This window comes from Schistocerca gregaria, chromosome 5, assembly GCF_023897955.1.
Source record: "Schistocerca gregaria isolate iqSchGreg1 chromosome 5, iqSchGreg1.2, whole genome shotgun sequence".
Lineage (NCBI taxonomy): Eukaryota > Metazoa > Arthropoda > Insecta > Orthoptera > Acrididae > Schistocerca > Schistocerca gregaria.
In genome coordinates, this window is record NC_064924.1 from 97,304,255 (window position 1) to 97,448,433 (window position 144,179).

The following is a 144,179-nucleotide window of genomic DNA, read 5'->3' on the forward strand; positions in this document are numbered from 1 at the left end:
ATTAAATGAATAGATATTCGTTCCATTAGGAACTAATATCGTGCATCGACACCAATATGTAGTGTGGCCCCCACAGCCACGAATGCACTCTTTTATTCGTTGTGGCACGGAAGCAAACTGTTGAGTACAGTTTCGTCAGCAATGGTAAGGAGAGGTAGGCTACAGAGCGGCAGCTGTCGTAGGAGAGCTGGACAGGAGCAGATGTGATTAACGAACAAGTTAACATAAGATTTACTTAAATTGTATTTCTCCAAGCTTACGAAGATTCATTACAAGAAACAGAGTCCAGTTCTTAGTGTCAACAAGAAAGAGACTTTCTGAACAAAAGCACGACCTATGGTGTTGAAGCTACGACTTGGCGGCGGCTTCGTAGCTTCACGTAGTGAAGTGGCTCTGAGTGCAAGTGGGCGAATAGCTACTGCCGGCCGTCCTATACTGCCGAAGCAGAGGCTGCTCAGAGTACAGAGCCGCTGGAGGCGTAGCTCAGCAGGATTGCACCATTGGGTCCGCCAGATCCCGCACAACCGCTATTGGTGTCAGATGGAAACTTGCGTTTCCGTTGCCAACTATGACACCCATGGGGTGGTACGGATATGTGATACCACACAAACGACCTCCCACTCTCATTCTTGCCACACTCCAAACACATGCTACATGACGTCATGAAGACTGCTAACTGGAGGTTGATATGATATTCCGTCTTCCCATCGCATCCCAGACATGGTTACAAAGATTTGGCAGTTCAGTCAAATATCTGTGCATTCCTCAAAGCGTTTGTGGTGTGAACTGCAGTCTGTGGTATTGCATTATCCTGCTGAAATATGCCATGTACTACCCTGGTCATGAAGGTATGGCAATAGGGTTTGGAATTCTTTCCACAGTCTTATGAGCACTCAGCCTTCCTTCAACAATTACTAAAACAGTTCTGTTATTACATCCCTTAGCTCCACATGCAGATTTGAAGCATCTTGAGTAATAATCGCGTGAGTGCTCTTGTAAATAATTTATTTAATGAGTGACTTCAAACACTAGGACCCACATCATCAGGTTGAATTGTTAAATTAGTAAACAGGTTCGCTGCAATTGTGGGCCAATTATAGATTCAATCAATAGTGGGAAATAGAACAAATTATTTATGTGGTGAATCACAACATTAAAGCTACAACATGGACGGGATCTAACTTTCCTTGACTATAAAAAATGACGCAATTAGCGGATAGTAAGTACGCGCAAAATATGAATCTACAGTCCCTCAGTCCTCCCAACGTAATGCAATAAAAGTCCGCTAATGAACATCCAGTCAAAAATTAAAAACGCCTACCATGAATGAATCCAGAAAGGGTGACAGTACGCTAAACATAACCGGTTAACAATTACATATAGGGGCACAATCCATCCAGAGTGCCTACTAATTAATGAAAATGTGGTAAGAATCAACATGAACCGACTTATAATGGACGGGGCGTGAGTCGTGCTTGGGTAGCTAAGATGGTAGAGCACTTTCCCACGAAAGCCAAAGGTCCCGAGTTTGAGTCTCGGTCCGGAACACAGTTTTAATCTGCCAGGAAGTTTCATATCAGCGCACACTCCTCTGCAGCATGAAAATCTCATTCTATAAAGACGATAACTGAGCGGGAATTTTGTGTGAAAATGACGTATCATAAAAACAGCACACCGTAATGCATGGAGATGCAGAGAGGAAAGTACCCACCTATGGTCTGGGCGATAAACATTGTAGATGGCAGAAATCGGGTCAACGTATGCGCTGTGGGACAATATGGCGTATAGAAATTCGTATGGCGTGGTCACATTCGTAGGCAAAAAAGTTAGGTTCCTTTCTGTCTATGAATGTGCACGGCAGGCAAATTTCTATAGATCATACTGCCCCCCCACGCACGTGTAGACCCGATTTCCGCCACCTAAACGGCTTATCGCTCAGTGCGTCTGCTGTATTTATGGCATGTCATTTTCACACAGATATCTCCATCAATTATTGTACCCATACGGTTTTTATTACTAAATGAGTTCTTGTTCATACTTCCCTTATTTTCATTAAATTTTAGGTACTCTGGATGGATTGTGCCCCTATATCCAATGGTTAAACCGTTTTGATTATGTGGAGGTGATACTCGATGTCAAGGAGTTTGTAGGTTACGCAGTCGTGTCATACTCGCTCGAAGGCCTTCTCTATATCTCAGAACACCGCTCCTGTGCTGTGTCCTTCTGCCTCGGCCTTACAGATTTGCTCAACGACCTGGGTGGCCTGGGTTGTTGTACCACGCCCAGCACGAAAGCCAAATTTTTTGGGGATGTTGATTTGTCTGTCACTGAGGAAGGATAGCAATGATGCGAGGATTAAGCGTTCCAGGATTTTACTCAGGGAGCTTAGGAGGGATATTGGTCTATAATTTTTTTGGAATGGAGGATTTTTTCTCAGTGTCGAAATGGTGATGACTTTGGTTGTCCTCCAGGGTGTAAGTCATGTAAATTTAGACAGGAATGGTAGATGGAGGTGAAGTAAAGGATGGCTGAGGGTGGAAGATTTTTGAGTCGAAGTTGCCTAACGCCATCGGGACAGGGTGAATTGGAGTTGCCGATCCCTTTGATGGCTGAGCTGACCATTCTGGAAGAGAACTGGCGTTCGAGAAATTTGCCAATGCTTCGGCTTTGTCAGGGGTCGCGAAGACTATGCCGTTTTCGCCATGAAGTACGTGAATGGTTTTTGGTGGTTCTCGCCGGGATTTTACAACCCGCCAGAACTTTCGCGGGTTGTGTTGCGTTTCGTGAAACGATTTTACCCAACGCGCGCTTCTGTGTTCAGTCAGGTGGTTCCTGACTTCTTGGGCAATTGGGCAAGACTGTTGAGGATCCTGCTGTCTACTGGATCCCTGTAAGTCTGCCAGGGTGCCCTGAAATGTCGCTTGGATCTCAGTAGTTGCTGTATTTCGTCGGGAAGGTTGTCGTCTGTTGTGGTGCGTCGGCCTCGTCGTTGACCTCTTATAACATTCACTTAGTGTACTAGTGAAGTGCTTCACTTTTTCATCGTTTCGCCTTCTGTTGTTTATGCTTGGAAGATGGTCGATTTGGAGGCGTATTAGGTGTGCATAACTCTCTAAGTCGGTCGAGTAGGTTGCGCTTTTCCTGATGTGGTTGGCACCAGCTATTTCCAGGCAGACTGTAACACGATTGGAGTCGAGTTCGTTTATTGTCCTTGGGTTATACGCCCACGGGAAGTTTTTTTACTGGAATTATGTCTAGAATATCAAGGCGATAGTGTTGGGACAGCTGCTGTGACCGAGCGGTTCTAGGCGCTTCGGTCCGGAACCGCGCTGTTGCTACGGTCGCCGGTTCGAGTCCTGCCTCGGGCATGGATGTGTGTGATGTCCTTGGGTTAGTTAGGTTTAAGTAGTTCTAAGTCTAGGGGCTGATGACCTCAGATGTTAAGTCCCATAGTGCTTAGAGACATTTGAACTATTTTTTGATAGTGTTGGTTGCGGTGCTTCTATGTTGGCTCTTCTGTTGCTAAGAAGGTGACATCGTCCCTTGCCTCTATCAGGATGTGCAAGATTCTGCCACTTACGTTTCCCGTTCGACAACCCCATGTCATGTGTTTCGAGTTTAGGTCCCCTCCAATAATCACTCTCTGACCTAAATCTAGTAGTGCTTCTACATCACATCTACTGGGGAAATAGTCCTACAGGGAGACTGATAGGCTGCCTCTAGTATGAAAGTCGTCCTGTTTACTTCTATTTCTATCCCAATGGCCTCGATCCTACCTAGTGGCGGAATGTCTATGAGCTTATGGGGTAACCTATTTTTGACTAGTACTAGCGTCCCTCCTTTGGGACGGTTTACCCTATCGTTTCTATGCATAATGTAGTTTCTAATTCTAAGGTTGTCGCAGGGCTTAAGGTGACTCTCGCCTAGTAGTCTGTTGTCAACCCCATAGTAATCTAAGAAAGTTCAAGGGAGTATTTTTGGTGTAAGATGCCATCTGCATTCCAGTTTATTATGATAAGGGAGTCCTTAAGATTAGGGTCCATTAAAGAATGACATCATTGGTGAGGCAATAATCAAGAATTTCGACAGGTTGTCTGGGGCAGTCAGTAGCTGCTCCATCGTAGTTTTCACCGTGGTGACTATTTCGCTAATGTTTAAGTTGCCTATCAGACGGGCAATGTCGTGAAGGTGGTTGAGCGTGGCCGCTCCGTCTGATTGTCTGATTACGCTTTCTGTCGGCTAGCTGCTGGCTGACTGTAGTGGCTAGTGATGGGGAGCTCGTGAATGAGTCGTTCAAATGAACGCTTCACTCCAGTGAAGTGTGAACTAACCACTCAATTTCAATGAACTGGTACTTCAAACTCTTCACAGACTGCACACTCCACACTTTTTTCTAGTTCACTCGCTGTCTTCCCCTCTTCCTCTCCCACTACATCGGCGCTACGTCACTCATCCTCCCTTCACTTCAGTCAACCTTCAGTCCTCCCTCTACTGGCTGTCGACGAATCGCGCGGTGTTTGTGGGGAACGATAGGTTTACGAGGGGTTGGGGAGGTGAGGGGCGAGGGGAAGGCAGCGTCAGCTGCTTCCTGCAGTGCTGACATCATTACCTGTGACTATTTGTGCAGTTAAACTTCGCATCTACGGGTAGCCTACCGTTGGCAGCGCTTGTAGACAAATGAAAACTAAAGATACAAACGAAGAGGCTGGTTGTGTGAGCACACGCAGCTAACATGAAAATAGAAGGTTTGTTAATAACACTGAAAGAGGGATTTTACCTGAAATCGTACCAATGACTACAGGTGACAGTTTATGTTTTGAATCTGGAGGGTTATTATTCTCAACAAAAGTAAAATCTATAGGAAAACTTCTGAATAATTACTTAACGTGGGTATATAGACTTTGCGACAGTGGTAAACATACTCATTCTATTTTGGATTAAATTTTAAAAGGAACATAAAATTGGACTGCATTTCGTTGGTAGCCCTAGTTTTCAGTCCGTGAATACAACAAATAATGTTTCATTTGGCAGTTACAGACTTTTTTTGGGCGCTTCATGAGAAAATGTCGGGCAAGATTAAATGTAATACCTTCTTTATATGTGACAGGCTTCTCTGTTTATCTTTCCTTTGTCCCCTTCGACCATGCTCTATTTAAGTTAACTCAGACGCTGTTAAGAGCGTAAAACGTTGCGTGCACTTTACTGCATAGTTCGGCCATCTGTTGGTAACATTATGAAGTATTACGAAGCTTTATTGTACGAGCGAGGCGAAGCGAGCGTTGCCGCGGCTGAGCGGCGAACTGGGCAACTTCGCCAGGCTTCCGTACTTCATGAATGAACTACTTCATTTGAACGCTTCACGGCAAAGAGTGAAATGAATGAAGTAGTTCATGGGAATGAACAAGTTCGACCCATCTCTAGTGGTGGCTTAGTGGCGACCTGCACGACGTGAGCGGTGGCGGGAGGGGAGTGGGGAGCAGTGGTGGGGATGGCAGCGGCGGGTTGGGCCGCTTTTTGTGCTGATATGTGTTTCTCAGCAGCGGATAGTTTTGCGCATTACGAGCAGGGGCTGCTTTGGGTGCAGCTTCCGCTTTCGATCTCTGTTTGGCTGCATGGACTTTGCCTTTACGATCCAGGGTGGACATTGTCTGTGTGTTCCTTTGCAGTTCACGCACTTACGAGGGTCTGTTGTTGCTTTCAGGCAAAGGCTGGTGAGAGGGTTGGCGCCGCATTTTACACGGCGGGGGTCTGCGTGGCAATTTCGTGAACTGTGGTTGAACCTTTGGCACCAGAAACATTGGTTGGCCATTTCTTGTTCTGTATAATTCCACGGCTACTTTATGGTACATGAGGTGGGTGATTTTGTAGACATCTGCAAACCTGTCGTACTCGACGATGTTTGCGATGAATATAGGTGTACTAAATTTGTTCTCTGATTTGTCTTTTTTCCACTGCCTCAGTTTCGTGCATCTTGACGACGACCTGGGATTTCAATCCTAATTATTTTAGTTCTTGCTGGATGTCTGCCTCTTTGCCATGGGAGGAAGCTTTCTGATCTCTACCTTGAGGATATTGATGGGTTCAAGATCATAGGTGTGATGTTGCATGCCTCTGTTTTCCATGCTTTTCAGTGCAAACCTAAAGTCCTCTGAGTCGTACATCAGCGGCATCTAGTGAGTGTCTTGTGAATTTGTCGGATGTAATCACGGAATAATCGAAATTGATATCCTCTGTGTCGGAAAGAGGCAGGAGCAAGGGTGCTTCTTCTTCGGTATTGATCCTCTTGATTTTTCTGGCAGACGATTCGCCTGAGTCACCACCACTGCGTGTCGTTTTGCGGTTCTGTTTGAGTTGTTTGCTCATAGTGTGGTCATTGTGGTAGCCCAGAGGCTTCCTCAGCTGGGTGGGGTGGGAAACTGCATAGGAGCAGTTTGGTTAGACGCCACGCAAGAGGCAAGTCCGCCAGACACCACGTCGGTAACGTCAGATGCACCTTGGTTAACATCGCAGCGGCATCACTGACATGAGTGAAACGGCCTTTGTATGCTTCGTTACCTGCGCTGCCGAATTAGGGATCGACCACAGACAAACATTATGTATGCCTGTGGAACCGATAAGATGGTGTATTATCTGTTGCACACGACACCACATAATTATTAGGGCTGGACGAGTTGCTTGTCCTGCAAAATACAACCAGAAATTATTCAGAGCATACATCTGTAAATCACAACAAGAATTAATCATAAATTAAACAAGTAAACAGCAGAGTTTATCCAGTATATATGCTAGTTTCTATTTATTTATGTGCTGTAACTACAGTTGCAGATGAAATAAAACAATTATACCAATTGAAAGCTTACATGATCACGTGTTTGTACTGTGACAACTGCTGCAAGAAAAATAAATACTGGACAGCTGACCTGATCTTATTTGTCACTACTGAGAATTGTTACAAGTGGAGTAAACATTTCTGTTTGCCATCCTGTCACCATGACCTTTTGTTCCCTCTCCTGTTGTGGACAATGAGTATCAAGAATTACCTGATCAATCAGTAACTTCATTTGTTCAAAGTGCGACATGGTGCTTTCATACACTTCCTCCAGCTCACTTCTGCATGTTTGGTCATTTGCTTTTGTGCAGTTCTTTGCTGAAATTCGTTCGGAGATAACTGAATGATGCCGGTGTCGGTAAGAACTGACGTGTTTTGCGCAACACCGCCCTTAAGCGGCTATCATCCGTCCAATATTTGTTGCGCAATACTGAGTACTGCGCAATAAAATCGGCTGCCTGAGATCGTTATTGACAGTTTGCGCAGCACATTGAATGAGACTCCAGAGCTTAACAATGCTGATGCTCCTTCAGTATATTGTGTAATGTATTGTAAAGTGTTACGTTGATACTTCGCGGAGACACGGCAGTTCCTGACGACGCCGGGAGTTTCAATTCGCTCCGAACGAAATTTCGCGAAGACGTCAAAAAAAAGTAAAGCCTACTTTACACGACGACATTGGGTTGCGCCACTCATTGTGTGGAATGAGTTGCACGCAAATGGTTTCATATTGCGTGGAATCGCTGCATAAGAAAAGAAAATAAGAAACTTGTATCGATTCGTGAGTGGATGAAGAAAATACGTCAGCTCGGTTGCTCAGCATCCTTGCTGCAATAATTTATAACTGAAGACCCAAGAAGTTTTTTTAATGTCACCAGAACTGTTCATGTTTCTTCTAAATAGAGTTAATTATGCGATAAGGAATAAAGATATTGCAATGCATGAACCACTGCCGCCAGAACTGAAATTGCATATCACATTGTGAGAACACTCAGCATGCTATAAGATGCTGCTGATGACGCTATTTCATTTACATCAATAATTATTAACATTAACAGTAGCGGTTAGTAACACTGACAGCAGTAACTATTCGAAGCAGGTCGCATTAAGTAGAGAATGGTTTGCAAACTACTCCTTTGAAGATAGATCTGTTCAGTGGCAATATTTCAAAATTCAAACATATGTCAATGGGGAGCACTGCTGCGACGTTTTAAAAAGATAAATATTGAATAAAGAATGCAGCTTCTTAATTTCTGTAGCCTCCCCTACTGTCAACAATACCCCTTAACAAAAAAAGAAAACCAGAGTCGACCAACTCAAACGACGGGATTTTAGTCTTGTAGACAAGAGCATTTGCTTGTATTTTTCTTAATTCAGTTGTATATGTGCTCCTACTTCACTAAATTTTGCCCTGCAGCTCAGATATCTACATCTACATCCATACTCCGCAAGCCACCTGACGGTGTGTGGCGGAGGGTACCTTGAGTACCTCTATCGGTTCTCCCTTCTATTCCCGTCTCGTATTGTTCGTGGAAAGAGAGATTGTCGGTATGCCTCTGTGTGTGCTCTAATCTCTCTGTTCTTGAAACTTCAACAAAAGCCCGTACCTAGCTACTGAGTGTATCTCCTGCAGAGTCTTCCACTGGAGTTTATCTATCATCTCCGTAACGCTTTCGCGATTACTAAATGATCCCGTAATGAAGCGCGCTGCTCTCCGCTGGATCTTCTCTATCTCTTCTATCAACCCTATCTGGTACGGATCCCACACTGCTGACCAGTATTCAAGCAGTGGGCGAACAAGTGTACTGTAACCTACTTCCCTTGTTTTCGGATTGCATTTCCTTAGGATTCTTCCAATGAATCTCAGATATTGTCAAACTATCTGTGTTCTGATCACACGTAATGGTGTCACGAGCAGCTTCTTTTGTAATTGGCATCGCTGAAATCCCACAAACATCTATGCAAAGCATAGATATCCAAAAAGCGAACATTATTCTCCGTTACTCACTTCATATTTCAGTTTGTCTACACCCTGCGAACACATATAACCTCAAAACACATGCAACTAGTGACGCCAAAGTTGGAACACGCCGAAAGTGTTTAGTTTCACTTATTAGTTGCGCAGCCGCACGGCGCGCATGCGCAGTGGCTGGTAGTGCATTTGCCTGGAACCTAGTGTCGTCGTGTAAACTAGGCTTAAGTGACATAAGTTTGGGATGTGAGCTGGAAGCGGTATCACGGAGAGAAAAAAAAAATCCCAACACCAAAAAGGTATTGTGCGAGATAAATGTAAGTTGTTAGGTGTGTTTCTACATCTGAATGATGATGTCTATTCAGATTTCGGGTGAGTCGCATTAGAGTGGCGCCAGTAGCGCCACTATGAGGGTGCAAATCACGTTTGACTTAAATGCAAGCCGTAACGGTCGTGAGCGTCCGCTCCCTGCCCCCCCCCCCCCCCAAATTCTATAAGTCCCTCCAGATCCTCAAGCGTCATGCACTAAGCCTCTCCTTCCGTGTACACTACCCATTCTCCACACGGATCCTCTACGACCTCATTCCTTTCCCCCATCTGCTCCTGTTCCTCGAACGTATCTGCATACTGTACACCTCCCGCCGCCTTGATCCCCCTCACCCCCTGGTTGCTCCTCTCCTCTCCAATTCCTGCCCTCTGCCATGCCTTCACTGTTGTGTCCCCCCTACCCTCCATCTCTACACCCTTCATCTCCTTTCCCCGGGCTCCCTCTTTCCCCCGTTCCATCCCGTTTTCTCCCCACCTAACCTCTCCCTGCCTCCCCTCCCCCCAAGTCCTTTTGTATTCCCCTCATCTGCCTTTCCCTACTCCCTCTCGCGTCTGCCCAGCACCCCCCCCCCCCCCTCTTATGGGCCCTCGTCCTCCAACGGCATCGGCTTCTTTCCCCCTCCCCCCTCTTCGTTCTTTCTCTCCTTCCCCCCCCCCCTTTCCTTTCCTGTCATCTGTCCAGGTTCCCCCCATCTGCCCTTGGCTGTGGTATATCATATTTGTGCCGATTTTTTAGTGCAGTGTTCAAGTCAATGTTCAGTGTTGTTCGTCTTTCCAAAGTGTTGCAAACAGAAACCATGCTGTCGCTGGGTATAAATTTTATATCTCTTGCAAACAGAAACCAGACTGTCGCCGTGTTCTTTTACCTGTCTGCTTCATATGTATATTATTCGCAACATCAACCCTTTGTTGTTATGTTTTAAGTCCCACGATTTTCCACCATTTTACCATTTAAGTCACCGATTTTATCGCCTGCTTTTATTATTTATTATCATCATATTTTTAAACAAATTCTGTAGGCTGAAGAGTGGCATACTAAGCTGCTGCCAGCCCGCCCCCTTCAGGGGGAATCAAAACTTAATAAAGGAAAAAAAAGTCGTGAGCATTAGTTATCTTTGAGATTGAACGTGGTGAGTTGATGTTAGTCAAGAATGCCTCTAAGGCGCCAAAGGTGCCATTATCAACAAGTCACTTAGTTTGAACGAGATCATGTAATGGGGTTACGAGAAGCTGGATGTTCCCTCTGCGATACTGCAGAAAGACTTGGCAGGAATGTAGCCACTGTGTATGAGTGCTGGCAGTGGTGGTCATGAGAATGTACGGTAGCAAGAAGAATGTGCTCAGGACAGGGAAGACTACGGTAGTCAGCGTATGACTCTGGCTCGTCATACTGTATCTGCAGCAGCAATCTGAGCAGCTGTTCGCTCCTCAGTGACACAACGAACTGTTACAAATCGGTTACTTCAAGGACAGTTCCGAGCCCTATAGCATGCATTTCACTGACTTTAAACCACCGTCAACGTATTGCGACTTCAGTGGTGCCACGCGAGAGCTCATTGGAGGGCACGGTGGAGGTCTGTTGTGTTTTCTGAAGAAAGCCGTTTCTGCCTCAGGGCCAGTGAGGGCCGTGTGTTAGTTAAGAGGCCAGGTGAGCGACTGCAACCAACCTGTCAGCAGCTGAGGCATATTGAAACTACATCTGGAGTTGTGGTCTGGGACGCGATTTTGTGGTCTGGGACGCGATTTTGTATCACGACAGGAGCACTCTTATTGCTATCCCACACACTCTGACTGCAAATTTGTGCGTCAGTCTGTTGATTCGAGCTGTTGTGCTTCCATTCATAAACAGCATTTGAGGTGGAGTTTTCCAACAGGATAACGCTCGCCCACATGCCGCTGTTGTAACCCAACATGCTCTACATAGAATAGACATGTTGCTTTGGCCTGGTCGATCGTCAGATCCGTCCCCAATCGAGCACATATGGAGCAACAGACATGGAACTACATCCAACAAACTGATATTCTGCATCTGCACAATGTATGCACGTTTGCCTGCTTGCATTCAATATTCTGGTGGTATCGTCGATTATTAATGTACCAGAATTTCACATTTTCAGTGGCTTTCCTCACGCTTACATTAACCAGTGATATTGCTATGTTACCTACACAAATGTTTTCTCGAAATTTCATTACTTTATACTAACTATTTGTTGGTGTTTGTAATCTCCACCTCCTCCCTTCTTCCATCCATTGCCCACATTAAACAATGCCCAGTCCAAGTAATTAATAAAGAAAGTCTTTTATGAAGATTTGAGACGAGCGAAGATTACAATAAACTTTCAGGCTCACTTAGCTTGTCATGTTGAGATCGCTCCAGTTTTTCTTGTATATGGGTCTGATTCTTGAAGCTGAAAATCTCAGGTACTCACGGTTGGTTTGAACTAAATAAATTGGAAGATTGTTGTTGCAGAATTGTTTTACGTAAATATATTTTCCACTGATTTTCTCTCATTTTAGTATATCATGCTGTATTTTTATTTCTCACATTAGCAAAGCCGAAATTACATTGTTCGCACCTATTTTACAAAAATACGTCCGATCACATCAGAGGCAAGATTACGACTCCTACACTCTGCGAAAATAACAATGTTCCAAAGGGTTTACAATTTTTCTTAACAAATGAATTTCGTTACGTTATCAATTTCGATTATTATTTCATAAATGAATCCAGAAATAAATTTAATAAACAGTACAGGATTGCGTAATGAATAATAGAAATTTTAAATATACAAATAATTCGTAATTTCGAATGTTTCTAAAAAATAATTTTAACTGTGCATTCAGAACTAGTACTTATCGATTATAACATCGAAACTAAAATATTTTATAAAGTAATTGCTTTTCATGAATTTTTGCTTGAAATATAACATATTGTGTATAATATTATATGAAAGTTTTCAGAAAAGCAACTGAAATTATACTGACTTGTTCAAAATTCGAAAAATAATACTGGTATCGACAACTACTGTTGAGGAAAAGTAATGATAGAGGAGGATGTCCCGTTACATGTTGCAATTTTTCAACCAGCGTATGAAAGCACAGTGTTACACATATGAAGTTCCTGATTGATCAGTTAACTCTAGATACCTCGCTATCCTCAGCAGCAGAAGAAACTGTATTCTACTTAGAGCAGTTCTCATAATTGAGAAATAACATGAGACCAGCTTTCCGGTCGGTTCCGGTTGTCACGGCACAAACATGAAATCATGTAAGATTTCAACTGGCACAATTGTTTTATTTCATTTGCAAGAGTGATTACAGTAGTGAAATAATTAGAAATTAGCGTCTGTACATGATAAATTCTTCTGTTCACTTATTTAATCCTTAATTAGTTCTTGCCGTGATTTACGAATTTATGCTGCCATGAAGGAGCCCATGTTGCATCAAATATTACAGAAAACTGCTGTTAGTTTCTTTACCCCTTCAGCAAATTTCTGCTTGTGTATCGCAGGTCAATCAACTCAATCGCAATACACATCCACATTGCCGAGAGCCAACATGTTCACTACGAACGCAAGAGTTCTTTACTGACGCGTTCCGGACATAAATATTGCGCAATAATATTGCGATTTTCATAGCCTCGCACATTCAAGCAATATACTGACGCATTCTAATTTTCTGGTATGTTCTGGGACTTCCTTATTCAGCGAATATTATAATTTAGGTCGAAAATTCTATATCTGAAAAAATTGCAGCACTCTCTGCTGAGACAGACATTCAGCTTCACCTATACTTTAGCTTCTGTCGAATAAACATGCTTCTTGTTAGGAAGTGTTGACGATTTCGCTCTCATAATTGCCACCTGATCGACATCCAGTTGACCGACACTATGCAGTTCATAACTGGGACAATCGCACCAACGCCCATTTTTTGGCTTCCTCTGCTGAGCAACATCCATCCACCCGCAATCATAAAAGCGAGATCCTGCTTTGGAAATACCACAAGCTACAGGAGAATGTGGAGTTACCCATACAGAAAGACATACACTATGTTATCAAAAGTACCCGGAGACCTGGCTGAAAATGACTTAAAAGTTCGTGGCGCCCTCCATCGGTAATGCTGGAATTCAGTATAGTTTTGGCCCACCCTTAGCCTTGAAGACAGCTTCCACTCTCGTTGGCATACATTCAATCAGGTGCTGGAAGGTTTCTTGGTAAGTGGCAGCCCATTCTTCACGGAGTGCTACACTGAGGAGAGATATCGATACGGTCGGTACCGCCTGGCACGAAGTCGGCATTCCAAAACATTCCAAATGTGTTCTATAGGATTCAGGTAAGAACTCTGTGCAGGCCAGTCCATTACAGAGATGTTATTGTCGTGTAACCACTCCGCCACAGACCGTGCATTATGAACAGGTGCTCAATCGTGTTGAAAGATGCAGTCGCCATCCTCGAATTGCTCTTCAACAGTGGGAAGCAATAAGGTGCTTAAAACATCAATGTAGGCCTGTGCTCTGACAGTGCCACGTAAAACAACAAGGTGTGGAAGCCCCATCCATGAAAAAAAAAAAAGACCACACCGTAACAAAACCGTCTCCGAATTTTACTGTTGGCACTACACACGCTGGCCGATGACGTTCACTGGGTATTCGTCATACCCACACCCTGCCATCGGATCGCCACAATGTGTACCGTGATTCGTCACTCCACACAACGTTTTCCCACTGTTCAATGGTCCAATGTTAACGCTCAGTACGCCAAGCGAGGCGTGGTTTGGCATTTACCAGCGTGATGTGTGGCTTTTTGGAAGCCGCTCGACCATGAAATCCAAGTTTTCTCACCTCCCGTCTGACTGTTGTAGTACTTACAGTGGATCCTGATGCAGTTTGGAATTCCTGTGTGATGGTCTGGACAGACTACACATTATGACCCTCTTCAACTGTCGGCAGTATCTGTCACTCAACAGACGATGTCGGCCCATACGCTTTTGTGCTGTACATGTCCCTTCACGTTTCCACTTCACTATTACATCGGAAATAGTGGATCTAGGAATGTTTAGGAGTGTGGAAATCTCGCGTACAGACGTATGACACAAGTGACACCCAATCTCCTGACGAAGTTCGAAGTCCATGAGTTCCGCGGAGCGCCCCATCCTGCTCTCACGATTTCTAATGACTGCTGAAGTCGCTGATGTGAAGTACCTGGCAGTAGATGGCAGTACAATGCACCTAATTTGAAAAACGTATGTTTTTGGGGGTGTCCGGATACTTTTGATAACATAGTGTACGTAGCGGTCTACGACAAAATAGAAACCCACCGTTATGGCAAACAGAACAGCTTGATGCCAGTAATATCGAGGTGAGAGACATGAGGGATCAGAATTGTCAGCTTGCTGAAAAGGAGCATAAGTGGTTCCGAGAGCATAACTATTATTGCTGGCACAGAACTCGAAGGGAAACTATGGGTCAAACCGAACAGAGCTCGCAATGGCCATGGTCGATGTGCAGGCGAGCTTTGCTAATCAAGCACAGGGGAGTTGGAGTGACCTGATGAAAGCTGACGATACAGCTATTATATGAATTAGGATCTTAGACATTGACATTTAGTTATTTTTATATGTAGTTCCGTCTTTCTGTATTCTTGTTCTATTCACATAGTAATGCCGTATTTCTACACTGCATATGAGTCATATGAATAAATATGGGGCGTAGTTCACACTGGACAAGAACAGAAAAGAAACTGACAGCTGTCTCGTTGAAGTTAGCATCCCAATAATGCAGTTGTGACAACGGCTTTGGGAGTTGTCTTACTTCTCAATAAGAAAATGGAGAGACAGACGCTAGGAAAAACAGAAAGTCTCGATTCGCTCCCTCTAACGCTTAGTGTGCTCTCCGGATGTGAAGTGTTAATCAAAATTGAGTTTACAGGCTGTCTGGAATAAGTGTGTTTTGCAAACCTTAAATTTCTTTTAAAATATTGTCGGGTTTGCAGCCGCGTTAAGGGATCTCCTCAGCCATTGTCAAGCGGTTAGAAAATGGTTTAAAAATCGGTGTTGTTAACAGGGTCGGAACTGGAACTTTTTTATGGCTACTTAAAAGTCATCTTTCGCTTCCGAAACATTAAAAATACTCCGAGCCTCCTATGTCTATCCCCCGCCCCGGTACAAACTATCATATGGGCGTCCCTTGAACTACGATGCATCACAAAAATGCATTAAAATGACAGTGACCATTTTAGACTACCATGAGTATCGTACATTATACAGACGACAAGAAAGGAGGGCCTATTGCTGTAGAGGGCAGTCACAATATCCCTTACATGGGAATCTTGCCAATAAATTTTCACAAGGTCATTTACTGTACATGTTAATAGATGCCAAGCGGATATAGTGGATACTTATTTGTTGCCTAAGCTCCTGCCCTTAATTCTTCAAAATTACGTAGGCCTTTCTTATGACATAAAACGTGAATATCTAAAAATGGTTGTAGTCTCTCGCTCCTCTCCACCTGTCAACGAACAGAGATGTTGGTATAGTGCAGTAATGATAACTATGAAGACTGCCACAAATGAAGCTATGAAAATGGACTGTCGTGTCTCTTTGTCATGTGTGCTTTGGTCGATAACCTTCAAGTGCTGATGAATAGTAGGCGTAAATACTGCGTTGCTAGGTAACAGGACAGCAAAACAACAACCACTGTGTAAACGTGTCTGAATTTCTCGCGACACAGTCACAGTTAATACATACGACAAGAAGACAATCAAAATTTCAGTACCATGAGCTTTTATACGGTTTTCTGATCTCAGATACAGCTAGTCTAAGCTTTCTCCTTCCGACGGTAAAAAGCAATAACACCGTTACTTAGCAACTGTAAGCGTAAACAATGGCAATGACGCATCGCAACGTCAATGATACCACATTAGTAGCTGTTGAGAGCTACAATTCGGAATACAACATTTCTGTGATGAAAAGAAACTGTGTCGCTGATACAATGAAGCGACATCGGCTACCTCATACACTCAATCAAGCAGAATGTTTACGAGAGCGCAAGTCAAAGCTGGAGAGCATAGGTTGTCACCTGTTACTTGTCGAATCTCGCGTCTGCGCAGTCGTTCCGTAGGGGAAGTCGCGTCGCCGCCCCACATTCCAATTGACGGCGCGGAGCAGAAAGTACGTTGAAACGAAAAGAGTGCGCATAAGCCTCTTCCCGACATGAGTGACGCGGAAATTCTGGCTCTGACGGCCAACCTAGGGGAGTCGCGTTACGGAAGCTTAAATCAGTTTAACGTTGAGCGACAGATCGGCAAAGGACAATTTAGCGTCGTTTATAGAGCACGTAGCAAAGTGGACGGATCTGTCGTTGCCTTGAAAAAAGTGCAAATCTTCGAGATGATGGACGCAAAGGCTCGCCTTGACTGTATGAAAGAAATCAAACTGTTGCAGGTAAAGGATTTAAATATTTTACCGAAACATGAATGCAACTATTTGCAAACACTAATTCTGTCACGGATAGCAGCAGCAGCTTGACCCAGCAAGATCGTAGTAGTAGCAGTAATAATAATAATAATAATAATAATAATAATAATAATATCACTACTAATAATATTATAATAATAGTAAACACTTTTGCCCCCCCTTCCCCCCGCAGCACGTAGGTTAGTTCATGTAAGTCTTACTGTGAGCAACCATTGTTCACGTAATATGTAGCCCCCTAGCACGTATGGACGTATCAAACGATGAGAACTTACACATTCACTGTTTGATCAGTGAGAGTTTCATTACCCACAGGTTTGTTGTGGCGTTTTGTAGTAAATTGTTCACAGTAATAGTGCAATCAGTACGGTAGAAGATTTATTTACCGCAGCTATGAGACAGTTCTGGGAGTTACAGTTTGGTGGGATTCGTACTGACTAATTTTGTACAACAATAGCTTCCTCACCATTGGCGGCATCGACAATCCGATGTATCTTGTTGAACATATAGTGTTCAGAAATATATCGGTGAAACATTATAAAAGTCGACTTGTGCATGTTACGTAAATACGAATCGATGATAGTGGTAAATATTTTCATCGCATTTGCTATTTATTTATTTATCGGGTCGCATGATCCGGGGGAACGGTAGTCAGTTGAACACACGGAAGCCTTGCGTTTGCTTTATCAGCACACGTCTCGTAAGTTCTAAAGTACCTCCTGGCGTGAAACAAGGGTTTCTGACTCTGGATTATTACTATCGGTTAGCTACTTTCATCGCTCATTCGTTTTATGAGCAGTTATTTGCCCGTAACAAAAATTTCCGAAAACTTGAAAAGATAGTTCCACTTTCAGCTCGTGTTTTTAATTAGAGGCAAATAAACGACAAGAAACGTCACTTGCAGCAGCATCCAGAGTAATGTAACCAATACTTCATTGAATTACCAGTATGTTTTCGCCTCACACTCGTTGAACTTTGGTTGGGTCAACCGAAAGTTTTGGTTCTACCCCCTGACCGTAGATAGTGACAAACTGTGTTGCGTTGGATTTAGTAAAATCTTACACAATTTCCATTGTATTTGTACATCCCAGTACAAAATTACACAAAACTTATCACAATACAGTTAAAACTCAATTAAATCACTCTAAAATATGTAACTTACATTCTACTCTCCCCTTAATCTTACATAAAGTTTCTTGTTTCTTGGACTTGGATTGGTGGGTGCCACACTAGTTGTAACAAAGTCGACACAACAAAAATAGCAGTGTACAGTTTTCCTTTCTACACAATGTTATCAGATGGGGATGTACATTTTAACTGGTGGGTGCAGATCTGGAGTTTGGTCCTGTATGTTTGTGTTCGTTTGTGTGTCTGCCGACCTGCGAGTGCTTTTGTCACATCATCTTTGTGTATATATATATATATATATATATATATATATATATATATATATATATTGCTGCAACCTACAATTTTTATCTTCCACATTTCCCTCCAGTGCTAAATTGATGATTCCTTCATGTCTCAGGAAGTGCCCTAGTGACTGACCCCTTCTTTTATTCAAGTTAAGCTAAAGATTTCTTTTCCTCCCAATCCTGTTCAGCACTGCATTGGTTATGCTGCTCACTCATCTGGTTCTTAACTTCAATATATTTATGGTATCCGTATTAGTAGAATAGCTTAAATTGCAGTATTCCGTTCATTTGATTGTAGTGATATTATTGCTTAGGTATAGCTGGTGAATGGCATAGAACTGGTAATAAATTAGTAATAAGTAAAAAACTGGCAACGAATCTTCAGCATTTTCTGTAGTATCACGTTTCAGAAGCTTCTATATTCTTGTCTGAACTGCTTGTCCACAATTCTCTTTCCTATAAGACTAAACTCAACACAAATATCTTCATAAAAGAGTTCATAACACTTAAATTTGTATTTTATGTTAACAAATTTCTCTTCTTCAGAAATGCTTTCCTTCCTAGTCTACATACTACCCTATACCTTCTCTACTTCAATCAAACTCCGTTATTTTACTACAAAAATAGCAAAACTTATCTACCACTTTTACTGTCTCATTACCTAATATAATTACCTAAGAATTACCTGATTTAATTCTCTACATCCCATCACCCTTGTTTTGCTTTTGTGTGTGTATGTGTGTGTGTGTGTGTGTGTGTGTGTGTGTTTTTTGTCTTTAGCGTGTGTGTGTTTTGTCTTTAGCGTAGGCCCTAAGTTAGTTTAAGTAGTGTGTAAGTCTCAGGACTGATGACCTCAGCAGTTTGGACCCCTAGGAATTCACACACATTTGAACATCAACGTTTTTTGTTGTAGATACCAAACCCATCTCACTCCCTTCTCCACTTCATTTCATGCCCTTCAAGTGTTATAACTGCCATCTGGTTTCTGTACATGTTTATATACTCTTTCTCTCTCTGTATTTTATCCCTGCTGCCTTCAACAATTCAAAATGTTTATTCCAGTCAACATAGTCAAAACTTTTCTCTACATCTCTTATTGTGGTCTTCAGTTCAGAGATTGGTTTGATGCAGCTCTCCATGCTACTCTATCCTTGCAAACTTCTTCATATCTGAGTATCTGCTGCAACCTACATTCTTCTGAATCTGCTTAGTGTACTCATCTCTTGGTCTCCCTCTACAAGTTTTACCCTCCACACTTCCCTCCAGTACTAAATTGGTGATTCCTTGATGCCTAAGAATGTGTCCTACCAACTATCCCTTCTTCTAGTCAAGTTGTGCCACAAATTCCTCTTCTTTCCACTTTTATTCAGTACCTCATCATTAGTTAAGTGATCTACCCATCTAATCTTCAGTATTCTTCCTTAGCACCACATTTTGAAAGCTTCTATTCTTGTCTTGTCTAAACTATTTATCGTCCATTTTTAACTTCCATGCATGGCTACACTCCATACAAATATTTTCAGAAAAGACTTCCTGGTACTTACATCTGTACTTGACATTAACAAATTTCTCTTCTTCAGAAATGCTTTCTTTGCATTGCCAGTCTACATTTTGTATCCTCTCCACTTCAACCATCATCAGTTATTTTGTTCCCCAAATAGCAAAACTCATCTACTACGGTACTTTATGTGTCTCATTTCCTAATCTGATTCCCTCAGCATCACCTGACTTAATTCGACTACATTCCATTATCCTCGTTTTGCTTTTTTTGATTTTGATTTTATATCCTCCTTTCAAGACACTGCCCATTCCATTCAACTGCTCTTACAATGTTGAAGGCAATCCTCAAAGTTTTTATTTCTCCTCCATTGATTTTAATTCCTGCTCCAAATTTTTCTTTTGTTTCCTTTACTGCTTGCTCAGTATATAGATGGAATAACATTGGGGATAGGCTACAACCCTGTCTCAGTCCCTTCTCAACCGCTGCTGCCCTTTCATGCCCCTTGACTCTTATAACTGCCACCTGGTTTCTGTACAAATTGTAAATAGCATTTCACTCCCTATATTTGACCCCTGCCACCTTCAGAATTTGAAAGAGGGTATTCCACCCAAGACTGTCAAAAGCTTTCTGTAAGTTTACAAATGTTAGAAACATAGGTTTGCCTTTCCTTCATCTATCTTCTAAGGTAAGTCATAGGATCAGTATTACCTCATGTGCTTCAGCTTTTGTACGGAATCCAAATTGATCTTCCCTGAGGTCGGCTTCTACCAGTTTTTCCATTCGTCTTTAAAGGATCCGTGTTAGTATTTTGCAGCCATGACTTATTAAACTGATAGTTTAGTAATTTTCACACCTGTCAACACTACATCTACATTTCTACTCCTCAAGCCACCCAAGAAAAATGACTGCCGGAAAGCCTCCGTGCGCGCTCGAATGTCTCTAATTTTATATTCGTGATCTCCTCGGGATGTATAAGTAGGGAAGCAATATATTCGATACCTCATCCAAAAATGCATCCTCTCGAAACCTGGACAACAAGCTACACCGTGATGCACAGCGCCTTTCTTGCAGAGTCTGTCACTTGAATTTGCTAAATGTCTCTGTAACGCTATCATGCTTACCAAATAACCCTGTGACGAAACGCGCCGCTCTTCTTTGGATCTTCTCTATCTCCTCCGTCAACCCGACCTTGTATGGATCCCACACTGATGAGCAATACTCAAGTATAGGTCGAACAAGTCTTCTGTAAGCCACCTCCTTTGTTGATGGACTACATTTTCTAAGGACTCTCCCAATGAATCTCAACATGGTACCTGCCTTACCAACAATTAATTTTATATGATCATTCCACTTCAAATCATTCTGCACGCGTACTCCCAGATATTTTACAGAAGTAACTGCTAACAGTGTTTGTTCCGCTATCATATAATTATACAATAAAGGATCCTTCTTTCTATGCGTTCACAATACATTACATTTGGCTATGTTAAGGGTCAGTTGCCACTCCCTGCACCAAGTGCCTATCTGCTGCAGATCTTCCTGCATTTCGCTGCAATTTTCTAATGCTTGCTTTCTTTGGGATTGGAATTATTATATTCTTCTTGAAATCTGAGGGTACTTCACCTGTCTCATACATCTTGCTCACCAGATGGTAGAGTTTTGTCAGGGCTGGCTCTCTCAAGGCTATCAGTAGTTCTAATGGAATGTTGTCTGCTCCTGCGGCCTTGTTACGATTTATATGTTTCAGCACTGTGTCAAATTCTTCGCAGAGTATCATATCTCCTATTTCATCTTTGTCTACGCCCTCTTCCATTTCCATAATATTTCCCTCAAGTACAGTTCCCTTCTATGGACCCTCTATATACTCCTACCACTTTTCTGCTTTCCCTTGGATTGGTTTCCCATCTGAGCTCTTGATATTCATACAGGTGGTTCTCTTTCCACTAAAGGTCCCTTTAATTTTCCTATAGGCAGTATCTATCTTACCCCTAGTCATATACGCCTCTACATCCTTGCATTTGTCCTCTGGCCTCCCCTGCGTAGCCATTTTGTACTTCCTGTTGATCTCATTTTTGGGACATTTGTATTCCTTTTCGCCTGCTTCATTTACTGCATTTTTATGTTTCCTCCTTCCATCAGTTAAATTCAATATCTCTTCTGTTATCCAACGATTTCTACTAGCTCTTGGCTTTTTAGCTACTTGATTCTCTGCTGCCTTCACTATTTCTTCTCTCAAAGCTACCCATTCTCCTTCTATATTTCATTCCCCTGTTCTTATCAATCGTTCCCTAATGCTCCTTCTGAAACCCTCTAAAACCTCTGGTTCTTTTGGTTTATCCAGGTCCCATCTGCTTAAGTTCCCACCTTTTTGCAATTTTTTCAGTTTTAGTCTACAGTTCATAAGAAAGAAATTGTGGTCAGATTCCACATCTGCCCCTGGAGATGTCTTACAATTTAAAACCTGGTTCCTAAAACTCTGTGTTACCATTATATATTATATATGGAACCTTCCAGTGTCTCCAGGCCTCACCCACGTATACAACCTTCTTTCATGATTCTTAAACCAAGTGTTAGCTATGATTAGGTTATGCTCTGTGCAAAGTTCTAACAGGCAGCTTCCTCTTTCATTCCTTATCCCCGGTCCATATTCACCTACTACTTTTGCTTGTCTTCCTTTTCCTGCTATCAAATTCCAGTCCCATATGACTATTAAATTTTCCTCTCCCTGAACTATGAGAATAATTTCTTTCATCACATCATAAATTTCTTCAATCTCTTCTTCATCTGCAGAGCTGGTTGGCATATAAACTTGTACTGCTGTGGTAGGTATGGGCTTCATGTCTGTCTTGGTTACAATACTGCATTCACTGAGCTGTTCGTAGTAGCTTATCCACACTCCTATTTTTTTAAATTCATTATTAAACTACTACATTAACCCTATTTGATTTTGTATTTATAACCCTGCATTCACCTGACCAGAAGTCTTATTCTTCCTGCCATCGAACTTCACTAACTTCAACTATATCTAACTTTAACCTATCCATTTCCCTTTTTAAATTTTATGACCTACCTGCCCAATTCAGAGATCTGACATTCCACGATCCAATATGTAGAATACCTGTTATGTTTCTCCTGATAACAACATCCTCCTGAGTAGTCCCCACCCAGAGATCCGAATGGGGGACTATTTTACCTCTGGAATATTTTACCCAAGAGGGCGCCATCATTATTTAACCATACAGTAAAGCTGCATGCCGTTAGGAAAAATTAGGGCTATATTTTACCCTGGCTGTCAGCCATTTGCAGCACCAGCACAGCAAGACCATTTTGGTTACAAGGCCAGATCAATCATTCAGACTGTTGCCCCTGCAACTACTGAAAAGGCTGCTGCCCCTCTTCAGGAACCACATGTATGTTTGGCCTTTCAACAGAAACCTCGCCATTATGGTTGCATCTATCGTACAGCTATCCGTATTACTGAGGCACGCAAGCCTCCCCAACATTGGCAAGGTCCATGGCTCATGGATCCACATCTACAAATTCTATATATGTAGATTTGCCTTTCCTTAGCATTTCATAGCACCATTATTGCCTTGCATGTTCCTACATTTCTCCGCTACCCAAACTGATTTCCCCCATAGTTTGCTTCTACCAATTTATCCAGTCTTTTATTTTGAACTAGAATATTAAAGTGATGGTTCAGTATTAATCATACCTGTCCATGCCTGCTTTCTTTGGGATTGCAATTATTACATTCTTCTTGAAGCCTGAAGGTGTTTCATCTATCTCGCACACCTTGCACACCAGGTGGAATAGTTTTGTCATGACTGGCTCTCACAAAGATGACAGTAGTTATGAAGGAATGTCATCTACTCTAGGGGGCTTGCTTCACTTAGGTCTTTTAGTGCTCTGTCAGATTCTTCTGACAGTATCATATTTCCCATCTCATCTTCATTTACTTCCTCTTCCCTTTCTATAGTATTTCTTTCTAGGTCATGTCCCTTGTATAGCCCCTCTATAAGTGCCTTACATTTTTCATCCTTCCCTTCTTTGCTTAATACTGGTTTGCTGTCTGAGCTATTCATGCAACTACTTCTTTTTCTGCAAAGGTTTCTTTAATTCTGTTATAGGCAGTATTTATCTTTCTCCTGGTTCTGCATGCCTCTTTAGACTTGCAGTTGTCTTTTTGGCATGCCTGCGTAGCTATTTTACACTTCGTGTCAACCTAATTTTATTAGATGTCCGTATTCACTTGCATCATTTTCTGCATTTTTATATTTTCTCCTTTCTTCTATTAGGCCCCAAATTCAATATCTCCTTTGATTTTTCAAGGATTTCTACTGGGCCTTCTTTTACCTATTTGACCCTCTGCTCCTTCCCCATCTCCTCTCTCAAAGCTGCCCAGTTATCTGTTATTGTAGTCCTTTCCTCTGTTTCAGTCCAACATTGGCTAGTGCTCACTTTGGCTCCTTGAACTTATCCAGGTTCCATCTCTTTAATTTCCCACCTTTTTGCAATTTCTTCAGTTTTAATTTTACAATTCGCTACCAATAAATTATGGTCAGAGCCCACGTTTGTCCCTGGAAATGTTAACAGTTTAAAATCTGATTCCCAAATCTCTGTCTTACCATCATATATCCAATATGAAATCTTCATGTCCCCATGTCTCTTCCTCATATACAGTCTTCTTTTGTGATTCTTGCACCAAGTGTTGATAATTAAATTATGCTCTGCGAAAAATTATACCAGGTGGTTTTCTCCTTCATTCTTTTTCCCCAGAGTCCATATTCTCCTACTATTTTTCCTTCTCTTCCTTTTCCTACTGTTGTATTACAGGACCCCATCACAACTATACTTTCCTCACACAATTGATTCTTTCAATCTCATAATCTGTGGAACTTTTTGGCTTATTAACTTGTACTGCTTTGGTAGGTGTTGCCTTTGAGCCAGTCGTGGCTACAATAAAATTTTCACTCTGCTGTTCATAGTAGCTAACCTGCATCCCCATTTTCTCATTCATTATATTTAGACCTGCCTTACCCCTGTTTGGTTTGGTATTTATAACCCTGTACTCATCTAGCCAGAATTCCTGATCATCCTGTTACTGAATAGCACTAGTTCCCACTGCATCTAACTTCAACCTATTCATTTCCATTTTTAAATTTTCTAACCTTCCTTCCTGATTAAGGGATCTAACATTCTATGCTCCAGCCTGTAGAAATAAAGCTTTTTTTTTAAATGATGTTATCCCACAGGGTAGTCCCCACCTGGATTTTACCTCTAGTACATTTTACCGAAGCATATGCCATCATTATTTAATTATACAGTAGAGCTACATGGCCTAAAATAAATTTGACAGTTGTAGTTTCCCCTTGCTTTCAGCCATTCACAGTACCAGCACAGCAAGGCCATATTAGCTTATGTTGCAAGGCCAGATCAGTCAATCATCCAGACTGTTACCTCTGCAGCTACAGAAAAGGTTCCTGACTCTCTTCAGGAACCACATATTTGTCTGGCATCTCCCACAGACATACATCTGTTGTGCTCGCACTTACAGTATAGCTATCTGTATTGTTGAGACATGCAAGCCACCTGATCTTGGCAAGGTCTGTGGTTCATGGGGGAAAGAATAATGGTGAAATATATATAACGTTTCACTGTATAATTTTAAATCTGTACTCAGTATCTCACTTACACATAATTTTCAAGAAATTGCAATTAAGGTGAATACATCATTTGAAAAGCACTATGCCAACAACCTGGCAAATACATACACCAAGCAGTTAATTGAAGGAAGGACTGCAACACAATAAACTCTCTAACATTTGATGTCATAATTTATAATGTATAAAATCAGAATATGCAGTACTTATCAATAGTGGCATCACACTCACAGGTGCCATTACCATTTCTCTTGGCAGTAAGATTGTGAACACAGGTGTACAGAGTGTGGCTTTATGAACAGGTAGACAGAAGAACTATGTTAAAGGGTTATTCATCCATACATTTAGAAATGTTCATAATAATAATTATTATTATTATTATTATGATTTCAGTGAGGGTCTTTTCCTATAGTGCTTTACTCAACTTTCTGTGGTGTGCGTGTACTGCCTATGGGCTCATGAACTTTGCCAGCAATAGCTGCAGTCAGCCTGTGAAAACTTCAGCCTGGCTGAAAACTTTTCTGCAGCCAGTCAGTCTGTAAGCCCATCCACATAAGTCTCTACATGTAAATTATACAAGTAGATTCCATCTTGATGATAGTAATGTAACTAGGCCTATTCCAGAAGTAGTGATCACCAAACTTCTCACTGGCGATAGCACTATTAGAGTTAGTTAGTCTTTGCAGACAGACTGGTTTGGTCAGTGTGAGGGTGACACATTATAATATAAGTAATGATTTATCAGTAAAGATCGTGCTTGATTGGCTTTAGAGCTCTAACAAAATTTAATGAAATTATTCCTATAAAGAATGCAAAATAATTCACAAAGGTTTTAAAACTAATGTTCCGAACAGAAAAAGTCCATGGTATGCTAAACTACCAACTAATCTGGTATGACCACCTCAATGGAATTGATAACATGCTTGTGCAGTAGTGCTTGACCCTGGGAAACCTAGTTCGAATCCTAGTGGTAGAAATAATTTTAATTGTCAGTATTTGGCCAGCAGGGGGAGGAGAAGTGGTGACATAAAGTTCCTGATCACTAGACATTATGTCAATGTCCTGATTTAAATACCACACCTCTCCACAGTGTCTTATGAAATAAGAGTGTGTGACTGTTAATGGTGATCTGTCCATCAGATGGGGATGTTAAGCTTAACTGCCCCGTGCTGTTTTGTCAAGCAGTAGGCAGTGGTCAGCACCAGTTTTCACCCTCTTCCTTCCGTCATCATCATCATCATCATCATCATCATCTACATCTACATCTACATGACTACTCTGCAATTCACATTTAAGTGCTTGGCAGAGGGTTCATCGAACCACAATCATACTATCTCTCTACTATTCCACTCCCGAACAGCGAGCGGGAAAAACGAACACCTAAACCTTTCTGTTCGAGCTCTGATTTCTCTTATTTTATTTTGATGATCATTCCTACCTATGTAGGTTGGGCGCAACAAAATATTTTCGCATTTGGAAGAGAAAGTTGGTGACTGAAATTTCGTAAAAAGCTCTCGCCGCGACGAAAAACGTCTATGCTGTAATGACTTCCATCCCAACTCGTGTATCATATCTGCCACACTCTCTCCTCTATAACGCGATAATACAAAACGAGCTGCCCTTCTTTGCACCCTCTCGATGTCCTCCGTCAATCCCACCTGGTAAGGATCCCACACCGCGCAGCAATATTCTAACAGAGGACGAACGAGTGTAGTGTAAGCTGTCTCTTTAGTGGACTTGTTGCATCTTCTAAGTGTCCTGCCAATGAAACGCAACCTTTGGCTCGCCTTCCCGACAATATTATCTATGTGGTCCTTCCAACTGAAGTTGTTCGTAATTTTAACACCCAGGTACTTAGTTGAATTGACAGCCTTGAGAATTGTACTATTTATCGAGTAATCGAATTCCAACGGAGTTCTTTTGGAACTCATGTGGATCATCTCACACTTTTCGTTATTTAGCGTCAACTGCCACCTGACACACCATACAGCAATCTTTTCTAAATCGCTTTGCAGCTGATACTGGTCTTCAGATGACCTTACTAGACGGTAAATTACAGCATCATCTGCGAACAGTCTAAGAGAACTGCTCAGATTGTCACCCAGGTCATTTATATAGATCAGGAACAGTAGAGGTCCCAGGACGCTTCCCTGGGGAACACCTGATATCACTTCAGTTTTACTCGATGATTTGCCGTCTATTACTACGAACTGCGACCTTCCTGACAGGAAATCACGAATCCAGTCGCACAACTGAGACGATACCCCATAGCTCCGCAGCTTGATTAGAAGTCGCTTGTGAGGAACGGTGTCAAAACCTTTCCGGAAATCTAGAAATACGGAATCAACTTGAGATCCCCTGTAGATAGCGGCCATTACTTCGTGCGAATAAAGAGCTAGCTGCGTTGCACAAGAGCGATGTTTTCTGAAGCCATGCTGATTACGTGTCAATAGATCGTTCCCTTCGAGGTGGTTCATAATGTTTGAATACAGTATATGCTCCAAAACCCTACTGCAAACCGACGTCAATGATATAGGTCTGTAGTTAAATGGATTACTCCTACTACCCTTCTTGAACACTGGTGCGACCTGCGCAATTTTCCAATCTGTAGGTACAGATCTATCGGTGAGCGAGCGGTTGTATATGAGTGCTAAGTAGGGAGCTATAGTATCAGCGTAATCTGAAAGGAACCTAATCGGTATACAATCTGGACCTGAAGACTTGCCCGTATCAAGCGATTTGAGTTGCTTCGCAACCCCTAAGGTATCTACTTCTAAGAAACTCATGCTAGCAGATGTTCGTGTTTCAAATTCTGGAATATTCCATTCGTCTTCCCTGGTGAAGGAATTTCGGAAAACTGCGTTCAATAACTCCGCTTTAGCGGCACAGTTGTCGATAACAGTACCATCGGCACTGCGCAGCGTAGGTATTGACTGCGTCTTGCCGCTTGTGTACTTTACATACGACCAGAATTTCTTCGGATTTTCTACCAAATTTCGAGACAATGTTTCGTTGTGGAACCTATTAAAGGCATCTCGCATCGAAGTACGTGCCAAATTTCGCGCGTCTGTAAATTTTAGCCCATCTTCAGGATTTCGCATTCTTCTGAACTTCGCATGCTTTTTCCGTTGCCTCTGCAACAGCGTTCGGACCTTTTTTGTGTACCACGGGGGATCCGTTCCATCTCTTACCAATTTATGAGGTATGAATATCTCAATTGCTGTTGCTACTATATCTTTGAATTTGAGCCACATCTCGTCTACATTCGCATAGTCAGTTCGGAAGGAATGGAAATTGTCTTTTAGGAAGGCTTCTAGTGGCACTTTATCCGCTTTTTTAAATAAAATTATTTTGCGTTTGTTTCTGATGGATTTGGAAGAAATGGTATTGAGCCTAGCTACAATGACCTTGTGATCACTAATCCCTGTATCAGTCATGATGCTCTCTATCAGCTCTGGATTGTTTGTGGCCAAGAGGTCAAGTGTGTTTTCGCAACCATTTACAATTCGCGTGGGTTCGTGGACTAACTGCTCGAAATAATTTTCGGAGAATGCATTTAGGACAATCTCGGAAGACGTTTTCTGCCTACCACCAGTTTTGAACAAGTATTTTTGCCAACATACCGAGGGTAGGTTGAAGTCCCCACCAACTATAACCGTATGAGTGGGGTATTTATTTGTTACGAGACTCAAACTTTCTCTGAACTGTTCCGCAACTGTATCATCGGAGTCTGGGGGTCGGTAGAAGGAGCCAATTATTAACTTAATTCGGCTGTTAAGTATAACCTCCACCCACACCAATTTGCACGGAGTATCTACTTCGACTTCACTACAAGATAAACCACTACTGACAGACACCAACACTCCACCACCAATTCTGCCTAATCTATCTTTCCTGAACACCGTCTGAGACTTCGTAAAAATTTCTGCAGAACTTATTTCAGGCTTTAGCCAGCTTTCTGTACCTATAACGATATCAGCTTCTGTGCTTTCTATTAGCGCTTGAAGCTCAGGGACTTTTCCAGCGCAACTACAACAGTTTACAACTATAATTCCGACTGTTCCTTGATCCAAGCACGTCCTGTAATTGCCAAGCACCCTTTGACATTGCAGCCCATCCCGCACTTTCCCGAGGCCTTCTAACCTAAAAAACCGCCCAGTCCACGCCACACAGCCTCCGCTACCCGTGTAGCCGCCAGCTGAGTGTAGTGAACTCCTGACCTATTCAGCGGAACCCGAAACCCCACCACCCTATGGCGCAAGTCAAGGAATCTGCAGCCAATACGGTGGCAAAACCGTCTGAGCCTCTGATTCAGACCCTCCACCCGGCTCTGCACCAAAGGTCCGCAGTCGGTTCTGTCAACGATGCTGCAGATGGTGAGCTCTGCCTTCATCTCGTAAGCAAGACCGGCAGCCTTCACCAAATCAGATAGCCGCTGGAATCCAGAGAGAATTTCCTCAGATCCAAAGCGACACACGTCATTAGTGCCGACATGTGCCACCACCTGCAGCTGGCTGCACCCTGTGCTCTTCATGGCATCCGGAAGGACCCTTTCCACATCAGGAATGACTCCTCCCGGAATGCACACGGAGTGCACACTGGATTTCTTCCCCTCCTTAGCCGCCATATCCCTAAGGGGCCCCATTACGCGCCTAACATTGGAGCTCCCAACTACCAGTAAGCCCACCCTCTGCGATTGCCCGGACCTTGAAGGCTGAGAATGATCCTCTGAAACAGGGCAGGCGGCTGCATCTGGCTCAGCCAGAGACAGTGCCTGAAACCGGTTTGTCAGACGCACCGGGGAGGCTTTCTGATCAGCCTCCGGGGACGCCTTTCGCTGCCTGCCACGCCTTGGAACGACCTCCCAATCAACCACAGGCGAGGGCTCAGCCCCACTGCGGGCAGCAATCGGGGCAACCACAGCGGCAGACCGATCTGGGGACAGACGGGATGAGGTTGACATCCCCGTGATACCCGAGTCCGGCTCCCCACAGTGGTGCCCATTGGCAACAGCCTCAAGCTGCGTGACCGAAGTCAGCGCCGATTGCAGCTGTGAGCGAAGGGATGCCAAGTCAGCCCTCATCCGAACACAGCAATCGCAGTCCCTGTCCATTCTAATTGATGTTTAACAACAGTTACTGAAACACGAGTCCGTGCCTAGATAACGCAAGCGGAACACACAAAGAATGTATCAACTAACCTGTACAAATGCCTAACGACTGCGCTACAATCTGCTGAATTTACGATTACAGTAACTAAAACTCGAAATTGCACCTCCTATACGAAACTCACACGCAATTTAAATAAGAATCTACGAAGTAAACACTAAAGCGCAATGCTACAACTGTCAAATACTATAATACGCCCGAAATATATGAATTAAACAATGCAAGTACCCAAAAACACGCAAAGAAATTAAACTATCTAACAAATAAGTAAGCTAGGGTTATACGACTTGCTGCAGCGGCTGCTTATCCAACGGCGGCAGGGAGCACACTGACTGGCCAACCGACACTGGCCGTTCACAACAAAAACAGAAGACAGACGACTACGCGAATTTGCACTATTCAGGTACTAAGGCGTGATGCTACAACCCTCAAATACTATAATACGCCCGAAATATATGAATTAAACAATGCAAGTACCCAAAAACACGCAAAGAAATTAATTAAACTATGTAACAAATAAGTAAGCTAGGGTTATACGACTTGCTGCAGCGGCTGCTTATCCAACGGCGGCAGGGAGCATCATCAAATACAAACACTACATTACACTTAAAACACACACACAGTATTGCAAATATTTGTAATGGAGCATGTTGTAAATAAATAAAAAAAGGTAGTATTGAGAATTCACCAAATAAATGGAAAAGTGGAAAGCTGCATGGAAACTAATAAATAGTGTTGTTAAAGATACAAGAAAAAACAAAATTAATCTCTGGCCCCAAGAATTCAGTGATTTTTTTTTTCCATTAAATCAGCTGAAGTAGGAAGTGCTATTATCAAATCTGGTATCTGTTCATCAGAGTTAGATCATAACGAAATACAAGCAAGTTTTGTTTCTTTGAGGTCTCATGTGGTTTCGTACTAAGAATAGTAAAGCAGTTGAAATTGTCATACAGTTTAAATACATAGGATGCAATACACTGAAGAAAATAATAGATTGTATTCAAGACCTGTTCAAATATCATATAAACAACTGTATATTAGAGGGATAGTTTCATATGTAGCATAAATTCTCTACGATAGTTCCAGTACATAAAAAGGGAGATAAATTGTAAATAATGCCATCATTCATTGGATCTAGTGTGATACTACCAGCGAAAAACTGCACCTGTTGGAGTGGGTCTGACTAACTTTTCTCCTATACTCTCGTGTATAAAATGTCTGTCCAAAATATATTCTTCCCTATACCTACATCTTAAAGTTGGTCTCCGCTCATTTGTGTTTCTCGTTTCTACCGTCTCTCCTCTCTTCGTTCACACTGCTTGTATCTCCATCCATCTCTCTTTTTCTTTTATTGCCACCAACTCTCACTGACCATCAGTATCTCCTATCTCTTTGGCTCGTATTGTTATTATCTTCATCCATCTCTTGTTCTCTGTCACTGCCACTTCCTGTCTCCTACCATCATTGTCTCCTCTCTCTTCCACCATTACTGTCTCTTGGCTACTCTCTTTAAGCACAAAAAAGTGTGACTATGTTTGCGTGCCAAAATTTTTGGTGAGGAAGGCAGAATGAGGATTGAGACAGCTGGTTCCCCACTTCTCTGTCAGAGTTTGTTAAGTCTTTTAAAGAGGATCATATTTACCTTTTTTGTGCTCTGTCAGGAGCTCTGTTCCACTGAGTGCCGCTTGTATATAATGAATTCTATAGGTCAGTAAAGTTTTGACATTTTATTTACATACTTCAACATATTTATATATCTTGTCAGACATACACAACAAAAAATTTGTTTAATATAAGATTAAGACAGTCATTTGCTTTACATTTATTCTGGATACTTTCCTCATCTGTCTCAGTTCATCGAAAATGCATGGCTTGTGATTCATATCTTCAAAGAGCAAAAATGAAATTAGAAATATTTTACTGAATTTTCACTCCTTCCAGTTTTATGTAATTTTTGGCAGTCATTTTAAGTTCTTTTCCAGCATGTTAATACTGTTTTTAACACATTTCTGTTACTGCGGTGCCACTTTGGGCATATTTGTGTAGGCTTGAAATGCCCATTAGACAGATATAGCACATCATAAAGTTTTTTTGATGAAAAAATGCTGCCTAAAGACATAGTTTGATGATCCCCGAATCCTTACGAGGATGTAAGAAACCTCGCTATGTGTACATATGTCAGTTAAAACTACATTTATAGTGGTGCCTCTGACTGGGTATTACCTACATATTTTTTATGCACGTGTGTGGTAACTTTGAACCTCTGGATCTTAATAACATACTCATATAATGATATCAAAAAGTTTCAAGATTCCACAAGAAAGTGATCTTAGGAACATTTGGTAAAAATTTTGACTATCTGCTATGAACAGAAGTTATAGAAGGGGCCATCCTTACTGTTGGTACTTTCAGTACCCAAAAACCAGGGTTTTCTCAGGAACCAACCAGGAACAAGTGGTGCTTTTATAAGCTGCCTAAGACCCCAGACCACACCTAACGCGAAAGAGCCAGCCAATTTGCTCAATTTGCCTGGACTGGAGGAAGTGTGTATTGTTTAAATTTTTACACTATGCTGTAGGATAGCTGGACTCTGTCTGTTCTTCTTATAGGTATACAAATGGTCTCTAGGCTACCCAGAACATTTGACCTCTTATCTCTGTGATGAATAGTGCCTGAGATATGGCCCCCTCCTACATGCACCATCTGATATACAGGTGATACAGTTTTTCTTTACCCCCTGTGGGTCCGGGGGGTAGAATAGGCCCGAGGTATTCCTGCCTGTCGTAAGAGACGACTAAAAGGAGTCCCTCCCCCTCAAGGGGGTAGTTAGCACCTGTGTCCGGAGACGGACAGTTTCATGACCTATATTTGCGTTCATTTTGGTTTTTCACTTCTTCTGGTTTCTTCCTTCCTTTGGTTGGTTCCTTTCTTTGTTCTTCTCCATCTCACTGTCTTACTTACTCTTCTCCTTGCCTTCTTCTCCTTGCCTTCTCCTTCTCTGGTCTCCGCTTCGGCATTTGAGACAGTCTGTCCTTTCTTTCCCTCTCTCCTTTCTTTTTCCTCTTCTTCCTTCCTCCCTGTGTGTGCCTGAAGGCTGACCCACGCGTTCGCACGCGTAGCCGGTGACGGGGTAATGCGTAATTCCCTGCCCTGGGTAGACAAGTAAGGCACGCACGTACCCCCTGGTAAAGGCCAGGCCCAGGGAGGGGTGATTGCCTGAGCTGACACCTTCCGATCATGCCGATTGGTCCCTCCGTCCGTTTCTCGGGAGGTGAGACCTGAGGTGTGAACAATCACCTAAGGCGGGAGTGCCCTCTGAGAGGGTCCCCACAAGGAAGGAGCGCGCCATAGGAGACGCTGGCAATCATGGGGGCTTCCTCCGCAATGGATTTCTCTTCTTCTTGTTCTCCTCTCTTGACTTCTGCCCACAAATGGAAACTTGACCAGCCACCAGTGACAAAAGTACTACTGCCTGCCCCGCAGTTCCTCGTAGTTTCTCAATCTGAGGACGGAAAGGATTTTTCCTCTGTCAACCCTTTCGTTATCCAGAAGGGCGTAGATTCCATAGCCGGATCTGTCAAGTCTTGTACCAGGTTGCGTAATGGTACCTTGTTACTAGAAACTGAGAGCGCCCTTCAGGCACAAAAACTGCTTCGGGCCACACTCCTGTACACATTCCCTGACAGGGTGGAGGCTCACCGCACTTTGAATTCGTCTTGTGGCGTGGTATATACTAGATTACTCGACGGATTGACTGACGAGGAGATTCAGTCTTTCCTCGCTGAGCAGGGCGTGACGGCTGTCCATAAGGTCATGAAAAAGGTCAACCTTGTACCCACCCGGACACTTTTCTTGACCTTTGATAGTGTTCAGCTGCCGTCGCGCATCAAAGCGGGCTACGAGGTTATTTCTGTTCGCCCCTATGTCCCAACACCTACGCGCTGCTACCAGTGTCAGCATTTTAATCACACTCGCCAGTCTTGTTCCGATGCGGCTACATGTGTGACTTGTGGCAGGGATGCCCATGAGGGTGACCGTCCACCTCCGTCTCCTCGTTGTGTGAACTGTCGCGGTGACCATGCAGCGTCCTCCCGTGACTGTCCCATCTACAAGGAAGAACGCTGTGTCCAAGAAATTTGGGTCAAAGAGAAAGTCTCCACCTCGGCTGCTCGCAAGCTATTTGCTTGTAGGAAGCCCATGTTGCTCCCAGCGGAGAAGTACAGTACTGTCGTCGCCTCTCCTTGGACTACCAGGGAGGTGGCGACACAGACATGCGATCTGACCTTCACCACTACGGTCGTCTGTTCGGCCAGTGCTAAGATCGCCCGGTCGACGTCTCCTCTTCCTCCCATCACCTCTCCGATAAAAGCACCTTTATCAGCTTCTGCCAGGACGAAGATCGAGAAGTCAGATGCACGGGCCTTCAAGAAGGAACCGTCTCGTGCAGACCTACGTACCTCGAACCCTCAGCCATCGACCAATCCTTCCACAAAATGACCTTCCAAGAAGGCTCATAGGAAGCACAGTTCTCCTTCCCCGCCACGGCGCATTTCTCCTCCTGCGCCACCCAGCGGTTGCCGCCCCAGGCCGTCTTTCGTTTCACCTGGCCGCACCGTTGGTAGCCGAACATCTGGCCGTTCACCAGAGGAGGAAGCTCCCCCTCCCGGCCATCTTCACAAGATGGCCGATGAACCTATAGAACAAATGGACGATGACTGTCTGCCTCCTGCTAGTGGCGGCAGTGCTCGCTTGAAGCCGGGCCCTCAGCGGCCTTCGAGATGACCCCTTCTTGCATCTTCTTCTTCTCACAATGGCACTTATTCACTGGAATATTCGCAGCATTCGCTCCAACCGAGAGGACTTGAAATTGCTGCTCCGCTTGCACCGTCCACTCGTCGTAGCCCTCCAGGAAACGAAGCTACGCCCATGCGATCAAATTGCCTTGGCACACTACACCTCTGTGCGTTTTGACCTACCCCCTATGGCGGGTATTCCAGCTCATGGAGGGGTTACGTTGCTGGTCCGGTATGATATCTACTATGATCCCATCACATTGCACACCGGCCTGCAGGCAGTTGCTGGTCCGCATTACTCTCCCCACTTTTACATTTTCCATTTGTACTGTTTACACTCCATCGTCGTCTGCCGTTACCAGGGCAGACATGCTGCAAATTATTGCTCAGCTACCTGCACCATTTTTGTTAACTGGAGACTTCAATGCTCACCATCCTCTTTGGGGCTCTCCAGCATCCTGTCTGAGGGGCTCCCTGTTATCAGACATTTTCAACCAGCTCAATCTTGTCTGACTCAATACTGGCGCCCCTACTTTCCTTTCAGATACCTCTCACACCTATTCCCATTTAGACCTCTCTGTATGTACTACCCAACTTGCACGCCAGTTTGAGTGGTATGCCCTTTCTGATACATATTCGAGCGACCACTTCCCGTGTGTTATCCATCTCCTGCATCATACCCCCTCTCCGTGCTCAACTAGTTGGAACATCTCCAAACCAGACTGGGGGCTCTTCTCTTCCAGGGCGACCTTTCAGGATCAAACCTTCACAAGCTGCGATAGTCAGGTCGCACACCTCACAGAAGTCATTCTCACTGCTGCTGAATATTCCATCCCTCACACTACTTCTTCTCCACGCCGCATACCGGTCCCCTGGTGGACTGCAGCATGTAGAGACGCCTTACGTGCTTGTTGACATGCTTTACGCACCTTTAAACGCCACCCTACAGTGGCGAATTGTATCAATTATAAATGATTATGTGCGCAGTGTCATCGTATTTTTAAAGAGAGCAAGAAAGCCAGATGGGCTGCTTTCACAAGCACCTTCAACAGTTTTACTCCTTCTTCTGTTGTCTGGGGTAGCCTGCGCCGGCTATCTGGCACTAAGGTCCACTCACCAGTTTCTGGCTTGACGGCCGCGAATGACGTCCTTGTGGCCCCTGAGGATGTCTCCAATGCCTTCGACCGCTTTTTCGCAGAGGTTTCGAGCTCCACTCATTACCCCCCTGCCTTCCTCCCCCGAAAACAGGCAGAGGAGGCTAGGCCACCTAACTTCCACTCCTCCAATCGTGAATGCCCCATTCACCATGCGGGAACTCGAAAATGCACTTGCCCGGTCACAGTCCTCCGCTCCAGGGCCTGATTCTATTCATATTCAGATGCTGAGGAACCTTTCTCCTGCGGGTAAAGGTTTCCTTCTTCGTACTTACAATTGAATCTGGATTGAGGGACATGTTCCTGCATGCTGGCGCGAGTCTATTGTTGTACCGATTCCTAAGCCGGGGAAGGACAAGCACTTGCCTTCCAGTTATCGACCCATCTCGCTTACCAACTGTGCCTGTAAGGTGATGGAGCGAATGGTTAACTCTCGTTTGGTTTGGCTGCTCGAATCTTGACGCCTACTTACCAATGTACAATGTGGATTTCGTAGGCGCCGCTCTGCCATTGACCATCTGGTTACCTTGTCGACCTTCATTATGAATAACTTCTTGCGGAAGCTGTGTTCTTTGATTTAGAGAAGGCTTACGACACGTGTTGGAGGGCGGGCATTCTCCGCACCATGCATAGATGGGGCTTTCGCGGTCGCCTCTCGCCTCCCTCTTTTTATTCGTTCCTTTTTAATGGATCGACAGTTCAGGGTACGTGTGGGTTCTGCCCTGTCAGACACCTTTCGCCAGGAGAATGGGGTGCCACAGGGCTCCGTTTTGAGCGTCGCTCTCTTCACCATAGCGATCAATCCAATAATGGATTGCCTCCCAGGTGATGTATCAGGCTCCCTTTTCGTGGACGATTTTACCATCTATTGCAGCGCGCAGCGTACATGTTTCCTGGAGTGCTGTCTTCAGCGTTCTCTTGACCGTCTTTACTCCTGGAGTGTCGCCAATGGCTTCTGTTTTTCTGCCGAGAAAACGGTCTGTATTAACTTCTGGCGCTACAAAGAGTTTCTCCCACCGTCCTTATGACTCGGCCCCATTGATCTCCCATTTGTGGAGACCACAAAATTTTTAGGTCTTACATTTGACAGGAAACTTAGTTGGTCTCCACATGTCATATTTGGCTGCCCGTTGTACCCATTCTCTAAATGTCCTCCGTGTTCTCAGTGGCACGTCGTGGGGAGCGGATCGAACCGTCCTACTTCTCCTATATCGGTCGATCGTCCGCTCCAAGCTGGATTATGGATGCTTTGTATACTCCTCTGCACGGCCGTCCATCTTACGCTGCCTCAACTCCATACAACATCGGGGTTTATGGCTTGCGATCGGAGCGTTTTATACTAGTCCCGTCGAGAGTCTTCATGCTGAAGCCGGTGAATTACCACTCACCTACCGGCACGATATACTGCTTTGTCGTTACGCCTGTCGGCAGGATGTATGTCTCTGCCCTGCTACCCCCTAGAGTTCGCTTTCGTCGCCTCCTTCAACACTTTGATTTGTCACTTCCTGCAACCTTTAGAGTGGGCGAGAGCCACACGCCACCTTGGCTCCAGGCTCAGGTTCACGTTCACCTTGACCTCTGCTCACTCCCAAAGGAGGTTACTCCCGGTTCAGTATACCACTCCCGTTTTGTCGAACTTTGTTCGAAGTTCATTAATATGACCTTCATTTATACAGATGGCTCTAAGACCAATGATGGGGTTGGGTGTTCTTTTATTGTCGGGGCACAATGTTTCAAATACCAGCTACATTGCCATTGTTTGGTCTTCACAGCTGAGCTCTTTGCCCTCTACCAGGCTGTTCTTTACGTCTGCCGCCACCGACATTCTGCATATGTCATCTGTTCCGATTCTCTGAGCGCCATCCAGAGCCTCAGTGATCCGTATCCGGTTCACCCTTTCATGCACCGGATCCAACGCTCTCTTTAGCAGCTGGTGGACGACGGGTCTCCAGTTAGCTTTATGTGGGTTCCTGGCCATGTCGGTATCCCTGGGAACGAAGCTGCAGGTGCCACGGCTAAGGCTGCGGTCCTCCAGCCTCGGACGGCTTCTTGTTGTGTCCCTTCATCAGATTGTAGCACGGTCATTTGTCGGCGCATTTTATCGCTGTGGCATGCCGATTGGGCTGCACTTACGGACAAGCAGCTTCGGGCCTTGAAACCTATTCCCGCAGCTTGGACATCCTCCTCACGTCCTTCTCGGCGGGAGGAGGTCGTTTTGGCCCGGCTATGAATTGAACACTACCAGTTCAGCCATCGCCTATTAATACGTCTTTTATAGTGTTGTCCCTTTTAGTTGCTGTTTTAACCTTGTGCCTTGCGGTACATTCCTAAATTAGTCGGAGCGCTAATGACCATTGTAGTTGTGCGCCGACATAAAGCAAGCTGATTCTTGCTGAATGGAAATGAAAGTCAGCAGATCGTTTTTAGTCTAACTTACAAGATTCTGTCAGATGATCAAAGTTATTTCAAGTTTTTGGAAATAAATGTAGATGATGAAGTATTCTGTAGGAGTCAGTATACGAAATATTTCAGTGTTAAGTTGTTCAGAGTAATTTATTTGTGAAAGTGACTTACAGATTGTGTACCTGAAATATACATATATTAGAATATCTTGTGTTTAATTTTTCCAAAGCATAATATCGTAAATAATAGTATTATTTTACAGGGAAAGTCCAGCTGTAAGCATGACAACTTAATACTCAAGAAGAAAGCCATTAGCACAATTGCTGGTTTTTCACACAGTCCACACAGTAAACCTCTGTTCGTAAATGAGGTACCAGAAGTAAAATGCTGAAATGTACATTGTTACACCATAAGAAGCAATAGATGTGTTATACTCCATATCACTGACTATGAACTCGTGGAACACTATAATTTAGTAGTGAGCTCTCAAACATTGTAAATGATTATCAGAACAAGCATTCTAGCAAACACTACACAACTAGGATTACATTGCTCTTTATGCCCAACCCAGGATACATATTTGAAATTACTTAAAAATCTAAACTGTTCACAGAAACATTAAACTTTATTTATTCAGTTGCATTTTTCACTAGATATAACCATAATTGCCTTGATTTTGGTTCTGGCTGGAAAATTTTGGGTCACATAACTTTTTAAGTAGTTTAGATAAGCAGTTTGATGTTTTGAAACTGGCTGTAAGTTCATGTCTAGTAGTTTGGTAGGAAAATGTAGCCTCTTTAGTAGCACACTTCAGATCACTGTTATTACCATATTTGGCTTTAAAAATTTTCTTTCTCTTGGTGAAGCACTAGCATTAATAGCACTCCTATGTTTAGCTGTTTTCACATGGTCTTTAATATCACCATTTCCTGTGTGTACAACAGAAAATTCTCCAGTATAGTGTGTGCAATAAACACATTAAATGTTACTGTCAACACATAATAAATCTCAAAAACTTGTATTCATGTTGCAGGTTAACATTAAACACACACTTTCTTTTGCCCATTGCCAAACAATAAGATAAAAAACAAATTGAAGTAAAATGATCAAAAGTGTGTAGATGAGTTTCCTTGCACATGCAAACAACATAAACACATTGCCCCTGTTGTGTTGCCAAATGCCTAAGTGAAAAGTTGTGGTGGAATTGGTAGCCGTGTCGCCCCGTTGACATCAGTGCTTGCTCAAAGGCCAGCTGAGTGAGGTGTATGGTTGTAAGAGTATGTTTAAAAAGGCTAACTTGAACATAATATGTCTAAAATTCAAAAAGATCTTCACCAGGCCATCTCAAATTCTGGACATTTTTGTAACCCTGCACACCACTAAAAAATCAGGACGCTTCGGGCTAATCTTGGATGTATGCTAAGCCTATAAATGACTGGTTAGTTGCTCATCCAGTCTGTGATATAAAGGAATTTATCAATTATAGTGTAATTTTATATTGCTGACAACTAGTGCACTGTTATTTTAAGTTACCAGTTGCATTGTATTACGTGTGTCACATTGTGAATTACCATAATTGCCTTATCGTTATTATTATTATTGGTGGTTAGCTGTCAAGCAAGCAACTAAGAACATATCCTGCTTTAAACATAGCTTGTAGCTTTCTAAAATTCATTGCCTTTTTTTTCTTCAAACCCTTCATGCTACGTTATTGACCAAAAGTTACCTGAAAACTTAAGAAATTAATATATGTAAAAACCCTTGTTAACCAAACCAAAGGGGGAAGCTGTTGGAGATAACAGTTTTTTTGGTTATTTCATGGACACCTAAATACATACTATAGGGTTTTGTATTGTAATTACAGTATGTATTTTTGAAAGGATCTCTTTGTAGGCAGCACTTACTTACTTACTTTACTAAAGATGAAATTACATTTTTAGGATCATATTACATAGGTATACAATATACTGTACTTAGTAGTTTGTAGCACTCATTCAAAAAACTCAGTAATTTGTGTCAAACAATGGACAATGGGAAATCCAGGGTGGAATGTGTATTGCTGACCAAAGGCCTTAATGGCTGAAAGCTATGATCGTATGTGTCTTTTTATTGTGCATCTCCACTATAAGGTGAGTAGTAACTTTCCTTCTCGGTTATTTGTGTTTGTTTCTTGCATCCCTCGAAACATTTACAAGCAACCATGACCTGCTGTCTTTTCAGTAGCAGGATGCCAGCTGGCGTTGACTCCCTCCATTGTTCAATAAATTTTAGGATACCCTAAAAGACAACAAGATAGGTATAGCAAATCATCCACAACCCATTCATCCACTTCACACACAACCCCTCATTGCATCCAGCAATCTTTTTACCATTGGTGCCCAGTTTTTAAAATTATCTAAGTAATCTCTTTCGAGCCCCCTCATGCAGTTTCCTCTGACACATTCAAAGAGTTCCTGCTTTCACAGTAACACAGGTTTGTGCACACCTATAAATACACTCCTGGAAATTGAAATAAGAACACCGTGAATTCATTGTCCCAGGAAGGGGAAACTTTATTGGCACATTCCTGGGGTCAGATACATCACATGATCACACTGACAGAACCACAGGCACATAGACACAGGCAACAGAGCATGCACAATGTCGGCACTAGTACAGTGTATATCCACCTTTCCCAGCAATGCAGGCTGCTATTCTCCCATGGAGACGATCGTAGAGTTGCTGGATGTAGTCCTGTGGAACGGCTTGCCATGCCATTTCCACCTGGCGCCTCAGTTGGACCAGCGTTCGTGCTGGACGTGCAGACCGCGTGAGACGACGCTTCATCCAGTCCCAAACATGCTCAATGGGGGACAGATCCGGAGATCTTGCTGGCCAGGGTAGTTGACTTACACCTTCTAGAGCACGTTGGGTGGCACGGGATACATGCGGACGTGCATTGTCCTGTTGGAACAGCAAGTTCCCTTGCCGGTCTAGGAATGGTAGAACGATGGGTTCGATGACGGTTTGGATGTACCGTGCACTATTCAGTGTCCCCTCGATGATCACCAGAGGTGTACGGCCAGTGTAGGAGATCGCTCCCCACACCATGATGCCGGGTGTTGGCATTGTGTGCCTCGGTCGTATGCAGTCCTGATTGTGGCGCTCACCTGCACTGCACCAAACACGCATACGACCATCATTGGCACCAAGGCAGAAGCGACTCTCATCGCTGAAGACGACACGTCTCCATTCGTCCCTCCATTCACCCTTGTCGCGACACCACTGGAGGCGGGCTGCACGATGCTGGGGCGTGAGCGGAAGACGGCCTAACGGTGTTCGGGACCGTAGCCCAGCTTCATGGAGACGGTTGCGAATGGTCCTCGCCGATACCCCAGGAGCAACAGTGTCCCTAATTTGCTGGGAAGTGGCGGTGCGGTCCCCTACGGCACTGCGTAGGATCCTACGGTCTTGGCGTGCATCCGTACGTCGCTGCTGTCCGGTCCCAGGTCGACGGGCACGTGCACCTTCCGCCGAGAACTGGCGACAACATCGATGTACTGTGGAGACCTCACGCCCCACGTGTTGAGCAATTTGGCGGTACGTCCACCCGGCCTCCCGCATGCCCACTATATGCCCTCGCTCAAAGTCCGTCAACTGCACATACGGTTCACGTCCACGCTGTCGCGGCATGCTACCAGTGTTAAACACTTCGATGGAGCTCCGTATGCCACGGCAAACTGGCTGACACTGACGGCGGCGGTGCAAAAATGCTGCGCAGCTAGCGCCATTCGACGGCCAACACTGCGATTCCTGGTGTGTCCGCTGTGCCGTGCGTGTGATCATTGCTTGTACAGCCCTCTCGCAGTGTCTGGAGCAAGTATGGTGGGTCTGACACACCGGTGTCAATGTGTTCTTTTTTCCATTTCCAGGAGTGTACGTGCTTCATATTTACTACCTTCAGCGCTTTGTTCATGTTTTTGTTTCATAAGATACTATTTTGCAGGTTGAGTCTCAAAAATAGTACACAGCAATTCAATTTAAATATAGCTATTATGCCCAAATCCATTGGCTGAATTAGACTGATAACATCTTGGGGAAGGAAACATACAGCAATAGTGCCACCTTTTTAAATCACAGGGGTGTGTTGGCACATTGTCAATTAATAAGATTACTTTTTTTCACAGACCTTTGTCAATTAAAAACTTTCAGTACAAACTTATCACTAAACCATGTTGAGATTGTAAGACAAATCAAGAATTTTTTTGTGTCCTATAAAAATGGTTAGCACATTTCAGGCAACATCGTTCAAGGCTCATGATTTCTTTTGACATCCTGATACACATTGTGGGAGGGGGAGGGGGGGGGGGTTGGCAATCTGTGTGTGTCAGTGGCATTTAATACCAAAAGAACAGTTATCAATACTTTTTTCATTTTGTGCCCTGGACCAGACGTTTCTTTTGAGGAAATTAGGGATTTTGTAGGCAACCTCTTGAAATTAATACTCATTTCATCGACTTTGTAAATTTGGTCCTTAATGTGGTCTTGAGTGTAATCTTAAAACTCAATTTTGGAAACACAACAACAGTTGGGTCTGCAGATAACTTTTCTCCACATACATTCAGTTGCTGAATGCTATATCCATTTTTAAACCTGTCTAAATACAAATAGCATGGAAAAAAATTTGTTTCCTCTGTCAGCTAACATTTTAGCTTTTTCTTGCGCTATCAGCCCCATCAGAGGCATGCCTTTTCCTCATTTCTGGATGAACCAAAGATAAAGAGCTTCACACACTTTTTTAAAGTCGGATGGTTTCAGTGTTTTTATTTGATAATTTTTGCAGCTTGTTCTAGAAACGTAGATTAAGACTTCACCCATTCAGAACAAAGGAAACACCTACTCTGTAACTAGCTACAGCAGTTATCAATAAACTTCCTTCTTCAACTTCTTTGATAAAAGCTAATTTATCAGTGAAAGTAATCACAACATCTTTCCCCTTAGTCACGATAGCACAAAAACATACAGTCAGTGGACATAAACAACTTAAATGCAGTATTGTTGGAAATGAGCTGCATGTAGACTGTTGAGTTGGTGGCTGGGAAAGAAATCAAGGTCAGACATTCACCTCTCCCTGCTGGCCAGAGCCCCGCACAATCTTGTCTTTCGAATTATTTCTGTGCAGTACAGTGTTATTTGTGGTCTTGCAATTTTTAGAGGTGTTTTGTATAACTTGGGTTTCACTTAAACTGACTTAGGTGAACTAAGGTGTCAATAAACTGTTTTTGATGGGGATGGCATCATGACCCCTCTTCTTGGAATCTGTCATTGGAGTTGTGAAAGTTTGCCTCATCACAGAGATAAAACTGAGTCTTGGAAAAATAAGTGATAACTCACGACATGAACATGACTTCGGCAAGCATCAAAATGTACATGTATTATGTTCAGGTTTGTCTGTAGGTACTCAAGAGAGCCATTAAAGTGCTTAGCATCCAGACTTGTTTAATATTGTGTTCAAAATTGATTGTGGATATGTGTAGAATATGACGTAGAACACAACTGATGCTGGAGTGATGTAACGTATTATATTGCTTCTCTTTAAATTGAAATATAATATTTCTTTGGATAGCTGTACATATTCATTTACTTGGTTGTACATAAAGTCAGGTTTGTCATAGATAAGAAAATTTCATCCTCCTCCATTTCAAATTATTTAAATCTTCAGACACTTCAAATATACTAACAGTGTTATACCTGTCTAGTGTCCCTGGATTGTGATAAGCATGGACATAATGCTACAAAAAATGAGTGCTCTCCTATGTGATGGTCGGCTGTCATTAACATTTTATAGGAACATTTCATAAGGAACCACCAAGCCCACAGTCACAATACTCCTGTATTGATGTGGTTTTACTGCTACACAGTCCAGTTGGGCCACAGTGACTGCTGCAGTCCCCCAGGCATTGTAAGCTTTTTCAATTTCATTGTATGACTCCTGCTTAAAATGAAGGATTCAAGTGAATTACTGTATGTTTCAGAATACTGTCATTGATTTAAAACCATTATACATCAATTTCAAAAACATTCTTCACGCAGCCTCAGAATGTCATCATCAGTCATACTGTGACTTTTGTGACAACAAATGTGTGGGAACTGATTATACGTGTAATATGTTTTTTGAGTCACATAGAACTTTGTGGAAGCAGGAATATCCATTTAGGGGCTGTCCAAAGTACTAAAAGAGTGAACAACTGACTTTAATCCACCAATGGTCAGAAATAATGCATCATGAGGTAATAATTGGGAAAGCCACACTCAGAGGTTCTTTGAGTGCAGACTGTCAGGGAGGTCACAACGTACCCATAATTTCTATGGGTAGCGACTGGAGGTTCCAGAATTAATTTTCACTCTGCAATTGTGTGTGTGTGTGTGTGTGTGTGTGTGTGTGTGTGTGTGTGTGTGTGTGTGTGTGTGTGTGTGAGAGAGAGAGAGAGAGAGAGAGAGAGAGAGAGAGAGAGAGAGAGAGAGAGACGGTTTGAAACTTCCTAGCACATTAAGACTGCTCTACTAACTGAGCTATCCAAGCACAACTCATTTATTTAGCGCCATCAGTGGACATTTTAAAATGTATGGATGTCATCAGTTGTGTACATTCATATATTTATACAGTTTGTTGGTACATGTAGTTAAACATTCTGACATATAAGTTATTTACAATCATTTTTGCTCCTTATCAAAATATTGTGAAACAAAAGCTATTTACAATCATTTTGTACTAAGGAATTCACTTATAGTGTAAAAGCAGTGTTCCTGCAGAAACAATTTAAGATCTTTCCTAAAGTGGTACATGTTATCTGCTGCTTTTATTTTCCGCAGCAGTTTTTTATACAGTTTTACACCTTCATACAAGAAGCTATTTTGAGTCTTATGTTTATTCTTCCTGTCTAGGCGAAGGCAGTGACTTGTTCTTGTACTATAGTTATGAAAACTGCTATTTGTGCCATAATTTTCTATATTTTTCTTGATGTACACTATGGTTTGGAATATAAATTCATAAGGAACAGTTGGAATTTCTAACATTTTGAAAAGTTCTCTGCCGTGGGCCCGCTTACTGCTTTTTGTTATAATTCTTACTGCTTTCTTTTGCATTTTAAATACTGTTTGTAAATTCTGAGCACTGTTTCCCCAGATCAGATATATGTTTCTCAGTGTACTTTGATCCACTAAAGACATGTGTGATCTCTACTGACTGTATTCTGTTTTCTAGATATGAATGAAACCATTTGAGAACCACTCCCCTTACTCCTAGTGCCTCTAATTTATGCGACAGATTATGGTGGTCAACTGTATCAAATACCTTAGACAGGTCTAGGAAAAGGCCAGTTACATAGCTGTTCTCATCTAGTGCTTCTAAAACTGTTTTTGTAAATTGTGCTATTGCAGATTCTGTACCTCTACCAGACCTGAAACCATGCTGGTCATTGCAGAGGAGGTTGAATTGACTTAGATAGCTCAAAAGCCTGTTTTTCATTATTGTTTGTATCACTTTGGAAAAGCATGACAATTGGTCTGTAGTGCCTATTAAATAGTGTTCTCTCCAGGAAAATTATTACCTTCAAGAAATTTAATGCTGCTGTGGAACCAAGCATAAAGAGTTTGTCTTAAAAATTGTATGAACTCATAATATTTAATTCTGTTTTCAGCAATTGGACCATCCAAATATCATCAAATATCTGGGATCTTTTATTGAAGACAATGAGCTCAACATTGTTCTAGAGCTTGCAGATGCTGGGGATCTTTCACGCATGATAAAACATTTCCGTAAACACAGACGCCTCATACCTGAAAGGACTATATGGAAATATTTTGTTCAGTTGTGTAGTGCTGTTGAGCATATGCACTCAAAACGCATAATGCACAGGGGTTAGTATAATTATTTAATAATTTAATCTGCAGAAAAGTAGAGTGCTGGCATTTGTGGCAACAACCATATAAAATAATAATGATAAACAATGCAAGGTGTTTAAATGGTAGAACAAAAGCAAAGATCTGTTGCTTAAATAAAATTGTTGCATTACTTGTTTCTAGAGTATGACATGTAAGACAAAGGAAAGAAAGATTGGAGCTGTAATTAAAAACAAATGTGAGCTTAAATATTATCAGCATCTTTGACTCACAAGAGTAGGTCAGAAGTTGTGGATAATAGACAGAGATTCAAGTCTGCATTCCAATTTTAACATTTGTTATTAATTAAATTTCCCCTATTTGTCAAAATAAGCATTTGCATATTATAAACTGTCTCACTTATTTGAAGAATTTGTGAATATTAAACAATGCTTATTTATTTCATCTGTTGTAGTATATTAGGATAAGTATAATCTGCATTATTCTCTAACAGTAACTTAAGATTATACTAATATGCACTTGAAATATTTTCCCAGGTGCAAGATGTAAGTAAATTGAAACATTCATTGCCTGATATAAAGGGTGAGTCAGGAGGAGAGGTGCAAGCTTTGAGGGATGATACTAGGGGTGATTCTGAACAAAAGAACTCCTAATAAACATACGCCCTTTCCTTACCCATTTCCGGGTAGTATGCTGACATGGTGTTTGTCTATGGTTTGTCCAATGGGAGTTCCAGAGCTGCTGTGCGAGAATACCAACAATGATTTCTGAATTGCAGAGTGCCAGATAACAAGCACGGATTGTGTGAGTGTGGTATGCTTTCCAGCATAAATGTTGTCTCTGGACATTTCGTACAACAAACTCTTAATGAAGTTGAGAACATTCTTCAAGTAGTGGAACGCAATCGTACCACTAGCTCTAGAAGAATTGCTGCTCAACTGGTATTCCACAAGCACGAGTGATATGCACAGTATACGAGCACGGTCTATATCCCTATCATCAGCAGATTGTACAACATCTGCATGAAGGAGATGCTGCCGCCCAGCAAGAATTCTGTCAATAGATCATTGCCAATGAGCAATTAATTCCACGTATTCCACTCACTGATAACTCAACATTTACCCACAGCAGAATCAACAACACACACGCAACTCTCATGTATAGGCAAATGAAAATGTGCACACTACTGTGGAAATTAATTTTCAATGACGTTTCTCAGTCAATGTGTAGTGCAGTATTATTGGTGACCAACTCATCGGTCCAGTTGTTTTAGATAACCATCTTACTGGGACACACTATCTTGAGTTTCTTCAAAACTTGTTACTAGAATACATTGGGATATCTCTTTGGCAACACAAGCTCATCTGTACTTTCACCATGACGGAGCTCCTACACATTCCGCACGGCCAGTGACACAGTATCTCAACACAACATATCCTGGTCATTGGATTGGTTGCCATGGAGTCATTACTTGCCCTCCGAGGTCACCCATTGGATTCCTGTTTGCGGGTGTGGCTGAAGAGCGACGTCTACAAGTGCAGAGTGGACATGAGAGGACCTTATCACTTGTATTTTACATGCTTGTGCCCAGGTATAGGAGTGTAAAACTGAGCTCCAGTCGGTGACACAACACTTGTCTACAAGAGCAGCAACATGCATTGAAGTTGACAGTGGACTGTCTGAACATATTCTGTAAGGAAATGTACACAATTAAACAAACCATAACATAACAGTATCTTAATTTACTGTCATCTGCACCTTTCCTGTTCTTAGCTGTTTTCGTTGGTTTACTCAGAGATGGTTAAGAAAAAGGCATATATTTATTAGAAGTTTTTTTGTTCAGAATCACCAGTAATATCACCCCTCAAAGCATGTACCTTTCCTCCTGACACACCCTGTATATTGCATGTTCACTGCCTTTACCCATTGCTGAAGGATTTCATTCTTACTTCTTTTGCACAATCTCTAACTTTAATGAAGTTGCCATATATGTATTTATCAGTACCAGCCAAGTTATGTATCCTGGTGCCTCCTGTTTGGTAATGCGTACAGACTCCAGATGTAATGTAATTTTGCCTATACCATCACATTTACTTTCACATTCAGTGGTACTGCAAACCATGGCTTCTGCTTTTTTCTCTTTGATACATCGTAACTTCACCCTCTTGTCCAGATTTCACCAGTGACAATGAAACTGGGAGATAACTTGCTGACTCATCTTCAGTCTCATAAACTTCACCAAGAATTTTAAACAGCTGTAAGTGCTAACACTTCCTTTGCAGATATTAAACCAGCAAATGTTTTCATGACATCACAAGGTGTTGTAAAACTTGGTGACTTGGGCCTCAGTAGATTTTTCAGTTCCAAAACAACAGCTGCTCATTCACTTGTTGGTACTCCTTATTACATGAGTCCAGAAAGAATGTATGAACAAGGATACAACTTTAAAAGTGATATTTGGTCCATGGGATGCCTCCTTTATGAGGTAAGTTGCTGCAGAAGTTTATAACCACATGATACATTAGACTGTAGTCTAATTGCTTTCCAGTAACAGTATCTGACAACATGTTTCAGCTGGCAGCCCTACAGTCACCATTCTATGGTGAAAAAATGAATCTCTATACCTTGTGCAAAAAAATTGAGAAATGCTGTGTCCCACCTATACCATCTGACATTTACTCATTACAGGTAAGTGTGTGTGTGTGTGTGTGTGTGTGTGTGTGTGTGTGTGCGTGCGTGCGTCTATGTCTAATGTCTAATAGAGATGAGTGGCTAGCACAGTAAAACTGAAACAAAAATTAAGGAAATAAATATGTAGAGACTAATAAAAACTGGTATTAGACAGAGTCAAATCTGATTTTACTGCTTCTTGTGATTTTAAATTTATTCATTCATTCACAAATCGTGTTCTTTAAATCCTTTCATGAAGGAGAACTTTAACGAATGGGGAATGAGTCGAGTTATATATTAACAGGCATAAGCGACCATGGCTGGCTACTTCTGTGAAGTACACTAGCAACTGATTGACTAGTGCTAATGTACTCAAACTGATGATTATGTTAATTATTTTGAGATTATATTATAGATATATGTTATGAGATTTGAAGAAGACCCCTTATTATGCTAGCAGACAAAGTAATAAAGAACAGTGAAAGATACATAGATTCCTCGTTTGCTGACATGATTAACGTGTCATTTAGCACAGGAGTCTTCCCAGAAAAACTACAGAAACCAATTGTCAAGCCTATTTACAAGAAGGGGGACCAGTCTGATGTTATCAGTTACTGGCCTATATTATTGTTATCTGGATTTTAAAAAGTAATTGAAAGGGAAATGCATGAAAGACTGTCTCATTTTCTTAATAAAAATCATATTCTAGCTAAAGGGAAAACAGGTTTTGGAAAAATGGGTCAACTGACACAGCAATTTATAACTTTTTAAAACTGTTCATACATTCTGTAGACAAAAATGAATTAAACTGTGACCTGTTTTTGGGCCTATCTAAGGCTTTCGATGTCATTGACCATAATTTACTGCTCAGGAAACTATATTGCTAGGGGGTTCGTGGAGTAGCACATGATTGGTTCAAATCGAATCTTTCTAATAGGTATCAGAAGGTAGAGATACAGCATGCGGGTAAAGTCTACTCATCGACATACCACAGAGTCAGGTATGGCGTGCTGCAGGGCTCTGTACTGGGGCCATTGCTGTTCTTAACATTTATAATGATTTGCCAAGCTATTTATCAACAGCAGATGCAGTATTGTTTGCTGACGACACCAGTCTATTTGTCAAAGCTACAAATGAAACTGGCTTACTGGAGAGAGTCACAGTAGCCACAGAAGAAGCAAACATGTGGTTTACAAACAACAAATTAGTTGTTAATGACAAAAAACAGTTTGGATGAACATCAGACATATAACAAACAAAGTAAAAACTCACCTAGCTGTAAAACTTGAGCAGTGTAAGACAAAGCAACCCCCCCCCCCCCCCCCCCCCACACACACACACACAAAATTTTTAGGGCTATGGCTAGATGGATGTTTAATGTTGGAGAAACACACAGAAATGTTAAACAAAAAATTAAGGCAGTATTGTTATGTTCTTAGAATACTAAAAAATTCCTGTAGTGTTGTGTTCATACTTTGCACTCATACATAGCACACTAAGATATGGTATCATATTTTGGGGGAATACCAGTTTGGCCAAACATTCATTTGTGCTTCAAAGAGATATGACATACAGAAAATCATGTAAAAAAGCTTTCAAAGAACTACAAATCGTGACTCTACCATGTATCTATATTTATGAAAGTGTATGTTTTATGAAGGCACGCCAGGAACATTCTTTGTTAAACAGTCAAGTTCATAACTACAAAATGAGAAATAGAGACGACTTTCATAGATAGTCACACAAAAGCTATGTATCCAAAAAGTGTTCTTTATCAGCCAAAAATCTTATTTAGTGCACTACCAAAGGAAATTAAAAGTATACCAAAATTCCACACATTCAAAAAAGAACTTTTAAAAATGTTAGCAAGAATTTTTATAGTGTCAAGGAATACTTAAGTCACGAGCATTCAATACACAGTAGCTTATTTTCTTCATCGCAATGATTCAAAATGCTCATTAAAAACTAAATTGTATTCATCTATTATTCTAATTTAGCATATTATGAATGTTGTTATGCATATGGTTTCATGTTATATGTAATAACATTTTATTTATGGGCATATAATGTAAGACAAATCCTACATCATTTTTATAATGATGAGATACAAGGATGCTAAATAAAGTATTTATATTTAAGTATTTAAATTAAAAGGTGGTGCTACCAAGTCTGCAAAATATTTTAGTACTGTAGCTGAGATATCATTGTAGACAGAAGAGTTACTCTTTTTTAATGACCCAATGATTTGTAATCTCTCTAGTACAAAACCTGCTTTTTGGTTGTGGAATAGGCATTGCCTTTGTAAGAAAGTTTATTGGATCTGCTTTTGTGGACCATTTGTATACCCTTGTTTTCATCTACAGTTAGAAACACTTCATTGAATTTAGTAGTTAATGTCATGAATTCCATATCCATTGCATGACTGCTGCAGTTATATGAGAGTTCAGTATCATTTTCCTTTCTGAGGTTATGACTACATATCAATAATGCTCCAAATTGTCCTTAGCTGGTTTGTAATTTTGAATTTCTTGTCTGTTGTATGTAGGACACACAACACACCCTGAGGAATTTTGCAATAGCGCTTATAACGCATTTTAAGTCTTGATTAGAACTATTTCTTTGTGTTAAATAAAGATCTCTCTTCCTAGAAAAATATGTTTTGATGTCCTATGGCCTTCATTTGTTGCTGGGAATTTTGCTACAGGCATCAAACCAAAAATGGCCCTCTATCAGTACTACACAAAATTAAATTAATATTGAAATTTTATATAGTTATATTATTTCTACTCAGTATTACTAGTACAAAATCTAACTTCCAATACAGTTTTAAAAAATTGCTGTTGGGGGTCCTGTACCTGTACCCGGCGGAACTGTTATCTGTATGTTTCAAAATTTGTTATTGAAATACAGCACTGTAAAAGCTGCTCAATGGAATATTCATTCATGTCTATGGCCTAGTACTTTATTCACATTTTGTGCATACAGGCACTTCCTTCTCCTTGCATTAGGCTTAGAGTAATACAATACTGACATGTTTCCATTTTGGTTTGTCTGTTGATCTTCTGTTATTTCCAAATGACATTCTGTTATGTATAGCACATCTGCAGAAATACCTTTAGGGTTTTAAGTTTCCTGTAGTATGGGGTTTCTTCTGTAACAAGATCCTTATGGAAGAGCACAAATGCATGATTACCCTCTGTGCTGTCTAAGTTAACATTTGTTGTTTCTCCAGTGATTGCTGCAACTGTGTCTATTGCTATTAGGCAGCTTCTACAATATATTAGAACATTTCAGCTCAGGGATGTTAACTCTAATGTTAATGCTAAACAGTTATTGATCCTGTGAGTATATAGACAGATGATAGTGGAATGTACAATGTTACATATATTCTTTGTTTGAAGCATTATATTAAACAAGCAGCTGAGCAGAAGAAGATGAGGTGATGTGGCTTTTTCAGTGTATTTGTTTTTTTTTTTTTTCTTTTTTTCCTACTGTGCATAAACATGTGTAAAGTAGAGTTTCAATTGTTTGATTTCATATATAAAGTGGTTTAGATATAATTATCTGTGTGAGTAGATTAGAACATGTCATTATTTGTTGTTAATGCACTATACAATAGCAGCTTGCAGTGGCTGCTTCTGTCTATTGATGTGTAACTTGACTTGGTCCACGTACCCAAAGTCTGTCCTTGTTTATGAGATTTACAGAACATGTAAATGAATGAATGAATGAATGAATGCATAAATGCAGAGGCTGGAAGTAATGAGAGGAAATACTGGCAAGTTGAAGCTTTGAGTCAGACCACACAAACAGTTTACGAAAAGGAGTCCACAAAACATGTGATTTTCCAACTCAGTAGGTTTGTGAAAAATACCACAATAACAAATATTTTAGAAGTAGTAAATAATATGTGCTTTGTCATGCTACAGAGGTCATACCTCTGTTGGCCAAGAAATACATGATGTTTGGAGAATCAGCGTGAAATCTCCTGTCAGTGAAGCTGCGCCATTCCAAGCCAATCTGGAGATTTCATAGAAAAAGGAAGTGGCCCAAATGTAACTAGTATCCAAAGAGAAAGTTCAGATAATGTACTTGGTACAATATATGATGGGCTACACAGTATGGGAGATTCCCAGATTTTGGAGACGTCTCAAAGAAAGTGCCCTAGGACAAGGAGAGCAACTGTTTTGAGTGGTGATTCTTTTAGGCATCATCCAACAAAGAGGAAAGCAATATTTAAATGGTGCAATCCCAAGGTTAAATAGTTCGCATGAAGTAATGGCCGCTATCGACAGGGGATCTCAAGTTGATTCCGTATTTCTAGATTTCCGGAAAGCTTTTGACACCATTCCTCACAAGCGACTTCTAATCAAGCTGCGGAGCTATGGGGTATCGTCTCAGTTGTGCGACTGGATTTGTGATTTCCTGTCAGGAAGGTTGCAGATCGTAGTAATAGACGGCAAATCATCGAGTAAAACTGAAGTGATATCAGGTGTTCCCCAGGGAAGCGTCCTGGGACCTCTACTGTTCCTGATCTATATAAATGACCTGGGTGACAATCTGAGCAGTTCTCTTAGATTGTTCACAGATGATGCTGTAATTCCGAAGACCAGTATCAGTTGCAAGCGATTTATAAAAGATTGCTGTATGGTGTGTCAGGTGGCAGTTGACGCTAAATAACGAAAAGTGTGAGATGATCCACATGAGTTCCAAAAGAAATCCGTTGGAATTCGATTACTCGATAAATAGTACAATTCTCAAGGCTGTCAATTCAACTAAGTACCTGGGTGTTAAAATTACGAACAACTTCAGTTGGAAGGACCACATAGATAATATTGTCGGGAAGGCGAGCCAAAGGTTGCGTTTCATTGGCAGGACACTTAGAAGATGCAACAAGTCCACTAAAGAGACAGCTTACACTACACTCGTTCGTCCTCTGTTAGAATATTGCTGCGTGGTGTGGGATCCTTACCAGGTGGGATTGACGGAGGACATCGAAAGGGTGCAAAAAAGGGCAGCTTGTTTTGTATTATCACGTTATAGGGGAGAGAGTGTGGCAAATATGATACACGAGTTGGGATGGAAGTCATTACAGCATAGACGTTTTTCGTCGCGGTGAGACCTTTTTACGAAATTTCAGTCACCAACTTTCCCTTCCGAATGCGAAAATATTTTGTTGAGCCCAACCTACATAGGTAGGAATGATCATCAAAATAAAATAAGAGAAATCAGAGCTCGAACAGAAAGGTTTAGGTGTTCGTTTTTCCCGCTCGCTGTTCAGGAGTGGAATAGTAGAGAGATAGTATGATTGTGGTTCGATGAACCCTCTGCCAAGCACTTAAATGCGAATTGCAGAGTAGTCATGTAGATGTAGATGTAGATGTAGTATACTTACTAGTACTGTACACAATTGAAGTGTACTGGGAGGTGTTACGTTAACAAAGTATAGCAACAAGATGAAAAACAGCATAAGAAAAAACTGTATGTGTTCCACCAAAGTATCAGTGGTCTCATAAATCAATTGGAGTTTCTAAGTTTGAGACAAAAGCTACAGTATCTGTAAGCTGTGCTCATATAACATGTCTCACAAAGTGTCTTGTAAGAGGTGGAACTGAAATGCCTCGAATTTAAGGCAACACATTAGCAGCAAGCTATTGTAGCACTATTAAGGAGAAAGGTGGAGCTGCAATTTATGTCAAAACTAATTTAATATTTAAATCTGTTGACTCAAATACTTACTGTGTATATCCCCAACGTGAAGCCTGTGGAACTGAAATTACCACACATCATATGTCAGTGGTAGTGTACAGGGTTCCTCAAGGAAAAATGGGCATTTTTTAAACTAACTGGAACAATGTTTGACCTAAACACATTCCAAAATTAAGGATTTAATTATAAAGTGTGACTTCAGTATGAATTTCTTAGATAAAAATAACAGTAGGGAAGAATTAACGCACCTGATGGAGTAGCTCAACCTAGGTGCAGTAGGTAACTTCCCTACTAGCATAACTGTAACGCTCTAATTGGCACTATATTCACTGAAAGAGGCTAGAGCAGCTGTGTCATTGTAAGTTAAATTGTCAAGAGACTGTCAAATCATGGTTGACAACTACTTACAGTGAATGACATCAGCCGGTGTGATAAAGCTAAACATTCCTTTAAATCTTTCAGGCTGGCCACTGATGACACCCTAGAAAATCTCAGCCTGTATTTGCAACATATTGACTGGAGATCTATATATGTGTTCATATGGAAAGGAAGGTTAATGACAAATATAATGTCCTCATGAGTTTGTGTCATTGCTTCAAACTGTGTTAAAAAAGAAGGAAAAGTTCTAAAAACTATTATCAAGTGACTGAAGGAAACTATGGATTACCAGAGCGGTCAAAATTTTGTATAGAACAAAAAAGGTTTTATGAATCGCATAGGTATCTGATGACCCCATAAAAAAGAGAATTATAAGCATATTAATAGTACTGTAATATTAGAAAAAGTGTCAATAAAAATACAAAATTTTGTAGATCACATCTGAAATCCAACAACAAAGCAAAAATCATCTGGCAAGTTATAAGAAGGAAGAATGGGGAAAAAAGAGTACATATTGTACACAGAAATAAGCCATGTTGGAAATACAGTAAAATCATTGAGGAGATTGCTAAAAATCTTCAATATGCATTTTTTCAACAGCTGTAGAGAAGTGGCTTACAGCAGCAGCAGCAGCAGCAGCAGCAGCAGCAGAGTCATTCAGATGCACATAACTCCCATCACATTGACAATCAAACAAATGAAAATAAAAAGTTAGTTGGTAATGTTTCCACAAGGATAATCAGGCATTGTCATGAATATATAACTACATTTTAGTGTCAGTTAATGAATCCTTACATTAAGGTACTGTCCTACTACAAATTCAAATATACATGTGTGAAAGCATTTTTCAAGAAGGGTTAAGGAAACTTGATGTCACAAACTACTGCCTAATCTTCTTGCTAAAAAAATTTTCCAAGGTCTTAGAGAATCTGGTGTTCAGGATAATTGTCTGTTTATTCATTTCATGTTCCATGGACTCTTTACAGTGATGAGTTTATGGGAGTCACCAGAACGTCATCCGTGAATGCACAGTGAAGCACAGCCTTATTGTGTGGCAATGAGCACATGGACAATCTTCTTTACTCTTTGATTTGTATTACTGTTCTCTGTGTTGACTTAGATTTTTCATTTCTTTGTGTTTGAGCTTAAAAATAAGAAGTTATTGCCTTATTCTTTAGTGAACAGAGATAAGCTGTAGTTGGCCATGTAGTTCACCATGGATGCGAGTCATTCCAAGATAAAGATTACAATACATTAAATTACATTTTACCGCTTAACAGATGTTACAGCATTAAGAAAAACAGTGCTTGAATGAAAATAACAAGATGTACATAAAAAAGTTATATTAACATTTGAACAGTTTGTTATATTCACTTTTCAGCACTGATGTGTTCTGAACAGTAATGCAGGCATAGTAACTGTCATACTGTTGAGCAGTCAATTCAACAACCCATGTACAATAAAAATACTCAGTCACATTACACAGTGACTGAATGAAATAAGCTAATCTACATGAACTACATGTATTGACATTTGACAAACGTGAAACAGTTTCACTATATTTTATTCTAGGTTAGGTCTCTTTCACAAATTCCTCTACGGAGTCGAATGAGTTATTCAGAGAAGTTGCCATAGATTTGTTTTGAACAGGGATGCACTATTTCTTATGTTTCTAAGTTCAGTGGGATGAAGGTTAAAAATTTTTGCACCAATGTACTTAGGGTCTCTCTGTACCTAGAAAAGATTTTTAATTGGTAGTGAACACCTCAGCATTGTATGCAAAAAACAATATAGCAGATTTCGAAATGAGAGAAAACATTCACCACCATAATACCAGAGGCAAAACAAAATTAGACATACCTAGGCACAGGCTGACAAGAACAGGAAATGCCCATCTAATCAATAGTATAAAAATATTTAATAAACTTCCATTTTCTTCTTGGTCGGCTCACATAAGTAGCTTCAGGAGAAAGCTACTAAAATGGTTACTAATCAATCCTTTTTACAATATAACAGAATTTATGAATATAAAATCAATTGACATTAATTTTTAAGTATTTCATTATGTGATGTCACTGAATGTGTTTATCTTATGTTATGGTGTATGTTAGCATCTATGGGTACTATTTGCAATGTTCATTTAGCTTTAAGATATTATTCAAGGAAAGTGTTATATTATATCCATGTAAATTGCCTATTCCACCTCACGTGGTCAATGGTGAATAAAGAATACGAATGCATATGAATATGAATATGAAGAATATGAATGTGATTCTAATGCTTAGTGTTGACTGCTGAGTTGAACACAAAGAGAAGGAAAAAATAAATTCAGAAGCCATGATATGTATTCCTAGCTGGATAAATAATTTACGTCAGAATGGTCTTTGGATTATGCTACATATCACTCTCTTTTGGGCAATGAAGATTTTTTGAGCAAGAGGAGAATTTCTTCAGAAGATAATTCCATAATACATGATAGATTGCAAATAAGCAAAATTAGCTTACCTACATGACTTTGGTCTCCAATACAAGAGAGCATTCTTAATGCAAAAGCTGCTGACTTGACTCCTTTCACAGGTTGGTGTGTGTGATTTTCCCAGTTTAGTTTGAAGGCTAAGTGAATGCCCATGAACTTGGTGCTATCAGCCCTCTGTAACTGCTTGTTACTGAGTGCCATTGCGTACTCCTCTAAGTTTTTGTCACTTGATCTAAACTGCAAAAATTTGCTTGCATAAATTGGCAGAAAGAGAGTTAAGAATAAACCAGTTAAAAATTTTTGATAAAATGTTTTTGGTGCTTGACAGATTTTCAACTATAATGCTGGTGTCGTCTGCAAACAAGGTAAATCTGCACTCAACACTGTTCACAGCTGCAGGTAGATCATTGGCATAAATAAAAAACAATAAAGGATCCAGGACAGAAACCTGCAAGACTCTGCGATGAATAATGTCCCAGTCTGCCAGAACATGTAATATCGATTTGCCATCAACTGCTTCCAAAATTATGTCCTTCTTCCTGCTAATAAGACAGGATTTCAGTAGGTGATGTAATGGGCCTCTGGATAGATGTCTGCCTTTTACACGTTACAACCCTCTTCAACTGTCGGTGGTCTCTGTCAGTCAACAGATGAGGTCAGCCTGTACAGTTTTGTGCTGTACGTGTCCCTTCATATTTCCACTTCTCTATCACATTGGAAACAGTGTACCTAGGGATGTTTAGGAGTGTGGTAATCTCATTTACAGACACACAACCCAAGTGACACACAACCACCTGACCAGATTTGAAGTCCGTGAGTTCTGCAGAGTGCCCCATTCTGCTCTCTCACAATGTCTAATGACTACTGAGGTCACTGATATGGAGTACCTGGCAGTAGGTGGCAGCACAAGGCAGCTAATACGAAAAACGTATGTTTTGGGGGGTGTCTGGATACTTTTGATCACATAGTGTAGTAATTGGTAATCCTCACAATGATAAGATTGTATTAGATTAAATGTGTTTTTTTTCCAATTGATCCATAATGATGAGATTGTCTGGGATGTAGCAAATGTCAGAAGAACAAAACACACGATAAATATTTACAATATAAAACAAATATGCTAACGTACAATTACACACACACACACACACACACACACACACACACACACACACACACACACACACACCAGTTGATTTTACTAAGAAATTCATCACTGGGCTAAAAGGTGTTGACCACCAATAAACCCTAAGGCTACTCTTAAACGGAACTTTAGCTGCTAGTTAAACTTTTTATGGCTGCCGGCAAGTTATTGAAAATGTGTGTTCCTGATTAATGGAAATCTTTTTGGACCAAAGTAAGTTACTTTACATCTTTTGAAGATTATTCTTATTTATAGTACTGATTTCACAAACTAGTTTGAATAAGGGATACATTTTAATAACAAATTTCATTAAGAAATAAATATATTGTGAAATGGTGGTTATTGTCCCTAGTTCTCTATACAGGCCCGTGCAGGATGGTATTGTGTTCAGACCACAAATAATTCTAATTAGACATTTTTGTACCTGAAATACTTTCGCTTGGCTCGATGAATTATCCCTATAAAATAATCCCATATGACATTATGGAATGAAAGTAAGCATGGTATGTCAGTTTTTTCATTTTTATATCCACTATGTATGACAACATTCCCATTGCAAACAGAGATTTGTTTAGGTGCTGCAGCAACCCTGTGGTGTACCCCAATTGAATTTATTATCAAGGTGTAAGCACAAGAATTTAATACTGTCCACTTGTTCTATCTGTTTTAGGCATATTCTTGTGCAAAATCTTTTAAAAGTTCTGAATTGCGTGTAGTGTGTTTTGTCAAGATTTAGTGACAAAGAATTGGCAAGGAACCATTTGTTAAGGTCCAGGAAAATTTCATTTAACTGATCTTTCTAAGACTACACTTCATTTGCTATTTATTGCAATGTTTGTATCAGCTGCAAACAAAACAAATTTGGTGTCTTTACTCATATCACAGAAGATACCCTCTAGTAATCTGTTTTTGTTTAGGGACCCTAAGATGTCTTCCACAAATGTGAATATTGACTTATCAGTCAGTATTTTCTTTTGAAATCCAAATTGTCATTTCTTTAAAATATTCAAATGTTAAAATTGTTTGACAATCTTAGCATACAACAACTTATCAAATACTTTTGAAAACACAAGAAGAAGTCAAACTGTTCTATAGTTATTCATATTTGAGGCATCACCTTTTTCGGAAGAGTTTTACTGTGACACCTTTCATGGTCTCTGCAAGCATACCTAGGTGCATTGATGAGTTAAGGCTGTGGGTCAGTATTCCAGATAGTTCTTGCTTAAGATATTGTCAAATCCAAAGTAAGGTTTATTTTTTAATGAGTCAGTGGCATCATTAATTTCTGTAATGGTTATATGATATAGCATTATTTCACCAAAAATGTTTGCAACTTGTTGTTTGAGAATATGCATCACCTGAAAGCTGCAACATTTTGAATGTTCGTTTGGTTTATAGCAAGAACTATCAATAGATAATGTTATTTTCTCCTTCACAGATCAAATTCTGCAATCTGTTGACAACAAACTGGCACCATTCAGAATCCATTCAGGCTTTTGAATGGACCAACCATGAAATTCTCCCAAATAAAATGGGATTCTGTGGGTCAAGCAGAGTAATGGTTTATGTGGTTTAAGTTTTATCGAAGAATAGGAAGCAGGTGGTAATCATTACTGTCAGTAATAGAATTATAGCTTCATCCAAGTGGGACACAGTTAAGAGTTAAGTACCACACAGCTTGGTACAGAGGCTCTTATTGTTTCTTATATTTATGGTGACATCCCGCTCTGTTTCACTACAGTGAGCAACTTGAGCCTCTTTGCAGATGATACATCCCTCTCGGTGGATAAAACAGCAGGCAAAAACTTGTGCTGTGTATCCTCCAGTGGTTTAGCTGCAGTGGATTCTCTCTGAACGTCAAAAAACTAATTGTTGGGATGTTGTTTCACAATAGACACAACACATAATTACCAAACAATTTTATTCATATTCGCTGCGTGGAGAATAACATAGAACTACTACCTGTTAAACTCTATAAACACCAAAGATATTACATGGCAGCAGAATTGAATCTCAACATGGCCCTCCAGTTTTTTACAGACAGTTAAAAATTAAGACTTGAGCCTTAAGTTTGTGGTTCTAGGATTGAAGTCAAAGTTGTACAACACATTTCTTGTGCTTTGGTGCAGGAAAGAGCTTTCATCAGTACATCTGCTGTCATACCTTCTGTTGGCTGATATTCCAGTTTCAGCCAATACTTTTGTAGAGTGTGATGTATGGAGTGTTATTTTATATGGGCATGCTTAAACTTTGAGTGAAGAACTGTGCTACATTCTAACTTTCCAGCTGGCTGATCGTCATTGAACAGGGTGTTGTGTAACAATTTTTCTAAATCTAGGTCCTTCATGAATCTTGATGATTGAGTCACTTCCTTTGGTGCATTGTTGAGGCTCATGTATTCAGCTTCTGTTGATGAAAGATCAACTGCTTTCTGCTTGCTTGAACACCATGAGATTACTGACCTGGACAAGGTGAAGCTATAGCCAGTATACGAGTTTGAATCGGCATCAGAACTTCCCCAACCAGGATCTAGAAAACCAATAGTTCCTTCCTTATTCTTGATGTAGGTCAGTTTCTTGTGTTTGGTTCCTTTGAGGTATCTAAGGATTCGGTTAATTGCATGCCAGTGAATGAAGTCATGGCTGTCATTGTACTGGCTTAACTTGTTGACTGCATAGCGTATGTCAGGTCAGGTATCAGTAGTGATGTACATCAATGCTCCAAACAGTTCTCTGAAGTGATAGTGAGTGCCATCTCCTGTATTCATAGCTGTCGCATCCTACATGTTCTCTATTGCCAGTGGATACTTACTGGCTTGCAGTCACTCATATTGAATTGGTGTAAAACTTACATGATACAGCCACTTTGACATAATGTAATTTTGTCAACAGATTGATTTAGTTAGACTCCCAGATAGTACCTTAATGGCACCAAGGTGCCTGACATTAAATCTCGCTTATAACTGATTCTTGATTTGTCCTGTCATTTCTGGTTCCACTAAAGCAATTATAATGTTATCTACATAAAAAAGTAGGAAGACTGGACATTTTACTACAGTGTCTACAAAGATGCATGGCTTTGAATCTGTAGGTTGCAGTCCAATTGATTTTAGGGTTGCATTCAACTTGGCATACCACTACCAACCAGTTTGGTGCTGTCCATAAATGGCTTTACACACTTTATCGCTAGATTTAAATGTTTGGGGCATCTCACTTGCCTTCTTGACTATATGATTGTCACTCTCCACATCTTTGATCTTTCATAAGAATTCAACAAGTAAGTACTGCTGTTCTGTGAATATGTGTGTGACAGTTTCATCAGTGAGAAATGAAATGGTGATATCCAGCTGTGAAACAAAAAGGTCAAATTTGACTAACAAAGCCATGGGTAGTCTCAACGATCCAAGTATTGCAGCTGTAGAGAATGTTTCCACAAAGTTAACTTCAGACTGCTGGTTGAATCGTCATTCTTTTTTCCTCGGCAAAGGTCCATCACTTGTGTATTTATTTCTCAAAGCAGCTCTACAGTCAGTTACCCTTTCATTTGTTGGCCTGTCTGCTATGCCCCAGTTTTTTTTTTTTTTTTACCAGTGACCTGATTTCATCATATGTAGTCTCAAACCACTCTTGATGATCTGAACCACACAACTAAGATTGATCGCTGTTGAATCTGAAATTAAATTAGCATCATTAATTGAAACATCTGATGAATCTATACCTGGCACAAACTTTTGGGGAGGTGTGGCACTTGAAAATTGTCTTGCCACATGGTAAGTCATTGTCCGTATTGAATTCTTGGTCTTTAGTGATTGGAAGTCCCTCATCTTCAATGATCTCATTGTCAGACAATGGCTCTGCTTCCGTGTTTGCATCACCATTGAAATCTCCTCGAGTGGAATTCATGATAATGCCTCCTCTTTCCTGATGATCTAGTCCATCTTCGCAGAAGTTCATACTAGTTCTATTGGGCTCAAAATTCCCATAATCCTGAAATGTGAATCCTATGATATCATGATACTCATTATCTCATGATACTCATAATCTTGACATGTGAATCCTGTGATCTCATGATACACACACGCAGTAGGCTTTCAGACAGTCAGAATAGCCTACAAAAATCCCTTCTTCTCCCTTACGATCAAACTTTCGTTTGTTTCATGATTTATGCAGGATGACAACCTTTTGACCAAATGTACAAGGTGAAACAGGACAAGTTTTCTCTTCAACCACTTCTCATATGGAGTTCCATCAGACAGTTCTTTAGTTAAGCAACAATTTCAGATGTAATTAGATGTCAATGGTTTCGGCGGAAAATGATGCTGCACACAATGAGCCATGTTGACCAGTGAACAGTTACATTGTGCAGTAACACCAGTCTGTTGCCATGTGTATGGAACTGTTAGAAGTTGCTGTATTCTTGTCATTCTGAAGATGGAGTCCATTCTTCTGTTGCAGTATGCTTTACCTTTTCTGACTGAAAGGATTTGGTTTTATGTCCAGTCTAATTGTCAGACAGGTTTTTGAATTCAGCAAATGTTGAAGAAAATAGCCTTGATGCCATTTGATGTGGTCATCCATAAAGATCACAAAAATTTTTGCGCCACCTTGAGATGTCTCTTTCATTGGCCCACAGACATCAGAGTGGATTAACTGTAGAGGTTAATGTGAGTTCCCTTCTCACTTAGTAAAGAGAGTGGATGTGTCTCTTTCTTTAAGACACATAGTTCATGCAGAGATATCAACATCACTGAATTGCAGATGTCACATTTTCTTTTTTGACCACTTTGGTGATATTTCACAAGTTCCAGAGGCCTAATTGAGTGTGCCAGATTTACATGCTACTTTTCGTACACTATGTGATCACCTGGCTGAAAATGACTTAAAAGTTCGGTAATGCTGTAATTCAGTATGGCATTGGCCCACCCTTAGCCTTTATGACAGCTTCTACTCTCTCAAACATACATTCAGTCAGGTGCTGGAAGGTTTCTTGGGGAATGGCAGCCCATTCTTCGTGGAGTGCTGCACTGAGGAGAGCTATCGATGTCAGTCAGTGAGGCCTGGCATGAAGTTGACGTTCCAAAACATCCCAAAGGTGTTCTATAGGATTCAGGTCAGGACTCTGGTCAGTCCAGTCAATTAGAGAGATATTATTGTCATGTAACCACTCTTCCAGAGGCCGTGCTTTATGAACAGATGTTTGATCGTGTTGAAAGATGCAATCACCATCCGCGAATTGATCTTCAACAATGGGAAGCAAGATGATGCTTAAAACATCAATGTAGGCCTGTGCTGTGATAGTATCATGCAAAACAACAAGGGGTGTAAGCTCCTCCATGAAAAACATGACCACACCTTAACACCACTGGCTCCGAATTTTACTGTTGGCACTACACAAACTGGCAGATGACGTTCACCGGGCGTTCACCATACCCACACCCTGCTGTCACATCACCACGTTGTGTGCCATGATTCATCACTCCACACAGTGTTTCTCCACTGTTCAGTCGTCCAATATTTACGCTCCTTACACCAAGCAAGGAATTGTTTGCCAATTACAGGCATGATGTGTGGCTTATGAGCAGCCGCTCATGAAATCCAAGTTTTCTCACTTCCCACTTAACTATCATAGTACTGGTGGTGGAACCTGATGCAGATTGGAATTGCTGTGATGGTCTGGATAGATGTTTGCCTATTACACATTGCGACTCTCTTCAACTGTTAGCAGCCTCTGTCAGTCAACAGATGAGTTCAGCCTGTACAGTTTTCACCCAATCACCTGACCATGTTCAAAGTCTGTGAGTTCCACAGAGCACCCCATTCTGCTCTCTCATGATGTCTAATGACTACTGAGGTCAGTATATGGGTTACCTGGCAGGAGGTGACAGCACAATGCACGAAATATGAAAAATGTGAGTTTTTGGGGGTGTACAGATACTTTTGATCATATAGTGTAACTTCTGGCTTGATAACGATTAATGCTTCTAGACCATTTACTTGTAAATAAGAGAGGTTAGCAAACCTGTTTGCAGTCATGTGGATTTTACCATTATTATCCTGTATAACTGCATGAGCTTCCTAAAATGTCACTGTATGATTGTTGTCCAAAACCTTTACCAATGAAATGAGATTGGTTCAGGCTGTAACCTATACTGTTACTTGTGTAGCACTGTTGTCCGAAATCACTAAATTATCTCACGTTTCTGTCATTTGTGAATGTTTTTCAATCATTGCACATATGTGATATGCGACCACTGCATATGCACCAAAGAATAGTCACAAAACTTCAGAGCAGGCTCATTCATAAAGAAACAGTAAGGAGATTGTTCAACATTGCTTGCAGCTTGCACAATTAGCTTCTTCTTGAAAACATACTCGTGCTTCTTACAAAAACTGCATTTTTATGCTTATTTTTCTCTTTTTTGGTTTTGTTCTGATTTTCATTCCACTTTGTCTCTGTCACTCGCAGTATGTTTTGGCTTGTTCATGAAATACTTACATGGTTTAACAAACATTGTGGCACTTGCAATTTCACTGTCTTTCTGAACGCTTGCATTTTTTCCCCCAAGATTTTTACCGTTACTACCTCTACAGCTGGTAGATTGTCACAGGATTTGATAGCACACCTAAAACTGTCATAGCTATCTGGAAGACTGTAGAGCAGTATTATTGACATCAGATCATCATATATGTCAATATCCATTGCTTGTAACTTATCCACAGCATCGAAGAATTCATTGTGTCACATTAGCAGTAGGTTGAAATTTGTGAAGCATGAGGTGTTTTAGCAGTACTGCTCTGTGAGCAGGTCTTTTGGATGTGTGGATTGACTAGAGTTTAAGCCATACATGATGTAGTGCAGTTCTGTACCTGCTTCAGCTTGCTGGGATTGATGATGGATAAATAAAGTCTGCTTTTGCTTTTCAACATGCCACTAGCCATGCTTTGTATGCAGCTTCTGCAGCAGCAAGCACTTCACATTCACCAGACACTGTGAGTTATGGTATGCCTCCAGATACATATTCCCAAATATTGTTTTCGATGAGTAGTGATTTGTCTTGTACTGTCCATGTTTCATAATTATTGCACAACAGCATTTCTAGTTGAACGAAATGTGCAGCAATCATTTGTGCCACATTCATTGTGTGAACAAACTTGTTAATTTCCACACTTTTAACTTACAAATTTCAGTTTTCTCTCGTGGAAAAACTTTATTTTTGCTGCTTGTGTAACCTGAGCCCATGACCTATTGGGACATGGTTTGGCAGTACACGTATGACACATAATTATCAAATAACTTTAGTCATGACTCATTGTATGGAGAATAACACAGGCCTACTAACAGTTAACTTAAAGAACACATGCTTAGTGACATCTACAGATACCAAAGATGTTAAATGATGGTAAAATCTATATCTTGGCACTAATTACATGCAAATTCAAGTGACTTAGACAGAACAAGAGGATATAAATATAAAATGTAATGGATAATAAATACAGGAAGTGGGGCCCTATATTCTTGGATAGGTACATTGCTAACAAATTAAATATATCTTCTACCTTCTGAGTTTCATCAATAAAAATCACTCTTTTTTCAAAACTAGTAGGGGATATCATGGCCACAATGTGAGGCCAAAACAGCACTTACATAGTAACCAGACAAACTTCATCCTTTAGCAGAATGGACTGCATTACTCATGTGTGAAAGTATCCAAAGCTCTATCTAAAGACATATAAAACATGCTCTTGAAATTCCAAACTATAAAACCAAATTGAAAGAATGCCCGTTGAAAAAATTATTTTACCCAATAAATGAATTTTTAGCATAAATGAGTGTGCATGTTTGTAGCTTTATCGTGCAATTTTGTGTATTATGATGCACCATTGGTTGATAGAAGTATTGTCATCAGTCTGCCATATCGTAGCAATTCTATTGCTATTGGAATCAACAGAACTCGTAATAAAATAAATAACAAGGTGTTCTGGTGTGCTTCATTTGGTAAAGCAATGCTTTAGAAAGGAGAGTAGTTCCTTGCTAGACAAAGTCAAGATTTGAGTTGTAACTTCTCATGTAGAGTTAACACAGTATGTGTTCTTAAAAGAAGGAAAAAATTTTATCTGTCATTATGATTTTAATTTCAGTTGTGAATAACATATTTGAATTAATTTTATAGTTTAATATGAGTGGGGAGAGAGATTTTAAGCAAAGTAATATTGATTAATCACCCTTTGGTCACTATTATCCAAATTTGTCAATTTTCCCTTTTTTTCATTATTTTCTTGTTCTTTTTTCTTAATTTTAACCGTCCACACTTTTTTTTTTATCCTGTGATCATAGATGACACAATCTTTCTTTTGAAAAAACTACCTCATCTGTTTTTTACATTCTTTGTAGTTTCTAAATCATGATATTGTCAGTATCTGCACATTTTCCATGGCCTAATGTTGCTCTTTGGAATTTGTTAAATATGGAACCGTACCATTTACAAAAAATGTTGAAATGCTTTTCAAAATAAATTGAAAATACTGATAAAGAATGTGGTGTGAATATTTGTGTAATTACAGACTATATCATAGTAAGATGTGCATTGTTTTATATGAATTGCCCATACACAGTGTGAGTTTTGGTGTTTCGTTATCAGCTGCGGGAACTTGTGGCTGTTTGTATCAGACCTGATCCTGATGAACGACCAGATATACAACACGTTAAAAATATAGCTGAACATATGCATTCTCAGCTGCAGGCAGCTGCAAGTGGATATTCACCAGACCAACAGAATTTAGCTTCCTGGCAATGTTCAAGACCTTCATCTTCTGACCAGTGACTGGTAAGGTACAAGCTGTGATTCATATTATTATTATTGTTGTTGTTAGCATTTCAGTACAGTGTACATCTTATGAACTACCTTAGACTTAAGGGGCAGGTTTTCATACTGCAAATAAACAAAAATTTCCACTCACTATGGGACTGTAAGGACTGCCCCTCTTCAGTTTCCTTCCTATTTACGGGATTTAAAGGTTGGCATCTGAACATCAATTTCCTAAAAGAGTATGACATAGCTCTCAGAAAATGAAAAAAGATGCTTTTGAAGAATATAATATTTCTGAGCACTGTTAAGTACAATACATTACCAGCTCATTAGAGTAACTGATTATCAAATTGAATATTAAATCATATATTAAAAACAAAGATTCCAAGACTTACCAAGCGGGAAAGCGCTGGTAGATAGGCACAATAAATAAAACGCACAAACACACACACAGAATTTCGAGCTTTCGCAACCGGCGGCTGCTTCGTCAGGAAAGAGGGAAGGAAAAGGAAAGATGAAAGGATGTGGGTTTTAAGGGAGAGGGTAAGGAGTCATTCCAATCCCGGGAGCGGAAAGACTTACCTTACCTTTGCCTTTAAATATGTCTGCTTGTGTCTGTGTATGTATGGATGGATGTGTGTGTGTGTGTGTGTGTGTGTGTGTGTGCACGCGCAAGTATATACCATCCTTTTTTCCTCATAAGGTAAGTCTTTCCGCTCCCGGAATTGGAATGACTCCTTACCCTCTCCCTTAAAACCCACATCCTTTCATCTTTCCTTTTCCTTCCCTCTTTCCTGACGAAACAGCCGCCGGTTGAGAAAGCTCGAAATTCTGTGTGTGTGTTTGTGCGTTTTATTTATTGTGCCTATCTACCGGCGCTTTCCTGCTTGGTAAGTCTTGGAATCTTTGTTTTTAATATATTTTTCCCATGTGGAAGTTTCTTTCTATTTTATTTACATCATCATGAATATTAAATTGTAATTTTAAATAAAGTAATTATTAATTAATGGTTCCATGAAAGTAAATTAAAATTTGATTCAGATAAGTGAAATGCCTTACTGTCAAGCAAAAAAGATTCTGTATATTAATAATACTGTTAAATATCTACAAGAAAAAAGGCCTTTATTTTCTGTTTCATGTTTCTCATTTTTGTACCAAAATTTAATTAATTCTGGAACACACACATTTATGAGTTGATCCGTACTTAAAATCAAAAGATCATATTTTATTTAAAAACATGATTCAGTAATAGTCAATTAATTAACATTATGACAAAAGAATCATACACAAGAACAGAGTCACCTCCATGTTATTGCCAGAGTCAGTTGAAGACACAGACATCTAATGCACCTTTACATGTCCAATCATGTCGCTGTCACTGGAGTCACCCTGAGAACATACAAATAACATCCACTTGCATATTTATCTGGATCTTCATTGTCATGAGAAACACCTGAATAATCAGGGCAAAACCCTCCCAACATATTTAAGATTTGTTCATTTCCTTCTGTTTTCTAAATAGGGTCATCTCTAAAAGTAGGAGAAACTTCAATACAAAAATATTAACTGCTTGAAAGCAAAAATAGACAAAGGTAATCAAGTTTGATACATTGACTACTGGTGTAAAACCTAACAATATGAAGTAGTTAAAATCTACATGAGAAGATGGCGTTATCTTAGGATTCACCCACAGTGGATTTCACGTGAAACATGAGTAAACCCGAGATCCATTCACAATGTGTTAACATTTCTATTTCTTAATAAATACAAAATTTAAATGAAATAAAGAGATGCTGCTAATAGCAAGATTCAAACATGTAATTTTACACTTACAAGACACTATGCATGCATTCAGTTATATCAATAGGTCGAAATATTTTTTGCTTAACAGCACTCATTTTCAAAGGTGATTTTTTTTTAATATATTGAGAATTGCAGTAGTAAAGATATAACTAACATACAAGTATTTATGAGTGATTTCTAGTGGCCAAACCTTTCATAGAACATGTTCAGAAAGGAGAAATTTCAGTCTCTGCTGCATTCGGTCAATGAAAGAGTTCATTGGCAACAAATGAAAATTTGTATTAAAGCTGGGATTTGAACCTGTGTCTTCTGCTCACTAGGCAGATGAATCAACTATCTACGCCATATTTGCAACAGTGCCCTAAGTCCATATTGCTATTTGCTGAACACTACCACAGTAGTCCACACAAGGTTGGATGAAAAGTGCTATGTACTGAATGATCACGTTAGCCTTTCCAGCACAAATGACATACTCAAGACATAATTGTGGCATTTTTTGTTCCTTATTTCACATTCTCATTGCAACTACTTCTCCCTTCATGTTACCAAAAGGTGGAAAATAGCTTGCACTGCAGTTATTCATCTCTCTGATTTTTCTTTGTGGCATTTGAGTCCTATTTTTCGATCACTGTGAAAGATTTACTTGCACAGTTTGCTTTTCTGATTTGAAACATAAGCTATTCGGAGTTCATGAAATTTCTTAGTGGATGTTCGTGATATGTTATGTTGTCTCTTCATTTATGTTGTTGTGTGTTAGAATTGATGCCAGTGAACACAGTCACAAGGAAAACTGTTTTAGGTATATAATATTAAAATGAATGTTATTTGCCCATAATGTTAATAGTATCTGGTGGTGATAAATAAGTGAATCGCATCAGGTGAATGAGCGTTTTAATTCGCAGTTCACTCGCGGCAGAAAAATGAAAATAGCTATGACAGCTACTGAAGGGAAGAGCAGCCCAAATAATGTATCCTGTTTTTTATTTGTGATGTTTGAGTCACAGTTGGTGCATCTGGATATTATTCGCAACTGTGCTTTAGACCAAAATGTAGTTACATAAATGCAAACACAACTCATTGGCCTTTACTAGGTATTTCTGTTCCCAATCAATGTAGTGGCAGCTGGTGCTGCTGTGTCTTTGAAGCATGAGCCTCCCAGAAACTCATTGGCTGAGCAAACATATTCTGACTGTTGCTGGTATAATAGAAAATTGGCAACATTGCAGAATGCTTTTAGCAACTATGTGACCATCAGTTTACTTGCTGGAGTAGATCAGAAATATCATAGTAAATTAAGTCAATATTTCTTGTCATTTAGATGAAATATTTTGAATGATACTAATTTAAGGGATGATACAGAGGTAGCAAATTTGTATTTTTGAGTTCAGAAAGCTTGTTCCAACAGAAACTGCAGATTCCTTCACCATATACATTGTGAATTCTATATCTTAGCCATCACTGTGACAAGGGAGTGATGTGTGTTACAGTTGTAGGCTAGCTTAGTAGTAAAGTGTTCTTCCTTCCAGGTGAAGACTGCATAAGTTTTTGGTTCTAATCTTGCTGGAGAGAAGAGTTTTACCTCTTCTGTCACTAAAAGGCAGATCAACAATCAGTAAAGAAGTCTTAAGATAACTTATTCCTGATAAGTTTTGTCCCTACCTCGATTTCTGTACCCTGTAGATCTAAAAGTGAAAAACATGCAGAATTACACACTTGCTAATGCCTGCTTTTTCTGCTCTGTCAAATGAATTGACTTAATGATGATTTGTTAACTGGATTTTGTTATCTGTCTACACCTATTGCTACATTTTCATACTTTCATGGTAGTCCCTCTTGTAACACTATTTCAATGCAACTGTGGACTGAATGTACACACTGACCATTTTGAAGGTGAAAATTAGGAAAAAGACTTTTTTTTAATGTTATTATGATAAGATATAACTGATTTGTATTAGTACAGTCCACACTAAATAACATGTTTTCATTTGTTTATGAACACAATAACCTACAATATTCAACCTACAGAGCTCTGCTACAGATGCTTTACGCACTGGTTCCACATCTGCCGGAGCAAACATGTATTGTAGGAATGTTTTTACTTATTTTATGCTTTTATGATGGCATATGTGTAAAAAGTATGTTTATTTATTTATTTTATTTTTTTGTCTGACATCAACTAATCTCTTCTGGGTAAGTCAGAGCCTTACTTGCTAGTGTTAGATATTATTGCCTGGTATTATTATCTACACAAATTTTTCCAAATTTACTCAAGAGAACAATATTACATATATGGACTACATATAAAAACAATTTGCTATTGCAATACACTGCATGCAGTACATACATATGTACTGAATTTTGAAACTCACCTATTGAATACACAAGGTTGTTTAGGAACCATAATTTTAATTTCTTTTTTAATTCTGTGGTGGACAATTTGGAGATATTCAGGTGGAAGCTGTTTGGTAGTTTTATGTCTGCATAGTGAGGGCCTTTCTCATCAAGTATGATTGTATGAGAGATATTGTGGCATCTCCCTCTACCTCTAGTGTCATGGTCATGTTTTTCTTTATTAAGTGTTTTGTTGCTGTTTACTGTCATAGTGAATATCTTAAGTACACACAGGTTATGGACAGGTAGTATTTTAAATTCTTGGTACAAATTTCTGCAGAATTCCCTGGCACATTTCTTCCAATAATTCTAAGTGCCTTCTTCTATAGGATAAGTAATTTTTTCATATTACCCTTACTGCTGGATCCCCATACTGCTATCCCATAGTGCAAAATAATTTGCCTCAGAGTGGTAATGTTACAAAAAGGTGTCAGTTTTCTTAGAGCAAATATGGTAATAGATAGCTTTCTGCAAATATCATTTACATGAACAGACCAATTTAAGTCGGCATCAAGCGCCAAGCCAAGAAACTAGGTGGAGTATTCTTTTTTTATGTATTTGTCACCCATTAAAAATTGGGTTTCATGAGTTTTTTGCCTCCAGGACCAACTTCAATATGTTGTTGTTGTGGTCTTCAGCCCTGAGACTGGTTTGATGCAGCTCTCCATGCCACCCTATCCTGTGCAAGCTTCTTCATCTCCCAGTACTCACTGCAACCTACATCCTTCTGAATCTGCTTAGTGTATTCATCTCTAGGACTCCCTTTGCGATTTTTACCCTCCACGCTGCCCTCCAATGCTAAATTTGTGATCCCTTGATGCCTCAGAACATTTCCTACTAATCGGTCCCTTCTTTTTGTCAAGTTTTGCCACAAACTCCTCTTCTCCCCAATTCTATTCAATACTTCATCATTAGTTATGTGATCTACCCATCTAATCTTCAGCATTCTTCTGTAGCACCACATTTCGAAAGCTTCTATTCTCTTCTTGTCCAAACTATTTATTGTCCATGTTTCACTTTCATACATGGCTACACTCCGTACAAATACTTTCAGAAACTACTTCCTGGCACTTAGATCTATAGTCGATGTTAACGAATTCCTCTTCTTCGGAAACACTTTCCTTGCCATTGCCATTCTACATTTTATATCTTCGTTACTTCGACCATCATCCGCTATTTTGCTCCCCAAATAGCAAAACTCCTTTACTACTTTAAATGTTTCATTTCCTAATGTAATTCCCTCAGCATCACTCGACTTAATTCGACTACATTTCATTATCCTCGTTTTGCTTTTGTTGATGTTCATCTTAAATCCTCCTTTCAAGACACTGTCCATTCCGTTCAACTGCTCTTACAAGTCCTTTGCCGTCTCTGAGGTTCGCCGATGACATTGTAATTCTGTCAAAGTTTATTTCTTCTCCATGGATTTTAATACCTACTCCAAATGTTTCTTTTGTTTCCTTTACTGCTTGCTCAAGATACAAATTGAATAACACCAGGGAGCGGCTACAACCCTGTCTCACTCCCTTCCCAACCACTGCTTCCCTTTCATGCCTCTCACTCTTATAACTGCCATCTGGTTTCTGTACAAATTGTAAATAGCCTTTCACTCCCTGTATTTTACCCCTGCCACCTTTAGAATTTGAAAGAGAGTATTCCAGTCAACATTGTCAAAAGCTTTCTCAAAGTCTACAAATTCTACAAATGTAGGTTTGCCTTTCCTTAATCTTCCTTCTGAGATAAGTCGTAAGGTCAGTATTGCCTCACGTGTTCCAATATTTCTACAGAATCCAAACTGATCTTCCCCGAGGTCGGCTTCTACCAGTTTTTCCATTCGTCTGTAAAGAATTCGTGTTAGTATTTTGCAGCCGTGACTTATTAAACTGATAGTTCGGTAATTTTCACATCTGTCACCACCTGCTTTCTTTGGGATTGGAATTATTATATTCTTCTTGAAGTCTGAGGGTATTTCACCTGTATCATACATCTTGCTCACCAGATGGTAGAGTTTCATCAGGACTGGCTCTCCCAAGGCCGTCAGTAGTTCTAATGGAATGTTGTCTACTCCTGGGGCCTTGTTTCGACTCAGGTCTTTCGGTGCTGTGTCAAACTCTTCACTCAGTACCGTATCTCCCACTTCATCTTCCATAATATTGTCCTCAAGTACATCGCCCTTTCATATACTCCTTTCATATACTCCTTTCACCTCTCTGCTTTCCCTTCTTTGCTTAGAACTGGGTTTCCATCTGAGCTCTTGATGTTCATACAAGTGGTTCTCTTTTCTCCAAAGGTCTCTTTTCTCCAAAGGTCTCTTTAATTTTCCTGTAGGCAGTATCTATCTTACCCCTAGTGAGATAAGCCTCTACATACTTAAATTTGTCCTCTAGCCATCCCTGCTTAGCCATTTTGCACTTCCTATCGATCTCATTTTTGAGACCTTTGTATTCCTTTTTGCCAGCTTCATTTACTTCATTTTTATATTTTCTCCTTTCAACAATTAAATTCAGTATTTCTTCTGCTACCCAAGGATTTCTACTAGTCCTCGTCTTTTTACCTACTTGATCCTCTGCTGCCTTCACTACTTCATCCCTCAGAGCTACCCATTCTTCTTCTACTGTACTTCTTTCCCCCATTTCTGCCAATTGTTTCCTTATGCTCTCCCTGAAACTATGTGCAACCTCTGGTTCTTTCAGTTTATCCAGGTAACACTCCTTAAATTCCCATCTTCTAGCAGTTTCTTCAGTTTTAATCTACAGATCATAACCAATAGATTGTGGTCAGAGACCACATCTGCCCCTGGAAATGTCTTACAATTTAAAACCTGGTTCCCGAATCTCTGTCTTACCATCATATAATCTATCTGATACCTTCTAGTATCTCCGGGATTCTTCAATGTATACAATCTTCTTTCATGATTCTTGAACCAAGTGTTAGCTATGATTATGTTATGCTCTGTGCAAAACTCTACCAGGGGGCTTCCTCTTTCATTTCTTAGCCCCAATCCATATTCACCTAATATGTTTCCTTCTCTCCCTTTTCCTATTATGGAATTCCAGTCACCCATGACTATTAAATTTTCATCTCCCTTCACTACCTGAATAATTTCTTTTATCTCATCATACATTTCTTCAATTTCTTCATCATCTGCAGAGCTAGTTGGCATGTAAACTTGTACTACTGTAGTAGGCGTGGGCTTCGTATCTATCTTGGCCACATTAATGCGTTCACTATGCTGTTTGTAGTAGCTTACCCACACTCCTATTTTTTTTATTCATTATTAAACCTACTCCTGCATTACCCCTATTTGATTTTGTATTTATGTCCCTGTATTCACCTGACCAAAAGTCTTGTTCCTCCTGCCACCGAACTTCACTAATCCCCACTATATCTAATCTTAACCTATCCACTTCCCTTTTTAAATTTTCTAACCTACCTGCCCGATTAAGGGATCTGACATTCCACGCTCCCATCCGTAGAATACCAGTTTTCTTTCTCCTGATAACGACGTCCTCCTGAAGAGTCCCCCCCTGGAGATCTGAATGGGGGACTATTTTACCTCCAGAATATTTTACCCAAGAGGACACCATCATCATTCAACCATACAGTAAAGCTGTATGCCCTCGGGAAAAATTACAGCTGTAATTTCCCCTTGCTTTCAGCAGTTCGCAGTACCAGAACGGCAAGGCCGTTTTGGTTAGTGTTACAAGGCCAGATCAGTCAATCATCCAGACTGTTGCCTCTGCAACTACTGAAAAGGCTGCTGCCCCTCTTCAGAAACCACACATTTGTCTGTCCTCTCAACAGATACCCCTCCATTGTGGTTGCACCTATGGTATGGCTATCTGTATTGTTGAGGCACACAAGCCTCCCCACTGACAACAAGGTCCATGGTTCATGGGGGGGGGGGGGGGGAGTATTTAATTTTTGTTTTCATTAAAATACTGCAGAATTATGCCTGCTACAACATTGTGTTCCACTTCAAGCTGCAAATAGCTAGGACTATGGCATATTAATGTGGTATGACCTGCATAGAAAACAGCTGTAGCCTGGTTTGTTATAGACTGAATATCATAAACTTAAATAATTAAAAGAAGTGGTCCTAATATTGACCCCTGTGGAGTACCAAAATTAATGTCAGTGGTGTTTGATTTGTATGCTCCGCTCTCTAGTGCTAATAGAAACAAACTGCTTCCTATTTATCAAATAGAAGTTAATCAGATTATGGGCTGTGCCTCTAATGCCATAGTTCCACAGTTTGTTCAACAATATGGTCATATCAACACAGTCAAATGCTTATTGTAAGTGTAGATAGATGCCACATGTATGTTCTATATTTTCTATTGCTTGATTGATGTCTTCTATTAAGTTGGATGCTACTGTAATGCTGCGTTCACACTGCCGGCCGTGCTGAACCGAGCCTGGCCGGGCCGCCACCCACTTTGATATCAGACACATTGTTTTGAATTGCGGTGTTCACACTGGCGGCCGGCCCGCGCCGACACGGCGTGAGCCTCCCGGAGCCGAGATGGCGACATCCCGAGTGTTTAATATTGCCGGCGCGAGCCGACCGCAGGGGCGAGAGCGGGTGTGGAGCAGCACTACAGCTTCTGCAGTACACGCATCACACGTCTCCCTTCTGCTTTCGTCACAACTGTGACTGCACACGTCTTTTATTTTAAGATGTTACCTCACATTTCACAATCAGTGAGGAAAAATTACGTATATTATAATGATACATGAGAAATTACTTTTATTTAATCTACCGTATTTACGCGCATTTACAACCATAGCTTTCCAGCGATCGCGGCACTGCCGCCACTGAATAGTTCATATTTACCTGGAGACAGATATGAGTGTCACTGAGGGACGGAAATGTGTCCCTAGCAGATGACAATGAATTGTAAAGTCATGCTGTGGCAGTTCCTTATCAGTGGAAATAGAACCACTGAGTCAAAGGGCATTATCTCAAAACCCTTCGCCTATCAATTTACCTTACAAGGTAATGAAAAGAATTCTTTGAGGTCATCAGTGGCTCCACATGATGAACCATCACCACTGCCAAGCGCTGCATCATAAAGAAAAAAGTTGGAAAATTCTGAAGGAGTATTTCTGCGATTCTTCGTTGAACGCACAGCAAGACATTACCCAAAATGACGAAGCTAATTATGTCCTAATGATTCTCAGGAGTCCCATAAACTCTCTTCCCCTCAGAGGTGAGCGTTTGTGAAGTTTAAAATACAAAAGCATGACTCCAATTAATTGGAGGTAGTGAATGCTGCACAAAGTTCTACTGCAAACTAAAAAGTGTGTACTGACGAATCTTACCTTATCGTTATACACAATTTTTCTTCTGCTGTTATACTTCTGTGAAAATTTGTGTTCTGTTTCGAAATTTTGTCTTGAATGTTCTGCAGCACATACTGAAATGTATTATGATTCATTCTGTAACATGAATAAAATTTTTCAGGATAGTTTTTAAGTTCTTCATGTAAAAAAAAAAAACATCTCTTCTAAATGTCTGTCGCTATTTATGAGAGCAATCCATAATCTCCTACTTCTTCTGTACTTCAAAACTCGACGAGTTACTGAAGAGTCAAAACAATACCAATAAAATAGTGAAGACATTGTTCTACACGACAGCACAGACTAGCTAAAGGTGAGCAACTGTTGACTGCAGCTGCGTTTTCTACTGACTTGCTTGTCAGCTGTCGAAGGGTGGGGATTTTTTTAAATTTATTTAGTTGGCCTCCGGCAGCTAACAGCCATTTAGCCAAAGAGTGGGGATTACCTTGACAGTGCAGCGCAGCCCGCCAATGAAGAAAAAAGGACAATGAACAACAATGAAACGTACGTCTCTGTCCATCTACATTAGTTTCATTAACTCTCCATTATTTTTTCTGTCAAAGTAGACAACGAGACCACAGAATTGCGCTTCAGTTTCTGCAGTAAAAGTATCACAAATCTCCAGTTTGTTTTTGTGATTAGTTTTACACTACTGATCACTAGTAATTAGTTTTTTTTTTTCTGTCCTGCATTATATGACTACACTAAACCAAGCCGTAACCACGCGAACTCCGTGGCTTGCGGACGCGGCACTGACGCCACTGAATAGCTTGCATTACTTGTCAGAGACAGATATCAGTGTCATTATCATTTCAAAAACTTTTTGGTACTTTTAGCTACATTTCATTCGCAACAATGTATGGTCTAAAACGGATCCAACAGTAAGCTACCCGCTACATAACTTTTTCACTACAAGATTTGTAAATCAAGTGCACAACATTGACAAATAGCATCATTTCACAATGACTGTTAAGAAATATGGAAAGATAAATGATTTAATACGAAGCTGAGATGTTACACTACCACGTGCACAAAAATCAGATTTTTTAGTCACAAACTTTCTTCAAAATCTGTTGGGAAGCGTTACGAAACTAAGAAATCACGCGAAACGAAAAGTAGACTTTTTCTTTTTTCACGACATAAGTAACGCTTTTAAGGAGAAAATAAGTTCATAAAATGATGTGGTGAAGTCTTATATACCGCTAAGAATTTTTAAAACATGAAAATCGGAGAAGTGGATTTTCCCCCATTTCGCCGTCCCGGCTCGGTGCGGCGCGCAATGTGAATGCACTACACTTCGGCCTGAGCTGGCTAGGCACGAGCCGACCCAGTATGCGTGATCCCAGCCCGGCCCGGCCGGCAGTGTGAACGCAGCCTAAAGGTTGATGACTCATTGACAAACCCATACTGCCCCTTAGAAATCACTTTTGTGCTTACCAGGAAGTTCCAGATTCTTATGTGTATTGCTTTCTCAAAGATTTGGGATGTTACTGGAAGAACAGATATGAGTTGAAAGTTTTCTTGTTTCCTTTTTTAAAAATAGGCAGAACTCAAGCAATTATCAACTTGCCTGGAAACAGACCATCTTCTGTACCAAAGTTGATAATTGCTGATTAAATGATGCAGTTTTATGAATACATTTCTTCAGTGTCCAGACTAAGACCATTGTACTGTATACTGCTGCATGAGAATTCATCAAGCTACTCACTATTTTAATTGTTTCTTCTTCACTTGTTGGTGTCAAAACTATACTTTACGACACTGGTGTTCCTCTGAATTTGCATTTGCGATTTTTTAAGCTGATTGTTTATACTGGAACCAACACAGGTAAAACAATTGTCAAATATAACTGATACCTTATTGTGATCAGTTCCTATTTTTACCATTCATCCAGGAAGTGATTTTCAGTTGTATGTTTCCTAGATTTACCTATTTCTCTATTTACTAGTGACCATGATGTTTTGGAAATATTGTTTGAGTTTTGAATGCCACTTTCAAAATGTTTGTTTTACAGGATTTAGAGGACTATGTAGTATTTCTGATACATTTTGAGTTGTTATTTTTATTTTGTGTTGCTCAAGTCATTTAATGTAGCATACTTCTACCATCTTAGTTTTTCTCTAGCCTCAGCGACTGAAGTTGATATCCAGTTTTGGGTTACAGCATGTGACTGAGTTCTCTTTTTTATTAATGCGCATGCCTGATTGAGAATGTGATATTGAGTTTGCATGATTTATGTTACGAAACTCGCATTGAATTTTTGCAAATATGAACTTCTAGTGCAACGCCACCAATGACCAGTTAGTAGCATTGGCATAATAAACAGTTGCTGTTTTTTCATTTGCTTAATGGTATTATCACCCCCTGTGTCCAATTAGACATTCATCTACTGGTGCTTAATGCCAGTTTCACTATTAACAACAGTCTATAATAGATTAACATTTTTGAGTTTCAACAGAAATATGAGATATCATATCTTCCTGATTGTTTAAGAGTTAATCATTGCACCAAATGTGGATACACCTATAATGGTGCAAAACCTGTATTGTTTCCAATAAAGGACTAAAAAACAGCAGAAGGGGCTTGAAGAGTCATCATTCACTGTGAATTCCATCAATTCGTAAAACCTTTCTTAATAAAAAATAGTTAGTTTTTAAATGTTAACAGCAAGTAAACATATGTAAGAAATTAATCAGCACTAATATAGACCCCCTCCCCCCCCTCCATTATCAGAACAGTCTGACAAAGCTCAGATAGTTTTTGACTTCACACCTGTAGACAATGTGTTATTTGTGCTTCATGCTGCTGTATGAGAGTCAGCAAAGCTATGCAGTTTGGCGTAATGATAAGACAAGGAATCTAATCAATTCTGTCACTGACTGTACCTGCAGGTCATTTTACTTAGATAACTGTGAAAGACACACTTAGCACATAAATGTGAACATCAAATTTAATCTCTGGTAAAAATTTAGAAACTACTAGTACTTAATTTGTAATGTCATGTGTTTACATTTAGTGATTATTTCTTCATTTTAAAAATTTCACTTGCTTTCAGGTACTGAGAAACAAGAGATGTACTTGGTTTTCCAGTATTCTTCCCGTACCAAAGAATAGAGGAACATTTAAATGTGGAGCTGTTTTAATTATTATTGTTTTACAAATTAAAAAAACTGTCACAATGTATTCTTTTAAGATAACTAGATTCTCATTTATTATTGACTGAAGTTTGAAAGTTTCGTACTGCAGTGAAGAGTCAAATTTTAAAAAACTGGATTAGTATTCTCATCAGAATACCATATGAAAGATAGTGGACTGTGTATGCAATTTTAACCCGATCTCTCTACTTTGTAGAAAATTTTAAGAGTAATATTCTGTGTTTTGTACTTTTTGCATACCATTAATTCTTTCTGTTAAATATGTCATGCAAGATGTGACACAATTCTGTGATTGTTTAATTCAGTTTTATACAGGACATTTAATGTCAGCAAAACTATTTTTAAGAATGCAATTTTAATTATTATTGGAATAATGTGTGATAAAATATCATGAAAATTTTGTGATGCAGTATCTTGATGGAATTTGCATGTTATATCATGAGTTATGGAATTGTAATATTCTTTTAAAAGTATTTTAACATTAAATGGAAACTCTTATAACTTGTTCACAAACTTACCCTTTTGTATGTCACGAACTGGAAAAATAAATATCACAATTAGTTCCTAGACAATTAAATTTGACTACTATTGATGTTTCCTTAAGTGAACTGGCATTTCTGCTCATTAATTTGCATAATACTCTTAATTTTTGTGTCAGTGAGATTGCACATAGTATGTTCCTAATGAAAAAGCTGACTAAGCAAAATGTCCTCTGAAATAATGATTTTTGTGAACTGTGAAAATTCTTAACAATTAACAACAATAACAGAAAAAGAGCTTATAGCATTAATAACAGTAACTATTATTTTTAAATTTATCGTACTGATAAATGGAACTCATGAAATATAATATTCTGGTGTGTTCACAGTTCTCCATACTCCATTCTTATACCATTGATCTGAAGTTGATTGTAGAATAAGGCATCTAAACTTTCCTCATGACAACACTACATTATTACATGTATTTACTGATGATGTACATTGACAAATACATCATGTGACAAGATAAAACAATGTAAATTTATTGAACAATGCAGTTATTGTATTACAAAATTACTTAATGCTTTTCACAGAATAACAACTATTGTTCATCCAAAACATAACATACATAAAAAAAAATTTTTAAATGAAGTAACGTCACTGCTCTCTTATTTCACTGTAAAACCTAACTATCTTCTCAACTTAAAGTTAACTCTATCAAAAAATCTATTGATCTCATCGGATCACTGGAATTAAATTATTTGTAATCAGCTGTAATGTAAAGTGGTAATATGAAATGGATATGCCATGAATATGATAAGTGAGTTGCGGTGGCAATCATTAAAACAAAGGCATTTTCCATTGTGACAAGAGCTTTTCATGAAATTTCCCCTCTGAATGCTAAAATATTTTATTGCAACCATCGTACATACAGAGGGAGATGTTTAAGTGTTCGTTATTTTTCCCATCTGGTGTTTGAGGGTGGAACAATAGAGAAATAGGCTGAAAGCAGTTTGAAGAACCCTGTGTTAGGCACTTAAGTGTGAATTGCAGAGTAGTCATTTAGATGTAGATGCATTACATCATTAGAAAATTACTCTGATACTGACAAGTGCAGAATAAATATTAGCTGACGGGTTGTTACTCAGTTGTAATTATGAATGTACCTACATAAAAATCATCTACTTGAGCTCTCATGTGTTCAAGTTGAGGCAGTATGTTGTCTATGCCTGTGATAGAAAGTGGTAGACTTAAAATGGGCTATGTGTGTGGATGGAACAGTCAAGATGTTGGAGATGTTTCAATTAAACATGGTGATTATAGAATATGATATGTAAACTTTCTTCATGTCAACACTAAATTATTACATGTATTTATTGATGATGCCATTGAAAAGTACATCATGTGACAAGATAAAACAATGTAAATTTATTGAAGACTGCAGTTATTATATTGAAAATCAGTTTGTCAAAATCAGTTGTATTAAAATACAATTAATAAAACTGTGAATACAGTTTTACTAGTGCTGCCAGGAGCAGAGAAAATTGGCATTAGTCAAAAGATATTCATTTATCTCTGGATGTTGTCAATGTGAAGCTGCCCCTAGAGGCAAAGTATTGCTGCGCACATTGTTCAGTATAATGGTGCGAGGACTGCAGCAAGCAACAGCTGATGCTGCCTGCACCTCGTCACCCGTCTCGCCATGGCAGTCATAATGCAAGGTCAAGACACACTTGAAGTTTCTGAGAACTACTGCACGAATCATCAACTTATCATGGACAAACAGTACAGCACCTATGGAAAATCTTCAATAGATATACTCTTCAATCCATTGGTTCATAGTGAGGAGATCCTCAAGGATGTACAAGATGTCAAAAATGACATATTTACTGAAGTAGAAAGACTCTTGTTTGCTCTAATATGCCACCCTTAAATGTGTGAGAGGAGGGAAGCATTTTAATTACCACTGACACTGCATGAGAAATAATATATAGTTTCTCTAGTTCAGTCTGTAATTGGATAATGGTAATAGTGAATTGTCAATCATAGCAACAGAACAACTTAATAGTTTCGGCCTCCATGATTCACAAGTACAAAATTGAGTGAAAACTAGAGAACTTCAATCACAGTTAATGAAAGTTCGCATTTAGCACTGCTGATGTACTAATTTTTAAATAAAACACAGAGTATATCACTTTCTTGTCTTATGTCGTGACCCATTAACGAGCACATTGGTGTAATAAACATTGGCCATCTGATAGCCTCCAAAAGACTGTCACACAAACAGCTTCTGAAATACAATAATGCAGACTGACATTGTGGTTCATATCCCACTTCCTTTTATATAAACCTCAACAATCAAATACATTTTTAAATGTAAGGTTTACAAAATAAAGATTAAAAATCATCAGATAATTTTGCTTTGTTACATAAAAAATGGGTCATATATTGCCCCACATGTTCTGATATGCAATTTGGAAAAGTTTAATTAATTTCGTATACCATTCCAAAGAATTTTACAGTACAAATGTGGGGGTCTTGCCTACTCATCTTGTGTAGGGTGCCTAAGGTATGCTGCATACAACAACTCAAGAAAATAACACTAGTAGTTTTATTTCAATAAAGCTGCCGCTTGGGGTAGCCGTGTGGTCTGAAGCGCCTTGTCAATATCTGTGCGGCTCCACCCGTCGGAGGATCAAGTCCTCCCTCTGGCATGGAGGATCAAGTCCTCCCTCTGGCATGAGTGTGTACGATGTTCTTAGCGTAAGTTAGTTTAAGTTGGATTAAGTAGTGTATAGGCTTAGGGACAGATGACCCCAGCTGTCTGGTCCCATAAGCCCATACCACAAATTTCCAGATTTCAATAAAGCTGATTGACAATAGTTAGCTTTGAACTTACATCGGTGTTGTAAGTGATGGGCGACATGCAAACAAGTTATGTTCTTTGCAGTAGACAATGTTCAAACAAGCAATGGATAATGGATCACTAATAACTGTTCTCGTAGCACTCTCTGCTAGGCCATGCTAATTGGTGAATACTATCCACTAATGTCTGGTCGAGGCTGGCAGAAGCTGCACTTATATTCACTTCGGCTAGATAGTGCTGCTATCGTGGTGACATCCTGGTCAGTGCACTATTGGCCAACGTCATTTCACCACTTTCTCTGGTCTTGCATTCTTCTTCTTTGTTCTGGTGCTTGTGGTTATGCCAGAACAACAACAATTTAAATTTCATTTTAGTTAATTATAAACAAATCATTTTGGATAAAATATTGTTAACAGTATTTCAGTTTGCTCTCAAGTAGAGCTACCATTTTAAATAATCATAATGAATAAACATTTTAGCTTTCAAGAAATAAGAGAGAGGTAAATTTTCAAGAATATGTGGAACAGCATGATTGCACAGTTCATGTTACGAAATTTCAAAGCTGAATGATTAACAAATGGCTTATTCCCCTTGATAGCATGTTAATGTGAACTTAATCTGAGATACTAAACTCATTTGTACTCATTTTTAAAGGATACTAGAACTGGGTATAGACATAACAGTATAAAGCCCTGAAAGTAAAACATTCGAGTTAATATGACCTCTTCAGAGAATGTTGACATGAGGAAGGAATTTCAGACAAGGATGGGAAAGTGGTCCCATTTCAAATATCCCCTGAAAAGCTTTTACCAACTGAAGGTTAGTGTAATGCTCTTGTACAGTCCTGAAGGTGAATGTAGACAATTTGGAAAAGAATTACAAGCTAGCACCCAGAGGTAAACTATCATATATAGGTGTAAACACCAAAAATAGTGAGGTACAGGTGGTGTAAAGCACCAGAAACATTAAATCACTAAATTACATAAGAGAAATCATGGGTAATATGTGTAACAACCAAAACATATGAAATATAAAGGTATAGCATTACTAATGTGAAACACTTTAGAAGTAAACAGTTTTAAATATCAAAATTTACAATGGTATGAGGTATAAATTACAACAAAACATCCTAATAGCCTATATGACATACTCCCAAGGTGTGGATCAAAACAAAGTTCAAAAACATGTAAGATAGGAGTCCTATCTAAGTAATACAAGGTACATTTTTACATTTATGCTGAAATACACTTGTTGTGGTGGAATCTTTACCCTCTACAGTCCAACATGGCACTTTGGGCAATACTGTCTTTTCAGTACCTGAAACCACGTACTGTATAAGTTTCCATGCTATGGATGATATCACATACACTAAACAAAATTTATGATGTCAATTTTCTATTTAACTCATTTTTCACTCCAAACTGTAGTTCTTGAAATGGGTCATTTCACAACAAAACTAGACATATAACTAATAGTATCAAGATATTGACTTAGATAAGCATAATCATCATATTATAATCACATTAATATCCTAAAATTGGATAGGTTTCCTCCTCCTGTATATAAATAATTTCAAAAGCAACAGACAAGTCTAGTATGAAAGGAAACAGGTAGACCAGCATCGGCCTCTCACAACGGTCCAAACAGGTAATTCCTGTGAGACAAAATACTTGCTCAGCCTGAAACCTGCCTAACCTCTCAAGTGTGACTCTAAGCCAACAATATATGGAAATGTAAGATCAAAAATCATATTTAATGACTGAGTGTGAAGTGTTTGGATAATAATTATCATCTTTGTGTTATATGAGTACAATGTCAGTGTATGTATAATCATCTTGAATCTACACCACAGCATCATCTTGAAGTTTCTTGGAATATATACATATTTTTAGAAAAAAAAGCTGTATGTCATAGCAGTAAACTTAATGTTAAATTCCAAACTTTCATATATTACTTAAAATCCAATAAGTTGATATATATTATGGCGTAAAAAGTGTGTGTTACTTGACCTAATGTTGGCCAAGTATGTCATTCAATTAGCACATAATTAATCATTTTCTTAGTTAAACAAAAAAAGTCCTCACAGAGGGCATTCACAGATTAAATGAACTTTAAGTACTAACACATAGTCTAAATGGGTCATGAAAAATGAGATAAATATATCCAATCCAAAGGTAATCAAGTTGCAGATTTGCTTGCTGGACCATTCCAGAAATCTCAGGTTGAAGTCAACTTATGGCACAGATAATGAGAAGGGTTTGAGTGATAGAAACATATGTCTATGGAAAAAGAGGTAAACCAGTTGGGTGGTCATCACATGGATGACATAGTATAAGAGATAGAAGAAAACTTATGACATGTTATGAAAGCAGCCAAACAGAAGACAGATTCCCTATGTATTTTCCTGAGTACCAACCCCCATGTTAATGAAGGTTATACCCAGATGTACGTGTAGCCACAAACCAACAAACAATGGCTCAAAACCAAACTAGCATAATAGGCTGTATAACATAAGATAGATAAGGTAACACAACTTAAAGATGAAACAAACTAACCCTAACATTATTCTGAAAATTGAAAAGAAATGTAAATAGTCTACATTTATACAAGAAGAAAACCAAAATTCCAGACATAACAAAAAAATGGTATGGTGGAACATCCAGTTCCAGACTACAATCCCAATCAAAATACATAGGATAGTATACAAACATAAAAGTCAAGATTATAAAACAAGATACCAGGAATCAAGAAGGACAAAAGCATATACATTAGTATATGGAACAATCAGTTCCAGATATCATCATCATTAGTTCATTTGAAGAATGTCACATCAGACATCAACCCAAAATCCCATCTACCTAAATATAGAACAGGATTGGTGCACAAACCTCAAGGTTCATCAGTCACACACAATGTGTATGAAATTTCAAGAGCTTCCTGCACCAAAGCCAGAAGCAAGGAGAAATTCAAGCAAGACAAGAGTACCATAAAATAAAATAAAACAAGAAAGAGCCAAGTATATATAAGTGCCCAATTCAATAGCGTTAAACATCATATATAATTGAGCAAGTTCAGAGTCATGGGTGAATACTAATAAAGAATGTCAGTAAAGAATGAAACGTAATACAATTAAGTAAATTATCTGTTGTCACACAAGGACAAAACAGATGGCAGTTTTTGTAAATTATCTATTGTCACACTAGGTCAAAACAGAAAGCTGCAAAGCATAAAGGTCAAGTCAGAGAATAATTAGGTAAATTTCTGTTGTCACACTAGGACTCTACAGAAAGCAGTTAAGTAAATTTTTCTGTTGTCACCATCAGACAATACAGAAGGCTGCAAAGCATAAAATGTCAAATGAGAGAACACACTACCAAACACTCAGCAGAGTGATGGAGTTGATCATAGAAACAAAACCATTAACTTCGTATCCTCATCATAAGACTTCAATAGAATGACAGAATCCCATTAATTATTTCATAGAGTCAGACCACAATGCACAATTGCGTCAGACTCTGTAGAATAAAATAGAAAGAAACATTCCACATGGGAAAAATATATTAAAAACAAAGATTCCATGACTTACCAAGCAGGAAAGCGCCGGTAGATAGGTACAATAAAAATACACACAAACACACACACAAAATTTCGAGCTTTCGCAACCGGCGGTTGCTTCGTCAGGAAAGAGGGAAGGAGAGGAAAAGATGAAAGGATGTGGGTTTTTAAGGGAGAGGGTAAGGAGTCATTCCAATCCTGGGAGCGGGATTCCTGACAAAGCAACCGCCGGTTGCGAAAGCTCGAAATTTTGTGTGTTTTTTTATTGTGCCTATCTACCGGCACTTTCCCGCTTGGTAAGTCATGGAATCTTTGTTTTTAATAGACTCTGTAGAATAATACACACACCAAAAAATTTTGCATCACCTTGGTTCCAAGAGTTCCAGAACCTGTACAGACAATTGGAATAGAGATCAACATAAACATCATTTCCACCCTTTGTATTGCTCATGTAAACCACAAATTGCATGTTGTACTACCATACAGCGAGACCTTCAGAGTTGGTGGTCCAGGTTGCTGTTCACACCAGTACTTCTAATACCCAGTAGCACATCCTCTTGCATTGATGCTTGCCTGGATTCGTCATGGCATACTATCCACAAGTTCATCAAGGCATTGTTGGTCCAAATTTTCCCACTCCTCAATGTTGATTTGGAATAGATCCCTCAGAGTGGTTGGTGTGTCACGTCATCCATAAACAGTCCTTTCCAGTCTATCCGAGGCATGTTGGATAGGGTTCATGTCTGGAGAACATGCTGGCCAATCTAGTCAAACAATGTCATTATCCTGAAGGGAGTCATTCACAAGATGTGCATGATGGGAGTGCGAATTGTCATCCATAAAGATGTATGCCTCGCCAATATGCTGCCGATATGGTTGCACTATCGGTCGGATGATGGCATTCACATATCATACAACTATTACAGCGCCCTCCATGACCACCATGACCACCATATGTCAGCCCCACCTAATGCTACCCCAAAACAGTAGGAACCTCCACCTTCTACATCCACTGGACAGTGTGTCTAAGGTGTTAAGCCTGACCGGGTTGCCTCCAAACCCGTCTCCAACAATTGTCTGGTTGAAGGCATATGCGGCACTCATTGGTGAAGAGAACGTGATGCCAATCCTGAGCAGTCCATTTGGCATATTGTTGGGCCATCTGTATTGTGCTGCATGGTGTCATCGTTGCACAGATGGACCTCATCATGGGTATCGTGGGTAACATTGTGCTTCATGCAGCCTATTGCGCACAGTTTGTGCCGTAACACAACATCCTGTGGCTGCACGAATAGCATTATTCAACATGATAGCATCCGTAGTCCATAGGTAGTGGTCATCCACTGCAGTAGTAGCCCTTGGGTGGCCTGAGCGAGGCATGTCATCAACAGTTCCTGTCTCTGTGTATCTCCTCCATGTCCAAACAATATTGCTTTGGTTCACTCTGAGATGCCTGGATACTTCCTTTGTTGAGAGCCCTTCCTGGCACAAAGTAATAATGTGGATGCGATCGAACAGTGGTATTGGCCATCTAGGCATGGTTGAACTACAGACAACACGAGCCATGTACCTCCCCCTTGTGGAGTGACCGGAACTGATTGGCTGTCAGACCCCCTCCATCTAATAGGCACTGCTCATGCATGGTTGTCAAAGGGACTGTGTATGTGATACAATATCCACAGTCAATGTCTATCTTTAGGAGTTCTGGAAACCAGGGTGATGCAAAACTTTTTTTGGTGTGTGCATTACCTCCTTCTCAAAGCATCATCCAATAAGTGTAAGGTGTAAGACATTCCGTATGGAAGTGTGTAAGTGTGCAATGACTGTCAACATAAGCTCCAAAATATATTAAAAACAAAGATTCCAAGACTTACCAAGCGGAAAAGCGCCAGTAGATGGGCACTATAAAATAACACACAAACACACTCACAGAATTTCTAGCTTTCGCAACCAACGGTTGCTTCTTCAGGAAGAGGGAAGGAGAGGGAAAGACGAAAGGATGTGGGTTTTAAGATGGAGGGTAAGGAGTCATTCCAGCAGCGAATGTCTGCTTGTGTCTGTATATGTATGGGTGTGTGTGTGTGTGTGTGTGTGTGTGTGTGTGTGTGTGTGTGTGTGTGTGTGTGCACGAGTATATACCTATCCTTTTTTCCCCCTAAGGTAAGTCTTTCCGCTCCCAGGATTGGAATGACTCCTTACCCTCTCCCTTAAAACCCACATCGTTTCGTCTTTCCCTCTCCCCTCTTTCCTGAAGCAGCAACTGTTGGCTGCGAAAGCTAGAAATTTTGTGTGTGTGTTTGTGTGTTATTTTATTGTGCCTGTCTACCGGTGCTTTTCCGCTTGGTAAGACTTGGAATCTTTGTTTTTCATATATTTATCCCATGTGGAAGTTTCTTTCTATTTTATAAACATCATAATAGTCATTCAAAGCATCATATTTGTGTATGTGTAAAGCATAAAGCCATATTAGCAAAAAAACATAATAAGCATGTGTCAATCATAAGCGTTATCAAAGCATAAGTCTCATATTTAGTTATAGTTTATTTTTTGTGCATTGATGTTTTACAATGATTTTAGACATGTTATGTTGAAAATATATACAGAAGGAAACAAATTTCTTCAAAATTTGTCATTTGCTACAGGAAATAATTCTGTAGTAATGTTTACTAATAATATTTTTACTCAGCGATGTACGATGGCCTGCGTTGATTTATGCAACAGTCTAGCACACATAAGGGAAGTCCCCAATCTAATTTTTTTGTCATACTGCTAATAATAATGATAAATAATACATTTAGAAGAAGACTAATTTTTTTCAGTTCGTCTATGTTAAACTCACTGCATAGAAATATCAGGACATTTATACACTATTACAACACATTATCTTATAGTGTATATTTTCTTCTGTATTTTCAGCACTAAATTGTTTTCCTTTTCCTTCTTTCAGGAAAATTTGACATTCCAACTTACATTTGAGCTACAGATTTGCCAACTAGTACTGTTTCACCTTGATATGAAGTGTTCCTTGAGTTTTATTTTGATGGTCCTCAGTTCCTTTATGCTCTTGATGCTAAGTGGTAGTCTGTTATAAAATAAGTTTCCTGCAATTGCAGGGTCCCTGTCTGTCATTTTAAATCTTTTGCCATGGCCGTGGTAATTTTCTCTGGTTCTAGTGTTGTGGTCATGAAAGTCTCTGTTTAGAGGTACTGTACAATTAATCATTAGAAGAAGTATTGTCTCATATATGTACAAACTTGTTACAGTTAATATTTTAAATTCCTTGAATTTTTTTTGCAGGGTTCCTTAGGTATTAGTTTAACCATGCAACTGATAGCTTTCTTTTGAAGTTTTAGGATTCTTTGTACATGTGCATCTGCTGCACCACACATGTACAATATGTGTGTTAAAATAAGTCCATAGTACATTTTAAGCAAGTTTCTGTGTCCACCATATAGCACATTTTCCATTAAAAATGTATTTGTACTTATTTTGGAACAGGTCCTGTCAATGTGGTTTTGCCATATCAGAAATTTGACCACATCTACACCCAGGAACCTGTTGCAGTCCACTGATCCTAAGTGGACATTTGCATCATACAGAGTAAATGTTTGTTTGAAAATTTGTACACACAGCTTTCTTCCTGTTGATCAATAAGTTATTTTCTGTAAAATGTTTTTCTGCCATTTGCAAGTTCTCACTGGCTCTTTTTTTAACTCCTTCACTGAGTCATACATACTAGTAAAGTTGTGCCATCATCATACATGATAACATTTTTGTTTACAGCATTGGGCATATCATTTATATAGGGGTCCTAGTACTAGACTCTGAGCTACTCTATTTTTTACCTGCAGAAAATCAGAGTAGACATTTCTCTCGTTATTTCCAGATTTATGTTTTATTTCAACACCCTCCACCACACACCATCAGGTGGCTTGCCGAGAATGGATGTAGATGTAGACACTGTTGCCTGTTTTCAACAAGTTTTCACACATATCTCTCAGGAGCATTATATTCATGTGTATAGGTATATTCCTAACAATTGTGTAACAGGTATAAGGTAAGCTTAATTATCCAGGTCTCCACAGTTCTACTGAAAATCAATAGCATCAATCAACATAAGGTAAGATTTGTGTTTTCAAGTAAATGGAATGAGGTATCAATGAGTAAGGCTGTAGCAGCAAATAGCACATTGGCTGGGGACCATGTGTTTGCTACCCGAATGGTGTACAAAGAGTGTGCATCCCCCTGAGGGTGCAAGTTAATGATTATTGAAATGCCACCATTAAATGTGAGAGAGGAAAGAAGCATTTTAATTACCACTGACGCTGAGTGAGAAAAAATATACAGTTCCTCCAGTTCTGTCTGTAGTTGGACATTGGCAATAGTGCATTCTCAACCATAGCAACAGAGCAACTTAATAGTTTCGGCCTCCACCATTCACAAGTATGAAAATGGTGAAAACTAGAAAATTTAAGTCATAGTTAATGAAAGATCATTTAATAACTTATCTGCTCCATATGATGAGATACTCAACTTTGTTATCCACAGGTGTTGTTGCTTCAGGAAGTCCCAGAATTTGGCATTGCTGATGTACCAATTTTTAAATAAAACACAAATTATATCAGTTTTCTTGTCTTATATTGTGACCGATTAACATGTACATTGGTAAAATAACATTGACCATTGATAGCCTCTGAAAGACCTCTCACACAAACAGCTTTTGAAAGACAATAATGCAGACTGACATCGTGGCCCATGCACCACTTCCTTTTCTATAAAACTAAACAGTCGAATACGTTTTTAAATGTAAGATTTACAAAACAACAGTTATAAGTCATGAGATGATTTTAGTTACTTACCACCGGCAGTGGCAGTGGCAGTGGCAGCGGCATGGAATGGGGGCGCTAAGGTGTGCGATGTGCACATGAACTCATTCAACCAGAGCAGAAAGATCCACAGTATTGGCTGATGGTGAACCCTCCACAAATTCTGCGGAAGGAGGAGGGGTTCGCTGTATAGAATCTCGGCAAGTGATGCACTCAAGTCGTCTTTATGGGCCAAGCGAATGTGCAACAAGACCCAAGGGAGGTCCTCAGACCATAAGCCACTGTGGCACATAAGGGAAGCCTTGAGAGTGCAGTGCCACCATTTGACCATCCTGTTTGTCTGTGGGTGGTAAGCCGTGGTATGGAATTTGGCAACACCGCAGAGTTCACACAGTTGTGCAAAGGGGATGGATTTCAACTGTCATCCCTGATCGATCATGAGAGACCGGGGACAGCCAAAATAAGCAGTCCACACTGAGACAAAAGAACGAGCAATGGTCTCGGCCATGATTTCAATAAGAGGGACAACCTCGACCCAGCGGGTCATGCAATCAATGATCGATATGATGCATCTGTAACCCTTGGAAGGGGGAGGAGGCCAATGACGTCAATGTGGACATGCTGAAGGCATCCCTTGGGAATGTCAGACTTGCCCAATGGAGGCTGGGTGTGCCTGTTAAACTTGTTGCACTGGGACGGGACGCACATGCAGGTCCAAATGCAGCAGTCGTGCTTCACACCGTTCCAGACCAAGCGCTTCAGCAACCAGCCACATCGTTGTTCACATTCTAGGATGGATGAAGCCATGCAAAGCAGTAAAGACCCCGTAGAGAAGGGCGGTAGGAACCAGGGGGCGGGGAGTGCCCATAGAGGTGTTGCAAAGGACAGGGATTGTCGACCCGTGTAGGATATGGTGTTGGACACAGAGCGATGACTCGTTGTCTGATATTATTTGCTGTATATCATCTCCTTTGGCCTGAAGTAGTGTGAGTTCTTCCAGATTCAGCAATGCGGTTACCATGCAGATGCAGAAAAGATAGTCTGCCACAACATTCTTTACGCTGCAGATATAGCGTGCATCAGAAGAGTGCTGACAGATGAAGTCCATAAGGTGGAAACGTCTCAGCAGAAGGTCCTTAGTGAGGGCCAAACGGACTGCATTGAGGTGAACTTGATGCTCCACAGTGGAGGAGGAAAAGATCAGTATATCATCTAAGTAAGCATAAGCAAATGGTACAGGGAGTAAGATGGAAACAATGAACCGCTGCCATGTCTGCGCAGAATTTTTCAGTCCATAAGGCATGTAACACTATTCAAATAGGCCAAAGGGTGTGATGATGGCCATATTCAGAATATCCAGTGGATGCATAGGGATTTGATGGTACACCTTGGAAAAATTTAAAACAGAGAAAAACTTAGAACCATGTAGTACTTGCGTGAAATCTTGGATACAGGAATGCGGTAGTTTACGATAATGGTGTGAGCATTAAGGGACCTGTAGTCCCTGTAGATGCGTAAGGTGCTGCCCTTTTTAGGAACAAGGTGAATAGGGTAAGAGCAGTTGCTATTGGAAGGGCAGATGACACATGAACCTAACAGATCCTGAACAAACTCCTTCGCGCACAGAAGTTTGGAAGTGTTAAAGTGCCTGGCCTTATAATGAACAGGTGGGCCATTGATGGTGGGAATCCTATGAGAAGTGCCATTAGTGATGGCTGATACTTGCATTGCAGGGTCAGCAATAGGTATCAAGAAGCTATCTGCAGGCAATGTTGGTTCATTGACCTTGGTGTACCAGGGTGGCATAGGTGGGCCATCGGCTGAAGTCAGCAACGGGAGATGTGGTGCAGGACGGGAGCATGCAGATGCATATTGCAGATTTGTTCACAGCGGTGAGAAAACAACAGCAGATGGTGGAATGCTTGACACAGAGCAGAATGATGAAAAGACGCTGTAGAGTTGTGTGATGGACTGCCTTGTTGCAGGTCTGTGGATTGGCGCTGTACAGTACACTGTGCATGTGACAATTCAGCAGAGGCAGAGGTGATGCAGGTGTGTAAGGCATTGTTCTGGGTGTGAGTACATGTCTGACAGTTCAGAGTGTCATGTAGTAATGTGCTTGACCAGGGACACATGTGTGGAAAGTGTAGCCAAGGAGGCAGAGAGTGGAGTCGTGTTCAACTTGTGTGAGGCCAGGACAGTAGAGCCAGACATGTGGCAGAGTGTGGCGGCGTGCAGGTCGGGTGAAGTTTCATAACGGTGTAAAAAATCCAACCCGATCACAGGTTCATCCATTTTGGCAATGTGGAAGATCCAACGGTAGGGATGAACTGGTGAAGCGACATCTTGATGGAGCCATGGACTACAATAGGAGAAAGATTGGTTGCAGTCAAGGTGAGGGTAGAAGGTGATAGTGCATCGGCAGCGTGCTTGGTCAGGATTATGCTAATGTCGGCGCTGGTGTTGACAAGAAAGTGGGTACCCATTGTTATGTCTGTGGCATAGAGGTATCATGGTGCTGAAGCGAGTGGTGCAGTGTCAGATGATAGGCCTGTGAAGGAACGTGATAGGAAGTGGTGCCTAAACGTGGCCCGCCACTCTTGTTTGGGTAGGCAGAACACACACAGCAGTTGTGGGCAGCATCCCCTTAGGTATCTTGGAACCAGCACAGCGGGTAGGCCAGTTGGTGGGTTAATATGGTGTGGAAGGGGGCCGCAGCTGACTGCACCGGGGCCGGTAGCCGATCGAGTTGCCGCTAGGTCAGCGGCTATAGGGAACCTGATGGCAGTACCTCCTGCAGGAAAATAGGTGGTAGCTCCTTACTAGCAGCTGAGGTGCCAAAGTGAGCATGCTGCCCTCTGCCAGCAAGGTGTGGAACCGAAGGCACAGGTGTGCCAGCTGAGGGTGATGTAGATTTCGTTAGTGATAGGCAGTGTCGGTGACGAATAATAGCATAAGACTGATCCGTCATGCGTAAATGAACCTCTAGGGGGTCAGCATTGTGGAACAGTAAATAAAGTTGTAGATCTGAAGGCATTTTGGACATCCGAATCATCCAAAGTGTGGTGTCAGGTAATGCTGCTTGATCATCGATTAATGCACGCAGGCGCCGCCAAAGTTGCTAAGGGGTGCGGTCATCAAGATGCTCCTCATGAATAATTTGATGGATAGCCTCCACCATAGAGCAGGAAAGGCGCTCAATAAGCAGTGATTTGGCCATCGAATATTTGTGCGAGACAGGCGGTGAGAGGAGCAAGTCGCTGATGAGGTCTGTATATGCGTGGAGATGACTCATCAGACAGACGAAATGAACACCATCGTCAGAAATGCCGTTGATGTCTAGGAGATGATCTACTAAGGCAAACCAAGTCTTTGGGTTATGTTTTTACAAAGCAGGTAGCTTAGGAAACCTGCCGAGTAACACATGTTGACGGAGATTGATGTGAGCAGAGCAGGACACCTCCGACACCGGAAGTGTAGTAGCGGTGGACAGGTGCGTCACTCAAGGTCTGCGTGGGGGGATGGCCGCATGCAGCACACAGTGTGGAGTGTGCAGGTGCAATAATTGGCACAGTGTGCAAAAGAAATGGTTATCCATGATCTAGAGGGATAATTCATTTCTGGTAAGTATTCTGTGGTCATTAGTTTCTATTTTGAGCCTTATGTACTGACCAAAGTACATGGCAGTTTAAACTGAGTATCAGCACAAGTTTCAGCAACATACATACAGTATATTATTCTTCCCTTCATAGGTCTGTCACTTGCATTTCTGCAAAGACAACATATTGTGAGGAACACAAGCAGTAGACTGGAAAACTGGAGCTACATTAATTGTGCTGCTAAGCAAGCTACAACTCAGGGAAAATGTTTATTTTGAGCCAATTTCCTAACTGCCCTTTGTATATTTCTAAAGTGATGCCAAGGATCAGAGAATCTTCTCCTGAAAAACAGGAGACAAGGGAAGCTGCTGCACAGAAAGCATCATTAGGGACAGCATTAAATCACTAGAAGAATATAATAAGAAGCTTTCCTTCAGTTCATTTCATGACTAACACAAAAGCTTGACTGTATTACTTGCAGTGAAAAGAGGTCTACAGTGGTGAAATATTCATATATACTCTTTTTTTTATTTAGATACAGATAAAACACCACACGTTCTTTGGTGCATGTTGCACATAGTTAGTAATTAGGAACTCAGTGTAAGCATTTATGTCAAAGGTTTCTGAAATCTCTTCTAGGAAAGTTCAAAAACTGTTGATAATATCCACAATCTGGATAATATTATAGAACTTGCTGGTAGTTTAGTGTGTAAACAGGAAGAAAAGCATCTTCAAGACATTGCTGTTGATTTTTTGTACAGCTGACAAGTGTGGAGGTGAAATTAATTCTGACTCTACATTCGTAAGAAGCCAGCTTCAGCTAAGTTTTTCATCGCCTGAAAGACGTAAGTTTTCTCCCAATCTTTTAGTATTTATTTTAAGCCATGCTTACAGAGTGATATGTAGTACCGTAAATATTATCCTGCATCATCCCAATACTTTTAGAAGTGCCTGTGAAAATGTTGATGTAAATCCTGACAGTCCAAACTTTCTGGCTTATGTTAGGGGGAAAGTATAAAATCTGACTCATCATGATTGTTTTTTACACTCATGTTAGATGACATACAGATTAAACCAGTCATAGACAACAAAGGAGGAAACTTAGTTCATGTGGCACATGACACCACTACTCTTGGAATACCACTACACGTATTTATGGTGCAAGGTGCAATGTCATCATTTAAAGATGTTTATTTTTTTTTCTATTTATTTCATCTTTGAGCATTTTTCATGCTATTGATGTAAATAGTTTGTGCAAATTGAATAATACAAATAATAATAAAGAAACCAGTTAAGCCATGTAGATTTGCATAAAGACATATGATGAGTATAAATTAAAATTTTAAATATTCCCATCCACAACCAAAAAATTCCTCTATGTCATAGAAATCCTTCTTTTTAAGCCAATTTTGTAAAAATTTCTAAAGGTTTTTAATGAGTTAGTGTGTAGTTTTGGCAGCAGTGCACTAAACAGTTTTACTCCAAGGTATGTATAACTATTACGCAACGGCCTTGCTGCAGTGGATACACCAGTTCCCGTGAGATCACTGAAGTTAAGTGTGTCGGGTGTGGTCGATACTTGGATGGGTGACCATCCAGGCCCCCTTGCGCTGTTGCCATTTTTCGGGGTGCACTCAGCCTCGTGATGCCAATTGAGGAGCTACTCAACTGAATAGTAGCGGCTTCAGTCAAGAATACCATCATAACAGCCAGGAGAGTGGTGTGCTGACCCCACACCTCTCCTATCCGCATCCTCCAGCTGAGGACGACACAGAGGTCAGATGGTCCCAGTAGGCCACTCATGGCCTAAAGACGGAGTGCTTTTTTATGTATAGCTATTGTAAGTTTTGTAAAGAACCGGTAAATCTTTTCTTTGTCACATGTATTATGACAATAAAATGATTGCCTTACCTGTAGCTCTCTAGATTTTCTTTTGTGTAGACTATGCAACTAAGTATAAATAAAGATGGTACTGTAATGAGACACAGTTTCTTGAAAAGTGGCCTACAAGATACATTGTCTTTGAAGATACCTGCTACGTTTATGATAGTGTTTTTCTGCCACATAAACTCTCTTTTTGCCCGAGTGGAGCTGCACCAAAGCAGTATGTAATGTGGCTACGAAAAAATAGAAAGTAGGAACTGAGCATCATGTTTTCACTCACACATGTTCTAACTTCTTGATGTAATAGTTAAATGACTGTTGGTAAGTTAGTGCATATCGAATCTGTGTGGAGGTTCTTGGTTAATTTGGAATTCAAATGTACACTAAGAAGTGTAACTGACATACAATCATTGTTGGTACAGCATACATTAAAAATTACATTTTCAGATTTATTTCAATTTACAGTTAATTCATTGTCTTTAGATAAGTTACTGCAAATTCTTAGGTTGGTTGTCTTTGTTCCTTTAGATCCTCTAAGTCATTTCGAGTTGCAATGAAAGTGGTATCATCAGCACATAGAACAGATTTACACCACATAATACTAGGTAGGTCATTAATATAGGTTACAAACAATAAGGATCCCAGTACAGAACCTTGAGTCATTCCTCTTGAAACATCTAGGAATCCAGAGCTCATACCATTAAAGTGTACCTCCTGCTTCCTACTGTCAAGATATGATTCTGTAAGGCCAAGCTGTGCACCTCAAATGCCATAGCATCTCAGTTTATCTATTAGAATCTGATGACTTACAGAGTCAAATGCCTTGCTTGGGTCAATCACTAGAGCATTAATGGATGATTTTACCTCAAAGATACTGACTATTGTCAAAGCAGCATTTTTAACAGCTTTCAGTGTAGATGAATTTTTGCTGAAGCCATACTGAGTGCTTGTCAATATTCCTTTGCAGGTGAGATGTTTGTAAATTTGTTGGTACATGCAATGTTCTACTATTTTCAAAAGTATTGGTACAAGGGAAATAGGATGGTAGCCATCAACACATGACTTGTCTGTTTTATATGTAGAGTGATAACTACTGTAATTTTTAAGCAGGCTGGAAAAGAACAACTCATAAAAATCCAGTTCATTAATACACAGAGTTGTTGTACTATCATGTCTGCTATCTTCTTAATAACAAAATTTGACATATCATACAATTCTTCTGATTCTGAACTGCTGAATTTTGCTATAGATACTGCAAAATCAGTCACAGTAATTTGGGCCCACTTGAATGAGAATGTTGCAAATTTGTTGTGTGTTATGAAGAACTTTGTTTTTTTCTGAATTTTTATTAATGCCTGATTTATAGTTGTCATTTTGTTGAGCTGGATGTTCTTTGTTACCAGAATTAGTAAAGAAGTTGTTCATTTAATTGGGTGTGATATTGGCAGTATCACAAGTGACTTTATTAGTATTACCCAGTTCTGCTTTGATGATTCTCCAGGCAGCCTTGCATTTGTTTTGCGATTTCTGGTTACAGTTATCATTTGCCATTCATTTATGATTTATAATTTCTGATCTATACCTTTTCTTTCCACCCCCATGAACCATGGACCTTGCCGTTGGTGGGGAGGCTTGCATGCCTCAGCAATACAAATAGCCGTACTGTAGGTGCAACCACAATGGAGGGGTATCTGTTGAGAGGCCAGCCAAACATGTGGTTCCTGAAGAGGGGCACCAGCCTTTTTAGTAGTTGCAAGAGCAACAGTCTGGATGATTGACTGATCTGGCCTTGTAACACTAACAAAAATGGCCCTGCTGTGATGGTACTGCGAACAGCTGAAAGCAAGGGGAAACTACGGCCGTAATTTTTCCAAGGGCATGCAACTTTACTGTATGGTTAAATGATGATGGCGTCCTCTTGGGTAAAATATTCCAGAGGTAAAATACTCCCCCATTTGGATCTCTGGGCGGGGACTACTCAAGAGGATGTCATTATCAGGAGAAAGAAAACTGGCGTTCTACGGATTGGAGGGTAGAACGTCAGATCCCTTAATCGGGCAGGTAGGTTAGAAAATTTAAAAAGGGAAATGGATAGGTTAAAGTTAGATATAGTGGGAATTAGTGAAGTTCGGTGGTAGGAGGAACAAGACTTCTGGTCAGGTGACTACAGGGTTATAAACACAAAATCAATTAGGGGTAATGCAGGAGTAGATTTAATAATGAACAGGAAAATAGGAATGCGGGTAAGCTACTACAAACAGCATAGTGAATGGATTATTGTGGCCAAGATAGATACAAAGCCCACGCCTACTACAGTAGTACAAGTTTATATGGCAGCTAGCTCTGCAGATGATGAAGAAATTGAAGAAATGTATGATGAAATAAAAGAAATTTTTAGGATTGTGAAGGGAGACAAAAATTTAATAGTCATGGGTGACTGGAATTCGGCAGTAGGAAAAGGGAGAGAAGGAAACGTAGTAGGTGAATATACATTGGGGTTAAGAAATGAAAGAGGAAGCCGCCTGGTAGAATTTTCCACAGACCACAACTTAATCATAGCTAACACCTGGTTCAAGAATCATGAAAGAAGGTTGTATACATGGAAGTAGCCTGGGGATAATGGCAGGTTTCGGATAGATTATATAATGGTAAGACAGATATTTAGGAACCAGGTTTTAAATTGTAAGACATTTCCAGGGGCAGATGTGGACTCTGGTCATAATCTATTGGTTATGATCTGTAGATTAAAACTGAAAAAACTGCAAAAAGGTGGGAATTTAAGGAGATGGGACCTAGATAAACTGACTAAATCAGAGGTTGCACAGAGTTTCAGGGAGAGCATAAGGGAACAATTGTTAGGAATGGGCGAAAGAAATACAGTAGAAGAAGAATGGGTAGCTCTGAGGGATGAAGTAGTGAAGGCAGCAGAGGATCAAGTAGGTAAAAAGACGAGGATTAGTAGAAATCCTTGGGTGAAAGATGAAATACTGAATTTAATTGATGAAAGGAGAAAATATAAAAATGCAGTAAATGAAGCAGGCAAAAGGGAATACAAATGTCTCAAAAATGAGATCGACAGGAAGTGCAAAATGGCTAAGCAGGGATGGCTAGAGGACAATTGTAAGGATGTAGAGGCTTATCTCACTAGAGGTTAGATAGATACAGTCTACAGGAAAATTAAAGTGACCTTCAGAGAAAAGAGAACCACTTGTATGAATATCAAAATCTCAGATGGAAACCCAGTTCTAAGCAAAGAAGGGAAAGCAGAAAGGTGGAAGGAGTATATAGAGGGTCTATACAAGGGTGATGTACTTGAGGACAATATTATGGAAATGGAAGAGGATGTAGATGAAGATGAAATAGGAGATATAATACTGCGTGAAGAGTTTGACAGAGCACTGAAAGACCTGAGTCAAAACAAGGCCCCGGGAGTAGACAACATTCCATTAGAACTACTGACAGCCTTGGGGGAGCCAGTCCTGATGAAACTCTACCATCTGGTGAGCAAGATGTATGAAACCGGTGAAATACCCTCAGACTTCAAGAACAATATAATAATTCCAATCCCAAAAGAAAGTAGGTACTGACAAATGTGAAAATTACCGAACTATCAGTTTAATAAGTCACGGCTGCAAAATACTAACGCAGATTCTTTACAGACGAATGGAAAAACTAGTAGAAGCCGACCTTGGGGAAGATCAGTTTGGATTCCGTAGAAATATTGGAACACGTGAGGCAAAACTGACCCTACAACTTATCTTAGAAGCTAGATTAAGGAAAGGCAAACCTACATTTCTAGCATTTGTAGACTTAGAGAAAGCTTTTGACAATGTTGACTGGAATATTCTCTTTCAAATTCTAAAGGTGGCAGGGTAAAATACAGGGAGCGATAGGCTATTTTCAATTTGTACAGAAACCATATGGCAGTTATAAGAGTCAAGAGGGATGAAAGGGAAGCAGTGGTTGGGAAGGGAGTGAGACAGGGTTGCAGTCTCTCCACGATGTTATTCAATCTGTATATTGAGCAAGAAGTGAAGGAAACAAAAGAAAAATTCAAAGTAGGTATTAAAATCCATGGAGAATAAATAAAAACATTGAGGTTCACCGATGACATTGTAATTCTGTTAGAGACAGCAAAGGACTTGGAAGAGCAGTTGAATGGAATGGATGGTGTCTTGAAAGGTGGGTATAGGACAAACATCAACAAAAGCAAAGCAAGGATTAAATCAGGAGATGCTGTGGGAATTAGATTAGGAAATGAAACATTTAAAGTAGTAAAGGAGTTTTGTTATTTGGGGAGCAAAATAACTGATGATGATCGAAGTAGAGAGGATATAAAATGTAGACTGGCAATGGCAAGGAAAGCATTTCTGAAGAAGAGAAGTTTGTTAACATTGAGTATAGATTTAAGTGTCAGGAAGTCATTTCTGAAAGTATTTGTATGGAGTGTAGCCATGTATGGAAGTGAAACATGGACGATAAATAGTTTGGACAAGAAGAGAATAGAAGCTTTTGAAATGTGGTGCTACAGAAGAATGCTGAAGATTAGATGGGTAGATCACATAACTAATGATGAAGTATTGAAAAGGATTGGGGAGAAGAGGAGTTTGTGGCACAACTTGACTAGAAGAAAGGATCGGTTCGTAGGACATGTGTTGAGGCATCAAGGGATCACCAATTTAGTATTGGAGGGCAGTGAGGAGGGTAAAAATCGTAGAGGGAGACCAAGACATGAATACACTAAGCAGATTCTGAAGGATGTAGGTTGCAGTAGGTACTGGGAGATGAAGAAGCTTGCACAGGATAGAGTAGCATGGAGAGCTGCATCAAACGAGTCTCAGGACTGAAGACCACAACAACAACCTTTTCTTTAGTTGGAGGTACTGAAGTTTATTTTCTTCCCTGTTCTTTGGTATGTCATAGAGACTGATGATCTATGTTCTTAATTTTTTGAGGTCAGATGTGAATCATCGATGTAAACTTCTTATTACTTTTACTTGGTTTTCCCTTGTGTCTTTTTAATACCTTAGTGCAGTGCTTACTAAATAAATTGGAAACAACATTGACAACACTGTCAAAAGCTTCATCAACATTTGTAAACTGAGACAGGAAGTTGGACCGTTCTATTATACACACCCTTAAGATCTAAAAGCCTTGATAAGAGCCTCATTAACAATTCTAACATGCTTGGATTGTTAACATTGCTCTGTGGGATTTTTTCTTGGCTATATTAACTATATCCCTTAATGATCTACTAAATACATGGTATTAAAAGTGCTGTTTCATACATATTTCTTTCTATGTTTGTTATAACATTGTCCAGACATGACAACTGTCTTGTTGGCTTGTTACTTGTGGAAAACATATTACATGATCTGAGGACATTAAGTAAGTGCCTGTCAATACAATAAAAGCTGACCAGCTGTTCAGTGTAATAAAAAAGTATGGATTGGACTGAAGACTTAAGTTTAAAAGTTATTTGTATTTCTTCTTACAATAACACAATCAATAGGAAAGCTGTAATTTTGCAAATCCATCACAACTTAATATTGCTTACTCATATCCTTCAGATCATTCCAGACCCTTGATTTATGTTATAGACACTATGCATATTTTAAGTGCATCAGAAATAACTGTCTGAATTTGAAAGATGGGGCTCTGATATTTTTCTTTATGAGCTTTGACAAGACATCTGTAAGAAAACAAGCTTCATGTTCTGCAGTCAGTTTCGTATTTGATGCTGAAAGCAACAAATTATTAAATTTTGTAATGATTTAAGTATGAAAGCTATATGGCCCTCATCTGAAGAAAAACATAATGTAGAGCTTATTTGTCAAACTTTGAATGACAACATCAGGTGTATTTTACTGGTATCAGGACCTATAAGTAAACTGAAAATTATGAAGCAACCGCTGAATTTATTAATATAATAAGTACATGGTGGAACACTTTGAATGCGAAGTCCCCTTTGGGAGGCCTTGGACTTAGGATGGAAATGCAAAGGCCTCTAACAAGTCACAAGGTTGATGAAAAGTATAAATTTCTAGAAAAGTTTCTATTGGCTTGACAATTGGAATTCCATGATTTTTTAAACTGGTAATTTCAGTAAAGAAACACACCCTGCACTTGAGAATATAACAAACACATTATTAGAACTTGGAACTTATTGTCTGTCAAAAATTAAAATGTCATACATGCTACATGGAAATTTTCAGACTGATGCCTTGGAAGCCAGATTTGGACTGGATCAATGGCTGTCTGGATCCCAGTACCATGTGTCAATAAGGCAAAGAAAAAGCTGAGATTATCAGCTTTGTTAGAGCTCTCTTTAAAGTGTGAGTCAGCTAAAAAAATTGTAATTAGGTCTCAACAAAGTTGTAATCTGTATCTAGATGTAGTCTTGGACATCTCAGCATCAAATATTTTTAAGTCAAGTGTCAGTGAATGTAATTTGGAACTTATCAATCCAGAGTTACCAGTGCTTACATTCATTGCTGGATAGTGCTTCTATAGTAGGATGAAGAAGTTAAAGTGTGGCAACTGCACTCAATTTCTAACAGATAAGCCGTTGTTATGTGATGTTGAGCACAACCTCATTAAGACCTTGACAGAAGTGGCCTATGATATCCACAGAAAATGACATTGCTGATCATAATGTATTCTTTCTGTTGGGTGCAACAACTATTACCTGATGAGCACTGTGAGTCCTTCATTAGGCTTTAAAACCAACAGTAATCAGCAGGTAAATTAATTCTTGATTGCATCATGGCCAATGATGAATTTGCAGTAGATATCTGTGACAAACATTCAGCACGGGAACTGTGGAAGTCTGTTGTACAGACAAATGTTAATATTTCGCTTAATAGTTATTGTAGAATGGAAAATGGCAAGATGCATAGGTTATTAAACAAAAGAAAACTGGGAACTCTTGCAGAAGGACATATTTAAAACAAAGAAACTAAAAAGAAGTCTACCCAATTTTCATAACTAGTTATCTGTTTTTGCTAACTGCATTAAGCAAGCTTATGCTGCTAACTACAGAAAGTGTAAGCTTTTGCTGATAACTACAAGAGGTTTATACATTTGTCTCCTCAGAGCTGATGTCACAAATATTTTAGTATTTCCAGTATAGATAACATACATATACTTCTTGTCTGCTCTACTATCACACATCTGACTTAATATGGATGTGGGAGGGTGTGAGTGACCTGTTAGGTGGTAAGAGGGAGGGAAATACGTCTGTCTAGTCATAACTGTTTGCCTTGTTCCTCCTATTATTCTCACTGTGTTTCAAATATATTTGGTTTCTAATATACACAAGTCATTCAAGAGATGTATATTTTCTATTATCACTCTTTGGATGTTGCTTTCCAGAAGGATGAAGTGTATACTACTGCAGACACCTGTTATTCCCAAGCCTGTGACTATTTTCCCTAATGTGAGATATTATGGTTGTAGATATTATGCAAACGTCAAATGAGTTGTTCCACACTTCAGTGTCCTGATGTGTTATTTAGATTTTTGTTAAATATTCTTCTGGTCATATGCACCACTTTTGGCACTGATATCTAAACTAGCAGTCTTGGATTCCTAATGTTTAATAGGCACTTTTTCTTAGTTGTGGTGCTTTTGCACTATATAAAACCATTCATTAAATTCAAAATGTCTGAAATGTGGTACATTTATATTGACAGCATAGACTCTGTCAATAGGGATCTCAACAATGAGTATTATATTTTTACTGAACAACAGTTAGTTAATTCCATGCTATGAATTTATTTATTTAGTCCTTCAAATCCTATATGTATAGAATATATACAAGGACATTGGACATGGTTAGGTATTTACAAGATAAAAATACAGTTTGTATTGCATTGCTAAGGACTAGATAGTCAGGTAATTTAGCACAGATTCTTAAATACAACAAACATCACAGGCAACATACAAAGTAGAATATTAATAATGCATCTTTATTTTTGTTGTTTGGCTTTTACATATTCTGTCAGACTGTAAAAGCAATGATCAATTAAATATGCCTTTACTTCAGCCTTAAAACTGCAGAGTTTACCTATTGATTTAATATGTTTAGGTAGATTATTGAAAATCTTTATCCCAGTATGTAGTGTGCCTTTTTGGCACAATGATGTTCTCACCTGTTTCACATGAAGGTCAGATTTTTGTCTTGTATTGTGTGCATGTATATCTTCGTTTTTTAATAAGATATCTGCGTGTCTATCAATATATTGTTTGATGAAAACTGATGTTTAGTAGATAAAAATGCAAGGAAGAGGAAGAAGTGACAGTTTTTTGAATATGGGTCTGCACGATTTCGTATTGTTAACCCCTTCAATAATTCTTAGTATTCTCTTTTGCATCCTGAAAAGTTTAATATTTGCTGTTGTATTGCCCCAGAAGATTATGCCATATTTAATTACAGAATGCACATAGGAGTAGTATACGTTTAACAGGCTGGCTTTGCTGCAACAAGTTTTTAAGGTCCGTATCATGTAACAGGTTTTGGTTAGTTTTCTTTGCAAATATTGAATATGTACCTCCCATTTTGTGTTGTTCTGGAGCCAGAGTCCCAGAAATTTAGTGCTGTTAACACTTTCAAGAACTCTGTCCCTAAGTTCTATTTCTATGTTTGGGTGGTGTCTTCCTTTTACATTACAGAAGTTCAGTGCTACTGTCTTTTCTTTGTTTATAATTAGCTTGTTGTAGCTGAACCACTGTTCTACACTGTTCATTGTTTTTATAGCGGAGTCTTTTAGTTTTTCTTCTGTTTTACCACTAATAAGGAAGCTTGTATCTTCTGCAAATTGGAGGGTAGTTTGGCAATACTTGTTGTACATAAGATCATTGACATAGAGGAGAAACAGAATGGGTCCTAATACTGATCCTTGAGGGACACCATATTTCACATTTTCATATCCTGAATAGAAGTAGCTGATTTTGTTATGGTCAGTATATTGCACTTCAACCACCTGTTTGCGACCACATAGGTATGTCTTGAGCCACTCATTGGATATACCTCTAATTCCTAACAGGTCAAGCTTCTGCAGTAGGGCATTATGGTCAATGACGTCAAAAGCTTTAGATAAATCAAGACATATGCCTGTCACAAACTCACTTGCATTCAGTTTAGCATAGATTTCATTAAGAAATTGAAATATTGCACTTTCAGTTGAATAGCCGTTCCTGAAGCCATGTTGTGAAGGAGATAGAATTTTATTTTTATTTAGGAAATCAGACAATCTCTTATAAAAAAAAACTTTTTCTAAAATTTTAGAAAATACAGGCAGTAGGGCTATTGGTCTATAATTTGAAACACATTCTGGATTTCCTTTTTTGAACAGTGGTTTCAGCTTTGCTGTTTTCAAGCATGAGGGGAAGGTTCCTGATGCCAGTGAGCTGCTGCACAAATGTGTCAAGGGTTCAGCTGAGGCAAGACAGCATTTTTTTAATAATTGCATCTGGTATTCCATCAATTCCACATGAGTACCCTGTTTTCAAGGTTTTTATAACTGATAAAATTTCTTCAGAATTTATGAGTGAAAGGAATAAAGATGTAGACACATTTCTCACACTATTGCATGATGGAGGGGATATTTTGTTGTGTTCTTCCAGTCCACTCACCAACTGTTCATTTATGTTTGCAAAATATTTGTTGAAGGTCCCTACAATTTCTGTTGGGCAAGAAATCATTTGTCCTTCATAACATAAGTTCATATTTTTATATTGTTTAGTTTCACTTCTTGTTTGATTTTTTATAACTTCCCATATAGCTTTAGATTTGTTTTTTGAATTTTCAATGTATTTGTCATTTGCCATTGTTTTAGCTTTTCTTACAACATTTTTCAGGATCCTCTTGTAATTATTCAGGTACAAATGAAATTCAGGAGGCATGTTCTGTGTCTTTGCTATAGTGTGTAATCTTCTTTTCTCTGCACAAGATATTCTAATACCTGTTGTAATCCATTTGTTCTTTTTGAAGTTCGGTTGACATTTTTGCTTTTTTAATGGAAATGCAGCTTCAAAGTATGACATGAAGATTTCCATGAATTTTTCAAACTTTTTGTTGGTATTTTCACAAGTATACACTTCATACCAAGTTTCTTCACTTAGTCTCAGTTTGTTAGTGAATTTCCTTGCTTCTTTTACAAGATCCTTTTTCTCAGTTGTTTCACTTGGGTTGTGCAAAGCAATAAACTGTGCATAGTGATCACTGAAGCCAGTATTAAGATTTCCGGCACAGAAATTGTTATTTACATTTGTGTTTATTAATATCTGATCAATTGTTGTACTAGTTGTCGGTGTAACTCTTGTAGGAGAGTCAATGGTGGTTTTTATGTTATATGTTTCCAGTAGGGTCATCAAGCTTTGCTGGTCTTTTGAGATTTCTTGAAAATCTATATTAAAATCTCCACATATGATCACTGTTTTGTTGAAGTTTTTTATAGTATTTAAAGCTGCTTCTAGTTGGTGACAGAAATCATTTAAGTTCCCATCAGGGCTCCTATATACACAGATGATTATTAATTTTAATGCAGAGAGTTCAACTGCGGATACTTCAAAAATTTTCTCTTCAGCTAACTGTTCAATGGGTTTTATGTTAAAATAATCAATGCCACTTTTAACAAATATACATGACCCTCCATGACTGGATGTAATTCTACAAAATGATGAAGAAAGATTGAAGTCTGCAAGTTTTGTGACTGACATTGCATCTTTAGGCAGCCAGTGTTCAGTTATACACACTACAGAAACGTTTTTTAGCTCAGCAGTACATAAAATTTCAACTTCACTTAATTTGTTTAGCAATGATTGGACATTTTGATGAATCAGCATGAAATTAAATGGTTTGTTAGGCTTTGGCATATTTAATTGATCACTTACCTTTACCTTGTCAATAAAAAATCATTCAGGTGTGCTGGAAGTACTGCTTTTCTTTTCCCGACTGCATATATTCTTCTATTATCATCTGCAGCAGAATTTTCTTTTGTGTCTGGCTCCCCTGGTAGTTGTTCAGCTGTTGCTCTTACTGTTGATAATGTTGCTGCTGGTGATAGAGTTGGGTCTGCAATTGGTAGAGATTTTACTGCATTCACTGTGCCTGGATATTGGAGGCACCTAGTTCCTTCTTTTGTTGTTGATGTTGGTGAGTGAGGTTTTGCTGGCGTTGTTTCCTTAAATATTTGGGGGGCGAATCCAGGATGATTTTGCTTTTGAGTGTTTGATGCCTCTTGGTGATAATTTCTTCGATTTTTCCGACGAGCAGTTTTTTCCCCATGTTGTTAACGTGCAATCCATGTAATGTGTGGAATCTGCGCCCAATATTATTAACATTTACGAGTTCTACATTTCTGAAATGTTTGCAAAGTAATGAAATTTGTTGCCTAGCATTGATTATTTCTTTATTTTGCAAAAACAGACATAATGTCTTATGGGATAACAGCAATCAGTAATTTTATAATGTTACTTAAAAACCGTCACGTAACATGTGAAAATTGCTGGATTTGGTCGGGTTACTCCTGTAACTGAAATATCAGATCTGAAGATGGTTCTGAATGAACCAAAACCAGTCATATGAATAAAAAATTTGCAATGAAGACGGTTTTTAAGTAACATTATATTTCTTTATTTACGCATGACCAAGAAGGTAAGCTCTGCCGATGTGGAATGTTCAGCACTAAAACATTTGTGTGTGTCAACTGTCCTAAGCACCTTTTTAGTTCTTGTTTTGCTTTGTGGGTTTCATTTTTATATACGTCATTTGACCCACCAATTAGCACAACAAAGTCTTCAGAGGATAAGTCAGTAACGTCTGTGGATCGTACATGATTGCAAACTTCCGACATAGAAGCAGCAGGCTTTATGTAAGCAATTGTTTGTAAACTGGACTGACCACTCAGAAGGCGAGCAAATCCACGACCATGACTGTCTGCCATCAAAACAACTTTTCTTTGTTTAGGGTTCTCTGCCTGTTTAGAGGGTCCACCGTCCTTATGGCCAAACAATTTAGTATAAGTGCTGGACAAATACTTGATATTTGGGTCACACAAGTGCATTCACTTTGTAAAAATAGGTGTATTTATATGTACCTTTTCCTAAATAAATATTCTTAATATGGTAGCATTCCGCAGTCATAAACTAAAAAAGTACTGATCAGTTATGAAATGAAAAGAAGGTTGCTATTCAAAAGGTGTACTTTGTGAAATTGGAAACAGCTAACATTAGGATACCAGTTTTTGATGGAGAAGACCACTGTAACTGGTAATTTATCATCTATGTATACCCCCAAAAATTTGACATAACTTGGATCATCTGACAGAAGCTTCTCTCTAAAACCATCTCCTGTGTTTTGTTTTCATTCAGCAGGAATTCATTTGCCTTGAACCAATAGGAAACTTGGTCAATTGTCTTTGCTGCACAAGTTTTAAGGCTATTGAAATCATCACTAGCATGAAGAAATGTTGTATCATCTGCATACAACACAGTGGTGGACTTGATAAATGATGGCAGATCATTTACCATTATCAGGAACAAAAAGGGGCCCAGCACAGATCCCTGTGGAACTCCTACCTCAACTTGTTCTATACTCGACATTGCTTTCCTGACAAAAACAACTTGCCTACGATTCTGAAGATATGATTTTATTAATTTAAGGTTGTTATGTCTAATGCCATAGAATTCCAGTTTTTCTAGGAGTGGCTTATGCTTTACACAGTCGAAAGCTTTGCTTAGGTCACAAAATGTGAGTTGAGCTTAGCCCTTATCCTCAAACACTTGAAGTAAGTATTTCACTACAAAGTCTATAGCATCCACAGTAGACAACTTTTTCCTAAAACCATATTGGGATTCACTAATTATTCTTAATTTTAAAAATAAACAGATAGCTGTTGGTAAATTACACATTCCAGTATTTTAGAAAAAGTTGGGACTATGGAGATTGGTCTGTAACTGGAAGGTGAGTCTATATCTTCCTTTTTATATATTGGAAGTAACCTAGCTACTTTGAGTTCTTCGGGAAAATATCCATCAGATATGCATTTATTCATACAGAATGTTAAGGGGTACACAAAGTCTATTACTTTATTTACTAAATTACATGATATGTCATATATATCTACACTGTCTGAATATTTCAACCATTTTACAATGCTTAGGACAAGCCTAGGTGAGACCTCGGAGAAAATAAATGTGCCTGTGTCTGTTGGTGTTCTACATTTTTAAAAAGTAACTCTGATGAACTGATATCAGGTTTGATTATAGTATTTCCTACAGCTTCAACAGATTTAATAAAGAAATCATTGAATTTTTGGGACTTATATTAATTTTTTTTTCCTTCTTACATCTTTAGCAACACCATTTATTAATTTCCATGCAGCTTTGCACTTATTTGTGGAATTATCAATGGTATTGTAAATAAAACAGAAAGAAACTTCCACATGGGAAAAATATATTAAAAACAAAGATTCCAAGACTTACCAAGCGGGAAAGCGCCGGCAGACAGGCACATGAACAAAACACACAAACACACACACAGAATTACGAGCTTTCGCAACTGGCAGTTGCTTCGTCAGGAAAGAGGGAAGGAGAGGGAAAAATGAAAGGATGTGGGTTTTAAGGGAGAGGGTAAGGAGTCATTCCAATCCCGGGAGCGGAAAGACTTCCCTTAGGGGAAAAAAAGGACAGGTGTACACTCGCACACACACACACACACACATATCCATCCGCACATACACAGACACAAGCAGACACAAGCAGACATATAATATAACATATAATATGTCTGCTTGTGTCTGTGTATGTGCGGATGGATATGTGTGTGTGTGTGTGCGAGTGTACACCTGTCCTTTTTTTCCCCTAAGGGAAGTCTTTCCGCTCCCGGGATTGGAATGACTCCTTACCCTCTCCCTTAAAACCCACATCCTTTCATTTTTCCCTCTCCTTCCCTCTTTCCTGACGAAGCAACTGCCAGTTGCGAAAGCTCGTAATTCTGTGTGTGTGTTTGTGTGTTTTGTTCATGTGCCTGTCTGCCGGCGCTTTCCCGCTTGGTAAGTCTTGGAATCTTTGTTTTTAATATATCAATGGTATTGAAATTATGTGCTTTTTTTGGCTTGCAAAATGGCTTTTTTATACTCATTCCTGCATTTTATATAGGCTAATATGGCATGTTCTGTTTTCTGATTGCTACATATATTGTGCAACACCTTAACTTGGCTTTTCATATTTGATAACTGTTTAGTGTACCATGGATTTTGTCTGTTTGTAGCCCTGTTTGTGAAGCCTTTGTCAGTTAATTTGCATTTCTTTATGGGGATGTTGTCATTAAATTGTGTCAGAAACGTTTTAAATAATCTCTCAAATAATAGTTTCCCTGACAAATCAGTACTAAGACTATAACTTGCATCACCATGACATTGGTTGAACCAGTCTGGGCATAAATACTGGATAAGATCCTCCAATACAGCAGTCTCATGTAGCACCTGAAGAAGGCAACGAGTTATGTGGCCAAAATATTGTGCCAGAGCGATACAAATGTCCTTTACAAATGACTGCTTGTGTCTGTGTATGTGCGGATGGATATGTGTGTGTGTGCGAGTGTACACCTGTCCTTTTTTCCCCCTAAAGTAAGTCTTTCCACTTCCGGGATTGGAATGACTCCTTACCCTCTCCCTTAAAACTCACATCCTTTCGTCTTTCCCTCTCCTTCCCTCTTTCCTGAAGAAGCAACTGTTGGTCACAAAAGCTAGAATTTTGTGTTTGTTTGTGTGTCTATTGACCTGCCAGCACTTTTGTTTGGTAAGTCACATCGTCTTTGTTTTTAGATATAAAAACTTTGGTATAATTGACAGGGTTGGCAGAAGAAAATGCTAGCCCTCAATTTAGTAAGGATTAGACTGAAAACATTATCTGTTGTTTATGAATAGACCACGTACTGGGATCCTTCTATATAAATTCTTCTATCTTTCTCAATTTATGTTCTTGTCTTTAAATTTAAGGAAAAATATAGCAGACAATAACTCAAAATATGCTCTTGTTAGTTAGCACTTGCTTCCGACATCCCCTTCAGTATCCTATCTATTATTCTCCACTTGATATAACAACTCATTCCATCTGAACAGGCCTTGGAAGGCCCAATGGGACTGACCAGCCATCATGTCATCCTCACCCACAGGCAGTCACTGGATGCGGATATGGAGGGGCAAGTGGTCGGCACACTGCTCTCCCGGCTGTATGTCAGTTTACGAGACCGGAGCTGCTCCTTCTCAATCAAGGAGCTACTCAGTTTGCCTCACAAGGGTACCTTGCCTGGAATGTATGATGTCACAGTTGAGCTGTGAGGCGCCACTGTTTAGGTGACACTGCACGTATTCTGTATAGGGCTGCTTCATTTTAAAAAATCAAATCTTGAGACTTTTTCACTAATCTGCAGTCACCTTATACAGATTGCCTGAGATTGCAACTGGATTGTGGGTACCTAATTTAAATGAACCTTGCACTAGTACAAACCAAAATCCTCCAAAAGTAGTTGCAGAAAAATGTGTAAAACAAGATAGTAAGTGCTCGGGCACAGAAGAAGGAACATCTGTGATAACATGTAGCATTGTTTCTGCCTAGTGGCAACACAATTCCACCTGTGGTGATTTTCCCTAGGGTTTACTTCAAACCCTACGTAACTGATCATGCTCCTTCCTGAACTCTAGGCTCAGCTTACAGTTCTGGCTGGATTACAGCTGAGCTTTTCGTACAGGTGATGAAGAACTTTATTAAACATTCTAGATGTCAGAGACAGAAACCAACTTTAATTCTCTGTGATAACAACAAAAGTGTTTTAATACATGACGTGTTAGATATAGCAAAGAACGTGTCTTCACAGAAGTAGACTTCATAGGTCGTTATATCACTGACCACCCTTTTGAAGCTTCAGTAGAAAAGGAGTCATTGTTGATGGAAAATGATCGCCAATAAGAGGCTTCATGCACAAGTGAATTCCACACATCAAAGGAAAATTCACAAGTCTTCAAATATTCTCTTGGAAACATCTGTGGCTACCCCAAAGCTAGTAACAGGAAAAATGAAAGACATGCTCGCAGGAAGGGCAGAAGGGTAATTGCTTCCAGCACACCAGAAATGAAAACATGGTAAGAAAATTTAATGCACAGAAAGGTAACATCATAAATGAAGAGGTCACTTTTTTCAGAGAGAAAATGGGATGACTCAGAATCTAACAATGACAACACTGATGGTAATGTCTTAGATGATTCTGATAAAAATAAAGAAATGCTTGAAGAACTAATGTCATCATTAAAGCCAGATGAGTTTGAGGATCTGGGGAGGGATGCGTAAGCAGATGATTGTTTATGGTGCAACTTAAAACTTCCAGCAGGAAGAAATTTTGCATTGGTATTGCAACCAAATAAAAAAATCTATGGTAAGCTTCTTTAGGTCCTGCACAGAAAAGGGAAATTCATATCTAAAACCACAGATGCACCTATTCAGTATGGGCAAACAAAAAGACTCAAGTGTTACTTGTCAATTGGAGCTGACTTTTCTTCTATAAATATGGGATAAATCTCACTGGGTAGTTCCTCACAGAGTTATTAAAATTTTGTGTTTATTTGGTAGGTGCAGACATTTTTATTCTACTGTCATGAATCATTCAAGTTCTCATATTTAAGCCTAAGTAGCCTGTATCATTTCAAGGTTAAGAGTGCAGTTTTTTGATTGATAATGTCCAATAATTTTCATGCTAATGTGTTTTTGGGTAAAACCAGATAAATGATTCAAGTTGAAATGTTAGAAATGTTTGTATCACTGTGCCCCATCAACCATTTGAGTGTTCCCTATACATGTGCCCCCATCAACCATTTGAGCGCTCCCTATACATGGGGCACAGTGAAGCAAATGTAATGTTGATTTAAAATTATAATTACAGATAGCAGAAAAATTTCTTGACTCTGACAGTTGTGTTCTACAATATGCCAACAAGTATCTATTTCTCCTGTGTCTTACAATGTTATTATTATAAATAAAAGTGGATTTACAACTCAATTTATATTAATTGTTTCACTCTGCTCCATGTTCCCCCACTTATTTTCTTCAATGAGAAGGTTACAAGGCTGAACACAAAAAGCTTTGCTCATGTGTGGGCATACCTCTTTGGAGCAAGGTTATTAAACACTTTTGAGTCACCAGAAGAAAACTCCTGGTCAGTTGAAACTAGTTGCAACCATCCACTGAAAGCCACTCGAATAGCTTTTGCCCAGTCATAAATCATGAGAAATGGGAAAAGCTCGCATCAAAACATTCGCATGATTCCTATAATTTGGTCAGTACATGCAAATCTGTAGTGTTCTCTCAGGAATTAACAAGTGAATAGAAGGCAGCATACACACAATGGCAAAACAATTATGTGAAAGTAGTAAGTTCGATAGAAAGTGTGCTAAGCAAACCAGTTGCTGAACTTGTGATGATGTGCAGTGCAAAAGAAATACGGCAAAAACTCTGTGTGCAATTTGAATGTAGAAGCATGTGATGTTTAAATATGTTAACTGGAACCTTTTTTTTGGGTCAAATGTGAGGAATCAAAAGATATTAGCTAATAAGTAACTAAGCTGCAACAGTTATTTGTAGATCTAAATGATGAATTAATGAGACATGAAGACAATGTATTGTATGAGAGAACATTAAATGATCAAATTTTATCTATGCTGGGAAAGAAATATAATTTTAAAAATCTCTGGGACACAATACCAGTCAAGAACCAGAGTTTGAACTCATTTATTGAAAAATTTTGTGCCACTGAATTGCATGTACAAAATTAACAGATGTAACTGTTTTGTCATTTCTAACACATGGAAAAAGGAGATGCCGAAAGAGTGGGAAGAACAAAAATTTGTGTATGATAAATGTAAACAACTAGGTCACTGGCATAGCCTATATTACTGAAGCTGGAGCCATGAAAAGTGGCAATAATGCTGTGAAGACTGCCTATTGAACTTATGCAGTTCTGCGTTATGAGATGTACAGACTGCGAATGTTTGGCTTTGTTTGCTGTGAGATCTGCTACTTTTGTTAAACTTTTTCCTGTGACATCTAAAGGTCACTGGTCTGCCTATAAGAGTGAGTTTTCTGATTGATAAGTTTTTTTTTTTTTTTTTAATGTTAATATAGTGTACAGTTTAAAGCCACATGATGAGCATGTTACTGATGAGTAATTTGTTATCTACAGTAAATGTGTATTACCATTAATTTAATGATGCGTAGGGTTTGGTAATGAGGCCATTGCTATTTAATGTGTTTGTTAATGATATATGTACTGAGGAGGAAGAAAAGAAAATATTGTATGCTGACGACATGACAATACTAAATAGTGACCAAAATATGGAACAGCTTGAGAGAAGAGCATACATATCTGTAAATATCACAGCTCAATGGCCGTTGGAAAATGAACTGGTTATAAATCTAAAAAAGACTTTGTCTGCAGTGTTTAAAAACAAGGAAAAGGCTGTAGACATGGATTTAGACGTTGATGGAACAAGGCTGGAAGAAGTAGAATCTGCTAGATTCTTAGGTATTCTCATGGATAATGAACTGAAGTGGAAAAAACATATTAATAATGTCTGTAAGAAACTGAGCTCTGTCATATTCTTAATGATGCAGCTATCACAGTATTCAGATAAGAACCTTCTGTGTCCAGTGTATCATGGACTTTTCGAACCATACTTACAGACGGAGTGACTGTGTGGGGAAACTCAAACAAACAAGAGACAAAACGAGTGTTCACACTAAAAAAAAAAAAAAAAAAAAAAAAAAAAAAAAAAAGCAATTAGGGCTATTTTAAGAAGAAAGACCTCTGAAACGTGCTGAAACTGTTTCGAGAATTTAGGTATCTTAACTTTTTCATCATTGTATATATATATACAAAACAATAATGTACATCACAACAGGTAGTGAGGACTGGATTACAAATGCTAGCGTACACACCCACAATACAAGAAGGAAGAAGTAAGTACGGAGCATACCCCACCGATTGGCAATGCTAGAAAATGGACCCCAGTACTCTGGTATCAGGCTACTAAGAAGTCTGCCTAAAAACCTGCGAGATAGTGTACTTCACAATAAATTTCCAAAGAAATTTAAAGACTATCTCATTGAAAAAGAGTTTTACTTATGCCATTAAATTTGAATATATTGTTATTCATTATCAATTATGTAAAAATGTAAGCTAAAGGTGTAGAAAAATAAGTGATAATGAATGGTAATACTTTGACTTGTCCTATATTACATTTACATTTACTGTGCACAATGTAATCTTACAGGCTCAAATAAAATTCGATTCAATTATTTAAGCAAACTACCAAAATCTGACTCTAGAAAAGATTCAAATGAAAGAAGATGAAACTGAGAGAGAGATATCTACATAAGTGTGGCTTGCAGAAAATGGTATCAAAAGTTTTACAGACCTGTGTGAAAACTAAGTAGAATTGTGCAAGGTGACAAGTGGTGCTATACTGCAATTAATGATTGTATATGTTTCTATAGTACATCAGTGGAAGGCATTCCACAAATTCAATTTACTGTAAAGATTTGGCAGTTGTATGTGAGTTCGAGTACGTGTTGGCAATAATATTGTAAGAAGTGCTCAAGATCTGCAATAAGTAGTGCCTCTAAACTTGAAAATAACTCGGTGGTCACACCTAGACAACATTCTGCAGAAGTATGTAACTATTGAAACATCCAGGGAAAGTTGTGAGCATGATTGTGTCACAAAGCTAAGAAACTCGGTTGCATATTTGGAGCAAAATTTGACTGAAGACAATGGAAGCAGCCTTTGTGTCAATTTCTTGTCAGAACAAATTATGTTATGTGGCAAAAAAGAAAAGGTAACTACTCTATACATACATTGCTATACTCTTTCTTAACATTTGAACAGCAAATGGAGAAACTTACTGCTTCCTTAAACATTCTGGCAGAAAATAATTCAAGTGATTATCATTTTCTTAAGATTGTAGCAGTCAGATTGCCTGAAGAGGAATGAATACATATTTTACAGTTGGATGAATTTATATTAATCCAAAGTTTCAGTTCAAGGGAGGTGTTATAACTGGCATTCCTGAGAATTTGTAAGAACTGAAGCTACAACACTTCTAGCTTTTCTAGTGTCATCTGATTTGGCAGTAAGAAGGAGATTGTTTTATTGCACCCGATGGAGAACATGTCTGGGCATGAATTATATGAAAAACATTAGCAATTTTACAATCTGTAATGTCTTGTGGACTTAAAGTCATAATAATGTAATAACAATACTTTAAATAAAAGCTTGTTCATGAAATAACAGAAAACTATGAAAGCAATTATTATGTCCATTTTTCTTTTGACAGTAAAGATAATATACCGGTACAAGTCATGCATGACACTGTGCAACTATTTAAGAATATAAGAAAAAACTGGACAAACTTAGCTGGTGCAGACAAGATATTTATCTTCCCCTTATTTGAACAGAAGTGTGGTCAAGTTTTAGAAGCGAAGTGTTTTGGTGTGGTAAACTTATATGGGGCAAAATGTAGAGACAACCCTATCATAAAAGCAGCTCCAAAGCTCAATTACAAAAATTTATATCCCAATGACACTGAATGTCAAAATGTAAGCTTGGCCAATAATGTTTTTCATGACACAACTGTTACTGCTGTGAGTGTTTTGAAGTGCAGAGTGAAGTGCACTGTTTGTATGAATAGTTACAGATTGGTGGAAGACAGTGAAAGTGAGAAACTCAGTGCAGTTGTTTGCAATGACTCTATTCCACAGTAATCAGAAAGCTTCAAATTTTGATTAAGCAGGTGGCAATTGTTAAATGTAAAGGGCTCATCACTTTCAAGAGGATCACACAAATCTTTGTGCCGCACTAATGAAGTTCTTTGCATTACTCAGCTATGCAGAATTTTCTGACTGGAAACTTTCAGACTGATAATTTAAAAGCAAGATTTGGATTGTACAAACAACTATCTGGAGCAAACTATCACGTGTCATACACCAAGACTTGGGAATTAGAAAAAAAGAAATTGTGTCAAGAGTTTAATTGGTTTGTGGTCTGAATGATGATTCTGGAATGTTCCAGGCTGACTGTGCTGATATGGATGATTGCATTTTTCTAGAAAACCCAGAATTTGAAGGTTAACGTGCACAAAGAGCCAGAAATTATATAGCCAATAATAATACTGCTTTTGTTTATGTAGCACAAAGGCTTTATAAAAAGAAGGATCATTTGAAGCTTGTGTTACAGTTCTAAAATTAAGTAACAGCAATAGCCTCTATTCTGACATTTCTAAACACAGTGGCTTAACTTTGTCATCCGTAACAGTTATGAAATTGTGCCACCTGGCTATGAGTATTGTTTGTGTACTGATATCAGATTCCTATGACTCACATATTTTAAAAATATGTAAACAAAAACAGCTTCTAAATTTAATTTTGAAAATAATACTTTTGTCAGGCACCAGTTTCTTCATGATAGATGTGGGTGATGTGCAGTATGTGACATGTGTGAAGATATAGCCAATACAGATTTGTTTCCAATACTCTGCTGAATAATAATGCGAAACGAAAAAATGATACCATAGTTGCAAACAAAAGTAAGAGGAAGCTTCATGTATTTCAAGGAAAATAAAAATGTAGTTACATAGTGATGTTTTATTTGTGATGCAAACCTGTATCAAAGTAATTTCACACTTTGCTCTTTTGTATCTGATTCTGGATTTTGCCTATTGATTCTCCTGATTTAGAAAGTGTGGTATAAGAAAAGCATAGCTTTACAGTAATGTCAAACCACAGTATGCTATATGAAATCTTTCCCACCACAAAGATTTGAAGGCGGTTAGTTAAAAGCAATCTTTTCCCTGAATTCTCTAATTTGTGAGCCTTTGGAGTAATTACAAATGGATTTAGACACCAGGAACTCTGTGAAAATAGATAAAAAGTTTGCTGCGTTTTTTTCTCAATCGAATTAGAAATGTTACTGCTTTCTCCAGTAAATAGGCTCCAGTGAAATTCTAATGAATGTCAACGACTGCATAATGACGGTACAAAGCAACGGATACACTTCTCATTACATAATACCAATGTAGTATAATATTTAACGTTTATTGTTTTGAAAAAACTTTAGTTTTTAATGTGCTGTTCTATGCAGCTGCACAATATCTTTGTTTTCGTGAAGAATAAGTTTCCTGTTTTAAAACTTCACTCTTGGAAATAGAAATTGGCAGTGTAGCAGTGATTTGTTCGTGCACACATTTATTATCAGTAGAATTGCGCCAATTAATGTGCCCACCACACGTCTTATTGCATAATTGACTTCTGCATTGTGTTCTGGTTTCGTGTATTACAGTTTATGGCTCTTGATAAAATTGCATTCGTGGCTATTTAAATCGTAAGAATATACATGTTTCATTCTTGTGTGCATGCTGCAATTATACTATTGCATTTATTACAAAGTGAAACTCTTTTGCTTTTAAAGTGCAACACGTTCATTCTGGCTAACCGGATGCCTATTTGACGCGTCCGCGACGTTGCCATGATGAAGATTCCGGCTTGTGTGAAATTGGCACTCACGGGGCAGCGGTGTGTCGGTAGAAGGCTCTTGACTGCTACAGCGGGTGGCAAAACCAGAAGGTGAGTGGAAAGGCAGTGTTTGCTTCAAGCGCCATGGGTTCATGAAATAGAAAGTATATTGACGTAAATATATTGTATTGTGATAGCCGTGCCACGAGGCATATCATTCCGAATAAATGGTACTCCGTTTTGTAAAGTGAATTCGATGTTCCTGATGTTGTTTCGTTAGAAAGACGAGGTACTAATATGCGAAGGAGAGGAATTAGTGTTTAACGTCTCGCCGACAATGTGGTCATTAGAGACAGAGTTCAAGCTCGGATTAGTGAAAGATGGAGAAGGATATCGGCCATGCCCTTTCAAAGGAACCATCGCGCCATTTGCCTGAAGCAGTGTACGGAAATCAACGGAAAACCTAAATCAGGATGGCCGGACGCGGGTTTGAGCCGTCGTCCTCCCGAATGCGCTACCTCGCTCTGTGAACGGCCGCGTATAATGGCTACAAATAACGTTCTACTGCAAAGGTATTAGGAATGAGGCTGTCTCCTGTCCCCGCGTATCAACCCATTGTTGGTGGTGGTTAGTGTTTAACGTCCCGTCGACAACGAGGTTATTAGAGACGGATCAGCCCATTGATTTGAGAGCTGGAGCTCTGCAACACCTGTCTGTTGACCTACATCTTCGTCCATACTCAGGAAACCACTGCGAAGTACATGCGGGTCGGTACTTTCCACTATACCAGTTATGATGGCTTCTTCCCGTTCCATTCACTTATGGAGTATGGGAAGGATAATTTCTTAAGAGTTTCTGTGTGTGCTGTAGATAGCCCAATCTTATTTTCGTGATCCCTATGGTTTCTTCCTAGATTTCTCACTTAAAGTTGGTTCTAGAAGATTACTGAGGCTTTCAAGGCCTGGTTTGCGTCTTTTCTTCACGCATTGGTCATTCATTTTTCACCATCTGTGAAGTTCTCCCACAGGTGAAGGTAACACATTGTGTCCTCCCTTGCCAAGAAATCCTTAATCCATTCACAAATTTCTTTTCATACCCCATACGATGGTATTTTCGATAATACGCGGAAGGGACCTGGAAAGAATACCTGCTGTCTCGATCTTAGCGCTTACTCCTACAGCTGCCGCCCTTGGATTTATTATTCCCGACGAATTGTGCACTACTACTACCACAGTCTAACAGACTATGCTACTACTACTAGTACTATTATTATTATTATTATTATTTCTAAGAATCAAAATTACAAACAACGACTTAAAAGCATATGAGGTGGTCAATAAGCTCCACGTACAATGCGGTAAGCCAATAGCGAATGAATGGGTTGGTTACTTCCGAGCGAATGCTACCACTTTTCTGTTTGCTGAGAACAGTCGAAGATATTTGTCAGTTTCGAGCTTCAAGTCCGTCGAAAATCTTTATGGATGTAAATAATCTTGGATTTTGTCCTTTTTCCCTGGTTTCAGAACCGAATTTTATTATTGCGGATTATAGTTAGCAATATCATCAGTATCATGAAAGAAGATAAGCTCAGGATACAATTTAACGAATCACACGAAGACTTTACACATTCAGATATCCTCTTATCTTTCACACTGCAGTATGTTCTCGCAACAAATCTAGCCGGTCAATATTACTGTACAATAATATCGTGCAATAACGGTTCTCTCTAGACAGCTCAAAGATAATGTGCAGTACATAGTCTGGTTCAGATTTTGGTCGCTCAAGACATTGTTGTAGTAATTGCTCTACCTTCTTTCAACCTGGAGGAAGAAGGTGGACGAAAAACTGATACAATGTATGAAATTCACTTAAGATAACTTATTAAGAAAATTGTGGTTGTAAGAGATAAATGATTGTCGTATTTTGTTGTGAGTTTATGGTTCGACATTTCGCAAGTTACTGGAAGTGGTTACCCTTATGTTTATTCTTAAAGATTTTTCCAGAGAGCTTCTCTCGTAATTGTAGGATACCGTACAACTCGATGTATTTAGAGAGCACCAGCTTTCCAGAATTATTCTAAAATTTCCGGGTTTTTTATTTCATCTTCCATCCCATAATATCGACAATAATTTGTACATTTAGATGCACTCTAATATGAGTGACTGTAGTGTATTCATACAGTAATCATTTAACGCCAGTTCTAGAAAATTTGTTAACAAAAATTCTCGGGATAATTTACTTCTGTCTTCAAGAGTCTTCCAGTTCAGTTCTTTTACTATCTCTGCGACACTATCCCACGGATTAAACAAACCTGAAGCCGCGCGGAGTGGCCGTGCGGTTTGAGGTGTCAAGCCGCGGATTGCGCGGAGCCTCCCACCGAAGGTTCGAGTTCTCCCTCGGGCATGGGTTTGTGTGTTGTTCTTAGTATAGGATAGTTTAAGTAGTGGGTGGGACCGATGACCTAAGCAGTTTGATCTCTTAGGAATTCACACACTTTTAGAGCCAAACAAACTTGTGATCATTCGTGCTGCCCTTCTTTGTATACGTTCAATATCCCTCGTTAGTGCCGGCCACTGTGGCCAAGCGGTTGTAGGCGCTTCAGTCTAGAACCACGCTGCTGCTACGGTCGCAGGTTCGAATCCTGCCTCAGGCATGGATGTGTGTGATGTCCTTAGGTTAGTTAGGTTTAAGTAGTTCTAAGTCTAGGGGACTGATGACCTCAGATGTTAAGTCCCATAGTGCTTAGAGCCATTTGAACCATTTTTTTCCCTCGTTAGTCCTACTTTGCTATGGGCCCCACATACTTGAACAATATTCTAGGATGGATCGCACGAGTGATTTGTAAGCAGTCTCCTTTGTAGATATATTGCACTTCCCCAGTATTCTACCAACAAACGAAAGTCTTCAGAATGGGATTTTCACTCTGCAGTGGAGTGTGCGCTGATATGAAAATTCCTGGCAGATTATAACTGTGTGCCGAACCGCGACTCGAACTCGGGGCCTTTGCCTTTCGCGCTTGCCCACGAAAGGCAAAGGTCCCGATTTCGAGCCACGGTCCGGCACACAGTTTTAATCTGCCAGGAAGTTTCAAACCAAAGCCTGCTACCTGTTTTACCCACAACTGTGCCTATGTGACCATTCCATTTCATATCCCAACAAAGTGTTAAGCCCAGTATTTGTATGAGTTGGACGTTTCCAACAGTGACTCACTGATATTATAGTAATAAGATAATACATTTTTTTCGTTTTTTGAAGTGCTCAATCTTAAATTTCTGGACATTTAAAGTAAGTTACCAATCTTTGCACCACACTGAAATCTTATCAAGAGCTGACTGAATATTTATGAAGCTTCTTTCAGATAATACTTCATTATAGATAACTGCATCATCTGCAAAGAGCCTGACGTTACTATTAATATTGTCTGCAAGATCATCAATATACATTGTGAACAGAAATGGTCCCAACACACTTTCCTCGAGCACATCCGAAGTTACTTCTACATCTGATGATGACCCTTCATCCAAGATTTCTCAATCCAGTCACAAATTTTACTTGATACTACATATGATCGTACTTTTGATAATAAAAATGGCGTGGTACTGAGTCAAATCAAGAAATACTGCATCTACCTGATTGCCTTGATCCAAAACTTTCAGTATGTCGTGTAAAAAAGTACAAGTAGGGTTTCAAATGATCGATGTTTTCGGTATCCGTGCTGGTTGGCACTGAGGAGGTCATTCTCTTCAAGGTACCTCATTATGTTTGAGCTCAGAATATGTTATAAGACTCTACAAGAAGTCGATGGCAAGGATACTGGAGGATCGCTTCTACTACCTTTCTTATAGACGGGTGTGACATGTGCTTTTTTCCAAGAACTGGGCATGGCTTTTCGTTCGAGTGATCTACGATAGGTTATAGTTAAAAGAGGAGCTAACTCAGCCTCAAATTCAATATAGGATCTGATAGGGTTTCCATTGGGCTCTGGAACTTAGTTCCGTTTTGATGGTTTCATCTGTTTCTCAGCACCAGTGACAGTAATACTTATTTAATTCATCTTTTCAGTTGTGTGAGGATTAAATTGAGGCAATTCTCCTGGGTTTTCCATTGTAAAGGGACATTTGAAAACGGAATTAAGCATTTCAGCTTTGCTTTGCTACCCTCAATTTTAGTTCCTGTCTCATTCGCTAGGGAGAGGACCCTAACATTGTTGTCACTAACACCCTTTACATACGACCAGAGTTTCTTTGGGTTCTGTGAAAGATCATTGGACAATATTTTGCTACGGTGGTCATTGAAGGCTTCGCGCATTGCTCTCTTGACAGCCAAACTCATTTCTTTCAGCATCTCTCCATCTATAGCCCTATGCTTTGTTTCACACCTATTTCTTTAGAAGTTTATTTTTAGTGACCGTATACCATGGAGGGTCCCTCCTGTTAGGGGCTGTTGTACTAGGTACATATCTATCCAGTGTGCGGTCAACTATTCTTTTAAACTTGCACCATAGTTCCTCCACATGTCCCTGCACTTTACTGAAAGTTTCAAGTTACTCATTGAGATATGTCACTACTGATTATTTATCTACGTTGATGAACATGTATATCTTTCTGCTTGTTTTGGTTGTTCTTTGTACTTTGGCAATCATTGTAACCACAACCGCATCATGGTCACTGGTGCTAGTTTCGATGGAGACAACCTCAGAGAGGTCAGGTCTATTCGTTGCCATTATGTCCAACTTATTTTCATCACGAGTGGTGTTCCTAACTATCTGTACTAGATAGTTACCAAAGAAGGCATTTAGTAGTGTTTCACTTGATGTCTTATTAACATTAACAACATTAACAAAACACTAATTTTCCCAATTAATTGTTGGATGATTAGTCTCCACCAATGATGACCTCGTTCCTTCAATGGCTGCTGGAATATCGTCTTCAACATGCTGAATGAGGCCTCCAGGAATACATACTCAGTGCACCTGTTGCCCTTTCCTGTCCTTTGGCACCATTTCCCTATGAGGTACCATCATTCGTCGTAAGTTTGAACTGCCGACGATTAATGGACCCCTGCCCTTTTGCGTTTGCCTCCTCTCGACACCAGACAAAACGGTTTTCCGTTTTTCCCAAAAGGGTGAAGTGAGTCCCACTGGCTCAATTTCAGTTCCGGCGAGAGACAGCACCTCAGACTTGTTGGTTAGGGGGATCGGTACAACACCGTGAATCCTCCACCGTCCCCATCCACCCTGTTGTACATATCGTATATTACGTGCCTTTCGCTATAGCTTACCCCTATTTTTCTCAGAAATTTGAACATCTTGCACCATTTTACACTGTCGAATGTTTTTTCGAGGAATCCTGTGAGAGTGTCTTGATTTTTCTTCTGCCTTGCTTCCGTTATCAGGTGCAACGTGAGGACTACCTATCTGGCGCCTTTACCTTTCGTAAAGCCAAACGGATCTTCATCTAACAGATACACATCTTCAATTTTCTTTCCCATTCCTCTGTGTATTGTTCCTGCATGCAGCTTGGATGCAAAAGTTAAGCTGATTATGCGATGGTTTTCAGACATATCTGCCCTTGCCATCTTTTGAATTGGGTGGATATTTTTCCCAAAATCGGATGGTACGGCGCCGGTCTCATAGATTCTACACACCAACTTGAATACCGACTTCCCCCAGCGATTTTAGAAATTCCAATAGACTGTAATTTACTTATTCTGCCTTATTGAATTTCGTGTTTCAGAGACCTAATGTCATCCATATCGGCTCCAATTTCTTCTCCCGTTACATTATCAGGTGAGTCCTCCCTCCCATAGAGGCCTTCAATGTACTCCTTCCACTTGCCCGCCCTCTCTTCTGCGTCTAACAGAGGGATTCCCTTTGCACTCTTCAAAGTTACCATTTTTGCTTTTAATTTCGCGGAAGGTTGTTTTGGATTTTCTCTATAGTGAGTCAGTCCTCCCGACGACTTCGCGTTGGCTGCATTCCACGTACTATTTATTTCATTCCTAAGATTTATATTGGTGTATTCCTGTCTTTTCCTGAACGTTTTGTACTTTCTTCTTTCGTAGATCAATTGAAGTATTTCGTCTGTTAATCAATCTCTCTTCGCAGCTATCTTCCTTGTACCCATGTTTATTTGTCAAACCTCTGTGATTGCCATTTTGAGAAATATCCACTCCTTTTCGACTGAAATATCTACTCTGGTACTCCTTATTGCAGTATCCACATCCTTAGAGAACTTCAAATGCGTCTCGTCATTCATCATTACCTCAGTGGCCCACTTCTTTCCACATTGAGTCTTTTGGACGATTCTCTTAAACTTCATTCCGTTCTTCATCGTTACTAAATTGTGGTCTGATTCTATATCGGCACCTGCACCTTACGATCCAATACCTGATATCGAAATCTCTGACCTTGATGTAATCCAGCTGGTACCTTCCAATGTTTCTGAGTCTTTTCTAAGTATACCTCCTCCTCTTGTGATTCGTGAACAGTGTATTCACTATTATCGTCTGAAATTTATCGCAGAATTCAATTAGTCTTTCTCCTCTCGTTTCTACTTCCAAGTCCGTATTCTCTCGCAATGCTTTCTTCTGTTCCTTCCCCTATAACTGTGTTCTTGTGCTCCATGACTATTAGATCTTCATCTACCTTTACATACTGAATTACCCGTTCAGTATCGTAATATACTTGCTCTTTGTCTTCATCTGCTGCTTGCGACGTTGGCGTGTATACCTGAATTATGGTTCTCGGCGTTGGTTTGTTGTCGAATTTGATGAGAACAACCCTATCACTGAATTTTTCACAGGAGCTCACTCTCTACCCTACTTCCCTATTCGTAACGAATCCTGCTCCAGGTATATCATTTTCTGCCGCTGTTGACATTACCCTATATTCATGTGACAAGAAATCCTTATCTTCTTCCCGTTTCACTTCACTGGCTCTCACTACATGTAGAGTGAGTCTTTCATTTTCCTTTTTAGATTTTCTAGCTTTCCTACTACGTTGAAACTTCTGACATTCCGTGCCCCGACTCGTAGCACGTAATCCCATCGTGGGTTATTCTATCTTTTTCTCGTGGCCACCTCCCCCTTGGCAGTCCCCCTCCCGGAGATCCAAATGGGTGACTAATATCAGATCTTTTGCTTCAGAATACAAACAGAAAATGAAAACAATGAACCCAGCTGCCAGATGCGTCGACGGGAGGCGCTAGGTCAACGGAGAGAGAGAGAGAGAGAGAGAGAGAGAGAGAGAGAGAAACTTGCCACGGCAGTGTGTGGTTTTCATGGCCTGTGGTCGTCGTGTAAAGGTCTAGGTATACTAGGTGAGCCAGTATATTGTCCCGCTACTGTTAAATATTTATCTCTCTTTACTTTTTAAAATAAATCTTTATGTGCTACGTATAGAGAGAAGTATAAGCAATAGCAAAAAATGGAAAAATTATTTAATTATTCCTTCTGTTAATTGCGATCATAATCTCTGAATTTAAATTTTTGCTATCTTAATTTTAATGCTTTAGAGGGCGTCGAATAAGGTTGATGAACAAAATTCTTAGTGAAAATATTTCTATCGTTACGTAAGAACAAGCCACAGCCTGTCGCGAAAATACTCGTTAAGAAACTGCAAACTGACTGTAAATTACGTTACTCCCATTCATTAATATGCTGAAAATCAGAATGTATAATTTACTTTCCTGTCTCACAATTTAAAGAACATTAAGTCTGTCGTGTAATAGCGGCGTATTGTTGCGCGCCAACGATGTTATTTGTCGAAGCTACAGTCTTAAGTAAAATATGACAAATGCTTAAATATTTGAGATGGAGGGTACCATTATTACATAACTAACCTCAAAAGTAATACTTAATACATATATTATTCTTATTTCTCACAATACAGACGGTATACAACAGCGTAAGTAATATGCGTCTACTTTCGGTTACATCCAGAGAACAAGGTTCATTAATGTCCGATCTTATGCACCATTTCAAGGAGAAGACCTCAGAGTTTATTACATAATATGCTATTCACAGACATTAGGGCACTCTGTTTATTCTTTGCGAAGATAAATAAAATTCTTTTACACTTATTCTCACATAAACAGCGTTTATCGTACGCGTTAAAAATAATAATCAGATGTCACATAGGAAGTTCTTCACGGTGATGCGTTTAAAATCTTACATTATTTAATATGTTCATCCATATGGGGACGCTATACCAGAACTTTCTTTCAAAGATTTTTCAGGGATACCTTCTAAATAATTTGATACGAAGGTCCCAAACTCTTCTACAGCTCGTCACGCGGTTATTGCATTTCATTGGTTTCTTTCCCCAATCAGCTTTGTATCTGTATTGCACTGAAAACAGGGCACAAAATTTCAAATGTCGACAATATTCGTTGTGTATAAATTTGTTTCACGATCTAACTTTGCACTCGATGTTAGGAACCCAATTGATGTACAGTAGTTACAATAGTATTATGGTCGCGGCGGTCCTGTTCCATGGCCAGCTTGGTCGCCTGAAATGACGCAAATGAACTTCTTCTCCTGGATGCACGTGAAGAGCCCAATTTTCGAGATTCCGGGTGATATTTGCACGGGCATGGTTTTTCGGATTATCGCAGACGCAGAAGTAGTACGCCAAAACTCCTGGAATTCTTGAGCGTGTAAGACAGTTGATGGTGCGTCGCTGAACGCACTGCCGTCCTCATGGTGGTCGACAGTTTGAACAAAATCTGGCAGGGAACAGTCCTGCATTTGTTACGTGCTGTGCTGTACACCAGTGGCGGCTCGTGACCAAAGAAGATGGTGGTGCACTTTGCTCACGAAGGAAAACATCAACAAAAGAGAGAAAAGCAGTACACTGCTCATGTTTTTGTAATGCCTGATATAAACAGGCCGCTCTGTCGTGTCACTCCTGCATCTACTCGTAATAAAACCAAAAGGCGTACATAGAAAAAAGTATTACTTTTTCAGAATAAAAGGAATTAAAATAAACTCCCGCTCTATGTACTCAAAAAGTGGTAGGCATGCCTTACTAACGTTTTTCAGCAGGACTGATGTTAACGCCGTTCGATTTTATCTCTGAATTTGGATGTGGTGGTGATCACTTGTACAGGAAATCTATTCTCCTTTTCTTCATATTTGCAAATCTTTGTCACTCTTTGATTCCTAAAATGAGGTCTCGTTCAATAGAGAGCATCGCAAGTGCTGATAGTCTTTCTTGGTCCATAGTATTCCGCAAGTAGGTTTTGATGCGTTTCAGCGAAGAAAAACTACGTTCTGCTTCTGGTGTGGTCATTGGAATTTTCATCGTGACCTGTTGTTGCAGTCTGACGACGAGCTCCGTGCAAATCTGTAACACCGCGGTGTCCACTTTGTACGACGCGTCTTCAGGGGACCTAAAGATAGTAGGGTCGCCACCGGCACCTCTATCTTCGTTATTGAGGGTGACACCCTGCCCGAGAAGGGCAAGGTGATGATATATTGATGTCATGTTAAGCCTTACGTCCCTCCTCCCATGCGCTGCTTTAAGTGCTGGAGGTTTGGGCATATGTCATCGAGACGTGATGCCAACCCTACCTGTCATCCCATTGTGGACGTACCTCCCACCTGAACGTCCCTTGTTCGCCGCCCCACTGTTTGTGTCAACTGCAGACAGAAACATTCACCTTGCTCGTCAGAATGCGCGGTTTATCAAAAAGAACGGAAGATTATGGAGAATAAGACCTTGGACAGGCTGACTTACACAGAGGCTAAACGCAAGTACGTCCGACTTCACCCTATGAGCATTTCATCGACGTATGCTGCAGCAGTTTTGATGTCGCCATCCCTGACACTGAGCCCCTTTTTGTGGACCCTCCAGCCTGGCCGTCTATTCCTGCCCCTCTGGTAGTTGGGGGATCACCCTCTTCCAGTGCTCCCGTGTTTTCAACATCGGGAGTAACAACCCCTCCTTCTTTGAGGACACCAATCCCCACCTCTGAGCTGGAGAAGTGCCCACCTTCTCCAGCTCCCCTCGTCGGAAGTGATCGCTTGGTGACCTCCATTCCACGGTTACTGCCCCTCCAGATGTCAGCCAGTGGCTGAAAAAGCCACCACCTGAGGGCCGTAGGGCTTCCAGGTCTTCCTCAGTCCATGAGACTGGGTCGTAAAAGCCCACCCAGCCTGATAAACCAAAGGACAAATGGGAGCCAACCAAAAAGAAGAAAAAGCAAAAGGAGAAGGACATAGACACATAAAAGGAGTTCACCACTGCACCTGAAGATGATGTGGAGCATCAAACGTCCACTCAGGAGCTAGATGTTGCTCGACCCAAAGCTCCTATGGAAGTTTGTCAGGCTACTTCGCAATTGGTGGCGGCGAGTGCTTCTAAGGTGTGACTTATCCTCCCCCCCCCCTCCCCCCCCAGGTTATTTTTGCCTTCACAGTCAGATACCATTATCCTTCAATGGAATTGCCGTGGTTTTTTCCACCACCTTGCTGAGTTGAAACAGCTTTTGTGCTACTTCCCTGCCACTTGTCTGGCCCTACAGGAAACCTGGTTTCCTATTCAGCGGACCCCCTCCCTCTGTGGCTACCGGAGTTACTATAAGAACCACGTAGAATACGACAGGGTGTCTGGTGGTGTCTGTGTTTATGTTCCTGCCACTGTTCCTAGTGCCCCAGTGCCACGCCTTGTGGCTCTCGAGGCTGTGGCTGTTAGAATCCAGGCAGGAATGGAGCTTACCATCTGTTTCTCTACCTTCCCCCAGATGAGGTTGTCCCTCTTGGCCAACCTAGCTGCCTTGTTCGCCCAGCTCCCCTCGCCATTCCTCCTTTTGGGGGACTTAAATGCCCACCATTCTTTATGGGTTGGGGCCCAGATCTCGGACCAGGGTAGGTATGTTGAGGCTCTCTTGGCACAGCAGGATATTTACCTCCTTAACACTGGTGCTCCCACATATTTTAGCTTGACTCATAGCACATACTCGGCCATTGACCTCTCTCTTAGTAGCCCAGGTCTTCTTCCATAGCTCAGTTGGAGGGTCCACGATGACCTCTGTGGTAGTGACCACTTTACTGTCCTGATTTCTCTTTCTCTATCCCAACCCCCTGACCAGCTGCCACGATGGCCTCTTTGTGGAGCTGATTGGGCAGCCTACACCTCAGCTACTATGGCCATTGCCCCGCTTCCTGGTGACATTGATTTGGCAGTGGACGAGGTCACTATGGCCATTGTTTCTGTTGCCGAGGCAACTGTCCCCTGCTCTTCAAGCACCCTAAGGCGTAAGTCGGTCTCTTAGTGGACACCAGAGATTGCAGAAGCTATCTGGGACCGCTGGCGAGCCCTACAACGACATCGGCGTCATCCTTCCCTAGAGAATCTGGTTGCCTTTAAATGGCTGTGGGCCCAGGCTCCGGTTAATCCAGAGGAGCAAACAGGACTGCTGGGAACGATATGTTGCCACCACAGGTTCTCGCACCTCCCCATCTCAGGTGTGGTCGCGGGTTCGGCGCATTTTTGGCTTTCGCCCTCATGCATCTGTCCCTTGCCTTTCTCTTCAGGGTACACTGTGTACTGATCCAATCGCCATCGCCGAACATCTGGCAGAGTATTTCGCTCGTAATACTGCGACAGCAGGATACAGCTCAGAATTCCGCGCCATTAAAGAGCAGGCTGAGCATACACAATTGTCGTTTCGCACGCACCGTTGGGAACGATACAATGCCCCGTTTAGTGAATGGGAGTTCCAAAGTGCCCTTACAGCTTGCCCCAATATATCTCCAGGTCCAGACCGAATTCACAACCAGTTACTTCGCCATCTCTCGGCGCACTGTCAGGGAGAACTACTCACCCTGTTTAATCGCATCTGGATGGAGGGCGTTTTCCCCACTCGGCAGGATAGTGTTACCATCCCAGTGCGGAAACATGGTGCAGATCCGCTGGTGGTTGATAGCTATCACCCTATCAGTCTCACTAATGTTATGTGCAAACTCCTGGAACAGATGGTGAGTTGGCGGCTCATGTGGATCCTCGAAGCTCGAGGCCTCCTAGCCCAGCAACAGGAGGGCTTCCATCAGGGCCGCTTGGCGATCGAAAATTTAGTCTCGTTAGAGTCGGCTATTCGTACAGCTTTTACCCGGCGAGAACATCTAGTTGCTGTTTTCTTTGATCTTCGGAAGGCGTATGATACCACCTGGCGCCATCATATCCTTGCTACACTGCACGAATGGGGCTTATGGGGTCCACTTCCGATTTTTCTACGGAATTTTCTCTCCAATCGCTCCTTTAGGGTTAGAGTTGGCACTTATTTTAGCTCTGCTCATATTCAGGAGAATGGTGTCCTGCAGGGCTCGGTTTTCAGTGTTCCCCTCTTTTTGGTGGCAATTAATGGTCTTGCGGCTGTGGTGGGCTCATTAGTCTGTTCCTCTCTATATGTCGATGACTTTTGTCTTTATTACAGTTCCCCAAGCATCAGTGCCAATGAACGGCGGCTGCAGGGAGCTATCCGTAAGGCACATTGTTGGCCATCCAACCATGGTTTTCAGTTCTCAGCCTCTAAGACCCGAGTGATGCATTTCTGTCGTTGTCGAACGGTCCACCTCCATCCAGAGCTCTACCTTGCCAATGAACTCCGTATTGAAGAGACGCATCGCTTTCTTGGCATGCTGTTTGATGCTCAGCTCACTTTCACACCTCATCTTCGCGGGCTTAAACAACGGTGCTGGCGGCACCTCAACATCCTTCGCTGCCTCAGCCACACTGTTTGGGGGCTGCACGAACAACCCTCCTTCAGCTCTATAAGGCCTTAGCCCAGTCCCATCTCGACTACGGGAGCGTGGTGTACGACTCAGCAGCACCTTCAACATTGCAGATCCTCGATCCGATTTTCCATTGTGGCGTCAGCCTAGCGACGGGTGCCTTCCGCACTAGTCCGGTGACTAGCCTTCTTGTAGAAGCTGGAATCCCTCCGCTACGATACCGCCGACAACAGTTGCTTGCGTCATACATCGCCCGCGTCCATGCTTCGCCCGACCACCCAAACTGCAGGCTCCTTTTTCCATCTTCTACACTCCCCTCCCCACGACGGTCGCCTAGGTCGGGTCTCCCGATCGCGGTCCGCATTCGTTCCCTTCTCTCGTCACTCGAGTCCTTTCCCCTTCCTCCATCCTTCCAGCCCTCTTCCTCTAGCCCTCCTTGGTCGTTCCCTCGCTTGCGGCTTTGCTTGGATTTGCCCTGCGACTCCAAGTCCTCCGTTCCACCTGCCAGTCTTCGTCAAGAATTCATGGCTCTTCTTGCCTTGTTTGGCGACGCAGATGTAGTCTACACCGATGGTTCTGTGGTCGATGGACGCACTGGGTTTGCTTTCCTCCACGGCGACTACATTGAGCAGCATTCACTGCCTTGTGGGAGCAGTGTTTTCACTGCGGAGCTGGTTGCTCTTTATCGTGCACTCGCTCACCTTTCCTCCTGCCCTGGGAGTCATTTGTCATATGCAGTGACTCCCTGAGTGGATTGCAAGCACTCGATCAGTTTTTTTCTCGGGATCCTTTGGTGCGCGGCATTCAAGATGCTGTTTTTGCTCTCGCCGAGTGTGGCCGTTCAGCGACGTTTGTGTGGACCCCGGGCCATCAAATAGAGCGAGACATAGATTATAGTGGTTTCAAGGGAAGCAATGGATGGTTGCATGACATCAAACAATGCTGTAGAATTAAACCACGTAAGATAACGAAATGTGAAACAAATTCCAGGGTATATATGATAGTGATCTACCACGTTATGCACATGAAATTGCGCGCGACATAGATTATAGTAGTATCAAGGATAGCAATGGATGATTACATGACTTAAAACAATGCTATAAAATTGGAAGAGGTAAGATAATGAAATGTCAAACAACGCGACAACTTGACGATGCGCAGCAAACCGTAGAATCGGCCCGAAAATTTTTAGATGACGTAAACAAACTTATCCCATCGTTCAGTAAAGAATTTGTGTTCAGCTCTGAACAATCGAAATTTGAAGCGGAAATGTATATGGAAGGAACCCTGGAAACAGAGGTACCAAGGGAGTTGTATCAAGATTAGCTAACATCAGTGCCTTAAACGTATTCGTATGCAATTATTCCGAGTGTTAATCTGTATGGTAAATTGGCTAGAAAGTGATTTAGTGTGCTGCGAGAAGTTGGGAAGGCCCTGCCCCCTACGATTCCTTCTCGTGTACGCGATCTTGCAAGGACAGTAGGGAATATTTACGTGACAACAAGCAACAGTGGGAAAATAGGCGTAACAGAACTAAAACTATCTATGGGCATTGCTTTTGGTCAATAGCTGGTCAAAATAACTTGCTTATACTTGATTCCTGGTCTGCGTATAAAAATTATACTCCTTTAGAGCAAACATTCCCTCCTGAAAAGTACACTCCTGGAAATGGAAAAAAGAACACATTGACACCGGTGTGTCAGACCCACCATACTTGCTCCGGACACTGCGAGAGGGCTGTACAAGCAATGATCACACGCACGGCACAGCGGACACACCAGGAACCGCGGTGTTAGCCGTCGAATGGCGCTAGCTGCGCAGCATTTGTGCACCGCCGCCGTCAGTGTCAGCCAGTTTGTCGTGGCATACGGAGCTCCATCGCAGTCTTTAACACTGGTAGCATGCCGCGACAGCGTGGACGTGAACCGTATGTGCAGTTGACGGACTTTGAGCGAGGGCGTATAGTGGGCATGCGGGAGGCTGGGTGGACGTACCGCCGAATTGCTCAACACGTGGGGCGTGAGGTCTCCACAGTACATCGATGTTGTCGCCAGTGGTCGGCGGAAGGTGCACGTGCCCGTCGACTTGGGACCGGACCGCAGCGACGCACGGATGCACGCCAAGACCGTAGGATCCTACGCAGTGCCGTAGGGGACCGCACCGCCACTTCCCAGCAAATTAGGGACACTGTTGCTCCTGGGGTATCGGCGAGGACCATTCGCAACCGTCTCCATGAAGCTGGGCTACGGTCCCGAACACCGTTAGGCCGTCTTCCGCTCACGCCCCAACATCGTGCAGCCCGCCTCCAGTGGTGTCGCGACAGGCGTGAATGGAGGGACGAATGGAGACGTGTCGTCTTCAGCGATGAGAGTCGCTTCTGCCTTGGTGCCAATGATGGTCGTATGCGTGTTTGGCGCCGTGCAGGTGAGCGCCACAATCAGGACTACATACGACCGAGGCACACAGGGCCAACACCCGGCATCATGGTATGGGGAGCGATCTCCTACACTGGCCGTACACCTCTGGTGATCGTCGAGGGGACACTGAATAGTGCACGGTACATCCAAACCGTCATCGAACCCATCGTTCTACCATTCCTAGACCGGCAAGGGAACTTGCTGTTCCAACAGGACAATGCACGTGCGCATGTATCCCGTGCCACCCAACGTGCTCTAGAAGGTGTAAGTCAGCTACCCTGGCCAGCAAGATCTCCGGATCTGTCCCCCATTGAGCATGTTTGGGACTGGATGAAGCGTCGTCTCACGCGGTCTGCACGTCCAGCACGAACGCTGGTCCAACTGAGGCGCCAGGTGGAAATGGCATGGCAAGCCGTTCCACAGGACTACATCCAGCATCTCTACTATCGTCTCCATGGGAGAATAGTAGCCTGCATTGCTGCGAAAGGTGGATATACACTGTACTAGTGCCGACATTGTGCATGCTCTGTTGCCTGTGTCTATGTGCCTGTGGTTCTGTCAGTGTGATCATGTGATGTATCTGACCCCAGGAATTTGTCAATAAAGTTTCCCCTCCCTGGGACAACGAATTCACGGTGTTCTTATTTCAATTTCCAGGAGTGTATTTGACGTTGCACTTTATACCACCTGGAACCACTGGACAAATTTACAACCTATGGGTGTTTGTGTTCTTCGTGCCTATGAAACATGTTATCGTACTATCTGGAATTACGCTTTAGAGAATAGCCAGTTTTACGATAACCCCCAGACTGTTTCACATTCGGTTGCATGCCATAACATTCCATCAATTCTCATCACCACATTCCAGTAAAATGTTTCTATATACTTTCTTCAAGACTGGATTACCTAGCTAAACGTGCTGTATGATTTGTAACTCTCAAGGAGTTCACCTTTGAGCTTGATGGTGTGAACCTTTGTGGTCATTGTGCCGTGCCATTTATCATCGGGTGTTCTTGGTGCAAGTTAATGGTTTGTTTTGAATATGTCCTGAATGTCGACGATATCCACCTTGTGACGTGTAATGCATACATCGCACAGAAAGTTGATCTCTGCACCTCCCAAGCACTCATTTTCTGTCAATCTCCTAATGCACTCTTTTTTTTTTTTTTTTTTTTTGTGACATCGGTCTTCTGACTGGTTTGATGCGACCCGCCACGAATTCCTCTCCTGCACTAACCTCTTCATCTCAGAGTAGCACTTGAAATCTACGTCCTCAATTATTTGCTAAATGTATTCCAAGTTCCTTCTTCCTCCACAGTTTTTGCCCTCTGCAGCTCCCTCTAGTACCATGGAGGTCAACCCCTGATGTTTTAATAGATGTCCTGTCAACCTGTCCTCCTTGTCAGTGTTGTCTCCTCTCCGATCCTACGCAGAACCTCCTCATTCCTTACCTTATCAATTCACCTAATTTTCAACATTCGTCTATACCACCACATCTCAAATGCTTCGATTCTCTTCTGTTCCGGTTTTCCCACAGTCCATGTTTCACTACCATACAATACTGTACTCCAGACGTACATTCACAGGAATTTCTTCCTCAGATTAAAGCCTATGTTAGATATTAGTAGATTTCTCTTGGTTAGGAATGCCCCTTTTTGCTAGTGCTATTCTGCTTTTGATGTCCTCCTTGCTCTGTCCCTCATTGGTTATTTTGCTACTTCGTGATCATCAGTCGTGATGTTAAGTTTCTCGCTGATCTCATTTCTGCTACTTATCATTACTTTCGTCTTTCTTCGACTTACTCTCAATCCATATACTGTACTCATTAGACTGGACATTCTATTCAGCAGATCATGTAATTCTTCTTCACTTTCACTCAGCGAATCTTATCATTGACATCTTTTCACCTTGAACTTTAATTCCACTCCTGAACCTTTCTTTTATTTCCGTCATAAGTTCTTCGATGCACAGATTGAAAACTAGGGGCGAAAGGCCACATCCCTGTACTCTACCCTTCTTAATCCGAGCACTTCGTCGTTGGTCGTCCACTCTTATTATTCCCTCTTGGCCCTTGTACATATTGTATGTTACCCGTCTCTTCCTATAAAAATGTGAGTGAAATCTTATGGGACTTAACTGCTAAGGTCATCAGTCCCTAAGCTTAGACACTAATTAACCTAAATTATCTTAAGGACACACACACACACACACACACACACACACACACACACACACACACACACACACACACGTCATCAGTCCCTAAGCTTACACACTAATTAACCTAAATTATCTTAAGGACACACGCACACGCACACACACACACACACACACACACACACACACACACACACACACACACACACGAGGGAGGAGTCGAACCTCCGCCGGGACGAACCCCACAGTCCGACTGCAGCGCCTAAGACCGCTCGGCTAATCCCGCGCGGCTCTCTCCCTATAGTTTACCCATATTTTTCTCAGGATTTCGAGCATATTGCACCATTTTACACTGTCGAATGCTTTTTTCAGGTCCTGTGAATGTGTCTTGATTTTTGTTTATTCTTGCTTACATTATCAACCGCAACGTCAGAATTCCCTCTCTGGGGCCTTTTCCTTTCCTAAAGCCAAATAGGTCGTCATCCAACACATCCTGAATTTTGTTTTCCATTCTTGTGTATACTATTCTTCTCAGCAACTTGGTTGCATGAGCTGTTAAGCTGATTGTGCGATAGTTCTCGCACTTGTCAGCTCTTGCAGTCTTCGGAATTGTGTGGATGATATTTTTCGGAGAGTCAGATAGTCTGTTGCCACATTCATACATTCTACACACCAACGTGAATAGTCGTTTTGTTGCCACTTCCTCCAATGACTTTAGAAATTCTGATGAACGTTATCTCTCCCTTCTGCCTTCTCTTAAATTCTGATACTGGATCCTCTATATCTTTTAAATCCACTTCTGATTCTTCTTCTGTAACATCAGACAAATATTTCCCCTCATACAGGCCTTCAATGTACTCTTTCCACGTATCCGCTCTTTCTTCTCTGCATTTAATAGTGGACTCCCAGTTGCGCTCTTAATGTTACCTCCCTTGCTTTTAATTTCACCGAAAGTCGTTTTGACTTTCGTATATGCTAAGTCAGTCCTCCCGACAAGTATTTCTTTTCCGATTTCTTCACATTTTTCACGCAGCCATTTCGTGTTAGCTTCCCTGCACTCCGAATTTATTTCATTCGTCATCGACTTTTATTTCTGTAATCCTGAATTTCCCTGAACATTTTTATTCTTCCGTCTTTCACTGACCAACTGAAGTATTTCTTCTGTTACCACTGGTTTCTTCGCACTTACATTCTTTGTACCTATGTTTTTCTTTCCAAATTCTTTGACTGCCCTTTTTAGAGATGTCCATTCCTCTTCAACTGTACTCCCTACTCAGCTATTCCTCATTGCTGTATCTATAGCCGTAGAGAACTACGAGCGTATCTCGTCATTCCTTAATACTTCATATCCCACTTTTTTGCGTATTGATTCTTCCTGCCTAATCTCTTGAACTTTAGCCCACTCTTCATCACTACTGTATTGTGAACTGACTATATCTGCTCTTGGGCGTGCCTTACAATCCAGTATCTGATTTTGGTATCTCTGCCTGACCATGATGAAACCTAACTGAAATCTTCCCGTATCACTCGGCCTTTCCCAAGTATACCCCCTCCTCTTGTGATTCTTGAACAGAGTATTCACTATTGCCTGCTGAAATTTATTACAGAGCTCAATTTTTCTCCTCTCTCATTCACTGTCCCAAACCCATATTCTCCTGTAACATTTTCTTCTATCCCTTCCCCTCAACTGCACTCCAGTCCCCCATAATTATTAGATTTTCATCTCCGTTTATGTACTGTATTACCCTTTCAACATCCTCATATACTTTCTGCATCTCTTCATCGTCAGCTTGCGACGTCAGCATGTATACCTGAACTATTTATTGTCGGTGTTGGTTTGCTGTCGATCCTTTCCAGAACAACCGTACCACTGAACGTTCTCAGTATCACACAACACACTCTCTGCCCTACCTTCCTATTCATAACAAATCTTACTCCCTTTACACCATTTTCTGCAGTTGTTGATAATACTCCATACTCTTTCGACCAGAACCCCTTGTCTGCTTTCCATTTCACTTCACTGAGCTCTACTATATCTATATTGAGCCTTTGCATTCCACTTTTCAAATTTTCTAACTCCTCTACCACATTCAAGTTCCTGGCATTCCGACCCCCCTCCCCCCCCCCCCCCCCCCGTCTCATAGAACGTTATCGTTTCGTCGATTATTCAGTCTTTTTTTCATAGTCGCCTCCTCCTTCACAGTTCCGAATGGGGGACTATTCCGGAATCTTTTGCCAATGGAGAGATCATTATGACACTTTTCCAATTACAGGCCATGTGTCCTAAGTTATGTGTCTTTAATGTAGTGGTTTTCCGTTGCCTTCTGCATCCTCAAGCCGTTGATCATTGCTCATTCTCCTGCCTCTACGGGCAGTTTCCCACCCCGAGGGCAAGAGAGCGCCCAGAACCTCTGTCTGCTCATCTGCCCTCTTTGACAAGGCCGTTGGCAGAATGAGGGTGACTTCTCATGCCGGAAGTCTTCGCCGGCAATCCTGCTTATTAATCAAAAATTAAGCGGTGGCAGATTTTGAACCTGGGACCAATGACGCTACCTCCTTTTTTTTTTTGTCCGTTATTGTTCGTTGTATTTAGTCGTAGCCGACGTCACATGATGTCCGTTGAAGTTCATTGTTGATCCCTTAACTCATTTATTATTATTATTATTATTACAGAGACCACTCAGCTCTCTGACCGAACGTGCCGAGCTACCGTGTCGGCAAACCCTAGACCATCGGTCGGTGGCAGCTTAGTTTCTTTCCCTGTCGTAATTGTTAATAGACACTTTCACTAAAGATTGAACATGCGACTTCGCACACGAGGAGTTCGTTCTTAGTTCCGAAATTTCGATTCGACCAAACGAAACTGCAATATCGACGACTGTTTCGCTACTTGAAGTCAATTTTGCCGTTAAAACTAAAGTAACATCTCGCAGCACAAGCGCTAATAGTACTGTGAAACGATGCTACCTGGCCCAACCCACTGACTCAAAAACAAAGTTTCAAAATAATTAACCATTCCATGCCTGCCGTTATTAATGAGTTTATCAGGTGTACCGGTATGAAATGAGCGTTAAGATACAAATGTGTCGATAGGGAACATTTGTTGTGAACGACACTTAATTTTTTTTGTTTGGTTGGTATGACATCTGTCAAAGATATTTAGTATACATCAAGTCATGGAACAAAAAACATCATATGTTTTCATCGTGTTAACAATGTCGAATTTTGTACCAGAAAGTGATGATTTGCGGAAAGCATTAATTTTTTGTTTTGAATTGAAAAAGTGCTGCAGAGTCGCATCGAATGCTTGTTGAGGCATATGGTGATCATGCTCTATCAGAAGCAACATGCAAAAGATGGTTTCAATGGTTCAGAAATAATGATTTTGATGTAAGAAATGAAGAACATGGAAGAACACCAAAACGTTCGAAGACGCCGAATTGCAAGCAATATTGGAAGAAGATGATACTTTGAGTCAGACGCAAATGGCAGCAATGCTAAATGTTGCACAACAAACAATTTCTGACCGCTTGAAAGCTATGGTAAAGATCCAAAGGTGTGGAAAATGGGTGCCACATGAATTGAATGAAAGACAGATGGAAAAACCGAAAAACCATTTGTCAAATTTTGCTTCAAAGACATGAAAGAAAGTCAATTTTGCATCGAATTGTTGCTGGCAATGAAAAATGGATTTATTTTAACAATCCTAAACGGGAAAAATCATGGATTAATGCGGGACAACCATCAACATTGAGTGCAAAACCAGATCGATTGGGCAAGAAGACAATGCTCTGTGTTTGGTGGAATCAGAAAGGTGTGGTGTATCATGAGCTTCTAAAACCCGGTGAAACTGTGAATACTAATCGCTACAGACAACAAATGATCAATTTGAACCGTGCATTGATCGAACAAAGACCAGAATGGGCCAGAAGACATGGCAAAGTAATTTCTTTACATGACAATGCACCTGCACACAAAGCAAAACTTGTTCGAGATACGATCAAAACACTTGGCTGGAAGCTGCTACCCCACCCGCCGTATTCACCAGACTTGGCCCCTTCCGACTACCATTTGTTTTCATCAATGGGGCACGCATTGGCTGAGGAACACTTGGATTCCTACGAAGGAGTCGAAAATTGGGTGTCCGAGTGCAACATTTCTATTGGCGTGGTGTCCACAAATTGCCAGAAGGGTGGTCAAAATGTATAGAAAGCAATGGTCAGTACTCTGAATAAAATGTTTTTACTTAATAATTAAAAATAGTGTTTCATCTTCACATAAAAACGCTCATTTCATACCGGTACACTTCGTAAATAAACTTTAGTCCCGGAAATCTTAACGAAAGAACGAGTAACCCCTTCCGAACTACTTCAACACGATTTATCTCTGCTTACCTGTTAAGTGCTTCACATTTATTCTGAACAGTAGTGCTAAGAATTCTAGTCTATCTGGTTACATTCACACAGAAGCCTAGTCTTCTTTTTTTTTCTTTTATAAAAAGTAAACAAAAGGAAACCCCCACAATCCGAAAGGAACTGAACAATATTTCTGAAGTACAAATGATTTAGTCTTGTGCTTGTTAGTTTGTTTCTGTAGGATAAGGCCTGTGTACTGCTCGGCGTAGATATTTATCTCAGGCAATGGCGTTCACATTTGGTAGCCTCATGCCCGCTTCGTGATAGTGCAATGCTGTAGTCGATAAGATAGCAGCTTTTACTGGTGAGCTGGCAGCCTCGCTGGAGTGTTTCGATAAGTCAACCGAAGATCGAGCAGACATGCGACGTGGACGGTCAGCACCTGTGGGTATTTCAATAGCTACCACGCCTCCGGTAAGTACTGCTCATCCCGTGGTAGTTTGCCACTGTGCGTAGCTTTGGCCCCTGGACGGACCACAATTTCTGCACCCAATCTAGGATTGCTACAGGCAATATATGTGGTGTAGATCATTCGGTACCACTTCTGAAATTTCGTAAGCAGTATCTGAAGGGTCGTACACACGAGTCACGTTCCCAGCGATCAGTTGCAAGGGAGAACAATCGCTTCGTAGATGGCACATATGTGGGCAAATCGCAGCGATCGGTCGCTGGTCGCATGGAAATCCCAGGTAATATGGCGATTCGTGCACGCAATATGGCTGTCTGGCTGGTTAGCTACGGTGTGTGGCAATATGGCTGTGATCCGTTCCTCCGGTTATCAAGCGTGGTTGTGCAGTTTTGTTCGTTTCACTTTGCCCACCTTGAGTAAGAAATTTACGTTAGAATTTATAGTTATCGAGCGACCACGAATTACTCTGAGAAGTGAAATGGAAGCCGGAGTTGCCATTTATATTAAAAATTAGTGCAAAATAACCTTCTGATTTTGCAGTGATTAGCATTTTGAAGGTCATGGTATAGAAGTAGAACTGATAGGAAACTCACTGTAAAAGTTGTGATACAGTGAGCACCCTCATAGGATTTTGAGTTTTCTATGAAATAATAATACGCCTTATTAAGTTTCTAATATTTAAACAGAATTACATCATACCTTCTGTAGTGTTAAGAGGACTTTTAATTGAAATGTTCAGCTGCTAAATTGCCGCCCCCCACCCCGCTGTTTTTCACAAAACGTTTTTGGAATTTTATTTAACCCTGTGGTGCACAGCGTCCACTACATTGGACAGTTGTTAATGGTCGCTTCTTTGGCATTTTCAGTCAGTCCTGAGGCTGCAAATGCAGACAGTTAACTGCAGTCGGCATTCCCTACTGGTGTTGTGTCCTGCATGCGTTTGCAGCCTCGTGACTGATTGAAACCGGTAGACAATTCACCATTAAAAGTTGTCCACTGCAGTGAGATTCATGCACCACAGGGTTAAATGAATCTGTAGGAAATGTCAGCAATCGATCGCAATTTTTCTTACGAAACGCAGTGGAAGTGCTTCTGACCAATCTTGACTCTCTCGGCCAACTACCAAAACGTATTCTGTAGTTTTCGTTGTAGAGAACGCAACAATACCTGTTGCCTGGAAAGGCGAAGTGGTGACGCGGCAGTGCCAGCAACTAGGTCACGTGACGAGGAACTGCGAGGTTACGGTTAGACGAGCGCCCAAGAAGAAGGAAGAAGCTCACAATAAGTGTGTGTCCGATGATATGGATAAATGTATTATCAGGCAGCAATTTCTATGGCATTACGAACAATAAAAAGTAATACGAACTTTGTGAAAACTGCACAACTTCTGTCAAACAGAGATAAGCTTCAAAGCTAGCATTGAAACGCTTAGAAGCAATGTTCCGTCTATGGATTTTCGTTTTAGAAGGTGTCAAAATTAACGTTTTGTTTTGTGCGGACGGGAGGACATTGTTGCTAAAAAAAACCTACTTTCTCAGGTTTTCATCCGAATCAAAGCGACCAGTTGTTTACTAAAATGGAACTTGGGTTCACACGCATCATACTGTAAAAAATGTTGGAAAAATGATAGTGTGAGAGTAATATTGTCAAACAAAAGTGTCGGTTAGAGTTTAATTGTTGTTCATGCAGGCGGAGACAGGTGTTTTATGGCTCAAAGACCAAAACGTCCGACTATCACTAAGAAACGGATAGCAAAAATTTTCAAAAAAAAAGTCGAAACCCAACTTATGCCAGGCTTATTAGCAATATCTTTACCCCTTGGA

General features: G+C 40.3%; 1 protein-coding gene across 1 annotated transcript; it reads left to right on the forward strand.

The window, feature by feature from the left end:
• Positions 1-16,063: 16,063 nt before the first annotated feature.
• Positions 16,064-81,582, forward strand: LOC126272285 (serine/threonine-protein kinase Nek7-like). The gene is made up of 6 exons (XM_049975042.1): positions 16,064-16,568; positions 46,375-46,594; positions 48,859-49,061; positions 49,151-49,264; positions 67,592-67,777; positions 80,352-81,582. Exons 1-5 carry the CDS (start codon positions 16,338-16,340, stop codon positions 67,772-67,774), a joined length of 951 nt encoding a protein of 316 aa, XP_049830999.1. The 5' UTR covers positions 16,064-16,337; the 3' UTR covers positions 67,775-67,777; positions 80,352-81,582.
• The last annotated feature ends 62,597 nt before the right edge of the window (positions 81,583-144,179 follow it).

What these genes read in the sequence shown, in the direction of transcription:
- LOC126272285 (XM_049975042.1), top strand. Translation starts at nt 16,338, where the DNA reads ATGAGTGACGCGGAAATTCTGGCTCTGACGGCCAACCTAGGGGAGTCG. An exon ending in AAAACGCATAATGCACAGGG is followed by an intron (nt 46,595 to 48,858) that starts GTTAGTATAATT and finishes CTTCCTTTGCAG; the next exon opens with ATATTAAACCAGCAAATGTT. An exon ending in TGGGATGCCTCCTTTATGAG is followed by an intron (nt 49,062 to 49,150) that starts GTAAGTTGCTGC and finishes AACATGTTTCAG; the next exon opens with CTGGCAGCCCTACAGTCACC.